Source organism: Papaver somniferum, chromosome 7 (assembly GCF_003573695.1).
Source record: "Papaver somniferum cultivar HN1 chromosome 7, ASM357369v1, whole genome shotgun sequence".
NCBI lineage: Eukaryota > Viridiplantae > Streptophyta > Magnoliopsida > Ranunculales > Papaveraceae > Papaver > Papaver somniferum.
In genome coordinates, this window is record NC_039364.1 from 45,210,401 (window position 1) to 45,354,579 (window position 144,179).

At 37.4% G+C, this 144,179-nt stretch overlaps 6 protein-coding genes and 1 pseudogene across 9 annotated transcripts; 5 read left to right on the top strand and 2 right to left on the bottom strand.

Moving 5' to 3' along the window:
- Positions 1-1,060: 1,060 nt before the first annotated feature.
- On the top strand, positions 1,061-4,253 carry LOC113297157 (pentatricopeptide repeat-containing protein At2g44880-like). 2 transcript variants are annotated; one of them, XM_026545573.1, is made up of 3 exons: positions 1,061-3,553; positions 4,003-4,108; positions 4,220-4,253. In XM_026545573.1, the coding sequence occupies exon 1, from the start codon at positions 1,067-1,069 to the stop codon at positions 2,849-2,851; it is 1,785 nt and encodes a 594-aa protein (XP_026401358.1). In that variant the 5' UTR covers positions 1,061-1,066; the 3' UTR covers positions 2,852-3,553; positions 4,003-4,108; positions 4,220-4,253. The 2 variants fall into 2 exon arrangements, with proteins under 2 accessions (XP_026401358.1, XP_026401359.1); XM_026545574.1 differs by lacking the exon at positions 4,220-4,253 and having other exon boundaries at positions 1,061-3,020; positions 3,128-3,553; positions 4,003-4,090.
- LOC113297158 lies at positions 3,566-4,929 on the top strand. The gene is made up of 4 exons (XM_026545575.1): positions 3,566-3,850; positions 4,003-4,108; positions 4,220-4,280; positions 4,393-4,929. Exons 1-4 carry the CDS (start codon positions 3,820-3,822, stop codon positions 4,702-4,704), a joined length of 510 nt encoding a protein of 169 aa, XP_026401360.1. The 5' UTR covers positions 3,566-3,819; the 3' UTR covers positions 4,705-4,929.
- A 36,753-nt stretch (positions 4,930-41,682) lies between these two features.
- Positions 41,683-43,963, top strand: LOC113297159 (annotated as a pseudogene).
- Positions 43,964-68,165: 24,202 nt separating this feature from the next.
- Positions 68,166-72,136, top strand: LOC113297160 (deSI-like protein At4g17486). 2 transcript variants are annotated; one of them, XM_026545577.1, is made up of 5 exons: positions 68,166-68,402; positions 68,526-68,720; positions 70,334-70,621; positions 71,138-71,215; positions 71,724-72,136. In XM_026545577.1, exons 2-5 carry the CDS (start codon positions 68,576-68,578, stop codon positions 71,867-71,869), a joined length of 657 nt encoding a protein of 218 aa, XP_026401362.1. In that variant the 5' UTR covers positions 68,166-68,402; positions 68,526-68,575; the 3' UTR covers positions 71,870-72,136. The 2 variants fall into 2 exon arrangements, with proteins under 2 accessions (XP_026401362.1, XP_026401361.1); XM_026545576.1 differs by having other exon boundaries at positions 68,167-68,402; positions 68,502-68,720.
- A 14,074-nt stretch (positions 72,137-86,210) lies between these two features.
- LOC113297163 (palmitoyl-protein thioesterase 1-like) lies at positions 86,211-89,776 on the top strand. Of its 2 annotated transcripts, none has more exons than XM_026545579.1 (12): positions 86,211-86,507; positions 86,591-86,675; positions 86,875-86,926; positions 87,016-87,036; positions 87,130-87,183; positions 87,319-87,369; positions 88,111-88,173; positions 88,368-88,436; positions 88,565-88,603; positions 88,801-88,923; positions 89,011-89,103; positions 89,209-89,776. In XM_026545579.1, the coding sequence occupies exons 1-12, from the start codon at positions 86,405-86,407 to the stop codon at positions 89,437-89,439; spliced, it is 984 nt and encodes a 327-aa protein (XP_026401364.1). In that variant the 5' UTR covers positions 86,211-86,404; the 3' UTR covers positions 89,440-89,776. The 2 variants fall into 2 exon arrangements, with proteins under 2 accessions (XP_026401364.1, XP_026401365.1); XM_026545580.1 differs by having other exon boundaries at positions 86,326-86,507; positions 88,371-88,436.
- Positions 89,777-90,334: 558 nt separating this feature from the next.
- LOC113297162 (putative lipase YOR059C) lies at positions 90,335-94,642 on the bottom strand. Its single transcript, XM_026545578.1, has 10 exons — positions 94,349-94,642; positions 94,103-94,170; positions 93,434-93,504; positions 93,053-93,295; positions 91,697-91,860; positions 91,521-91,576; positions 91,361-91,413; positions 91,161-91,275; positions 90,953-91,050; positions 90,335-90,832 (listed from the first exon to the last, which is right to left on the bottom strand). Exons 1-10 carry the CDS (start codon positions 94,492-94,494, stop codon positions 90,761-90,763), a joined length of 1,086 nt encoding a protein of 361 aa, XP_026401363.1. The 5' UTR covers positions 94,495-94,642; the 3' UTR covers positions 90,335-90,760.
- A 19,209-nt stretch (positions 94,643-113,851) lies between these two features.
- Positions 113,852-114,631, bottom strand: LOC113294595 (uncharacterized mitochondrial protein AtMg00810-like). The gene has a single exon (XM_026542981.1). It carries the CDS (start codon positions 114,629-114,631, stop codon positions 113,852-113,854), a length of 780 nt encoding a protein of 259 aa, XP_026398766.1.
- Positions 114,632-144,179: the final 29,548 nt, after the last annotated feature.

Genomic DNA, 144,179 nt, shown 5'->3' on the forward strand with positions numbered 1-144,179 from the left:
ATTATATTATTAGTGGTGAATTAGTAGATAAATCAAATTTATGTGAGAGAGTTGGGATTCTTGAGAGGAAGAAGAAGAAGTGAAGAAAAAACTTGGATTTTGAATTTTGAGATTTTAATGATTAGAAGTGACGAAAATGTGTGATTCAAATCATAGGTAGACTTATATACGAGGTTTAATTTCTTTTTATAAGTTGAATCTGTCAAAAAATATAATTTTTAAAACCCAAATCTACTGACCAGATGAACAGTTCGGTTGAAAAGTTATCAGCCGAACCTAGGTATATTTTCAAAAAACTGAGGTTCGGCTGAAAAGTTATCAGCCGAACCTAGGTATATTTTCAAAAAACTGAGATTCGGCTGGAAAGTTATCAGCCGAACCTAGGTATATTTTCAAAAAAACTGAGGTTCGGCTAAAAAGTTATCAGCCGAACTTCACTCTGTAACTGAAGAATTTTGGTTCGGCTGATTCGAACAAAATCTAGCAAAGTCGCATTAGCCGAACATAGTGTTTCTCTAAATCATACACTAGGTTCGGCTCAAAATTGATACTCCAAGATCAGCCGGACTGATCTTCTGAAAACCCTAATTTCATCTTTGAAATCATATTCTATCGATCAAACAAAATAAAATCAATCAAAAACAAGATGGGTTTGTTACACATACATTCTAAAATACATATAAGAGCAATTGAGATTTGGATTTCGCACTCCAACATCGCTCACTTCGATTCGTGTTTGCTTTACTTGATCAATTTCTTGATTGAATTTGAGTCCAAGATGTTTGAGTTTAAAGTTTATTTTGATTTTTTATTTTAGATTTTTGATGATAAGGGCGTTCTAATAATTTAAATTGTTTAAGAATATATAGGTAATTGCACTACCTTTAGACACCCCTTATAAATCCACCCTAGATAGTATAATGAATGAGCATGGCTCAAAAAAAAAAAAAATGAGTATGCCTCAAAACAGGTTTCTTATTTTTTGCCTTCGTGTTTTTCTATATAAAACTAAGCAAACCACCTTGATGCCGAAAAAATGAGGCGAACTTGTTATGTTTCACTTTCCATGAGAGTAGTAGAACAACAGTCACTCTGGAGTCCAACAGAGAGGAAATGTCTCTCTCTCTTACAAAGACCAAACACTAGAAGCTCTATCCTTCAAATCCATGGTTTCATGCTTATAAATTCCTTAGATTCTAATGTAAATCTCTTAACGAAATTCATCAATGCTTGTTGTTCAATCACCACTGCTGGCAAATCTTCCTACCGAAATGCCACAATTCTACATGCTCGCCGTGTTTTCGATCTCCGGATTCATAAACATGACACATTCTTATGTAATTCAATGATCAAAGGGTATAATGACAATGACCAATTTAAAGAGTCTATTACTCTCTATAAACATCTTAGAAATGAAACTCTCTTCGTTCCTGATAGTTATACTTTTCCATTTTTGTTCAAGTCTTGTGGATGTTATTTAGCCGTTAAAGAGGCTAATCAGCTCCATGATCAAGTTGTTAAAATGGGTTTGTGTTCTGATTTATTTGTATCAACCGCATTGGTTGATATGCATGTGAGGTTAGGAAATTTAGTGTTCGCTGAACAATTGTTTGATGAAATGCCTCAAAGAAATCAAGTTTGTTGGACAACTTTGTTTATTGGGTTTGCAAAATCAGGCGATACTAATAAATCAAAGGAATTGTTTGATTTAATGCCCGAAAAAGATTCAGCAGCTTATAATGCGATGATAGATGCGTATGTCAAATCGGGGGATCTGAGTGCGGCTAAGGATTTGTTTGGTAAAATGCCTGAAAGAAACGTTGTTTCATGGACTACTTTGATATCTGGGTGTTGTAGAAATGGTGATCTTGTTACAGCTAGATCACTATTCGATGAAATGCCTGAAAAGAATCTTGTTTCGTGGAATGCAATGATCAGTGGCTATTGCCAGAATAAGCAACCAAATAAAGCGTTAGATTTGTTTAGAGATATGCAATCAGATTCACCTCTTGAACCAGATGAAGTTACAATTGTGAGCATTCTACCAGCCATTGCTGATTTTGGTGCTATAGATTTTGGAAGTTGGGTTCATGAGTTTGTTCGAAGGAAAAAACTTGACCGGTCAAGCAATGTATGCACTGCATTAGTGGATATGTATTCGAAATGTGGTGAAATTCTGAAAGCAAAACAATTTTTCGATGGCATGTCAAATAAAGCAACTACCTCTTGGAATGCCATGATCAATGGGTTTGCTATTAATGGGTTTGCTAAGGAAGCATTGGAGGTGCTTAATGAGATGCAAAGTGAAGGCTTTAAACCGAATTCAGTCACATTTGTCGCAGTGTTATCTGCCTGTAATCATGGAGGTCTTGTTGATGAAGGCAGAAAATGGTTTGCGGCAATGGAACAGTTTGGGGTCACGCCAAGAATTGAGCATTATGGGTGTATGATAGATATATTAGGAAGATCTGGGTTTTTAGATGAAGCGGAAAAACTGATTGAAGGGATTGGTACAGAAGTTAATGGAATAATTTTGAGTTCATTTATGTTCGCGTGTAGTTGCCATGGTGATGTTTTTAAAGCCGAAAAGGTAATGAAGAAGGCATTTGAATTGGAACCTCTGAATGACGGGAATTATGTGATGATGAGAAACTTGTATGCTGGAGAGAGAAGATGGAGAGATGTGGAGGACATGAAGGTATTAATGAGGAAAAACAAAGCCAAGAAAGAGGCTGGTTGTAGTGTTGTTGAAATTAACAACAGGGTTTGGGAGTTTGCCTCAGGGGATAGAATGCATTCACAGTGGGAACTGGTACACAGGGTTCTAGGACAATTAGGAATGCACATGTAGGGGAAACAGCATATTTAGGTTAAATCCTAATCGAAGAAATATGAACTGTTACCACTTTTACCTCTTCTTTATATATCCGTTTTCTGACTTATGAGCTGCTTTTTCTTATGATTATCTCATCATAATTGCTAATGAGTATGAAGGGAGAAAGCACAACATTAAGCTAAAGGTAAACCAAATAAATTAGGTTTTACAGTGTTTTGTATCTCTTTACGTGCTCAGTTCTGAATCTACATGGAAATGCCTAATTAGCTTATATTGTGATCGTTTTAAAAGTGTACGGAAACAACCAAAACTCAGAGTTCGCTTTAGATAGTTCAAAGAGTCATGCGGTACGCTCATGGAATGCGTTCAGAAGAGATGAATGCGCTGTAATCGGAAGATCACATGAAGGGATTACACGAATTTTGAACTGCTATTGAAGCTTGGTCAAAAGTAAGAGGTATTGTCTTTATTGGTTCGATATTCAAGCCATTTAGAGCATATGGTTTAAAGTAGTCAATACATCAGATTTTGTCAAAGCCAGATTCAAGAATGTTAGCGATTTATACAACCAAATAAAGGGCAATATTGTGGGTGAGACAGAGTTCTCATAATTAGAAGTTAGAACTGTTTGAAAGGCTTAGATGTAAATCAAATTTACAGATGCAGAACGAGTTTACAGTAGCGCAGGGGTTCCTTAAGCTTTGATCAAAGGAAGAGGTAATGAATAAAGTCTTGAGTCAAGTTAGGAATCAAAGTATTCATAGAATAAGAAAAACCAAACTAGAGGAGGAGGTAAAGCATGTGAATAGATTCCATGCTTCCTCTTTTCCCAACAAAAACTTCACAAGCAATTCCCTTTCAATGGCTTCTCTCATTCTTCAAGTTCTTGATGAGGAGAATTTCCATCTTTCTCTCTCTGTATAAATAAGAGATTATCTTAGCCAACTTATTTGGGCAACTCTCTCTAACTTTTTCTAATAAAGATGGGAATGCTTATGAGTGTGATGGGGAAAGGTTAGTCGATATGTATTCTTCCGTATTTGAACTGATTTTTTTTTTTCTTTTATCGAAAATATTGGGTCTTCGCATTCGTTTGAAACTAAATGGTTCTGAATTGGCTTATTGTGTTCACTAAATTCTTTCACTTCTTTTTTTTTCAATTTCAGGGGTTCCTTCAGTGAGCACGTTAACAGATACGCTTTATGGGCAATTTGTTAAAAAAGATGTCAAAGAATTTGATGACTTCCATATTGCTGTCCTTGATATCTTCAGGTATTACACAAACCCTATTTTATTGTAATTACATAAGCATTTTGATCAGATCTCAAATTTGTATGAGCGGTGCTTGTATTATTTGCTTACTGATATCAAGTAAGCATGCAGCACGGTGAATGCCGCATTGCCTGGAAAGCATTACGATGTACCACCACTTGATGTCGTGGAGGTCAGTAAATATATAGCTATGCAGTTGCTTCTTTCTCCATTCTGACTTATATATTTACATATAATTTATAATGACACATGTTAATCGAAAAAGAAACACAATGAACATGCAGAGTTTTTACGATAGATGGAAAAGCCGCAAGGAAGAGGAGAAAAAGGATTTATTTGTGAAATTTATGACGTCTAATATAAGTCTTAGTACATTGGACGATGTCACAATAATGTTAGGAGTAGCAGCACCACCAGCAGCCATGGCAATGAAAAGAGCAGGAGAATCTATTCCACAGCTTAATATGATCAAAGTAATTCCTGACGTTATCTTTGTACCTACTGCAACTTTGATAACCTTAATTTCTTTGAAACTCTCAAGAAGGGCAGCTCAAAGGAAACAAATCAGTGATGCATATGAGGAAGGGAAAAAATGATGAGAATGAGTTTCTATCAACATGTATGCAAATTATATGTACAAAAACTTATGACTGATAACCGTTAATCTGGCATTTGTTTTTTGGGTTGTGAAGTGAAAAGCATATAGCATAACCCAACCAAATTAGGGATTCAAAGACTGATATCTGTTTAGAAATGGGAAGCCGAGTTTGATCAAATCACAGAGTGTTTCTTCGTGCAGATACTATAAGTCACTACGTAAATATGTTTAGCAAAAATCATTGGCTTTAAAATTTAGCATATTCAACAGTCTGGGGCCAGTTTTTTTAAATGGCTGAACATTCTCAGAAACTCAGAAAGAAAAGCATATCGCCCTGTTTGGATTCCAACTGGAAAATCAGCTGGTCACATGATCCTTATCGCCCTGTTTGGATTCCAAATGGAAAATCAGCTTGTCACATGATCCGAGTAGTTAATATCCTGTATCAGTATCATATAGGCCGGGTCGGATACACCTATACAAAAGATTATATTGGTTTTTATCGATGATACATCGTTAAGACGAGAATTTTAAATATTTACAAAATGTTTCAATTTGAAAATTTTGGGCCATATGTTGCATTAATTTTTAAGATCAAAAGCTTCACATTACAAATTCAATCTCATTCTATTATCTATTCCCAATAAGTCCCCCTTGTTTTCACCATGGTCTCAACTAATTTCAACCCACATTAGAATCAGCGTGCTGCACATTATTTCTTGCCCTCAAAATCTACCATATCCGTTGATATAAACCCACATGATTCACGGTTAGCAAGGTTCTCATGTATAGGCAGGACAACAACGCGAAGGATATTGAAGAGTACACGATACATAATCTACCCACAAGGATAAGAAACTCATTATGAAAAGTGAAATAGTTGGAAATATATTTACTAAATCAGATTAAGTTTTCAATGGTACACCGGAAGGAGATGATCAGGAGGAAGGATTCTGTTTACAAAGTTTCAGATACAAATAATTTATTCTACCAAATTACTCTTACTGATATGATCAGTGTATCGGTAAACATGATATGTCGATGTGTATCGGTCGATATGAGCGTTTTTACCGTGAAATCCTTGTACCGTCGATATTTTAGATATCATAAAGGTTTTTCCTGATACACGATAAAAACCAATAATATCGGCCGGTATTGACTGCTTTGCACATGATTTCTTTATTTAATCCATATTGATAGGGTGTATAAAATAATTAAACGGCTCTACGAATTTCTTCAACGGCAAATGTGGATATTTCATATGTGATATCATCCACGAGATATCCTCTTAACAAAAGATTCTAAATACTAAAAATAAAAAAAAAAACACTCACAAAATTGTACATATCATTTTTCTACTTGTTGATATCTTTGATTAAAGTTATTTTTAAATTGTTTTTAAGTGGTTTTTAGTAATGAAAATGTGACTAGGATTGGAAGGCATCTTATAAATGAAACTTTAAAACAAGATATTCACCGTTCACTTATAAGATGTCTTGAAAAAAAAACTAAAATCGTCATATCATCCTCACATGCATTAAATTGTTGGAGATGATATGGTTGTGCATCATGTGGCGCAACACTTTTACTCAACTAAGAGCAGTTATAATGCTAGAGTGATCTCTATATTGGGCGGTTCATTTTCCAAGGAAACTATTAATTTAGCAGTTTATTTTTCTGAATGAATATTTTTATATGACAAACTCATTTTGTAGGGATGAACTCTCTTTTGTGGTAGTTCATTTTCTCAGAGTGAATTCTCTTTTATGGTTGTTCATTTTCTAGAATTTTTTTTTTGGTTAAGAATGAACTCTCTTCTATTGTGGTTCATTTTCTCGAATGAGATCTCTTTCATAACAATTCATTTGCGGTTCATTTTCTTGCTCTTTCATGAAAATTCTTTTTCTAGAGTGAACTTTCTTTCATGGCAATTTGTTTTCTATAATGAAACTTTATTTTATGGCGGTTCATTTTATGTGATCATGTTTGTTTGAAAATTGGTTAGTGTGTTTTTCCTACTTCTTCAAGATTAGACAATTCACCATGAATTAATGTACGACAAGAAACTTACTACGTATTGGATTATTAATACGACGTTCGTCACCATTATTACCTTTCATTCTTGGAATGAAAAAATGAAAGAGATAAAAGAAAAATGAAATAGAAAATTAAATACAAAGAAAATAAAAAATAAATCAATAAAGAAAAACGATGAGAAAAGGAAAATAATATATTTAGAGAACCTAGTTACCAATTCGCGAAATTATTCACAATTTTTTTGTTTCCGAATAATACCACCACACGCTTGTGGCCCCATATCAGATTCGCTTATTTTCTAGTTTTCGTGAATTATTTTCTAATTTAGTTCGCCAGCTTAGTTGTTCCAACTCAATCGAGTTAACTCAGATTCTTCTCTGTTGACATGTAAACCTCAACTTGATCCTAAACCATTGAACCACTTGTTGGTTGGTGATCTATAAGATTACGTATATTAAACTTAGACTTCATTTAAACACAAATTATACGTATACCTTTTCCGAATTATAACGAATCACAAATGGTTGACCGATGAACGTTTTGCCGAAACGAATATACTCGAATTATACATGTCTGAACTGTTATCGTACGCATTGCTAATTAGGGTAGAGATGACGAAGAAAACATAGATCTAGTGAAGAAGAGAGATAATTCGTATAGAACAAAAAAACTAGATGTAGAGAAGATGAGAGATTTTGGTATTTTATATATACATATTAGAGGACCAAACTGATTTCCCTAAATTGTCATATGACTAAACTAGGCAATGACTAAATACAACCCATGTTAAAACTAAATACAACCCTCTCAATATATCGTAAACCTCCTTGACATGGGTAAATAATACTCTCCATCATCTTCCTCATTTGAACGCTACATGAAACATAGTTAATTTCAAGAAAAATCCTGTAACATTAAATTTGTTCATAGTGCATCAAAAATCAGAGATTACGATACTATTTTGACAAGTATTGCATGAACAATTACAGCAATCCCATCAAATTGTACTATTTCATAACTCGAGTATGATAACAACAGTTTAGAAAATTCCCTAAATCAAGCCAGAAATTTGAAGTTTTTCATCTGTATAAAATCTCGAGTGAGTATGAAATATAAAACTTGGTGATTTTAGATCTCAAATCAATTTATTGATAGATAAAATAATCGTTAATTTCCATTCAAGCTTAAAGAATAAACCCTAAGTTTTTGATAAAACAAAATCCAAAGCTCTAATTGAAAATAAAGTCTTGTTTTGTCGGTTTCCACCCTTTCTTGATTAAAAATAAAGTCTTGGTGATAAAAGCATTTGACTTTCTCTTCCATCAATGATCTTTACTTTTATTCCAAAAACATATTGTTTCACCTGTTTTCACCATTTACTCGAACAAAGATGATGACTGAGTTTTGTTTAATCACCTTAAGAAGGTTTACAACATTTTGGAAGGGTTGCATTTAATTATAATATGGGTTGTATTTGGTCATTGCCCTACACTAACATGTACCCATCTAAAAATGGACCAATTAGTTTTTTTTATTTTTTTATTTTACCCTTTTTTAATTTTAATTGATCAAACACATAATTAAATAATATATATGTCAAAATCTAAAAAATAATTATCGGGAAAAGGAATTGAGGAATTGTTAAAGAATCAGTCGGTCAAACTCGCAAGTTTTGGAATATCAAGCTTGTTGTCAATGTTAGTTGCATATATATAGTATACCAAAGCCTGTCTCGGACTAGGATCATAGAACGGTGGTTGAGTATTCGAATTCATCGAATAACCCTTGAAGACTGAATATTGAAGAACAACGAAGGCATTTTGGAGCACTTTCTCAACAAAAGATATGTGAAGACTGACTATCCTATTTACTCATCATTTTTAGTATTTTATCTATTGGGACAACGTTGTATGGATTTAGATTAATTGATGAATTGCAAAAGATAAATTTTGAGTTCAAGCTTATACTTGATTAATCTCGATATATAATTTCAAACAATGGATATTTGTAGGTTTATCGGTTTTGAGGTTGAGAACATATTATTGCTCCAAAAACTATGACTGTGAATATATATAAACCTAAAAACGTCAAGTTGTTGATGAACTGAGTTAATGATTCGTTAATCATGCAAAAAACTTAATGTTCTTGAACTCCAAATCGCAAAAGAGATCACAAACCAATTCGCGAAGTATGAAATTTCCGGTATGTTCCTGGAACTTTTTAAAAATTCTCTTGTACACGAACTGTATTACGAGTTCGCGAACTATGCACTTTCGAATATGTTCTTGGAAACTTTAAACATTTTATACACGGACTGATTTAAGGTTTCACGAACTAGCATGTTTTTGGGTGTTCCTGAACTCCAACGTTGTTTGATGCTTCACAAGCCTATTGGACCAAATGTCGTGGGCTTAATTTTTATACAGTTCTAGAACGACAACTTGTATGCACATTCGTCTTTGTAACCCAAAGCAAGCTTGTCACATGCTGACATGATTTCTATTCTTTGGAATTAATCTATATTGAGAATTTTTAGTTTGCTTGAGATCGAAGTAACTCGCAAACATGTAAACTAGTTCACGAACTTGCTTTGGTTTTAAGCAACCTAAGCTTGTTCATCATTATAAATAAAGAACTCTATGCAACCTAAATATCAATCCTGGAACGATGTGTCCTAATTGCAACTAAATTCAACCTCTAAAGACCTAGATTTCTTAAGGAAACTATATTAGGTTACGACTTGGTCTTCACTACGAGATTCGCAAATCCCGGTCAGATTATATTTTACTTGATATATGTTGATATCTGGAATCTTATCTTGATCATCGTAGTTATTATCTATTCTAAGGCCCGTCTTGTAGCGCCCCCTAAGCTAGCAGCTGACTAATCCAAGATATTAACTAAAATAAAGAGGCACTAAGAATCTAAATCATAATCTTAAGCATTCAATTAAGAAATCTGCTTCAAAACTTAACCCAAAAACTAGCTCCGCTATGAAACATATATATACAAGAACTCCTCTCAAATGATACACATACAATAGTCATTTGGTTTACAAATAAAATATATAAATCTATAAACACAACCGAAGTTAACCAAACTAACGAAATCTACCCTTGAAGCTTTCGCTGTGCAACTCTGATCTGTCTCTGAAACTGAAAATGGGAATGGGTGAGCACATGACTCTTAGCAAGAGGTAGCCCTTTTTGATGCACCCAGTTAAATTCGATGGTTGTTTTTATTAATGTAACCTTCACCTTCTATCCCAACCAACCAAAGAACAAGCTAGTCAAGTTTCGTTCAGTATTCTAAAGTGATTGGCAATCGTGACTTCCGATAAAACACCTCAAGGATGAGGCTATACATGTATTGGTAGATCGTGCGCGTGCAAGTTTCTTATCACTATGTGAATTGTGCTAGAATCAGGGTGCCTAAATATCTAGACTAAGAATCCTTATGTTTACATACATGCACAAGAGTCAACATTTCAAGGTAAATGAGCTCCATTTTTATGATTTTTTTCATTTTTTAAATTTTTTTTTTTTTTCAATTTTTCAATTTTTTCAAAAAGAAGGAGTTCTGTTTTGAATTATGGAATATTATCATGGTATCTACTCTATACCCCCAAACCTAAACTAAACATTGTCCTCAATGTTTCAAAATATGAAAAGAATTATAACATACGAAGAGGATTATGCTGAGTAGAGAAAAAGGAAAGAGAATACCCGATTTGACGGCGAAAGCAAAATTAGAATTCCGTTATTCAAGGCAAAAATCCAACATATTTCAGTTAAGAGTCACATTGGATTAGCAAAATATGTACAAAAGAAACAAAAGATTTAACTAAGAAACTATCTACTAGACTCTATACAAGAAAATTTGGTTTTTAATGGGATTGGACTTTTTGGGAAAAATTTGATTTTGTCGGGAGACATTTGGTTTTGATGGGAAAAAGAAAAATTTTGGTTTTTAGGGAAACATTTGGTTTTTATGGGAGAAAAACATTTGGTTTTTAATGGGTCTGAAAAGAAAAATTTGGTTTTAAAATCGGGAGCAAGCCCACATTGGTGGAAGAATGCACAGCCCACAACTTGTGTGAAGTGAAGCCCAACGAATTAGTTTGAATTGAGCCCAGCAAAAGGTTTTGAAAAAGAAGAGGTCCAACTGTTTGGGTTCAGGAGCCCAGAAGTTCAGTTTCAGTTTGGTTTTGGGCTAACAGAATAACCAAAATTCGAGCCCCAGTTGGGCTTAAAAATTGTTTTTCCAATTTTAATTTGGGTCAAGCCCAGAGTTCAGAAATTCAAATTTCAGGGTTGAAACCCACAGTTCAAAAACAAAATAAGCCCACAGTTCAGCTTAAATACAGGCCCACAGTTTAGTTAAACTACAAGCCCAGCATTCAGTCTTAAAATTACAAGCCCAAAAATTGGGTTTACTGATGGGTTTAGGATTACTAGTTAGCACATCCTAGCTTCTCAGTAATTGCAGTTGCACATCCCAGTTGGGCTTGGTTCACAGCAACAACAACTTCAGCAAGAGCACCAGAGGCTCATCAGCAACAGCAACAAGAAGAAGAAGCAGCAGCAGGAGGCAGCAAGACAGCAGCATCAGCAACACAGAAAACAGCAACAGCACCAGAGGTTGGCTGTAGCAAAAGCATGACAGCAGCAGCAGCATCAGTTCAGCCACAGCAGAGCATCAAGTAGCACCAGCAGCAAGTAGGAAGAAGAAGAAAGAGTAGCAGCACAGCTGCAGCAACAACAGCAAGAGCACCAGAGGCTCATCACCAGCAGCAGCAACTCCACATCAACAGAAGACAAACATCAGCAGCACCAACTACCTGACACTCATTGTGTGTGATCAGTACACAGAAAAGGCAGGGAAAAAAAAAAGGAAAACTGCATAAAGCAGTGCAGTTTGCAGCTGTAGTTGGCAAGGTTTATGAGGCTACAGGTGCAATGAGCAAAGCCACAGGGAAATGCTACAGATGCAGCAAGGCTGCAGAGCAAGGATGCAGGAATGCAAGTTATGATGGCAGACACAGATGTAAATGCAAGATGATTGCAGAACTAAGTTACAGCTAAAATGCAGATGATGCAGGTATGCAGATGCAGGAGAAGCAGAACTACAGTTACATGCTAAAGTTACATCTAAGTTACAGGTAAAGACAGTTACACTAATATAGCTAAGTTAAGTTACAGCTAAAACAGTTACACTAAGCTACAAACAGTTATACTAAACTAAACTAAATTACAGCTAAATTTGAAAACAGAAATGCAAGAGCACAATTTTTTTTTTCTTTTTTTTTTCTTTCAACTACACAGCACCAGTCCCCGGCAGCGGCGCCAAAAACTTGGTAGGCTTTTAAGGATGTAAGAAAATAAGAGCAAAGAGGAAGCCTACTTGTTAACCGCAAGTGCACGGTGTCGATTGTAGCTTGTGCAAATACGCGTCGAATCCACGGGGACTAGGGTGTGAGTTGAAGTTTCCTAAGCTAATTCTCTAAGCAGTGAACTAATGAAGCAAAGAGTGACAGTGGCAGTGAGCCAAAGGCAGTGAAGATGATTACAACTACAGATGGTAGACTAGGAGGATACTAAGGCATTTGATTCCACATCTTGATCCTAAAATAAGGAAGTTCTTATGCAAGCTATGTCTTGTTCTTTCAGGGAAGACTACAATGAGTGATTTACTAACTAACCTTGCTAACTTACCCCTAGCATCAGCTGTCTTCTTACAACACAGCTGATCACAGGTATTTTGGCTCAACTAGTTAACTATCATTCCTAAGGCAATTCAATACAGTCCTTCAAATGGACTGATTTCTTAACCACAGTCACAACTTCACCCCTAGCATCAGTTGTCTTCTTACAACACAGTTGATCACAGGTGAATTAGCTCAAATGGCTAATTATCAGTCCTACTTCAGTTTAAACATCACAAGAACAATAACATGTATACTAACTATCCTAGCATGCAATCAAGAGTTTCATCTAATCCCTAGCAAGTAAATTAGAACATACTAGACATGGTGAACAAATACAATTGAAATTTACAAAATAATTTAAATTAAGAACTAACCCTTGAGGCACTGGCTATTCCAGTCCTCTTGGGTGAAGCACTGGCTAGCCCAGGCATATCTTCAACACAACACCCACAACCCATATTTATACCCAAATTAATCAATTAGGGTTTACAGAGAAAATCCCCAAATCCCCAAATTACACAGTTAAAATTAGGGTTCGACTTTACCTAATTTGACGTGACAAATCACTCAAGAAGGTCGACCCATTTCTTCTCTGACTCTCCTGCTCCTCTCCATGCCTTCCAATTGCGTTTTTAACTCGACCTATCCTATTGATTTCTTACCTAGGGTTTCAGAGAGAAATCAGGGAAGAAATCGAGAGAATAGATGGCTAGAAGTTTAGGGGAATGATGGGTTTCGGTAAGGAATAACCATGATGGCTTTTGGTGGTTGATTGTGGTGGTTGAGGCAGTGGAGTTGGCGGAGTTGGTGGTGAAGGTGAGGCTGTTGCAGACGGAGTGGAGAAGATGGAGGTGGAGTCGATGGAATTAGGGATAGGGGTGTGTTTGGTTCTGCGGGTATAGGTGTTAGGTGTTTGGGTGTTGAGCGGTTTCATCAAGTCTCGATGATTCGCGAAGCTGAGCCGTGGGATGCGGAAATGATAGATTGATCTAACGGATACAAGTGAAGAGGCTGGTATCGACCGTCGGATGTCTGATACAACGAAACTGACGGCTCAAGATGGAGTTATGTATTGTAGTGTTAGACAGGAGCTTCGGACTTTGATGTACTGGCGATGCTGCGACCATTGGATTCAGATGTGATACAATCTGACGGCTGACGAAGGAGACGGGTATGGATATTGGAAATGGGTTTGGTTAAGGGTTTTGGGCCTTGGGTATGCCAAGACCATATCTTCTTTAAGAACAATTCTTCCTTGTTAAGCCCATTTCTAGCCTTTTGGTCTTGTGCACAACATTCTTCGCGGCTTCCTTGCGTGATTCCTATCGGCTTCCACCACTTTTCTGCTCTTTTCGCTCCGTAATTCCATCCAAACTTTATTTAGAACCTAAAAGTACAAAATTAATTAAGAAAAGTATTTATTCTTGAAAACAATGAAAATACAGAATATGGGATAAAATGGAGAATTAGAGCACAAAAGATGAGTTAAATGCCAAGAAAAATATATAGAAATATGCACTTTTTAGCACTCATCAAATACCCCCAAACCTGAATTTTACTTGTCCTCAAGTAAAACAAAACTAAGGAAATCCTACCTATACCATTGTCGCTGGTCTCTCGAATGCATTTAGCGTATGAACTAAGCCTTTTAAACCACTAAGTGTCCCTAGTGGACCAGTTGAAGTCTCGTGAAGGTTTGCTTAGAACGTACCTACAAAGTTCTAGGACAAAATATAAGCTCAGATTCCATGACATGTGCAAGACAGTAGAAGCTCACAGCAAAATGGAGATGTCAATCTAGCTATCAAAGGCACAATCCTAGCACTGATAACAAATAAATACATGTGATAAGAGTGTAAAGTGTATCTACACATGTGTAAAGAAAGATCGGATGTTATGACTACTAATCACCAAGAGATAGTTTCTCAGGCTAAGAACCGAGGTCGAAATCTAGCTAGATGTCCGGACTTTACGAGAATTGTGAATGAGTTGGAGGTATTTCAAAATTACTCGCGTTGTACATCAATGGCATACACCCTTCCTTGCTTATTACAATAAAACAATAAAAGATGACTCTTTACATGACTCTTATTTACATTGACTACTCTCTTTTATTTTTGGAACAAGAGAGGATGGAATTGATAAATACTTGATTTTTTTTTTTTTTAACAAGCAATACTTTTGATACATATACAAAAGGAAACAAAAAATTACATGACTCTTAGCAAGAGGTAGCCCTTTTTGATGCACCCAGTTAAATTCGATGGTTGTTTTTCTTAATGTAACCTCCACCTTCTATCCCAACCAACCAAAGAACAAGCTAGTCAAGTTTCGTTCAGTATTCTAAAGTGATTGGCAATCGTGACTTCCGATAGAACACCTCAAGGATGAGGCTATACATGTATTGGTAGATCGTGCGCGTGCAAGTTTCTTATCACTATGTGAATTGTGCTAGAATCAGGGTGCCTAAATATCTAGACAAAGAATCCTTATGTTTACATACATGCACAAGAGTCAACATTTCAAGGTAAATGAGCTCCATTTTTATGATTTTTTTCATTTTTTTCAATCTTTTTTTTTTCAATTTTTTCAAAAAGAAGGAGTTTTGTTTTTAATTATGGCATATTATCATGGTATCTACTCTATACCCCCAAACCTAAACTAAACACTGTCCTCAATGTTTCAAAATATGAAAAGAATTATAACATACGAAGAGGATTATGCTGAGTAGAGAAAAAGGAAAGAGAATACCCGATTTGACGGCGAAAGCAAAATTAGAACTCCGTTATTCAAGGCAAAAATCCAACATATTTCAGTTAAGAGTCACATTGGATTAGCAAAATATGTACAAAAGAAACAAAAGATTTAACTAAGAAACTATCTACTAGACTCTATACAAGAAAATTTGGTTTTTAATGGGATTGGACTTTTTGGGAAAAATTTGATTTTGTCGGGAGACATTTGGTTTTGATGGGAAAAAGAAAAATCTTGGTTTTTAGGGAAACATTTGGTTTTTATGGGAGAAAAACATTTGGTTTTTAATGGGTTCTGAAAAGAAAAATTTGGTTTTAAAATCGGGAGCAAGCCCACATTGGTGGAAGAATGCACAGCCCACAACTTGTGTGAAGTGAAGCCCAACGAATTAGTTTGAATTGAACCCAGCAAAAGGTTTTGAAAAAGAAGAGGTCCAACTGTTTGGGTCCAGGAACCCAGAAGTTCAGTTTCAGTTTGGTTTTGGGCTAACATAATAGCCAAAATTCGAGCCCCAGTTGGGCTTAAAAATTGTTTTTCCAATTTTAATTTGGGTCAATCCCAGAGTTCAGAAATTCAAATTTCAGGGTTGAAACCTACAGTTCAGAAACAAAATAAGCCCACAGTTCAGCTTAAATACAGGCCCACAGTTTAGTTAAACTACAAGCCCAGCATTCAGTCTTAAAATTACAAGCCCAAAAATTGGGTTTACTGATGGGTTTAGGCTTACTAGTTAGCACAGCCCAGCTTCTCAGTAATTGCAGTTGCACATCCCAGTTGGGCTTGGTTCACAGCAACAACAACTTCAGCAAGAGCACCAGAGGCTCATCATCAACAACAACAAGAAGAAGAAGCAGCAGCAGGAGGCAGCAAGACAGCAGCAGCAAAACAGAAAACAGCAGCAGCACCAGAGGCTGGCTGTAGCAAAAGCAGGAGTTGACAGCAGCAGCAGCATCAGTTCAGCCACAGCACAGCAGCAAGTAGGAAGAAGAAGAAAGAGTAGCAGCACAGCTGCAGCAACAACAACAAGAGCACCAGAGGCTCAGCACCAGCAGCAGCAACTCCACAGCAACAGAAGACAAACAACATCAGCACCAACTACCTGACACTCATTGTGTGTGATCAGTACACAGAAAAGGCAGGGAAAAAAAAAGGAAAACTGCATAAAGCAGTGCAGTTTGCAGCTGTAGTTGGCAAGGTTTATGAGGCTACAGGTGCTAAGCTACAGGTTCAATGAGCAAAGCCACAGGGAAATGCTACAGATGCAGCAAGGCTGCAGAGCAAGGATGCAGGAATGCAAGTTATGATGGCAGACACAGATGCAAATGCAAGATGAATGCAGAACTAAGTTACAGCTAAAATGCAGATGATGCAGGTATGCAGATGTAGGAGATGCAGAACTACAGTTACATGCTAAAGTTACAGCTAAGTTACAGGTAAAGACAGTTACACTAATATAGCTAAGTTAAGTTACAGCTAAAACAGTTGCACTAAGCTACAAACAGTTATACAAAACTAAACTAAATTACAGCTAAATTTGAAAACAGAAAAGCAAGAGCACAAAAAAAAAATTCTTTTTTTTTTCTTTCAACTACACAACACCAGTCCCCCGCAGCGGCGCCAAAAACTTGGTAGGCTTTTAAGGATGTAAGAAAATAAGAGCGAAGAGGAAGCCTACTTGTTAACCGCAAGTGCACGGTGTCGATTGTAGCTTGTGCAAATACGGGTCGAATCCACAGGGACTAGGGTGTGAGTTGAAGTTTCCTAAGCTAATTCTCTAAGCAGTGAACTAATGAAGCAAAGAGTGACAGTGGCAGTGAGCTAAAGGCAGTGAAGATGATTACAGCTACAGATGGTAGACTAGGAGGATACTAAGGCATTTGATTCCACATCTTGATCCTAAACTAAGGAAGTTCTTATGCAAGCTATGTCTTGTTCTTTCAGGGAAGACTACAATGAGTGATTTACTAACTAACCTTGCTAACTTACCCCTAGCATCATCTGTCTTCTTACAGCACAGCTGATCACAGGTATTTTGGCTCAACTAGTTAACTATCATTCCTAAGGCAATTCAATACAGTCCTTCAAATGGACTGATTTCTTAACCACAGTCACAACTTCACCCCTAGCATCAGTTGTCTTCTTACAGCACAACTGATCACAGGTGAATTAGCTCAAATGGCCAATTATCAGTCCTACTTCAGTTTAAACATCACAAGAACAATAACATGTATACTAACTATCCTAGCATGCAATCAAGAGTTTCATCTAATCCCTATCAAGTAAATTAGAACATACTAGACATGGTGAACAAATACAATTGAAATTTACAAAATAATTTAAATTAAGAACTAACCCTTGAGGCACTGGCTATTCCAGTCCTCTTGGGTGAAGCACTGGCTAGCCCAGGCATATCTTCAACACAACACCCACAACCCATATTTATACCCAAATTAATCAATTAGGGTTTACAGAGAAAATCCCCAAATCCCCAAATTACACAGTTGAAATTAGGGTTCGACTTTACCTAATTTGACGTGACAAATCACTCAAGAAGGTCGACCCATTTCTTCTCTGACTCTCCTGCTCCTCTCCATGCCTTCCAATTGCGTTTCTAACTCGACCTATTCTATTGATTTTTTACCTAGGGTTTCAGAGAGAAATCAGGGAAGAAATCGAGAGAATAGATGGATAGAAGTTTAGGGGAATGATGGGTTTCGGTGAGGGATAGCCATGATGGCTTTTGGTGGTTGATTGTGGTGGTTGAGGCAGTGGAGTTGGCGGAGTTGGTGGTGAAGGTGAGGCTGTTGCAGACGGAGTGGAGAAGATGGAGGTGGAGTCGATGGAATTAGGGATAGGGGTGTGTTTGGTTCTTCGGGTATAGGTGTTAGGTGTTTGGGTGTTGAGCGGTTTCATCAAGTCTCGATGATTCGCAAAGCTGAGCCGTGGGATGCGGAAATGATAGATTGATCTAACGGCTACAAGTGAAGAGGCTGGTATCGACCGTCGGATGCCTGATACAACGAAACTGACGGCTCAAGATGGAGTTAGGTGTTGTAGTGTTAGACAGGAGCTTCAGACTTTGATGTACTGGCGATGCTGCGACCATTGGATTCAGATGTGATACAATCTGACGGCTGACGAAGGAGACGGGTATGGATATTGGAAATGGGTTTGGGTAAGGGTTTTGGGCCTTGGGTATGCCAAGCCCATATCTTCTTTAAGAACAATTCTTCCTTGTTAAGCCCATTTCTAGCCTTTTGGTCTTGTGCACAACATTCTTCGCGGCTTCCTTGCGTGATTCATATCGGCTTCCACCACTTTTCTGCTCTTTTCGCTCCGTAATTCCATCCAAACTTTATTTAGAACCTAAAAATACAAAATTAATTAAGAAAAGTATTTATTCTTGAAAACAATGAAAATACAGAATATGGGATAAAATGGAGAATTAGAGCACAAAAGATGAGTTAAATGCCAAGAAAAATACATAGAAATATGCACTTTTTAGCACTCATCAGTCACCCGCTTTGACACGTGCAGCCACAAGGATAAAATCCAATATTACTATTTTACCCTCTAAGAAACAACTTGATAAATCTTCTTCACCCAGTGTCCGAATGACGTGTGCGAGCAGTCCATTTCATATATCTTTTCAAGATCTATTCAATGGCGCTACTTTCGTAACTATATCGTTGTTAGATTAACTCTTATTAATTAAAGTTCGTGTTAAACTAATCGAGTTATTAGCGGGTAAATCGTCTCTTGACTAGTCTAATAGCGTTGACGAGCTTGAGGGTCCTTACATTCTCCCCACCTTATACATTTTCGTCCTCGAAAATCAAACCATCCTTCTGGTCTTCAAAAACTCCCCACCTTATAGAATATAATTCTATCCCTTGTCTCAGCGCAAACAGATAAAACAAAGCACAAACCTAAATGGTCTTCTACAACTAAGATTAAAATTTGTAGCTCTAGGTTCAACTACGCTGATTTAACTTTTATCCAAGAATGAAGTCTATTTTTTTTTCTTAAACTAATTTCTATTTTATAAGATATTAGTCTCTAATTTCAATGAAGGATCATACGAATCTTTCTAAATGAACTTACATCTATTGGTTCTCTAAATTAATTTACAGTATTTCTATGAGCGGTCATCTCTGAATGCAGTTGTCCTGTCAAGGTTGGCCAGTCCCAACAATGCCTTCCTACGAACAGAGAAAACACAACCTTCACTATTCCCCAGTGCTGGATTTACTAAGTATTAATTTATTAAGATTAATTAGTCTCTAAACTTTTATCGTAATTGGTGTAAATCTTATAAATTTACTTCGTAAAATATATAAATAGTTCACATCATTTTAAGCAATCTATTATTTATTTATTTCATCATTATAAGTAATCCAAATTCGATTCACATCAATTTATAATATCCGATATTTTAATTTTAGTGTCATCCTATATATATAAAATTTTCAATTATTATATATTATAAATTTGCTACCATCTTAATTACTCAAATACTATCATCAATTGTGTTATTATTCTCATTATTCTTAAGTTGATAGTCAAGTTGGTACACTAAGCCTTAATCTTCTAAATATAATTTTAAATTCACGTAAGTATTGATATAACTGATTTTTATTTATTCATCTCGAATCCATATACCCTATCTTGTTAAAGATTGGCGTTGGTAATTTAATATGGTTTAGGTTCGAGTCTGCATAAAATTATATTATATCTTAATAGTCTTTAGATTTGTAAAGTATCCTATTAGTATACGAATTTATTTTCTTTTAATTCTACTATTACACTAAACATCCGAATACTATTATTATTACTTCATGTCTATTTGTTTCATTTTAAAGATTTACTGGATTATCTATTAGACTAAAAAATAATTTCGATATAAAATTACTAACAAGTTGAGTTTATTTTATGCATTATATCCTCACCTTCTTACGTCTAACGCCTAATAAGTATTATATTAACTATTTAGTTTAAACGCAAAGTACATATTTCTAATTTGTCATTAGTTTTAATTTTACAAAATTTAATCGTACATAAGCGTTAATAATTTTCCGTAGCTATCGCATCAGGAATTACTATTTTTATCGTCATATGTCTTAAATGAGATTTTATCTAACTTAAGTTCAATATGACACTAATTGATAAATGCTAACATTACTTTATTATAATTAAAATTGTTATCACCATCATTATCATCTACAATTACTATTCTAATATTTTTATTAGCTTTGATGGTCGAACTACTATCCTAACTACTCTTACAAATATTATTGAGTCTCAAAAATATTATTAACATTTATGTAATTATAAACTGTTGATCCTACATACAAATCAACGTACCCAATAAGTTACTATGTGACTTTCAAGATTTATTAATAATACTAATCTCACTATTTTTCTAATATCGAATTATGTTTGTATTCATACTTTTTAGATTAATTATTTTCAAATCCTTATTAGCTAGAGCTATAGGTGTACCCTAAAAATTTTACTTCATACATAAACAACAGCCAAACAAACAAACCAATCAATCAAATATTTCTTTTAATTATTGATAGATTTTAGTGATTAAGATTTATCTCACAACCCCAACCCAGTTCTAAACTAATCTAGTTCTCTAACGGGCACTGGCTATTTCTATCTTTTCCCATATAAGGTTTAATAGTGAGCTCTGATACCAACACTGTAGCGCCCCCTAAGCTAGCAGCTGAGTAATCCAAGATATTAACTAAAATAAAGAGGCACTAAGAATCTAAATCATAATCTTAAGCATTCAATTAAGAAATCTGCTTCAAAACTTAACCCAAAAACTAGCCCGCTCTGAAACATACATATACAAGAACTCCTCTCAAGTGATACACATACAATAGTCATTTGGCGTACAAATAAAATATATAAATTTATAAATACAACCGAAGTTAACCAAACTAACGAAATCTACCCTTGAAGCTTTCGCTCCGCAACTCTGATTTTTCTCTGAAACTGAAAGTGGGAATGGGTGAGCACATCATCCCTAAAAGGGGTGCCCAGTAGGAATAACATTTAACTTTCAAGTAATCATAAGCAAGAGTTGGAAAACAATATATTTTTCCCGAAACATTAAATAGTGACCAAGTCACTAAAATAAACAAACATGTATATGGAAAAATTCCTTCTTCTAACAATGTATAATATGGTTTTGCAATTCCGAACTCGCAAATCCACACCTAATCGTATATATGGATGTCGACAATTCCGAACTCGCAAACTGCCGACCAATATATCATAAAAGCTCTAGGTATAAATGTGAAGGAGCGTATCCTATATACCACAGGTGGAAATTCTCATTTCCCATAACAATTCATATTGACAACAAACCATTACAGGTCCTTTCCAAACCATGGAAAGATTATCAGAATCAACATAATTATTGTAACACAAGTTAAACAATGCATGGAATGCATAAACTGACAATGCATGAGTTTAATAAACAAAGACTTTTGTAAAAGAAACAACAATGGTTACAAAAGAGTCAAATGTATTCCCACCTCTTTTGATGACAAGCCACGCCTACCTCGAGATCCACAATCCACTGGTTCATCCTTTGAATCAATCGTTGTTAATATAGACTAACTGTTAATCACACAAAAACTCTAAGAATCTAGCCAAAGAGGCTCACACAAGAAACATACAAATCTATCTAACGGTTTAAGCCCATTAATGGTTCTACACATCTTCATTATCCATCTCTTGCATAGCTAAGAGTTTACTAATCCATTTAGATTGATTCTATAGTCCATAGCTAAGTCTTAAGAATATTTATAACCTTGCAGAAGAAACCAAAGACTAATTCAGACCATAAGTGGTCCAAACACTAATTAAGATTGCTGGCCCTAAGACCAAGCCCATGGGCCTGATTCGGCACGACCCACTACACAAGGCCTGACCCAACTGGGTCAATATAACGGTCACCAACGGTCAAATGGGTCAACTAACAGTCAACATCCAAACTCAAGTCAAAGTCCAGGTCAAAATGGTCAACTGGTTAACTCGGTCAACTAACTGAGTCAAAAAGGAATCAAAACCAAATACTGAGTTCGCCCAACTCAGTCAGCTAAGAACAAACCAAGCCAGACTGAGTAAGCTCAGTCAGACAGACCAAAACTCTACTACAGACTTCATTCCATCACTTTTCTAACAACACCAATATCTATCTCAAATCAGTTCTAACAATCAATCAATACAACAAAACATATCCTTAACTTAAACTTCATAATTCAATCACAAACAACAACTTTGATTACCTGCAACAACAATTCCTAGCTTTTACATCGAAACTCTTTCTACACACTACCAACTCTATATTCAACCATCTAACGTCTCTTCACTCTACGACATCATACAATTTCACAATTCTCATATCCCTCAGCTCAACCATAACTCTCACAGCATTACCAAATTGAGCTCTATCACCCAACAACACACATCTTCATTATCTGAGATATAAGCTCAGGAATCCACTACATAAAGAATACCACCATCCTTAGATACCACCTGTGACAACTCACCAAATACTTTAACCCCATACATTGCCTCTCCATTCCTAATTACCCTACCACCTTCATCATTTATCTAACCCAAACATCATCTCCAGTTCTTCACTGCTAACACCAACAGTTCTCTGTAATTCAATTCCTACACCAACTCCAGTTTCATTTCAAGAATACAAGCTCCAACAGTTCATCTATATTCTTTACCTACGACAGACCATACATCTCATTTACACAAACAACACACCATTCCAAACATCAACACACAGCCAGACTAACACTAATTCCATCAACACAAATCATCTCAAACAACAATATAACATTCATCTAGCTCTTCATTACATACCCACTCCACTCTCAACAACAACATCATTATCAACTTAGGCAGTTCTCATAACTCATCATACCAACCACCACCAGTAACAATTATAACAAACACAGACCCAAAGCCTTCTCAAAACACCTCAGTTGAATCTCATATCTACTATGTCCATCGTCAATTCTTATTCAATTATAACTTATAACTCAACAGTTCCATTCACAAACACAACAATTCAATAATCTAGGAAATTTAAACTAAAATTCCAATCTTAAATAAATTAGAATCTTACCCAAGAACCAGCATCCACATAATCGCTTTTGCCCCAATTCAATTCTATTGAAACCCTATTTCCACTTTGGGGAAGAACAAAAACCCTAACTCCCCAATTCTTCACCAGAACAACTCCAACATCAATTTAACTTCACCATGTTCTTCAAGCGACTGCACCACTCCTTAAATCTTCTTATTCATCACGAAATCAACCTTAAAACAATTCATCTGAGAAACCCTAATTCAAATTCCAAACTTCGATTCTCTGATTCACACTCCAGAAACTCAATTGAGCAACAACGTTTTTCGTTCTTCGTCATCAACCATTCAACTCCATCTTTAATTAATCAAATCTTCCCTATCTTGAACTCAGATCGAACCCTAACTTCTAATTACTTTCTCTTTCGAGTATGGATCAACAGCAGATAATAACACCATCACCATCAGTAATTCCGTGATCTTTTCCAACCTATTTCGATCTCATAACTCTAATTCATCTCTCGAGCACACGCAGAAAAGAAGAACAGGAGAGGAAGAGATTGAACAGAGAAAGGAACAAGAAAGAAAATGAAAGAAAAAGAAGAGAAGAACAAGAGAGTTATCTTCACGATGTGGAGATAAGGCCGACCCAATCTTATGAGTCACCCACTCGCTTCGACACGTTCAGCCACAAGGATAAAATCCAAAAATACTATTTTACTCTCTAAGAAACAACTTGTTAAATCTTCTTCACCCAGTATCCGAATGACGTACGCGAGCAGTCTATTTCGTATATTTTTTCGAGATCTATTCAACGGCGATACTTTCGTAACTATATCGTTGTTAGATTAACTCCTATTAATTAAAGTTCGTGTTAAACTAATCGAGTTATTAGCGGCTAAATCGTCTCTTGACTAGTCTAATAACGTTGACGAGCTTGAGGGTCCTTACACGTCTCTTCTACTATACGGCCATTCTAGAACTATTGATTGAGTAATAACATTGATATAAATTATAAAATTTTCATCGTGTCAGACGTTGTAACTCCACAAGATTTAAATCTGTTTTTAGATTGATCTTGTAAGCTAGAATCAATTAGGCATCTCTATAACCTTTTGAAGAGAGTAATCTATCCTAATTATTGAGGTTCTCTTGATATCTTATTTACCCTTGAAGATCCCTCATAAGCAAACAGATTTTCATTACCTTGATTAGGCTATCTATTAGAGGCAGATTAGTTAAAGTCTTCATTGTTGCTGAAGCAACTCCTAGGTATATATGTAAAGGATGCCAGTTAGGGGAATCAAGTGCGCAGAGTCTTCTGAGTTGACTGAGCTAAGTGGAGTCCAGTTAAGTAGGTGGAGTCGATTTGATTGATTCTCTAGTTGTTGTTACATTCGTGCTAACAAATATTTGTTTACTCAAGTGTTCATTCCAATCCAACATATCTTTCCTCACAATTCTGGAAACACCAGAAATCTGCACCTGCAAGTTATCAAATACCAATGAACATCTAGTTTTACAGATATTCCATAAGGTATACCCTGCAACAATTACCATTCATTCATGCACATTATTATTTGTGAACCAGCTTGCAATCCAGTTCTTAAGAGTCCATCTACCAATAATTCCTGCAAGGTTAGGATCAACAGTATTCCATATCTTCTTACTAATTTGATAATTCAGTAACAGATGTTCAACATATTAAGTACCATTATTACAAAGAGGACAACCATAGCTAATATTATTTACATGCCTAGCAAATCGTTGCCTTACTGCAAGAAGACAATCATAGACACATTGCCACATGAAATGTAAAAAATTTGGAGGGAGAGAGGCCTTTCAAAATATGATCCATGAGAACTGCATTTGTTAGCCACATAATTTGGATTATGGCCATCACTATTGATGACTCTATAAGCAGTCTTTACGGGGGGAAAGTCCTTTACGAGAGGAAGTTCATCCTAATATGTATTCTTCCTATATCGGTATCATGGTTGTGCAAATATCTCTAATAGTTTCATTGCCAAACAACGCACTCAACAGATCTACATTAATTTCGAGTACATGTTTCATGAATAATTAGTTGATCCACAGTTTGCAGATCCATAGACCTAAATCTAAACGAGACCAACTCATACCTACCTGGGATCCAGCTATTATCTTAGATGGAGATTCCCCTGCCATCTCCAACCTCCCAGCAATAATGCTCCTTAATAATCTCTAAACCTGCATATATCGTTTTCCAAACCCAGAGCTATTCTCATTAGCAGTATGAATAGGATTACCATATGGAAAATACTTATGCTTCAGAATCCTAGTACACAAAGAGTCGGGTTCACTTAACATTCTCCAAGCTAATTTAAAAATAAGAGCATTATTCAAATCTGCATTTTTTAGACCCCTTAGAGCAACCACAGTGGACGAACAAAACCAAATATTTGGTCCAGAAATCAATCACAATAGAACAGACTAAAGACTAAAAACTAGCGTAAAACTAAAAACTAGAGTATATTTGGTCTGGAAGCTGGACCAAAAACAAATTGGTCGAGCGGAATTTAAAAGTACGTTTGTTAATAGGCGAGCATCTAACTTACGTTCCAGTTGAAGCGGATGTATATTTCCCGTGCCGTTGGTGAGGCGTTTATATAAGTTACGCTTCAGCTAGGCGTTGATATAAAGTACGCGTGAAGAGGCGTAGGTAAAATGTCTGCGTCACTACAGGCGCACATTTAAAGCACACCCCACTCAGACGAAGTGTATACAAACGCCTCTTTCAGGCGAATGGTATAAGTTCGTCCCACATGAGCGTGCATAATTCTCACGCCTAAAAATGATAAGATTAAATAAGACATTGGAACTTACTCAAAAGGGAACGTGGTTTGCATATTTTGAAGATTTTTTCCAGTAATACTAATAATAGTGGTAAGATGTGCTTTGCTTAATTAATCAAACAGTAGCAGCTGTCATTATTCCATCTGATGAACCATGAGCTGATGATATAAATAGAGCACTAAGTTGTCTTTAAATTATCACATCAAAACCTCTTTGACATATTTTCTTTACAAGAATGGGAGAAAACAAGGTAGGAGAAGTGTTGTTTTCATGAGGCGGTAGAAACGAAGAAGTAGAAGATAGGAGAAGACCCGAGAAGGATAGGTTTTAACGCCACACGTGTGTTGTACTTGCGTACACTAGGCGATCCTATAATGATCGCCTAATTTCAGGCGTGGACATAACTTCCGCCCCATCAGGCGTAAGTAAAATTTTCTTTTGTTATTTGGGCGTCAATTATATGTATGCCCCACAACAGGCGTTCATTTTCTCAACGTCCCACGACATGCGTAATTTATATGTACGCCTCTTTCAGGCGAACTTTATATATCCGCTTCACAGAGAACGAACGTTATCTTCACGCTCGACCAAATATACTCCACTACTGTAGCGTAGCACCACGGACTAAACCCAATTTTTTTAGTTTTTTTTGGTTTTTGGTCTTTGGTTATGGTCGCACCATTGCAGTTGCTCTTAGGACTTTAGGCATAGCAACTGTATCCCATCCCTTAAGACTAAAACCTTTATCAGTTTGTTTTTTATTCCAAAAATATTTCTTTTGAATACTATCGAACCTATCCGTGAGTTTTCCCGGCATAGGTGTTAGAGCGTTGCTTGGTTGAACCCACTAGCGTTGGTATGCCAAGCCAGTTGTCAAATTTAGTTGCCAAAACGCATTCTTGATTTAGTATACTAAAGTTAGTTTCAGACTAGATTAGGTCTAAGAAGAGTTATCCTTGAAGGATGAAGATTGAAGACTACAAGAAGACATCAACGAGAAATTCATCAACAAAGGTATGTGGTAATTTAATTTAATTTGGATTCTTGTTCAATTCTACCTTTCTAATCTATCGAAACAAATGCTCACTCTATGGAACAATTCCTATGACGGTAAATGTACATTTATGTATATATACTTGATGTTATTTGAGACACAACTTTTGTGACAATAAACTTTATCCCTGGAAAGGTTCTCATATTATAGTGAACGAGCTTACAAATTCAACGAGCCAAGAATCACTCAATTCTGAGTTATAACGATGAAGTTATGAGTTATTTATTAAAGTAACAATTATAAGTGTTGTTGTAATTGCTGCAGTTCGTTAGTAGGAAACAATCCATGAACTATTTGCAATAATTCACGGACTTGAGCCCAATTACGTGACTACAAGCCTTTTTTAGTCAAGTTTTTGATGTTTCCTTATTTAGGAAAGATAGTTATTACTCCAAACATATTTTATTACCATATTAAAGTGTTTGTGATATATTTTATTTCCTTCCTAAGATAAATTGTGATTTATTTATATAAATACAAAATTTGCTAAATTAATTATTGATTTAATTATTTTGGCAGGAGTTATAACTTAGGAAAGACTCCTAAAATTAGGAGAGTCTTGAAAAAGGAAAATAACTTTGCTTAGCTTTCAAGCTACCTTGTTCACTATAAATAAAGGGTTCGTGAGTGCTACACGTTTTTCATCCCCTTTGGAAAATTTGGTGTAAGCTTCATAAGGTTGTTTTCCATGTCTTCTGTTCTTTGTGAACAAGAGTGAGATAAAAGTCCTTGTATTGGGGATCACAAAGCCGAGTTGATAATAATCATCATGATTGTTGTAAAACTTGTAATATAGGTTTTTTTACCTCTTGTCTATTCTAAGGTCTTCTCTTCTGATATAACACCATTCAAGAATTGTTGATCATAAACCCTAGGTTTTGATATATTTCAGTTCTCGATCGTATACCACAACTTGTTAGTCGAAATCGGAACTAGAAAGAAAACTTCGATTAAGGTATCTCGTAAAAATTCTTAAGAAGTTTTAAACAAGATATCTCTAGATTTATTCTAGTTGTTCTTGTTGTAGAATAATTAGGTTTCTCTTCCTTTTTTGAAGAGTGTAATAAACCCTAATCTACAAGCTTTTTTTGATATTACTTTTACTTAGTAATTGTTTTTCTCAAAACAAACACAAGATTTCCAAAACCTTGATTTACATCTAAAGGGAAATCAAATCGGTGTTTTGTGAAAACAAAAGATCGAAAAGCATCAACGTTGTTGTTACATCTTCTAAAGAGAACTAACATTATGCTAGAAGATTTTTGAGAGTGCTTCTGAAGAGAACCTTGTTTAGCCAGAAGATTTTCGAGAATAACTTCTAAAGAGAATTTGTGTTCTGCTAAAATTTTTACGAAAATAATTCCTAAAGAGAATCGGTGTTCTGCTAGGAGTTCTACAAGTGCTTGAATACAGCTGAAGCAGGTATTACATCTAGTCTGAATAGGTAGTAGGAAATTGGTGTAACAACTTATAATCAGTGTGTGTTTATTCTGGACTAGGTCCCGAGGTTTTTCTTCATTTGAGGTTTCCTCGTTAACAAAATTTCTGGTGTTTGTGTTATTTCTTTTACGCATTATATTGTTTATCTTCATAATTGAAATATCACAGGTTGTGTTTTAATCAATCATCATTGATAAATCCGACCTTGTTTGTTGGATATGATTTTGATTGATCTTGGATATTGGTCTTTGGTACCGTTCAAGTATTTCTCACATCAATCAGGCTCATAGATTTCTATCTGTTTAATTTGCTGATTTATTTGAGAAAAAGAGATAACTCTTTAGTATTATTCTTTGATTGAGTTTTTACTCTCGGAATATTATTAAGGTTTAGTCCATACAGATTGTCGAACGAAATATTGGGTGTGGTGTAGTACCCCCGGTTTTTCAATAGGAAAAATATCTAAGTGGTGACATGCTAAGGACCCAAGTGTTACTTGCGCCATAACAATTCTAGCAGGATGGTTAAGGTGTTTCCTCTTCCAAGCGGCTAACCTATTATGAAATTTCTCCCTAGATGCCCAAAAATCTCTATCTTGTTCTTTTGTATAAGAAGAGAAACCCCTAATTACTTGTCTTGAAGAGCACCTAATTCCTAGGGTATTAGCAATCTGCATTTTAATTTGAGCATTCATTTTGGGACTAAAGGCAATCACAGACTTGTCAAAATTAATTGACTGTCTCGAATACCTACTAAAAAGCTTAATGATATTGTCAAGATAATTGTCACATTTGTTATTAGCTCCCGTGAAAATGAGACAGTCGTCAGCAAAAAATAATTGGCTTATTGCTAGACTGTCTCTAGTTACTCTTATTCCTTCCATATCACCCCTTTCAGCAGCAAGGATGAGGCTTGAAAGGCCTCCATACAAATAATAAACAGATAGCGAGATAGGGGGTCTCCCTGTCTAAGACCCCTTGTGGGTTGAATAATATCACCCAAGCGATCCATTAACTAGCACATACATAGAAACAGTTGGCACACAAACATATATCATTTTACACCAATCATCACAAAATCCTAGATATCTAAGCACATCAATTAGAAAATCCCACTCTACCCTATCGAAGGCTTTATACATATCTATCTTGATGTCCATAAGCTTTATAAATTTTAGTTTTACATTTTCTCATACTACCAACAACTTCATGAGCAGTCACTATATTATCAGTTATTTGTCTACAAGAAAGAAATGCAGCTTGGTGGGGACTGATAAATTTATCCATGACTTGCTTAATCCTACTAGCTAACAAATTATTTATGATCTTATACAAAACATTACTTAGGCTTATTGGACTAAAGACAGAAGCACGCTTTGGATACTGAAATTTTGGAATAAGACAGATGAAACTATGATTCATCTGTTTTAAGAGAAATTTCGAGTGAAAAAACTTGCACTAGTTTAACAGTATCCTCGCCCACTACATCCCACATCTCATGGTAAAATCCAGGAAGATACCCACCAGGTCTCGGTGTTGTCCAAGGTTGCATCTAGAAAACAATATCCTTAACCTATTGGTGATAGGTGCACCAGAAAGGAAGGCCTTATCCTCAACAAAAATACAGGGAGTAATATCATTAAGCATACAGTCATAACTAGGAGGATTGGTTGTACAAAAAATATGAGAGAAATTTCTCTTGAGCTCATTAGCTATACTATTTTTATCAGTCAACCAGACACCAATATCAGATTGAATAGAGTCAATCTGAGCCTTTCGCTTCCTAAAATTGACGTTATCATGAAGGTACCTAGTATTCATATCACCATAAAAAAAATGATATTTTCCTTTGATCTTTGCGAATAGATATCTTGTTGCTTATCGCACCAATATCTAAGCTCGTATTCAATCTCCTTCACTCTAGACTAATTCTAATCATAGTTATTACCACTAATAACTGCTAACTAATACTGATTTAGCTTCAATTGATGTTGAATGTTACCAAAAGTATTAATATTCCACTCCCTAAGAACATGTTTCACATTACTAAGAGATCTAGTATGCCTAAAAGCATGAGAACTCCTAACATGCGATTTCCAATTATCACTTATGATCTCCTTACAAGAGTTGTTTAAAAATCAGAACTTGTTAAGCCTATATGGTTTTCTAGTGTTGTTGTCATCTTAATAGAGTCACTGATCATCTTGATTTTCTAGGATTGACTTTTTCCAATTGTTGAGACATATCAATAGCCTTCTTCAAATTGTTGAGACATATCGATAACCTTCTTCAAGGCCTTTTCTTAAAATAAATAAATAATAATAATGATATTGGCACCTGATTCCATGACCTCAAATTTATTGAACTTTCTCAAATTCTCATATAATTAACATAAAATTGGTTCAATGACCCTTGAAATCTTTTTCTTCGGTATAATAGATGTAAAAAAGATATTGTTCTAATATCTTGGAATCTAAAAGATACTGTTCAAATATAATATTTGGTTATTTTATCCAACTTTAATAAAAATACCCTTGTGTTTATCTCTCCATCTTCAGAAATATGTTATATAACGTACAAATATATGCTGAATTGCTGATATCCCTAGTATATTTGAGTATATTGAATGAGTTGCGATTTACCTTGGCACTATATGAACATTAAGAAAAGATACTAACACACGGAGAGAATAAATTCCCGTACTTCTAGCCAACAATTAAAAGGAGGATAATCATTGAATTTCTTTGTGTATATTTTAACACAGTTTCTGCATTAATATAACCTCTTGTACGATTGGAGTCGTATGACTATTTTCATTGTAAACATTTGTGATTCCATTTTCAATTGCTATTCTGATACCAAATGGTGTGGTCAACACGGAGAACGTACACATCCAAATAACATATTTGATACTGAATTTGGCTTGTGTTATGCATCCATCAAGTCTAACACATATTTGGTATTGAAGATGGGTCAAAAATATTTTATAAAGTTTAAAAATAAAAAATTTAAAATTGTGTTACCACTATCACAAAGGAGTTCAGTAAAACAATCACTAAAGGTACTACTGCTCTATTACAAGTGTATCAAATCCCATATCTTCGAGGATGGATTTTTAAGCCCACATCGCCCATAACTGACATCCCACTAGCACCAAGAAGAACAACAACATATGATTTGAGGTGAAGCTTTATACTTCCTTGCAATTTTTGACCCATAAAATGTGTTGCTAGTACGTCTACCTACGCCATATAACCAAGAGCCCTGTTGATGCAGCTTTTAAAAGTCCTTTAGTGATCAACGCATGAGGGCTACTTTTTCTGTAAAATCTCGATACCAAGAGCCCGGAAAGAATACATAATGGCGTTGTTGTCGCAAACAAAACTTCCATCAAATATTTTTCCAACAATGTGTATTCAGCTTGCACATCAGACTTCATAATCAGTTATATCGGGGGGATCAAACGAGTACATTAAGGGTTTATGCAACGTTACATGGAGAATGCAAACACCAATACCCATGCCTTCAAACATTTTTGGTGGAAACACAATGTAATAACATGAGGTTTTATGCTACATACATTTCTTAAAGCTCCCAAAGATGATAAGATGATACTGGATCCTGTATATTCTGAAAAATTCATCAGGATGTAACTGGTATTATCCTATATTCTAAAAAAAAATACTTTTGCATCATGATGTAACTGGTTTCATCCCACATATTCTGATACAAGATTATAAGAGATTATCAGCAAGATAATAATATGCTAATTTAAGTAAATTTACAGTACTTTTCATAAATGTAGTCAAAGTAGAGTTTTACAAATAAAAAGGTTAAACAAAATGCATCAATAACTTTAAAAAAGGTTAAACAAACTACATCAATAACTTTTTTTGTACTCTAATGCTATAGGTGTTTCGCTACATCCATCTTGCAACCACCTTCAAATCATTCACGTGCCTTGTTTTTAATTCACTAACGAACTTCACATGATGCCTACGTTTTGTATTTAATTCAGTACTCTTCCCACTTTTGCTTCTTACAACAATGTCAATCATAATTCAATTCATGTAAACTTGGATGAAACAATATATATCCCAAATTAAATATGGATGAAATCAGTTTCATCTTAGTTTAAACATGGATTGATAAATCCAACTCTATTTGAAACATGATGATATCGGTTTCATCCTAATTTAAACTTGGATGAAGACAAATCAGTTCAATACAAAACATGGTGAAACTGGTTTTATCCTAATTTAAATTAGGATGAAATACATCCAACTCAATCTAAAACAGGATGATACCAGCTTCATATGTTTAAATTGAACAAAAAAACTCTTATCAGATGAAAACCAGTTACGTTCTATCTTAAAGCTAGATGAAAACCAGTTTCTGCATGTACCAGATGAAAACCAGTTACTTCTTATCTTAAAGATAGATGAAAACAAGTTTTTGCATGTATCAGATGAACCAGTTACTTCATATCTTAAAGTTAGTTCCCTTTTCATCTTGATTTCTAAATCTAGTCTTAGCCTTTGCTAACCACACTCATTCACATCCATTGAACCTTGGCTAACACCAGCAACACAACCCCTATAATCCACATGTCAAAACCCATCTGAACTTGAAATTACAAAGCATTGTTCACTCGGGCATTCTTATAAACACCTGCCGAGCTTGACATCGATAATGAAGAATTAGATTTTGCTTGTGATTTCTTAGCCATACAATACAATATATATAACCAGTTGCAAACCAGTTTCATCCAATAACATAACCATTAAGTTTATTACAATAACCAGCTAAAATCAAGTTACACCCAGTTAAATGAAGATAAAATCAACCAATTGAACAAGTCAATCAAGCTATTATGAAAATAGATCAAAATATAATTAGGGTTTGAAAACTTACGAGTTCTAGCAGTCATTTTATGAAATTGATCGATTCAATCCCTAATTAGGTTAGAAATCTTTCATTCTTGAGTTAGTGCTGGTGTTTGCAGACGGTGGAGAGACCGATTTCAATTATGATATTACGAATTCAACAATGATGTTACTATTGATGGTGCAGACATTGGTCAAAGATGATAACACTGTTGATGTCGTTTATGGTGAGCAGACGGTGGAGAAACCAATTCCAACGATGGAGAAAGATGATTTTGGTGGAGAAAGACAGACGATGGAGAAAAAGAACGATGGTGACTACTGTTTTTTTTCATTTGAGATGATGGAGAGAAAGGGAAAAGCGAATATGTCTAGGTAGTGTATAGAGAGAAGATATGTAAAAGGGCATTTCTGTCAGCTAAATATTTAAATGGTCTCCGGCCATTTCACCCATCCGAAACTTTACTCGTCCATTTGAACCGGTAATTACACTTTTCTAGACAAATGGCCTATTTTTTCTAGAATTAATAAAGAACTTATGCTTAGAATTGGCAAATCCAATATTCTAATGAACGATAACCCCCTGGTTGATGCCAGTGATGATGTTTTCCGCTTTTGTTAGCTACGGGTACAACGTCATCTTTAAGAGTTGGAGCAAGATGGAGTATAATTTAGCAGGACTCATTCGATTTGGTTGTCCATTTAAACACCTCACTAGTATGACAATTACTTAGCAATACAATACAATACATATAACCAGATGCAAACCAGTTTCATCCAATAAAATGACCATTAAGTTTATTACAATAACCAGCTAAAATTAAGTTACACCCAGTTAAATAAAGATAAAATCAACCAATTCGACAAGTCAATCATGCCGTTCTGAAAATAGAATCAAATTAGAGTTGGGGTTTGGAAACTTACGAGTTCTAGCAGTCATTTTATGAAATTGATTGATTCAAACCTTAATTAGGTTTGGAATCTTTCATTCTGGAGTTGGTGTTGGTGTTTGCAGACGGTGGATAGACCGATTTCAATTATGATATTACCAATTTCAAAACAATGATGTTACTATTGATGGTGCAGACAGTGGTCAAAAATGATGACACTGTTGCTATCGTTGATGGTGAGCAGACGGTGGAGAAACCAATTCCAACGATGGTGACTGCTGTTGTTTTTAATTTGAGATGATGGAGAGAAAGGAAAATACAAATATATCTAGGTAATGTACAGAGAGAAGATTTATTAAAGAGTATTTCTGTCAGCTAAACATTTAAATGGTCCACGTCCATTTCACCCATGCCGAAACTTTACTCGTTCATTTGAACCGAGATTACCCTTTTCTGGGTAAATGACTCATTTTCTCTAGAATTAATAAAAAAAATTACGCTTATAATTGACAAATCCAATATTCTACCCCCTGATTGATGCCAGTGGCAGTGATGATGTTGTCTGCTTTTGTTAGCTCCATCCAATAGTAGGACCCATCCGATTTGGCTGTCCATTCAAACACCTCCCTGGTACGACAATTACTGTGTGTATTATGAGGTAGATTCAACCAAGTGAGACGAAAATGAATCATCACATTTACGACAAATTAGCAGACAAAACAAGTGGCACCTCACAAAAAAGATGAAACAGATATTTTAAGTGATATAATTCAGCACTTATCTAATCTCAACCAATCTCTTGAAATCCTTGTAGATTCATGCGTGGATATCACCATTGTTTATTGGCTCCTCTGTTGTTCTGTTACGTAATACCTAATATTTTGCATTAAAGTTAAACCCAAGAGTGTGGGTTCTGCTGACAAGGCTTCTCCACTTGAACCACAGACAAAAATCAGTGAACATTTCGTTTGTAATCCTCAATCACGTCCATTACCGCAACAACCAACACCATTATTTTACAACTGAATCATCAGCATTCCATTGTTTTAGTAGTAAATATATCAAATTACTCAGTTGCGAGTTATTTAAGTGGGGTGATGCTATCACGAATCTGGATGGACAACTAAAGTTTTTAGTTGGTGGATGATAAGTCGGATTGAATCATTCTTCAGTTTTCATAAGTATAATTAATCATTTTTAATTAAGTGTGGTAAACTACGACTCATTTTTAATTTGTGAAGGGCAGTCTATTTCTAAAAGGAAAAATTGGTGTGTTTGGAATTGGAACTTTGGAGAGGACCGGGAAAAGATTTAAAGCAACTATGGGTTTGGTGCTACCTTAGGAAAATGATCAGAATCGACCAAACTAACCACTTCTTACTTAACGTACTGATTAGCATCTCAATTAAGGTCCTTATCCATTTAAAATCCATTTCTAAAACCTCAACCACACACCTGCTAAAGTACACAGTTGAATTGATTCGGAAAAGTATCTTAGGATCTTATGCTTTCATTTTCAGAATAAGGTCCCCGTAGAATCATCTGATTTATTTAAACGTCTTCGCCTTTTCTTTGTTGATATATAAACAGCACTACTTGACTATTCACAGCGAATTAAGTGCACGTTAACTAGCTGTTTTGACTAACGAGAATTGGGTCACAAAGGTGAAGGTTCGGGTCATGGGGTTCAACACCGGTATCGAGGCAGATCGTGGACGACAAATTTTTTTTACTTTTTTTTTCACTATATATAAAATGAAAAAAAATAACATGGGACCAGATTTGTGGATATCTATCTAGATTTTCAATAGTAGAAAAAATATCTACAAGATTCTACCTATTTATATGGATTATCCTTGAAATGTGGGTTTATACATCCATACCATAGGAGTTACGCTTAATATTTGTTGTTTGCACTAGAAATTTCGAGTTATGGATAGATTTGAAGCCCTGTATCTGACTGTGGAGGCCTGAGTCATTTTAAAACAAGGGTGTGTTCTGTGATGTTGCACTCCCAAGGTAGTCAATATCGGTTGTATCGGTCGATATTATAGGTTTTTATCGTGTATCGAAAAAAATCTGTACGATATCTAAAATATCGGCGATACAAGGATCAAACGATAAAAACATTTATATCGGCCGGTACAAACCGATATATCGGGTACACCGATACACTGATAATATCGGCAAGGGTAATTTGGCTGAGTAAATTATTTAGATATGAAAATTTGTAAATAAAACTCCTCCTCCTAATCATATTCTTCCTTTATACCGTTGAAACTCAATCAGATTCACTAAAGAAATTTACAATCATTTCAAATTTTTTTCAATGATGGTGGAACGTAATTGATTTTGTATTGTGAAGCTTTTGATCTTGAGAATTAATGCATCATCTGGCATCAAAAATTTTAGATTGCAACATTTATAAATATTTAAAATTCTATGTCATAATGATGTATCACCGATAAAAAACCGATATAATCTTTTATATAGGTGTATCGGACTCGGCCGATACGATACCAGTACACGATATTAACTAATTTGTGCACACCCAACTGGCTCTCAAGCCTAGTGTTAAGATTTTAGCCTTGCAAGTCCATTTTTTGCTTTCTTACATATTACATAGTTAGGTTTTGCTTCCCCTTAGTTAAAATTCAGGCTCTGCTCCTACCTATGATGCTAAGTAGATATCGGATTACAAGATTAGTTTTAGATCCCCAAACAAATTTCAGATTACGAGATTAGATCGTGATTCATAATTGAGATTTCACAAAACGAGTAGATTTTAGGTCTCATCGCACATTTTGTATCACAAAGCCTATGGGTCATTGTGGTAGTATATTATGTATTGTGAAGCTGAATTATGGTCACGATAATGATTTTGAGCCATGTGGAATTTTAGGTCATGGGATAGATTTTGATTGCTATATACCAAATAAGGTTTGAAGTGAAGGGATATTTTTAGTGATATAAGGGTAGTGTTTTCGGAGAATTTTGGGGCCGCGTGTAGCATTAAGTCGACATCATGATATCTTTGAGTCTGAAGGGGAAATTTTGGGTGAAAACCTTGATTTTTTGACATGAGAAAATTTTTGGGAGTTGGGTTGAGTTTTTGTGATGTGGAAAATATTAGGTGAGGAGACAAATTTAGGGTTATATAGCGTGTTTTGGTTTACCAATAACATATGGATCAAAGTTGTGTATTTTAATACACTAGGAACCTTTTGAGTTACACGGTGATTTTGGATCATGACGATGTTTTTGATAATATATTATATATTGTCAAAAAAAAAATTCAATATATTATATGATAAGTTTTGATCCACAACATAAATTTTGGGCTGTTAGGTACATTTTAGTCACGAGACAAATTTTTTTGTTACATTGCACTTTTTGGACCACAAGGAGACTCCACACTACATGACACACTTTGGATATGAGACGCGTTTCGGTCTCCATGCAGATTTTATATTGCGATGGAGACTTCTAAATCTTGGTCCATAATATCGAAATTAGAACATAACACGTGGAAAATACTATGAGGCACTTTCTTTTGAGTACCTCTAGTTCCACGAAAAAGAAGTATGGGCGAGTTGGAATGAAGTTTGTTTCCCCAAGGAGAAAAGTAGAGTTAGTATTAGTTATAAATCTAATACTTTTGAACAAAGTTTGCATGCTAAAAGGATTTGGAGATATGGAAATGAAAAAAGTAAGCTCTTTAGAGAGTTGTCATTAACCAAACTTTGAAGGTAATTCTATGACTTTTCACACCAATAATTTCCATAAATATGTGATTGCAAAAGTCTGTGTGCTGGCATTCTTAAAAGCGAGTCTCAAGTACACGATATCTCTACTATGTAAGTAAGAGGTGATACTAGATACTTGTTTTGCAAGGATAAATCAGTTTTAGATGTTAACCTTAGCTATTTGTTCTCTTCTTTGTATAAGCTTAACAAAAATAAAGAGGCTTCCTATTAAAGTATGATAGTTATATTTTACAATATTCAAGCTTGGAGTTTCAGCTCTAATAGATAGTTACGATGTGATGAAATTGTGGAGGTAACTTTGTTATTTAATCTTCCGCAAAAAAACAAATATTTTTGTGGATGCATGTCATCATAAACTTTGGTTAAAGGATAATTCTTTTTGTGTGCCTAAATGTTACAATGTTATAGAAGATGATGGTCTTTTTCTTTTCTTTTTTTGCCTCACTAGGTTACTTGGACCATATGTTTTCTTGAAAAATTGTGTTTTTAGTCCGACTATTTGCTGCAATCGAGCTCCTACTACGGATTATTTAAAGAATGCGATTGTGGTTTATGGTTGTTTGATGTGCAACCAAGTAAAAATAGTCCAATTCCGTTTTTTTTTAATTATCCTGTAAAGACCAAGATGATTTAGAGTTACTTTTAAATAGTTTTAAGGTCTTATGAGAGAATGTTAGGAGTAACTTGTGGGAATGAAGACTTAAAGAGGATAATTCAATGGGGAAAAATCTTTAAAATCTTTTTCCTTTTGTTGTTGGGTAGATAGTTTTGTTGGAAAGAAATAGAAGAACTTTTTGTAGGAATTACTGGTATTTTACTCTTCTTATTTTATTAATGATATGAAATGTATCTTGTTCTATTGATCTGCGAGTTCATAGTTTTTAGATGGCATCTCTTTATATATAGTTTTAAGTAATTTGAAGATAGTCATGGAAATGTAACTTTTTTGCTTGTGATTGTAGAGAGCTATATTTTTGTTTTTATTTCATTTTTTTTTTCTTCTTTTGATGATCTGGGAACCTTTTATTAATGAAAATTCAAGGTTACAACGAGTTTAAGATCGAAAATAAGAGAATACAAAGTAACAAGAACATACCGTAAAAGTACAATACCGAGAAATCCGACAAGAGAAAGAGAACGATTACCGGAGTAAGACAAATACAAGTATGAATAAGATCCGATTAAATCCGAGAAAAAAATGGTTTTTCTCAGAATTAAATTCTAACCATTTAGTTTGTTTTACTTCTTTAGAAAGATATGCTCCCAAAATAGGAGTAATCCACTCAAATCTTTTGTAACTAGTGATGCAGCTTCTATCATCAAAGAAATCACCGATAAAGATTTCGCCGTCGGATAAGTTGATAATGATGATTCCGATAAAGATTTCGTCACCAGCGACAACAAAGATGAAGATTTCGTTATTGGAGAGCATCACTATTAATCTTAAAACCCAACCCAATAACCAAGAATCTCCATTGAAACGGAGATAAACCTCAAAAGAGTAGATAAAACCACCATAATGATGTAAATAAGTAGAAAACATAATAACAATTAAGCTAAAACTACTAACTAGCCTACAAAACAAGAAATAATGAAGAAATCTGCTCAGAGCAGAAAAGGATTGTTGGTGATAGTTTTGTTGAAGAAGAAGAAGGAATGAGGGAGAGGGTAAAAAGAGTTCTCACTGTAAAGAGAATCACTATTCTTTCCTTCATCGTGTTCTCTCAGGACGAATCACTATTTTCATAGCTAACTTATTTTTAACTGAATATTTTTTGTTTTTTTGTTTTTGTTTTTGTAGAGCATGTATTTATTTATTTATTTAATCACAAGACAGGATTCGATCATAAACTTATCTCAGTTTACCAACACCTTGTTTGTTTATTCCTGACTCATCTGAGTTGTCTGAATCTGACTCGCCTAGATCTGAGTGAAATCACCTGACTTAACTGGATCTGACTCGTTCAGATCCGAGTAAAATCACTTGACTCATCTGAATCTGACTCAATATGTTTGTTTTTTGAGTCGAATCTGACTCAACCGACTCAAAAATATGTGAGTCAGTGACTTGACCCCATGAATCAAGGGTATTTTGTTACCTGACTCAAACGGATCCCAGTCAAAAGTTAGGTATGAGTCAGATCTGATTCAACTTGGAAAACAAACGGTATGAGATCTGACTCACTTCAGTAAACAAACGGTCTAACATCTGACTCAGTGCAAGTCGCGAATTAATTCAGAACCAGATCGCCAGTTAGATGCAAACAAACATGATGCATGCGAATTTCGTGTCATGATTGGCCATACTGGTCACGAGAGAGAACTGGGGGCTTGGAGTCTAAGAATGTTGACTGACGGTTATGACTTTATATATTGAATTTAATCAAGGGTGTCTTATGAATAACTCTTTAAACGGGTAAATTTGAAATTTCCGACCAAGAAACAACCACCTGCTTCTTTTGGCAAGCATCACGTGCTTTTTATGGCGTCCGCGCACTTCGCACTCGTATGATATTCTTGTGAACAAGGAGGTTTCCCTCGTTTTCTACATTTTTCAGTACTTCCAACTATTTCTTTATAATTATCCTGATTTTGATTCCATGTACAAAATCCATAACAGATTCCATTCATAAGATATCCATTTCATTTCTCTCGTTCAGTTCTTCATCTTATAAAACCAGTCTTAATCTTCAGTTTCTCATCAATGTTTGTAGAAACTTTGCTGTCTTACATAAAAAAAGTAGTGATATCTTGTTAGATTATAGTTTGCAAGTGCAATATCCCTGTAAAAATAATTTATGTAAGTATATCCATAGCATACTCCGTACGACGGTGAATCCAAATTAATTTTTCTTGTTTTAAGCGATACGTGTTATCAAATATCAAGATTTTTCTGTTTGTTTCTAAGGGTTTGGACTTTTATAGTTTTCAAGATTTCTACCAGATTTTTATTTTTCTCTATTGGACAGTTTATAAACACGCTTGTAGTTTTGGATATTTTTACAATTTTGCATTAGTAATGGAGCTGAAATTGCTTAATTCGAAGTCTCTTTCTGTATCTGAGATAACACCAAATCTCAGAAGGGTTTCCTTAAACTCACTTGTTAACAGCAGAGGTGGTGGTGGCTGTGTTAATATCTCAAAGGAGCCCTGTTCTTGTAGAGGTAGGTTCTCAAAATACATTTTAAGATTTGTTCAACAATTAATTCATTCTGTTTATGGATCTATAATTTATGATTGTAGCTGTTTTCTTGTGGAGATACTTGTATCTGTGTGCTTCTGCTGTGTCCTAAGATCATACATTCTTTTCCCATATCATTGGGATGCTTTTTGAGTTTCAACTTTTCCAGATTTTCCATTGTTGTATTAATACTCCTCAAGGATTTGTATGGTTAATTTCCTCACGAATTCCACCTTTTCAAGGTCTTTTTTTTTTTTTGGCTAATCTTAATTTCTTCTAATTTGGGTTTTCTGTTCAGGAAATTATGTTAAAGCATCTTACTCGTCTGTCAAAAGATCTAGACAATCCGTTGATTGGATTGGGCAAGACAATAAGTTTGGAATTGGAAGTGATTCATCTTGGATTACTGGATTCCTATGACGATGAATATCATTGTTAATCCTGAAAGCTTACCATCTAACACTAATACTTTTGCTTCTCTCCTTCAGAGTTCACTTTCACATTGGAAGCTAAAGGTAATTGTAACGTTTCATAAATTGGAAAGGAGTTTACCCTGAAGATGTACCTACTATGAAATTGTTTGAGTTGGAAGATGCATACGCCTTTTGTGGATTCTTACTAACTAACTTACTTGATTCTATTTTATTTTTCAGGGGAAGAAAGGGGTTTGGCTTAAGTTACGGCTGGATCGGTCAGAACTCGTTCCGGTAGCAGTAAAGGTGAGAATTCAACGTAAATATGCTATTTTTGAGATAAAGCTTGTACATTGTACTTTCTTCATTTGTGGAAGACTTTTTCTAAGGACATACTTTATTTACTTGCAGGGAGGTTTCAAATACCACCACGCCGAAGAAGGATACTTGATGTTAACATACTGGATTCCTGAAGGACCTTGTATGCTTTCCTTCTAATGCTTCACATCAAGTTGGAGTGGGGGGTTTCGTACTTAACGACAACAATGAGTTATGTACCCTTATGATTTCTGGATTCCTACACTTGATATATCAGTTTGTATTCTTGTCCGACTTTTTTTTGGTTTAACAAATTTGACAATCTTGATAGTGTTTACAACATTGACACTGTGTAAACGCTTAGTCTTACTTCCTTTTCATTACATGTGTTGATTTAACCTTTCCATTTTACAAAAAATTGACCTTTCTGGCTCATGTTTTGCCACTTCACCACCACAGGTTCTAGTAGTACAAGAGAAGCATTGTTCTCCAGCGTTTGTTGGCGGTTGGAAATTACCCACTGGATTTATTCTTGAGGTACATATTACTCACATTTAGTATCATACTTTCTTGACTTCAGAGTTGGATCCTAAGAATCTTAATTATGTAACTCACCTCTCTTTGTTGTTCTATTCGCGTAATATTATCCAGTCGGAAGAGATATACACTGGAGTTGTTAGAGAAATTAAGGAGGAAACTGGTGTAAGTTGCCAAACATTATACCCAAGCTTTTAACCCTTTTAATCTCAGTGCACAACAACATATTGGATCTGCTCATCAAATTATAACACCACTTTTCCCTGTATTGCAGATTGATACGGAGTTTGTTGAAGTGATAGCTTTTAGGTAGGAATGACTATGCTTTCATACATATATCACTACAGCAGTTTCTTTCATACATATATAATGGAGTAATCAAAGACTTCTTTAGCTAACATCTATGTTATAGGGTACCAATTACTAAGAACGTATGTTTGTCATATTTCAGGCACGCGCACAATGTTGCATTTGAAAAGTCGGATTTGTTTTTCATTTGTATGCTAAGATCTCTTTCTTCTCAGATCAAAGTGGATGACATAGAAATTCAAGATGCTAAGGTAAATACTTCCAACCCAATTCGACAAGCATACGCTAATTCTTCAATTTCATCTCTAATGTTGTATGCATCTCCATAAGTGCGGAAAGAAACAAAAACTTACACAATAGGAAAGAGTATGTCTTGATCTGGTATATTTCCGGGGAGATTTTAACTAGATCAAGCAATGAAGATGACAAGATACCTGACCAAAACGAATAGACAATCTAACCAAATAACTCAAAAGCTAGTTCTGTTTTGTTCTTTATGTATCCTAGAGTTGCATTCAAATTTCTGATAAAAATACTTATGCCATCTCTGTCTCTCCACAGTGGATGCCTCTAAAAGAATTTATTGAACAACCCTTAATCCAAGAAGATGGCATGTTCAAGAAAATCTTAGATATCTGCATCGCACGGCTTGGAAAGCGTTACTGCGGATTATTACCTCATCAAGTCATCTCAAAGTTTGATGGAGGATCATCTTCCTTGTACTATAATGTTGTTGAGGATCAAACCTCCAACTGCCTAGGCATCTAAAGCACACACGAACTGTAACATATGTATTATGTAATTTTTCTGTATTCATGAGCTCAGAATTGGATCCTTCTTGTTAGAAGTAACACTCTTAGTCTCGAGTACAAAAAAACCATTTGGGAGACATAGTCTAGATGGTATCTGTAACTTGTACTTAGGAAAAAAATCTGTGTAAATATATTTTTCTCTAGTACACACATTTAGGACGCGTTATAAACACACTTTTTTTTCCTGTCGAACATCTCTGGTATTTTTAATCAGATTGTCCTTCAGGTTGACTCCGTGAAAGGTTTTTCACAACCACTTAATTCCAGTTTTAATCAGGTTCCCTTTAAAATTAAAATCGAAGCTGCTAGGCAGAAGGGCAATTCTTATGGCAATTTGCAAATAGGAAGGCGGCGAACATGGTTTGCCACTACGGACAAATGAATTTGGCGGCTGAAAAAGAAGCGAGCGGCCAAAATTACGCCAAGTAAGTGAGTATAAGACATTAGGAAGTCAAGTTCCGCCGGCGTCTTAAGTTCAGCTGCTGGCGGATTATCTTGCCACTAACTGGAAGTTTTGAACCGGTCTCTGCAACGGCTATTTTTTCCCCTCAATATATATTACTCAATTTTATCCTCGAAAATTAGAACACTCTCTTATCCTATCAATTTTGTCTCAATTTCAATCACTTAAAATCTTCAACCATGAATCTTGATTTTGGTTATTCGGAGAAAGATATGGAAATGGATGAAACCTTGTACGAAGAAGAGCAAGAAACGTTTATAGAGATTTTGTGTCAATTGGATGAAGATGCAAATGAGGCTACAAAGCGGCGAAATTTTATGTTGCAATAACATTCAGGGATGATACTAAACCCTTTATACCCAACAAAAAAATTTCAATAGAAGATGGACGTGGTGAAATTGGCATTTTTACCATGACAAGATGATGCATGATTATTTTAATCATGGATGTGTGAATTCTGATGCAGATTTTCCGCGTCGATTTTTCATGGACCTCAGCGTGACTTAAAGGTTTTTCTTGAGATTTGTCAGGTACAACCTTTATCTAATTATCAGTATGATGCATGACATATACGAGGCTTTAGTCTCGAACAAAAGATCATTGCATCTATCTGAATATTGTGTTATGGGGTACCGGCGGATTCCACAGATAAGTACATCCGTATAGGAAAAACAACTGCATTTAGGTATCTCAAAATGTTTTGTCATACAGTAGTCGACCATTTTGGTCCAATTATCCGACGAAAACCTACTCATATAGATGTTGAAAGAATCACTGCTCAAAATACAACCAAGGGTTTCCAAAGAATGTTTGGACGTCTTGATTGCATGCATTGGGAGTGGCATGCATGTCCAGTTGAATGAGCAGGTGAGTCACTATCCAAAACCATCTGTAATGTTGTAAGCATCGTCTAGTTATGATTGTTGGATTTGACTTTTTTTGGGACTTCCGGGTTCACAAAATGACATCAATGTTGTGTATAGATTACCATTGTTTAAAGATCTTAAGCATGGGCTTGCACCACACTGTAATTTCACCATTGTAGATGGTGAAATTTGGGTAAGGGGCAAAAGTGTCATTTCAACCCTATAGACAGAATTCAACTCTCACAGGAGAGATTAAGCCCTTGACACTCAAGGCATCCTTAGCCACGATTTCTATTATACGTCCCGGCGAGGGCGAGACACTGCTGGTCGTGATGCCGTGATTCCTAACGCACATCCTCGACGAGATACTGCTGGTCACGTAGGTTCTGTAGAGCGTAAATCGTCCCCGACATATTTATGAACCAGAACAGCCATAACTCCAACATGTCTTCGCGAGACGCAACTAATTGTGATGCCATGATTCCTAGTATACATCCTCAACGAGATGCTGCTGGTCATGTAGGCTCTGTAGATACGTAAATACGTCCCCGATGGACTTATGACCCAGAGCGGATATTTGCATATCTCCTGTAAGCACGACTCACCCTATTTGAGATCAAGGACTGATTCCTAATACATCATCGCGAGATACATTGGTCATGTCTGCTCTAGGCTCTGATTTGACTTACTGAGGTTTCTGAATAACTCCTAGGATATCCCCGCGAGATACACTGGTTATTCTTTCTCCGGGCCCTTTCGACAGACTCCTAGAACATCCTTTCAGGATACACTGGTCTTGTTGGACCATCACATGGACATACAGTTGATTCCTAGCACATATCTGCAAGATACGCTGGTCAAAGACAAGTGAGACAAAGTCTCACAGAGGCATTAATTGGGCGTACAAAGCCTTTTTCTCTCTCAGAACGAGTCTCAGCTGACCATAGAGAGATTCGAATCCGTTAAGAAAATCTTTGGAGAGATTTTAATCCGTCTGCAAAATCTCAGGGAGATTCAAATCTCTCTGCAAAATTATGGAGAGATTTTGATCCGTCTGCAAAATCTCGGAGAGATTCAAATCTCTCTGCAAAATGATTTTAATCCGTCTGCAAAATCTCGGAGAGATTCAAATATCTCTGCAAAATCACGGAGGGGTTTTGTTCCGTTCGCAAAATCTCGGAGAGATTCACATGATAGGAACACGCCTTACCTAGTGCTCAAGCCTATTTCTCAGCCTCTCAAACACACTCACAGCTAGTAAATTGAGCCTGAACTATACATGTCTATCCAAAAACAAGGATAAGCTCTCTTGAGATCCGCATGCTCAACTAAGGACCCACAAACAATGACATATGTGTCCGGTCACGGAGAGAGGGAGATCAGCCTCAGCTCCTCTCACACTCTGGACATGATTCCTGAGGAGTTCCATGCCTTTTCACGTGACTCATCCTAGTCATTCTCACAAATAAGAGAATATCTCTTTATCTTGGCCAACTCGGCTAAAGAGAATATTTTTCTCTCAACACATCATCACAAAGGCTGACTCAGCTTCACATAAATGGGGGGGGGGGGGGGGGTACCAATTAGGGTTTTGATCTGGCGGTCTACGGCACGTGTAAGGAATACCCGGCTTATTCCTCACCGCAGAAGAGAGTAAATCGGTAGAATAATGAGATAAACTCAACCTAGTTTATCCCTATTCCCGAAGAGACGGGGGAATTGCTCCGCACGACACGGAAAGCAATCCTTATCTTCACCGACCTGAGATTAGAGAATTCTGCTATAAATAGGTCCTCTATTTTTCCAAGATACGAGCATCTTTATCATAACCTCTCAGAGAAATAACTTGTTCTGTGATATCTCTCTTCATCTGCTTCCCCCTCTAATACCATCCCTAAACCTCCTTCCCTGTGACTGAAGCAGCCTTTGAACGTCCATTGTGCGTGGTTTAGGCGAAGACTGTTCGTGCTCAACCTCCCGCAACTCACTTTCAAAACACTAGAATCCCATTTTAGCCTCTCATCCATATTAGGTAACTACAACCATTAACATCCTTGATTACACGCAATGGTATTATCCGGTAAACGAGATTTATCCACAATGGTCAACTTTAGTTCAAGGATATAGTCTGACTGAATTGGGACTAACAACTTCAAAGGATAAGAAGTATTTTAGCACACAACAAATGACTCTAATAAAGGATGTTAAACGCATATTTGGAGTATTGAAAAAGGAAGTTCACTATCGTTTGTGGGAAGTTAGTTAACTTGCATAATTCTTCGTAAAATAGTCATTAAAGGAAACCTGACATGATCCTATGTGGATTAGTTATGAGGATGTAGATTCAAGGCATAATCAATCAACATATGTGATACACCGGCCATGGTGGCAAAAAAGGGACCGACCAGGACTGGCCATCGTGGTACATGGGCCACCATGTCTAAGGCTGACCATTCCTGAGAATTTTGATATTTTTTGTTGGTCATTCAATCACTATTTTGTATTTTTAGAAGAGTTTGATCTTGACTGAAACAATCAATTTTGCTTGGAAGAGCAAGTAGGATTTTGCTCTAAAGACCAATATTTGAAAATATTAAAATATTAGTATTAAAATATATATTATATTATATAGTGTAAAGACCTAATGGTTGCGGGACCACTTGCTTTGTAAACGATATAGTGTGTGAAGCAATATCTAATAAGATATGGAAAATCAAGGAAGTTGATCAAGTGAGGAAGTCCTTGATTAAGGAAACAAGATTTTTTTTATTTTTTTTTTTAAAAGGATTACCTAAATAATCAAATTCTAGATTCCAATCAATCAGTATAGATCTCAAAGAGAAACTATAAAGCGATGCCGATCTCACGCAACTAATCAATGTCTATCAAAGATAAACACGATTCTAGTTGGATCACATCCAATCAAGGTTAGTGAACTAAATCCACAAGATACGAAAACTAATAAGAATTCTTCTTCGTCTTCAAATCTTCTATTGCCTTCAATAACCTTCACAACACAACTTGAATCCTCTTATGATCAATCACACACAGAACGGAGTATGTTAACAATGGATTATCACAAGATGTCTTTAGATCCGAAGATGGTTCTAAAGATACCGTCAATACTTTGATCTAGTTTGAGTGAGCCTTATATCAAAAGAGAAGGTTCTCAAGAATAAACAAACTAGGTGCAATCAAAGTTTCAACAACCGTCGGTCAATCAAATCAATTACTGAAAACTAATAACACTGCAATTATCTAGTTTCCCACCAGCGGTACTCGTAGAGCTTTTTGATCCCACATAAGTCTTTAAACGAGCGGTCGTAAGAGATTTCGCCTAATTAGGGTACTTTCCTCTTCGGATAGACGGCTCCACCAGAAACAACAAGAAATAAGTTTGATTGACTCTTAGGATAGTTTGCAAGAAATGCAAACTCAAGCATTTATAGACCAAGGTTGTTTGGACAACAAGGAAATTCCAAAACCAAAAATATTCTCAAGATATGCATTAAAGTACCTAATTTAAGGTTTTCCTATTTCCAATTAATATTAACCAATATTTCCGAAAACTATCATAAAAAACTTTTATTATTAGTCTAGCACATTAACCAATAATGTTTTCCATAGGATACGCTTTAATTGCTGGTAATTAAAATATATATGATGAAAATCATAATTAAATTTTTTTCAATATCGGACCAAGATCACCTTGAGCATCAAGGAATATCTTTGAACAATTAATTATATGAGTTATGTACATGTTCAAATAATGTCGACATCTAGAAGCTTCTCATCTTGACAAACCCAAAACCCTAATTCACACATACTGTTAGAGCATAGATCGGTCGACCTCGCATGCGTTACTATATCAAGCATATTTGTCAATGTTAGTGATCAAAACTATGAGTCTTGATTTCTATTCTATTATATCTAAGTCTCGGACTAGGATAGAAAAGTGTAGTTGAGCTCAAGGACTTCATGGCGATTCATCATACAATGACGAAGATCTATATAAGGAACCGTGGAACTTCATCAACAAAAAGGTATGTGGAGACTTGAACTTATCTATCACTCAAAAGTCTATCTCTTCTATCTCCTACTTCTTATGAGACAAAAGTCGTATGCTATATAGACTAGATCATACACATTTGACATTTCGAGCTGAGCATTCATTGTTTATCTTTTATCTCGAAATCAACAAGTTTATCTTCACCTAGTGACGAAAGTCATGAAAAGTTTCAATCACTTTGAGAATTGCTCTGACGTGAATCGATCTGTGAATAACGGCTACATAGCGTCCTCTGAGAATGTCTCAATGATTGAAATGAGAGTTTAGATCACATAACCATGTATTCCTTGAACCGAAGTTTTTGAACTTTGTTGATCAAGAGAAATCGGGAGGATTGTGGAATTGGCTTGCCAAGTCCGCGAACTTTCGGATGTTCTCGACCGAGAATTTCTGCTGGGATTTTCCAAAACTCGTTTGTGTGCTAAGTCCACGAACTCAGTACGCGAACTGGCGGAAGTTCTCATCCCGAGAATTTCTGCTGAGTTTGGAAAACTCAACCGATTAACTTAAGTCCGCGAACTTGTTTGTGAACTTAAGAGGTTATGATCTAAAAATGTGCTCTGAACATGAAATATTAAATTACTAAGAAATTCTCTATGCAAACCGTGGCTATAATGTTCATGAGCCGATTCAGTCGAATCGAATCATCTTTGTTTCAATTGTGTCTTGTGTAGTTACATAAGATCTCATAGCAATTGAACAACTCTGTAACTAGTTCATTTGAGTCAATTGAACGAGTTATGGTGAAGAAGAACAAGGTTAATATGAAATGCTCATATGGTTAACCTTTTGGGTTACTATGTTGAACCAACATACACGTAGACGTTTGGGCATGGTTTTCACGAACCCAGTAAATGTCTACCCAAGTGTGTGTGACAAGCTAAGTTTTCGATCTAACGGTTGAGAAATATTAGCTTGAATCTAAATCAGGTTTTCATCTAACGGTGAATATGAATTTCTTTGTGACTAAGGCAAAACCCTGATTTGAAGGCTATATAAAGGAGACATCTAGCATTGTGCAAAACTAATACCCACACGTCTGTGTGCTACTAGTGCGCCCGCTAGAGTCGATCTCCATTAACCTTTGATTTTCTTCTCTAAAATCAGGTTAACGACTTAAAGACTTCATTGGGATTGTGAAGCCATACCGATAATACTTTATCGTAGTTGTGTGATCTGATCTTGCATCTTCTATCGTACGAGTACAACCGATTGATTGGCTTGAGATCGTGAGAGTTCTCCGATAGGCAAGATAAAGAAGTCACAAACATCTTCGTCTCACTGTTTGTGATTCCTCGACAATCCGCTTGTGTAGTCAGAAAGGATTGTAGAGAGGTGATTGATTAATCTAGGTTAGTCTTCGGGAATATAAGATCAGATTATCAATTGGTTCATGTTACCTTGATTTTATATCTAAAGACGGAACAAAACCTAGGGTTTATCTGTGGGAGACAGATTTATCCTCTTATAGACTTTTCTGTGTGAGACAGATCTGTTTATTATCAAGTATGTGATTTTGGGTTACAGCAACTCTTGGTTGTGGGTGAGATCAGCTAAGAGAATCAAGTGCGCAGTATCCTGCTGGGATCAGAGGTGTAGGAGTACAACTGTACCTTGGATCGGTGGGAGACTGATTGGGGTTCAACTATAGTCCAGTCCGAAGTTAGTTTGCAGTAGGCTAGTGTCTGTAGCGGATTAATACAGTGTGTATTCAATCTGGACTAGGTCCCGGGGTTTTTCTTCATTTGCGGTCCTCGTTAACAAAATTTCTGGTGTCTGTGTTATTTCTTTTCCGCATTATATTTTATATAATTAAAATAATACTGGTTGTGCGTTCGTGATCATCAATTGGAAATCCAACCTTTGGTTGTTGATTGATATTGATTGATCCTTGGACATTTGTCTTTGGTACCGTCCAAGTATTCCTTGTATTTGATAAAGACTCGCTATTATTTTTAGCTTGAGTAAAAATCAAATCAAGAGAGAGATATTAACTCCTTGAGATACTTTTATCTAGATTGAGTCTGACTGTCTAGTTGATTCTCTAGCAAAGTATTTCGGAGTTAGTCCATACAGATTGCTAATCGAAATATTGAGTGGTGTTGTTAGACCCCCCGTTTTTTCACATACCATGAAGAAATATGTGAACCATGGATATTTGTTTTTGCTCATGGAACCGATTAAACAATTACTCCAAAATATGTTGTGACCGGTTATAACATGATTCCCAAGATAGGTTGTAATCAGTTACACCTTGCTCCATAAAGTAGCTTGTGAGCGGTCACACCTTGCTTCCCGAAGTAGCTTGTGACCGGTTACACCTTGCTTCCCAAAGGTAGCTTGTGATCGATTACAACTAAATTCCCAATTCATCTCGTGACCGGTTATACCTTTAATTCCAAAGTAACTTGTGACCGCTTACAACTTGCATTCCAATATAGCTTGTGATTGGTTACACCTTGAATTCCAAAGTAACTTGTGACCGATTACAACTAGCTATATGTTATAGGCTATGACAGCTTATACCTCAAGTCTCAACATAAGTTAAGATAGTATCTACCTTTGTCATCTTCCATTGGTCATCCAAGATATATTCAATAAAGAACAAGACCAATCATGATTTCCCGTTCGATTATGAAAACGAGTTCATACATCCGTTTTTTTAAACTAATGTAATAATACATAGTTTTCTAGGATGAAATCACACCTATATAATGCACACATAATCAAGTAACTAAATACAATAGATTATGTCGATGTCGTATTTACGAAGTTCCAAAAGATAAGCGTTTATACTTCGTAATATGTTTCCTTGATACTTTGATCATACTGTTATGACCAAGTCTCATCACTAGAGTATTATATACAAATATATACAGCTTCGCATGTTATATTTTCAATATAACACGACTTGAAAGATATGTTAGGAATGGAAACAAGATCAAGCCAATATTACTAAGCTCAAGTAGAAGGATGATGTCTTTGTTGTAGTCATTACTTCTTCTCATTCTTCAGGTCTTCAGAGTAATACTTGTATGTTTCAACATTCCTAGACTTTCTAGTCTAACCTAAATGAAGTTGACTCTAGTATTTTATCAAGCGACTCTAGACGAGTTTTGATACTAAAATATGACAACCAAACTTGATATACTAACACTTGGAGGGTTCAACCTAACTATGCTCTAACAGTGTTACTGAACATTATTATTGCTTGTAAGTTCTAAGGCTTACTTAACCACTATGGACTATCGTTGTGCAAGACTCCAGAACTATCCGGATCATAGTGCATATTCTTATGTGTAATTTCAAGGTGGACTATTCACATCCTTGTATGAATTCTTAACTTATAATTTCATCTAAACTGGTAGACTGTTTACTTGAGTCTCAAGCAAAGTTAACTTGACTTCAAATCTATTTGTAACCTTGAAAATCTATAAATAAAGATACTCTTGCGGCTGGATTTCTTAATCCGTGCCACCCTTGCGTCCTAGTTATAAAGCTAGAGTCATCCTCTATAACCCAGGGTTCTTCATGGAACTGAATTAGGTTACGACTTTCAAGGTCTTCACTTAGTGATTCTTGAAGCCTGGTTAGACTATCTCTTTACCTGATAGTTCTTGTGTCCGGATCTTGTTCCACTGGTTATTGAAGTTCACAAAATTTATATCAAGAGCAAGATGAATATAAATCAGAAAGTTCTTTTCATCTCAAACCTTGTAGTCATCAAAATATATACTTATATTTTTTTGATTTATTTGGAATGTTCTTGAGAGGTGGTTAGGGATATATGCTTCTCTTTGGTAAGAGTGTAAGTGTTCTGGATCCGTGAGGTATCTGGACTTTGTCTACTACAAAACAGATTTCCAAACCCATATTGAAACATATCAAAAGGGAAATAAAATAGGCTTGTCTGTTAGAGGAAGATATATGTCAAAAGTTTTCACTGAGGTTAAACAAAATTTTAGGCTATGAAGGACGTCGTCTAAGGGAATCTAGTGCGTAGGATCTTCCGAGATCCAAGAGACGTAAGAAGCACGTCTACAGCTGAATTGACCGGAGTGTTAATTCGATCTCAACTACATTCTAGCACGAAGTATGATATATAGTAGGCTAGTATCTATAGCGGTTTAATACGGCATCGCGTTCAAACTGAACTAGGTCCCGTGTTTTTTTGCATATTGAAGTTTTCCTCGTTAGCAGAACTCTCTGTGCCTTACTTTAATTTTTACTTCCGTATTGTAATCGTGATTGTTATAATTTAATTAAAAGCAAGTGATTCAATAATCAACCTACATAGTTTCGAGCTCGGATTGGTTAAGATCATACAAGTCTTTTTCTTGTTGAATTCGTATCTTGAACTATAGATTTCAAGACTTGTTCTTGTTGGAATTTTGATCTTATGCAGTTCAGGTTCTGCTGATGGTGGATTTTTGACAAGGGACAAAATTGTAAAATAATAGTTTTGTATATCTCTGTCTCAGCTTCAGACGAACATACAAAATTCATATTTAATAATATAGATATAAAATCTCTTGTTACGGTGATCTTTGATGGATCATGTAACCTATTCAGAGCATAAATATGTAATGGATTTATTAGAGTCTATTTGATGAGCTTTTAATATTCTGTGTATTTCATTATTTAGTTGTGCAATTCAGTATCCACTTTTTTATAGAATCAAGAATGATTGGACAACTCCTAGATGGATTGACCACTAGTATAGAGCAATAATGTTTTAAGGATGTCATTGGCTTTGGTCTTATTGTTCCTTTCCATGTGTTCCCTACGGTACTACTGCCACCATGTACCATGTTCTCGAATAATGATGCTTCTATATAGGTTGCCTGCTAGTATAAAGTGGCTTATAAAAAAATTATAGCGCTACATTCATCTACTGAATTCCTAGAAAATATTTTCCCCCCAAAATATATATCTCATTACTTCAATTCATAGCTTTTCTCAGCTGAATTCTATGAATTGATGATGAAGATTCACTTTTCGAGCATACAGGCCACCACCGAGTAAGCTCCGACAAAATGGCGCGGGCATATTTAACCATAATGCTCTAAAGAGCACCAAAAAGTATGGACGAATGAGAATACAGTATACTCATCAAAGGAGGAAAGGAGGAGAGAAAAAATAAAAAAAATAATAAAAAAACAACATACGCATGACCGACCTTACCTGCCGTTCGACCATGCCGCCGGTGTCGTGGGCGGTCCCCCCCACTCACACCCCCCAGAAGTTTAGATTTATCTAACCAGACAAAGGAGTTTATTAGTTTAAACGGAAGAGACTTTGTCAATAACTCACATATCTTCTAGCAAGATTGATTAAAGTGGTTACCAAACATATTTTTCCTTTGCTATTTGAAATACGATCCAAAGTACTTGCTATTCACGTGCATGACTCTAGAAGTCGAAGGCACATAGATACTGAGGAAACTAAGCAGCTAGGGGTAGTCTAGTTGGTCTCAACTATATATGAAGCTGGTATTGAATTTTTTATAGCGGTTAATTCTGAGAGTATTCAAAACTGGACTAGGTCCAGGGGTTTTTCTACATTTGCGGTTTCCTCGTTAACAAAATATTGCTGTATCAGTTACTTTGTTTTTTTCATTATAATTGTTATTATAATTAAAGAAATTACACACGTACATTAACTCTGTAACACTTGATATTGATCATATAGAATTTCGGTTTAATACCATACCTATTATCAAGTGCACACTTTGTTGTCGTATCATCTCGATCTTGTATCCATAGTGAATCACACAAGTGATCTTGTTTTTATATTGTCTCGATCTCGTATCCATAGACAATCACACGAAGTGTGAATCGAATTTGTTGTATTGTCTCGACTTTGTCCATAGACGATCACATTCAGTTAAAAGATTGTGGTATATTTGAGTACCCTCGTCTTTTCAAACACTCAAGACTAAGCAATAATCCACTAACCCAAAGTGATTTTGTGAATAAAGTTGTTTTATAATTGTCTATGATAGTTGTAGCAAAAGTAAACTTAATCAAACAAGACAGTTCGTGAGCTTCTGCTGTCTAGAATTGTGTAAGTATGAAACCGGGTTTGCAAACCTTTCGACGGTTTACGAAGTTGGGATAAATGGGTATGCAAACCTCTGGAAGTACGCAAAGTCGGATCAAAGGAGTATGCAAACTGGTTTTGCAAACCTTCCCAACTTTCAAGGCTACTGAGATAGAAAAAAATTTATATTCTCGAACTCAGATGTAAACGGTATGCAAACCGGGTTTGCAAACCTCTACATTTCACGAAATTCAGATCGACTAGGTGTGCATACTAGGTATGCGTACCTTGTATCAATTCTGAAATTCTCCCAGTCTTAAATTTGAAACATTCCCGATAGCCATATGCCACATGCACTGTTTTCTTGGGAAACTTTCAAACGATCAACTTGAACAAAAACAGTATGTAAACAATAAATTATTCTAACTAAGATTGCTAAGGATCTTTGAACATCCATTGCTCGAATCATATTTTTGAGAGATTAACCAAGACAAGCTTGAACTCGAAATTTTTTATTTTCAATACTAAATCTACTAAAATCATACGACAATGTCTCATAAGAAATAATGGTAGATAGGATTAACAAATATGATGGGTACATTATTTATATGTCCCTACTTTTGACACCCAATAAATATCAAGAGTATAAAGCACCGTTTGGCTAAGTTAGCCTATGTAAGTGGTGGTTGAGATTTACTCTCCCAATACATAAATCTACGGCTGTAATTTCTCCTCTTAAACTATCATTTAATGATCCATTAAGGAAAATATAATATAATAAATAATTAATATAATAAATAATTAATATAATAAATGCCTAACTAATTAGTGTTTCATACTAATTACTGATAATAAATAATTTATTAATTCCGCATAATAATGTTTTTCACTAATTGCTCATAATAAATGATTTACTAATTATTTTTATTATAAATTTTCCCTTAATTAAATTAATAAATTTGTATCTCCACTAATAAATAATTTTAGATTTAAGGATCTACGATATAAGATTGAAGATTTTGAGTAAGAAAATGTTAAGTATTTGTGGTTCAGAATGGCGTAAGTAGTGTTTTGAACTTTCGTGCATGGTTTTAATCATTGTATCTGTTGTATTTGTTTGTTTTTTGATACACTCTATTATTTTCGGAAACTTCCTACTGGGATGTTGTTGATCACCCCTTTTCCTCCCTTTCTACAAAGAACGAAGAAAGACTACATGACAAAAAATTATTATATATCACGGAGATTTGGATATCGCGTTTTAAATTTAATCGAAGCGTTATTTTGTTTTAATTTGATACTTTTGATTTTGTAATTATTATTTGAAAATTTTGTAATTTTAAAAGTATGATTACATTTCATTTAATAAATTTATTTGAGCTTGAATTATTGATTTTAATTATTGAAATCTTTTAAAACGAAAAATCTGGTCCTATACTAGTGGTGGTCCGGAATTTTGGACTTGCTAACTGGATCGGACCCGACCCACAAGGTTGAATCTGTGTCCGCTAGAAGTTCGGAAATCTAGGTTGTCACCTGATACCAATGTTGTCACCCCCCGCAGCTGGGCGTGCTTTTAATTTTTAATCACAAACGTCATGTATAAAGCTTAGAGTGAACAAACTTAAGTCTTCAATCAATTTTTTCTATTTTTTTTGTTGTTATATTCTATTTTATATTGAAATCTAATATATTTTATTTTAATAAAAAAATATAATTGGGCTAATTTTGCCTGTGTTGGTAGTGGTCCAGATTTATCCTGGGGAAAGATAAATCAATAGCCATGGTTATCCAGACCACACCCATTTTCTGCACATGTGTGTTAGGTTTTAGGGAGATGGATGAGTCACCGTGGGTGATCAATCGTTTTGTACAGGTACCCAAAATCCTCTATCGTAAAAATCTTGATACCCCAAGCTTCATTGTATCAAAGCTTCCTTCGCTCCTGTAGCACCAACTCCAACCATATCTGCCCAGAAAACCGGAATCATCCGCGCTGAAGATGAGAATGTGGCCGATAATGATCCACCTCATAAGAAACCCTGCCTTCAGAAGATGCCCGAAGGTTTCTCGGCATCTACCATTGCCGAAGATTAAACATTACGAAGTCTTTCACCAAATAATACAATACCTGGGAATAGTATATCATGTTTCTTTGTATGTTTGCATTTTTTTTTGATGTGTTTCTCTTTCTGCATTTTATTCTGTTGTGTTTCCCATACTGCATTTTGTTGACGTGTAAATTCCTTTTTTTTTTTTTTTTGCATTTCAGTATTAGTCCCTTTGGTCATGATCTACAGTGACATTGGTGAATCTGATTTATCCCCTGTGTAACCGTGTTGATATGATAGTCTAATTTATGTTCCCAATCTTGATCTGAATCCATAGTGGTTTTGAAGGAATTTTTCTGACACTGACATCACCAAGCTAACGTATTTCAACTTCCTAAGCAGATAATTTCACTTTTGGCAAAAATTAAATCAATAAGATTGCACTTTAATATAAAAAATATATAATCAAAGACGCAACAAATGTTAAGGTTTCAGATAATGCACCCTGACTTATGTGTTTTACTCTACAATTGTTCGATTTTCTTAAATAGGTTATAACTTCTCCGTGTTCTACTCTTCTTATTGATAGCAATTCTCCGGATTGATATGCGATAAAAAATGAAAAATCAAACACTGTCATTGCGATAACCATCACGAATGCTGGCAGATTAGAGTATTTATAATTTGTTTTTTCTGAGTGTACAAAAATACTAGAGGTAGTATAAATTAAAAGAAGCGAGATTGCACCAATTGGTCACCAGATTGCTCCACATTGAAAGACAGAAGATTGTTATGCCATACGCCTACCAAAGAGGTTGACGATTCTAGAGGTGACAATGGGCACCTATTGGCAGGTGTAAGAGATGACCGGATTGTACGAGCGACTTTGCAAGGTAAGTATATGGTCATACAAATCATCTCAGGAACAAAAAAGATGTAATCGATCATTGAAAGATGCATGACAATAAGGGAACTTCGATCTTTCCTCCCCAATTACATATTAGTTGGTTTTGAAATTTCTTTCTCTCCAAAAAAAGACATATTGCGATTAAGCCGCATACTCCTCGACCACAAAAAGCCATGCAATGGTTACAGCAAACGGCTGCCAAGGAGGCTGACGATTCTGGAGGTGACCAAATCCACTTATCTGCCAAAGAGACTTCGCAACATAGGAGTATATATATGATATTACAAATCAAGAGATATATTTCCAGAAATAAAATTTCCATATCATATATTCCAATAAGTAATTAAAAGGTCCGAAAAAAAGTACAGATTATGTACAGATTTTTAAAATCAGAAATGGAGGAAGGAAATAAAAAAAATCACGGAGGTTAACTCATTTTCTTAATTTAAGATAGTAAACGCGTACAAACTCCCTTTAAAATTATTTATAGTATATATTTTTTCTGAATTTTATATGTCGACAACGTGTATAATTTTAGAAAGCATTTCTGATTTAATGAAATTTGTTAATAGCATTAGTTGTTTACCCGATAGAACAGAGAAAACAAAACAGGGGATATCCCTACGATATCTATGACCTAGCCAAATTTAACATACATCGGACCAGAAGGAGTTGATAAGTACTCGGGACACATTTTATACGATATTAAAAGTGAACCAACATCAAGGCCCGTGCCGTTACGGCACGGGTTAAGGGCTAGTATCCTTATACAACAATAAATATGTCCTTACTTTTTAATAACCTTATCCATTTAAAATTAGATTACCTTAATACCCTCACCCATATAATATTTTTCTTTATTTCAAAATGGAACAAATTTCTTCCTCTACCACTTCACCACCACCACCACCACCAATATTCAACTACCATTCCACCACCATCGTTCAACAAATTCCACCACCACCGTTCAACAACTACAATCTACCAACCGCCACCACCACTAATATTCCACCACCACCATTACACCACCACCAGTCCTCCACCACCACTTGTCTGTCGCCGCCTCCACCACTAGTCCACCGTCGCCGCCGCCACCATTGATTCAGATATTTTTATATCAACAACAGTAGTTGATCCAAATAAAAATAGAACCAACAGTAGAAGTTGATCCAATTTAGGGGATCAACAACGATAGTTGATCACAAAAAAAAAGGATCAACAGTAGAAGTTGATCCAATTTAGAGGATCAACAATGGTAGTTGATCCCCTAAATTGGATCAACAATGAAAGTTGGTCCATGTAAATGGAGTGAACTTGGCGTGAGTCGAACACACATCATCTGACATGGAGTCAGTCATGCTACCATTGCACCACAAGTTCAACATTGGAAGAAATTTACATGATTCAAACTAAAAGCATGATTATACTTATCCAAGAAAATATTGTTGAAAGGATCAACAACAGTAGTGGATCCATTAAACAATTGGATCAACAAGAGGAGTTGATCCCATAAACATATCAACAACAGTTGTTGATCCCATAAAAAATTGGGTCAACAACAGGAGTTGATCCATTAAATGGGATCAACAACAACAATTGATCTCGTAAAAACATATAAACAACAACAATTTATCATCACCAGTAGCTTATAAACAGCAACAACTTCAAGACCAAGCTCTCCATCTGAAGCTAAACACAAACAACACCAACAATCGCACAGAATATCCATCACCACCATCACAAAAACCAATACCACCACTATCTTCATCAACAATTTCAATACTCTAACCTCACCATAACCATCATTCCAACCAGAACCATCACAATCTCCATCATCAATTACATCGTTTTAACCTTCTTCCATCTACATCATCAAATACAACCAGAACCACCACAAAATCTTCATCATCAATTCCACCGATATCTCCATCATCATAAACTAAACTGAAAAATCAAGTAACAAACTTAAAATCTCTATCATCAATTTCATCATTTTTACCTGAATCTGTTATCGATCTAAAGAAGAATGAAATAAAAAGCTAGGGTTCGAGAAGGAAATGCGAATCAATTACATACCATCATTGTTTCTCGTTGAACAATCACCAGATTTGAGATTTGTAGCTGAATAAAGAGGAAATATATCTAAGTCGATTCTTTAGAATGAGGCGGTGATACTGATGATGATAAGAGGTGATGGCGGAAGTGGAGGTGGTGCTGGAATGACGGTGGTGCGACGAAGAAGGTGGTCGCTGTTTGTGGAAGAGGAAGAGAATAGATAGTTTAGATCTGAATCTGGTAAAATGAAAGAAACGATTGGTGAGATCGGCAGTATATGGGGGTAAAGTTGGTATTGATAATTAAATTGATTTCTTTTAAAGAAAGTAAGGATATATTTATTGTGTGATAAGGATATTTGTGAAGTCCATCAAAAGGAGGGACAATAATTCAATTCCCACAAATATGATAGGTCAGTCTTCACATACCTCTTTGTTGATGAAGTTCTCGAAAATGTCTTCCTTTGTTCTCCAGTCTCCAATCTTCGAGGGTTATTCACCGATATCTAATGCTAAACTACTATGTTCTAATCCTAGTATGAGACTTGACTTTAATAGACTATAAATCAAGATATAGTTTTGTGCATCTAACATTGACAACAAGCTTGAGATAGAAAAACTTGCGAGTTGATCGAGTGGTGCTCTAAAAGTATCCCCTTTGTCAATTTTAGTGAAAAAAATATCAATACATATGAATTCAATAAAATGAACCTTTCAGCTCAATTTTCACAATGCTTAGTTCCTTGAATCTTTACATCTGCTTGAATTCTTCGTACCTGAATTTCTTCCATGGTTTTACATATGAACGTTTCAGCACCTTTGTATTTGAAGATCCGTAGCGAATGACAAGTTATGAAAATACTCAATTAGAGCTTTACTAGAATGACAAGCCAATCTACTCAATGGTTGTTACGTCGAGGCGTAGTATTTTTACCTACTTCAAAGTATGTCATTCTATAGAGAACAACATGAACGACCTTTCTCTAACAACAAGAGAAGATTTCTTGGACATTAACAAATTTACAAGTTCATATTTTTCTCTCATCTCGCCAGTTATGAACAAAGAAGTTATAAATAATGGTTTTAATGTTAGAGGCATAAAGACGAACGTGCCAGTTATGAGAAAAATAACATCGACAAGAACTATTCTCGAGGCCAGTTACGAACAAAGAGCATAATTTGAGCGATATGACTCACATATGAATTACATCTTCCCCAGCCATGTACGGACGTAGACATTAAAGTCTCAATTATATTCACTGCCAGTTACTGATGAGAGAGATAAAACTTTGATTATGACCATCTTATGAAATCCCTGCAATATATTCAGAAAGTGTAATTGTAGGAAGATCGGTATTGGAATTCTCCAAAAATAAAAGTCATCGACTTTGTTTGTTTCTTCTAACCTGTATATTTAAGAACTTAAACATAAACTAAGTTAGGTAAATAGGAATGATGCACGAGGTACATGGATCATCAGTCGCGTTGGCTCGTCTATGGAATACCCAGAATTGTATTCCTTATTCATGTTCAAATAATTTGAGAATATTGATACATATGAATCAAAATTTACTATTATAAGCACATCGCCTTAATATATTATTACTTCAATCACATGGAAGAATTTGAAAATGAATAGAGAAGTGAAAGTGTGCATGCTAAGGTGAACGATGTTCCCCAAACTACCTGTATGATTATCATGTTTTGAGAATTCTACCCAGAAATTGTAACCCAAGTTTAAATCTCACCAAATTGATTAGATAGATTTATCTAAGTGTATATCCTACTTATCTTGTATGTACACATTCCCATGGATCTTGTTCTTTTATCTTTCTTAGGAGTCAGATAGGCAGGAGAACTCTACAAAGAAGATAAGTTGTTGATACCCATATATAGTCATTACATTCTGAACTCACTAGTAACGATGTGGTAGCACCAAATTCAATAAGAAACTTACTTTTTATGAATTAAAGGTACATAAAAGACAATGATGACAACTGCACTGGAATTTTATCATAAAACCATTCAACCAAAAGGTCATGTAACCTCTTCATCACAATTAATCTCTTTGGGGCATTGGCTCAACAGAATTGAGATAAAAAATATTTTCCTCCCAAAATAAATGGGTATCTAAGCTCAAGTACATGCTCAAACAATTAATCATGATGATACCGAGAATCCCGACCAAAACTAGCGAAACATTAAAGTGCAGAAACAAAAAGAATATAGTATTGGTATTAATAGATCACAATATCGGAGGTATAATAATAGAAGCATAAAACTTGATTAAGTTTATTAACATAACTTTTAGAAGAATCCAATCATGAATCCTACGGCTTCACCAAACATTCAATATTTTACCCGTATGTTCACCCTAGTTCTTGTGCTTCACCATGTTCCCCACTAGATAATTTCTTGAGTGAAGGTACACTTTCAACACAATCAAGATGAGTTGGGATGAAAATTTCTTTGTTCACCACAGGCGATTGAAACAAATTTTTTCCTATTTATGGATTTTTCACCATCTGTAGTTCTTAGCTTAGTTTGTTTCTTCTTCCACATATTCTTGTTTTTCACCTTTGGATTATCATAAAAAGGATTACTTTTAGAACCCTTGAGATATATATCCATTTCCCAGGAGATTTTTGGCATCTAAAATCATGGAATCCAACTTTTCTTTTGTCATGGAATTTTCTGGGAGATCATTCTTTTTGACACTCGATGCTTCGTCGATGTTTATCGCTATCCACATCTAAGTGCGTCTAGGAACTATATGAACCTTACTCACACTATTCTCTTCAATATTTCTCAGAAGAGAATTGTATTGACTATTCTTTTGCAAGTTAGTCTTCCGCCAATTGGGAGCATCAAATCTTGTTTCTCCTTTACAAAGTTTTTCGCCTTCACAAAGTTTTTCTTTTTATGATATTGACGATTATGAATGGGCTTCGTATGATGTTTATATGCAAAGCTATATTTAACAAAACACTGTTTCTTTTGCTTAAAGATTGGACTTTCACAACTTAAAATATCAAAGGGATTAACCTTAATATATAATTTAGGTTTGACCACTTCTTGTGATGCCAAACAACAACATCATGAAGTTTCTCATTCCTTATGAGAAAAAGACATTCCCTTTGCAGGTGACCTTTATTTATACAATAACAGCAAACGTAAGGAATATTTTTACCTGGATGCGTGTGTGTTGGATTTGGAGTTTGATAGGCTTTGTTCTTTTGATCATTGAGTATTTCACTTTTGTTATCAGTGGAATCCTTTGGTTGAGAAGAATTTTTAGCCTTGAAATTTTTTTACCTCTTTGCTAGTACTTTGAGCATTTATTCCCTTATATACCAAACCTCGTGTATCATAATGATTTTTACTTTCCCCTAACGTTGAGGTTAATTTTTTCGAGCTATTGTTGAACTTTTTCAAGTCCTCTTCCAACATCTTGATTTTATCAAGAGCAGCGGCTAAATCAGCTTCAAGACATTTTTCTTGACAAAGATATGTACTTTTTTTTATGTCTTCAAACCTCATTCGTTGGGAGTTATTCCTTGCTTTAGATTCAACAAGTTTTTCTTCCAACAAATAGAAATATTGATAAAGATTATCACATTCAAGCGACTTTGTACTTAGGTCTTCCTCACGATTTCTGATGATCGAATTATTAATGTGATAACACAATCAAGCCCTCATAAATCCTTTTTAATTTTTTGTTTTCCCGACAGAGAGGAATGAGAAGATTAATGAGATACGAAGTCGTCATTTTTTTCTTTCAAGGGATCCAACAAATTAACGTACTCTGAGAGATCCTTATCTACATCTTTATCAATATCTGAGTCACCTTTATCGGAAAATTCATCCAACTATTTTTCTAGGCGTACTTCTCAGTTATCAACAGTTTCTAGTTTCTACATCATTAACAACATTAGTAGGTTCAAGCGAGGTGATCTCATGAGGATAATTAATTCGATAAAATAGTTTTGTCAGCTGTTAAATCCAAACTTTCATCAAAACCATATCTTGTGTGTTCCATTTTTAATTTTATGTCCATAGGTCAGATTGCTACAAACACATATTTATTAGGTCTTTATAGTGTTTTCCTTCTCTGACACCAATTGAAAAGGAGAGGGTAATAAGTACACCACCAAATTTTTCGTTTGAACATATAAAACAAGACCTAATACTATCAACAAGTAGATCTTCAGAAAAGATCCTTGTATATGATGGTAAATGCAACTTATTTTCTTGCACAATCAGTAGTATAGATCAAAGATTCATATACTTGATTATGTACAAGAACTCTTGGACGATCTCAAAAGTCAATTTCCAAGATCAACCTCGTATAGACCCGAACTGTAGAAGATCAGAATTCCAACAAAAACAAGTCTTGTAATCTATTTTTCAAGATACGAATTCAACAAGAACAAGACTTGTATGATCTTAACCAATCCAAGATCGAAAACTATCTAGGTTGATTGTTGAATCACTTGCTTTTACTTTAATTATAAAAATCACGATCATAATGGGGAAGTTAAAAGTAAAGCAAGACACGAAGAGTTTTGTTAACGAGGAAACTGCAATGTGAAGAAAAATACCGAGACCTAGTCCAGTTTGAACACCACTATATTAAACTGCTACATACACTAGCCTACTATCAGACTTCGGATTTAGTTGAAACCGAATTAATCCTCCAAGCAATTCAACTGTACTTGTGTTCCTTATGTCTCTTAGATATCTCAATATCTACATACTTGATTCCCTTAGCTGACATCCTTTACAACATAAGAGTTTCTTCAACCTCGGTGAAGACTTTTGACACCTATCTGCCTCTAACAGACAAGCTTATTTGATTTTCCTTTTGATATGTTTCAGTCTAGATTTGGAAATCTGTTTGCAGTAGATAAAGTCCAGCAAACTTTACGTATATGGTACACTTACAATCTTATCAAAGAGAAGCATACATAACTAACCACCTCTCAAGAGCAATCCGACCAAATCAAATAAGAGATTAAATATCTATCTTACGGAATCATAAAGTCTGATATCAATAAAACATTGTGATTGTATATCTATCTTGTTCCTGATCTAAAGTTTGTGAACTTCAATACCCAGTAGAATAAGACCCAGATACAATAACTATCAGGTTAAAAGATATTACGGCCGGGATTCACGAATCCCCAAGTGAAGTTTTTAAATTCGTAACCTAATTCAGTTCCGTTAGGAACCCTAGGTTATAGAATACGACTCTAGCTTTGCAACTATGACACAAGAGTTCCAGGGATTAAGAAATCCAGTTGCAAGAGTCTCTCTATTTATAGATTTTGAAGGCTACAAATAGTTTTGAATTCAAGGTAAGGTTGCTTGAGATTTAAGCAAACACTTTCCTGATTTATATAAAACTCTAAGTTAAGAATTCATGTAAGCATGTGAAAGGTCCTCCTTAAAATTACACAGAAAAATATACACAAGGTCTGGATAGTTCTGGAACCGTGCACAATGATAGTCCATAGAGGCTAAATAAGCCTTTGAACTTACAACTAATAATCGTGTTCAATAAAAATCAATACTAAACAATGATCCACAATCCCAAAGTGAATCTATGAATAAAGTTATATTCAAAGTGTCTATGAGAGTTGTGGCGAAAGTGAACTTAGCTAGTCAAACAAGACAGGTTATGAGATCCTGCTATATGGAACCAGGTAGGTATACAGATAGGGCTTGCAAACCTCTCGGCAATCCGCGAAGTCAGGCTCAAGGGGTATGCAAACCAGGTTTGCAAACCCCTGGAAGTTGTAAAGTCAGATCAAAAGGGTATGTAAACCGGGTTTCCAAACCTCCCCCCATTCCCGAACTCAGAAGTAAATGGTATGCCATCCGAGTTTCCAAACCTATACATTTAACGAATTTCAGATTGACTAGGTATGCATATGGGGTTGCATACATTGCACCAAACAGTTATGAAATTCTCTCGTTCTTAAATTTGAAACATTCCCAATAGCCATAGACAATATGCACTGTTTGCTTGGTCAATTTCCAAATGATCAACTTATAACAAAAATAGTTTGTGAACAATAAATTGTTCTAACTAAGACTTTTAAGGATCTATGAACATCCATTGCTCAAATCATATTTCAAGAGATTAACCAAGACAACTTGAATTGAAAATTTCTTTTTTGCAATATTAAATCTACTAAAATCATAGGACAGTGTGTCATAAGATAGAATGGTAGATGTGGTTAGCAAATAGAATAAGTCAGTCTTCACATACCTCTTTGTTGATGAAATTCTCGTAAATGTCTTCGTTTGTTCTCCAGTCTTCAATATTTGAGGGTTATTCACCGATATCCGATATCAACTACCATGTTTTAATCCTAATCTGAGGCTTGAGTTTAATAGACTAGAAATCAAGATATAATTTTGTGCATCTAACATTAGCAACAATCTTCAGATAGCAAAATTTGCAAGTTCGACCAGGTGATGCTCTAACACACATGTACTCTCTATCATCCTGTTAGCAATTGTTCATACATCAACTCAATTTTCTTCCCTACCTTACTTACCCTCAATAAAATCCAGTAAAATTTGTATTCATTAGAAATGTTGAAGAAATTCCTACTTAAACTTACATATCGAAGAAGTAACCATGAGTCTGTCTCATAAGAACTTAAACTTAGGACCATGAAGATCCTTTGAAAAGATATCAACCACTTGATAAAGAGTTGCAACATAAACACACAATTGAACTGATTCTCTCATAACATGGTAATCAATCTGCACATACTACTTCGTCTTATTATGTTAAATTGGATTGGAAATAAGAAAATTGAGCTTAAATTGTCACATCCTAGTTTGGGGACAAATGATAGAAGAAATGAAGACCTTTGAGTAGAAGACATACTGAAACAACCTTAGCTGCACTATGTGCTAAGGTCATATACTCTGCTTTAGTGGTAGATTTGATAACTGTATTTTGCTTCTTGGACCATGAGTTATTTACACAAGACCGTACATCATTGTTGAAAAATTTCCCAACAAGCTGACATCCACATTATGATTTCCCAGTCCGTCTGCCACTTGGTTCTCTTTCCTGTAGCTGTGCTGGATAGTGAACTGTGGATTTTGGACCAATCTCAACATGATTTTAGAAATTATACGTGTTATTTACCACATTGGTTTATAATTAGAAATTAAGAATCGGATTAGATTTTCCATCTCCGTTTCGAATGGTACCTTTGAACATTTATTGTCATTTTCTAGGATACCGGTATGACCCATGTTTTAGCTATGAAAAGTGTTTTACAAGTATGCACTTGGTTTTTTTTCTTTTTTTTTTCTTTTCTCTTTTTTCTTTTTCTTTGTTTGCAAACTTGCTGTCTATATCTGGTTGGGCTGACTCATGTGAGTCGTTAAAAAGGTTAAGAGATTACCCTTAGTTTTGCTCCAACTATGTAAAAAGGTGCAGCACTTCCTTGAAAATATTGTTACACCTAATCCGGATAGTTAATAATAAAGCTCCTTTACATGCTTAGATTCGCTGTCTGATAAAGAAAGGAACTACCCACGTTCCAAAATTCCTTGAATGTCAGTCAATTTGTATGTCAGCGGTAGATCAATTTTATTTTTTCCCGAATGTAATAACAACAAGTGGAACATACTATATTACCCCTAACTATTCACCTCACAAATTTTCGTTTTCTAAGAGTGGCATGGTATTTCTCAATGACTTCCGATGAATTACTTCATGCTCACCGGAGCCGAAGTCTTGCTCTCACAGGGAACTAGGAACAACTCTCTATGAGCAGTTTCATCGGCAAGAAAACTAGAAAAGCCTCCGTCTATCTTAAATAGAGTTTCACAATCGGAGAGAAGTAAATTACAGGGGTATTCTAGTCATTTCAGTATGTTCTTTTGTAACTTAATCTTTAATTAATCATTTGATTCGCGAATCTCTCTCTTCATCTCTTTGTTCTCTCCTGATCAGAATGATTTCGCCACCATTTCTCTGTTAATTAAAGAAAGAAAGAATACAAAACCCTAAAAAAGTTGCAGAATTTCTACTTCATTAAAGTTTCATCATCAATTACACTTCAACTACATAATCTGTTAAGATCCCATTTCCTCTCAACATCCTATGATCTTGGTTTGAGATAGGTCAAACCCCATGTCTGTTATAAGGTACAAATTCTTTCGATTTTAGATTTTTTTTTTAATTTTTAATTTCTTAGAATTTTGTGTGTTTTAATTTTGATTGTGAATTCTTTTACAATTTCTTAGGAGATGTTGAAGTTGTGATTGTAGAACTACTGTTGTGGGTTGAGTGAGGGAAGGAGGGGGTAAAGTTCATTACCATGCGCTCGTTGCTTCCGGGTTCGAAGTCTCAGAATAATGATAGAAGTAATCGGACTCAGTTGTATCTCAATGTTTATGATCTTACTCCTATGAACAATTACCTCTATTGGTTTGGACTTGGAATTTTTCACTCTGGTATTGAAGGTACAATTTTATTTTATTTTTTACTTTCCTGAATTAGTTATTATAAGTCTTTTGATTGTTGTGATTATTAAGGCTGGTGCCTGATGGTATGTGAAATAATGAAATTCGGATACGTCGCAGTGGTAGATTGTCAAGATGTGTGAAACGAAAGGTGAATTTATCGGGTATTGTCTTGTATCCTAGTTGTTGCAGTGTCCAGAATCTGAAGGGGGTGGTGTATTATATATATTATCTACTTTGAAACTCACGGTTCTTATTTTCCCTAGTAAGTAAAGAAAAGAATAGTGTATAGTAAACTTAGAAACATACAACTAAGACTATCAGTACCCACTTTTGTGATTTGCATCTGTTATCCTCAATATATTTTTGACAGTAATTTGCTAGGGACTCTTCTTTATGCTTATAGTATCTCATATTTGACACGTTTGGATCACTGTAAGTTAGTTTGTGCTGCTTTTTATGCTTCCTTTCTCATAATGTCTTTGGTAGGGTGATGGTTCCGGGTATCTTATGGGGAATAGAGTTAACTGCAGTGTATATGCTTTACACGAAGTTAGCTAGATTAGAAGAGAGGTTTTCTATCATATGTCGTCATTGTTGTGGTCAACTATTTCAGAAGTTGTCTGAGGATTAAATTTTGAGTTGCCTCAAAGCGAGGCTTTTGTAATGCAGATAAGGATTTGTGCGCTACAGCCCAAAAATGCCTACGCACAAGAGACCTACGGCCCATCATGATTTCTGAGGATAGCACGTCTTCTTTCTTGATTTCTTTTGTTATAGTGTTTTCTTCTTGCCATTGTGTTACTTTCTTAGATGTTATTTCATCCAATATTCTCAATCAGTAAATTAGATGGTTTTGAAAGATTAACAGAGATTCCTTTTGCATAGTTACATTGATCTCTTCTGCTGGTTGAAACCACGCCACTTTGCCAAAATGGTCGATACATCATAATGAGGTTTAAATGTACAGTGACATACTAGTTATAAAAAGAAAATGATCTCCTCTGAGGTTGTACCTATCTCTTAATGCTAACACTTGATGCATTAGCCATTTCGCATAGCTCGCTCACACTTGGGATCATTTTAAAAATGCTTTTCAATTCTTCCTCCCCCTGTATAGTACCCGTCGCATCAACTCTTGATGCAGGTTAGGAAGTTTTGGACCATACCTGTCGAGAGAACCTCAGAACTAGAATTGATGGTTAGTAAAATCTGTTGTATATATACTCTGATAGATATGTAGTTAACTATAATGTAGCAACAAAATACCTTTTTGTCATAGTATCTGCATACCTGATAACGTAGTTCTTTGACTCATGTTAAAGTAACGCAAAGGATAGAATTCACTGAGACAACAGGTTAGCTTTATGTTGGGGCATAATAAATATTCCTCAAACGTAATGGAATTGTTTTTTAGATGGATTCGGGGAGCTGGCTATTGTGGTAGGAATACCTGTTGCCTCAGTCTAAGTTTTATTGTAGGTCAAGATCACTTTGAACCTGCTAAAACATGAATGTATCAGATTTCCACTTAACCCCAACCAAACCCCACCCCACCACCATCTACCATTCTGAAAATTTGCTTACAAGATTGTACGTCATTTTCAAAGCAGTTCATGGCATGGAGTATGGATTTGGAGCCCACGAGTACCCCAGCAGCGGAGTGTTTGAGGTAGAACCAAAGAGCTGCCCTGGTTTTGTCTTTAGACGGTCAGTGCTACTTGGCAGCACTGACATGTCACGATCTGATTTCCAGTCATTCATCGAGCACCTCTCTAGCAAATATCATGGGGACACATATCATCTGATTGCCAAAAATTGCAACCACTTTACTGATGATCTCTGCCAGCGGCTCACTGGAAAGCCTATTCCTGGATGGGTCAATCGCCTTGCAAGATTAGGTAAGGATCATATTGGTCTTTGTGCCTTATTCATTGTTGAGTTGGTGTTGTATGTCGAAAGTGCTCAACTTTGTTGCTTTCCTTTTTCTTATTTTGAGATATCGTTGGACCACTTGCTTTTTTGCCTATAATATGATTTTAACACCCATGAAACTGAATTGGTGAATAAATATATAGGCTCTTGCATCATAGGAAATTGGACCCGACCACTTGCTCTTGCCTGAAATATGATTTTAACACCCACGAAAACGGATTGGTGAATAAATATATAGGCACTGGCAACATAGTACTAAGAAATTGGACCCATCTCGTTGTGTTCCATGGGTTAAGACCCACCAGGCTAAGTGCCAAAGTCTTGAATTGAAGACCTCCGTAAATGGGGAAGGGTAGCCCCTGCCATCTGATCATGTGATGTGCGGTTCTCATGTTTCTGATTAAACTTGGATTAGATTTTGAGGTAGACCTATTATCTCTGTTTTCTTTTTTGTTTCTTTATGAGAATTATGTGAATTTCAGGTTCATTCTGCAACTGCCTTCTGCCAGAAAATATTCAGGTCACAACTGTTAGGATTCCTGATCATCCAATATATTCTGGTGAGTCAATCTTGCTTAAGAATGTTAATCCTTAAGTTAAGTTTGTTAGTAAGATGATCTTCCTTACTAAGGACGTAACATGATAGGGAAGAATAATACGAAAGTGTAGCCCTTAATGATGTGGCAGCTGAAGGAACAAAGTCTCCATTTCAGTTGCACATCATTTGGGAATGCATTTTGAGGCAATATACCCGAGCACTACTCATCTGTTAATTTATTATATGTGCAATTTGGTTGAGTGGAACATGTCATTGTGATCATATGTCAAGCATGGGAATTTACTGTACTGTGCAGCTATACAAATATTTAGAGGAAGTGAATGTTGAGGGGACTAGTTGAAACATTAGTATGGAGTGAATTTAATGCTATTGTAACTTGTAGTGTTCTGTCTGTCTGCACCTTTTTCTTGATTTTTTAGAAAAAGACCAAGGTAATGATAGTAGCACTGTATGAAGAATACTAGCATCGAATCTTTCTTTACTTATCGTTTATTTGATTAATTAAACAGATGATGATGGCTCAGAATCCCTTGCATCATCGGTATCGGCCGAGAGTGAAGGTGAAGATTCAGATCATCATTTAATAACATCGCCAAATGGCGGTATGGCATATCTGAAGGACAAACCAGTAAAGCTTGCAAGGGAGCTTCTGTGAGCAGGGACAGACCTATGTGAGGGCAATCACAGGGGTAGTCTGGATTGTTAAAGTGTCTAAATGTATGATGTTGTATCTTGTTTTTAGCAAGGCCTTTTTTGTTTTTTTGACGAAAAAGGTTTATGGTGTATTGAAAAGAAAATAGCAAAAAGCTAGTACAAGTGGATCACTGTTGCAGAACTTGGCCAACATGTGTCTAAATTTGTCTTTATTCGAACACCACAAAATTAACAAGGCTTTTTACAGATATGATAAGTTCGTTTAACAGTTCTACCTCTCCTCACAAATACTCCGTCACTGCGCTCCTTAGTCCTTCCAGATTGACCATGTGATTGCGCAAGGGAGGAGCATCCAAATAGTATTGTTTGGTAATATCAAGACCAATCTCAAGGAAAGCCTATAACACTTGGATTGGATCACCAAGAATCAATTCAATAACAATATAGCATAGGAAATCAGAGAGGCTAAGAAGATGGTTGAACATTGGCAGAATGTTCAAAAAAGTTTTTGAAAGACTAAAAGTAGAGACCAGCTCATTAAGCTTGGGGACAAAAATACCAGTTTTTTCCACATCTCTGCCAAGAAAAGACACAGAAGAAATAAGATTGTCTCAATTCAACAAGATGATGGTACCTGGCTCCACAACATTAATGAGATTGCACTTTGCTTCACCAATCACTTTGCTAACACGGCCACTGTTGAAGCAATAACCATTAATCAATCCCTCATAAACCTCATTCCCACCACTATCACCAACACTGAAAACATTAACCTTCTAAGAACTCCTGATGCTGTGGTAATCAAAGTTATACTCTTTAGCATGGCAGGGGAAAAAGCTTCAGGTCCTAATGGTTTCCCACCAAATTTTTTCCAAGCAAACTGGGAAATTGTGGGAGAGGACATCATCAACATGGTCCAAAACTTCTTCAACTCTGGATACCTCCTTAAAGAGATGAACTCTACTTTCATTTCCCCCATCCTCAAAACTGATAACCCCACTACCCCCTCTCAAATCAGACATATATCTTTACGCAATACCACCTACAAAATCATATCCAAACTTCTTGCACAAAGACTCAAACCCCTTCTCCCCAAACTTATTTCTCCCTTTCAATCTGCCTCTATTCATGGCAGACAAATTTTTGATAACATTGTCATAGCTCATGAACCTATACACCATATGAATACCAGAAAAGGGAAAAAAAAAGTTAATGGTATTATGGGCATCAAGATTGATATGGTCAAAGCTTTTGATAGGGTCAACTGGGAATTTCTCATCAAGATTATGACCCAAATGGGATTCAGCACTCAGTGGTGCAACTTAATTCACCAATGCATCTCCACCACCAATCTTGTTGTTCTGGTAAATGGTTCTCCTGGAACTTTATCCCCTTACTTATTCTTATTCTGCATGGAGGCTCTTTCTAGATACCTTTTCTTTGCAGAATCACAAAATCTCATACATGGAAAAAAATCTGCAATGAAGCTCCTGCCATTAGTCACCTTTCTGTGCTGATGACTGTATGATTTTCTACAAAGCCAACAAGGAACAATGCAACAACCTAATCAAGATTTTCCAAGATTTTTGTCAATCTTCTGGGCAGTTGATAAACTTTGCCAAGTCATGTATATTCTTCAGTAAAAACACTGCTCCTGATATTGCTGACAACATAAGTAACTCTCTGCAAGTCCAAAGAATCAACATTAAAGATAAATACTTGGGTTCTCCTCTCTTCACCAACATAAGTAAAGTGCAAGTTTTCAAGCCTTGTGTGGACAAATTAAAAGACATACTTGCTGGATGGAAACCACTCTATCTACAGCTGGAAAAGATACTATGATCCAAACTGTCACCTCTACCTCCAACATTTATCAAATGAATTGCTTTAAGATTCCAAAGGGCACTTGTAAAGAGATAAATGCTATACAAAGGGACTTCTTCTGGAACAAAGAACAAGATAAACCTAAAAGTCTATTTTACATATCATGGGATGTTGTCAACAAACCAAAGGATCTTGGGGGTCTGGGCTTCAAGAATATGGAATATTTCAATATAGCTATGATCACAAAAATTGCTTGGAGATTAATTGAAGAAACAAACTCTCTCTGGAGCAGCACCATGAAGGCAACTCACTTCCCAAACCAAGAAGTCATTAGGATGGATACCAGTCCAAAGACCACTGATTCTTGGATATGGAAAGGAATTCTGGAAGGAATAACCTGCATTCAAAAATATTACATCTGGAGGATAGGGAATGACACCAATATACTTATTTGGGAAGATAGATGGATTGACAACTATCCTGAAATAATTCAAAAACCCCATCACTACCCTTCAAGCTTTATAACTGTCAATCAACTTTTCAATACCTATGGAGAGTGGGACTTAAATCTCCTAGCTCTCTGGTTTACTCAGGATGTTCAAAACCTCATTATTATCCAGACTCACCATAATCCTAACACTGGAGACACTATAAGGTGGAGCTTAACTCATACAAGAAAATTCACTGTCAAATCCCTATATGACAAGCAAATCACCAACAAATATACTAGCGATACTCTCATAGCTCCTTGGAAGGAAATCTGGAAGCTTGACACTACCCCAGCCATTCAACTCTTCATATGGAAGTGTGCTCATGGCATTCTCCCAACCAATGCCAAGTCTGCCAGCATTTTGAATTACATTGATCCCATATGCACTCTCTGCAAGAATGCTCATGAAGATATTACCCATGTCCTCTTGGCTTTCCCAGCTGCTTCTAATGTTTGGGAAAAACTCTTTGGGGAAACTCATCAACTCTTCACTGCATATGGATCCTTCCATGATTGGTTCAACATCTGGTTCCACACTAACGATCCTATTGCTAGCTCGAATGCTACATTTTCTACCATATGTTGGTTCATCTGGAAAGCTAGATGTGATGTGGTTTTCAGAAAACTTAGCCCTTCTACTGAACATACTGCTCTGAAAATCACTCAACACCTATGCTCTTTTAATAGAGTGAATCATAACCCAGGGCATATTCTGAACAATCTCTACTACCAGGATACTGATAATGATCAGAACTTAAGACTTAATAGTCTGGTCAGAAAACATAAAGAGAAATTTGGAATCACTATTAGCATGCATATCCTGGAAGTGAATAATAACATGTCCAATAGTGATTTACCATCCTTTACTAACTTTGCTTTTTATGCCCTATCATTCTAAGGTCAGTGTATGGGAGCAAGGAACTTCAAAGACTCTACAATTGGACTCAGCAGAGCAGACAGAGCAATCATAGGATCTCATCTAGCTCTAGAATGAGGCAAGGAAATGTAGAAATCCAACATTGATTTTGCAGCAGAAGATGAAGAAATACTACAAGCCATTCAGAAAGGATATCAATTAGAAGTGCAGGAAATATTTCAAGGAAATTCTACTCTCAGCTATGGGGGGAATTTTGAAGCCATTGATTTTTCTTTAGAAAATCTTATCAAGCTATCTCCACAACAAAATACTAATGCTGTTAGATTATCCCAACTATCTAGTCATTCTACTTCACTGCAAAACTTAAATTGGAAAGGTCCCAATCTACATTTTCTTTTGACATCCTTACAGTTTATTCAAATCCCTTGTGTTAAGAATAACTGTAATATCTCTCATCATATTTTGGGGGTTGATCATGGTGCTAGACATAGCCCAGATGGCCACCTTGCTGTACCAGTGAGTTTGTAGCTCTGTTGAGCACTTACTCTTTTTCTATAAAAAAAATAGTTTTGTTTGTTTCTAATTTATTGAATCTTTAAGCTTCAAAGTTGCATACAATGAGTAATTCATCACCCAAGAAATTTCTATTTGGGATAAGTATACACTGCAATGTATGAAGTGGAGGGACCTAACACTTTTATCTCAGAGATTGAGGTGTAAAAATGATGGTTTTAATGACGCCTTACAAATATATATCCACCTTGTAAGTACAGTCCTAGAATTAAATTTCTAGGAATAACCATATAAATAATAAATTTGAAGCATATTGGCATATTCACCATCCTTTATGCCTAATTTGAAAATGTGGGTACTCAATGGTCTTTAGTCTGCATCTATCATTGTTTATGGGTGAAAACTATTTCTGCCGGTTTTGGTAATTTGGGGTGTGTGGATGAGAAATGAATCTAAACCCTAAACAAATGCACTGCACGGGAGTGCTTGTGATTCGAGAAGTCAATCTTTACAACTCTGGCCTAAACCAAGAAATGGTCGTTCCAGACTTGCTTCGGTCACAAAGTGAAGGAGATGGGGTTGATCTTAGGGAGGGAAGCGAAGAAGGTGTTGAGATTCTGAAGGTGTTGGATGTGTATGACTTGTATCAGAAAGCTGATCTGGCTTGCAGAATGAAAGCTATCAGTTCTGGTGTTGGAATACGATTGTATCAACACTTAGTTTCTGTCTCGTTTCTTGTTTTGGAAATAGGGAGGAGAACCTATTTATACAAGTCATTGAGCCTTACCCACGTCTCTCATGGGAAGTGGAGGAAGTGGAGTGATGGAGTAGTGGAGTTGTGTGTGTTAGTGTCACACGACTAGTCTTGCCCACTTCTCCATCATCACTAACCCTCCATGTCTTCCTGACACGTTCTTGTGATGGCGCGTTGTACGCTGCACGCTGTAAACCGCCAGACCAATACCCCCAGTAAGTATCCCTCAGTTTGTGACATGATCAATGTCTCGAGTGTGTGGATCGTGGGACCCACAGAAAGTAGCATGTGATGCTAGATTAAATAACTAAGTTATTCAGGGAGTCGATATTATGAAATATCGTGTGTATTCTATGCATGTAATGCATCGAATATATTCAGCATGTATGAAGCATCGCTGTTTTAAGGTTAACGGAGTAAGTCGCGGATTAAACATCTTAAAATAGCATCATGTCCATCCATCTTCGAGTGATCGCTTGGAGGCTGTACAGGTAAGCCATGACTTGGCTGATCACTCCGTGTGGAAGAGTGGTGGAAGATGATCGTGGTGATGCCTCACTGGTCGCCTAAATCCTGCCTTAGGCTGTCCTTCCAAGCTGGCGAAGTTGGACGGACGAGATGACTTGCGACCCACATCTGCGACCGTCGGATTAGGGTTTAGGAGGTGCTCAAACACTAACCTCTAGCTTGGTAGAATCCAAGCATGAGACACGTTTTTGGAAAGACCGATCGGTCATGCGTGTAGACGGCATGCCGGTCTACACGTCCGTACCTCACTGTCCCATGAAGATGCGATCTAAGCCACTCAATTTGTCCGGCAAAGTTGAGTGGTCAAGATCAGTTTGCAATTGGAACCGCACGACCATGCCTAGTTTGGGCGCACGAATCGAGGCGCCTAGCCATGGTCGGTCTTGGCCGATTGGTCACACATGTAGACGGGCCCACGGTGATTATATTGACATGCTTGGGACCCTTTGAATCCACATCTACACCCTCCATCTATGCCTGCGAAAATAAATGGTTGTGACTGATTTGCGACACATGTGATGTGTCGTAAACCCTAATTAGGGTTTCATGTCCACGCTACTTTAGCTGGACGATTTGGAAAGCCACACTTCTCTTTGGGGAGGCCGACCATGTGGGGCCCACATTAGGCCGGTGGTGAACATGCCAATACCTGCCTGAGGGTTATGGGTCCCATCTAAGCCATCCAATCATGCCGGTGAAGTTGGATGGTCGTGATCAATTTGAGACCTTTAGTGGAATTTTCTACGACCCTTTAAACCTCACGCCGGCCGAACTTCGGGCAACCTACATGATTATGTGGCTAGGTCAGGGGAGGATCGATTATGCAGGCGTGAAGGGGGTCCGCCGGTGTGCAGGAAAATGCTTGTTCAACCGGCCATAGGACGATCCACGCCGTCCAACCATGCCGGTGAAGTTGGACGGACGTGATGAATTTGAGACTGCCGTAGGCGGCCTTTATTCGTACATCTCCTCCAAGCCGCTCCATACCATCCTGGACATCCAACTTCAGGCTAGTGTTCGGTGGTAGCTTGGGAGGCATGGTAGGTATTAGACCAACCAGGGCATAAGCGGGCCTGCTGGTGGTCATTCCGGTGGTAGCCTGCTCCTGCTGAGGATCGTCTAGTATGGTTAAATTATGCGGCCAACTTGCGTGGTCGTCATTGTTTCTGAGACTGATATGGACAGTCCATATCCAAATATGCTCAATCGGGCTAGTATAACACACCGAGAGATGTATGCTCAATCGGGATAGTATAACACACCGAGAGATGTAGGCTCAATCGGGCTAGTATAACACACCAAGAGATGTAGGCTCAATCGGGCTAGTATAACACACCGAGAGTTGTGGCCTATACGGGTATTTCGTGCATGCCTCATTATTGACACTTGGAGATTCGTGTTACTCTGCTGAGAGCAACACTCAGTCGTCATGCCGCACCAATAATGAGAGTTCTGCGGAAACATCACAGGAAATACAAGGCTAATCGCGCATTAATTAATAATACTATAAATTCACAGGGTATATGGGATTGTTGCTACATGTTCCAACCTGGATGAATTTTGTGTATTTAATTCACAGAATGGTGGGATTGTTGCCACATGCTCCATTCTAGGTGAATTAATAAAGTGAAGAAGTTTTCATCACTTATCAGTGGCTTTATCCTTTGCAGGATGTCAGCGCATAAATTTAGTTTTACAATTTTAGCCCTGAACTAAAGTCCACCATCAACATTAAGTCCCCTGCCTAGCGCATAATGGTTGCATTATTGTGGGGTAGGCATGAGATGGTGACAGTTAAAAATAAAACTTATGAGAAAAAGTTATATGTTACCAGGAGAGACGGGTCGTCCTGTCCTTGGAGCGTGTCACGTTTAAGAAGCGTCTAAGCGAGCGTTCCCCTAGCATGATGTCGGTCTTGCTTGCTTAGATCGACCTTGCTATGCCTGCTTCGGTTGAGGGGCTAGTGCGCCTGCTTCGCTCGATCGTGGGGTTGTGCCTAATCGAAGGATTGTTGCGCCTGCTTCGTTCGTGGGGATACTGCGCCTGCTTGATCGAACGTGAGCTTGATGTGCCTGATCAAGTGGGACCCGCCGCGTGCCTGCTTTGCTTGGGGCCGGCTGTGCCTGCTTTGACCAATATGGGGATGGATGCGCCTGATCAAGTGGGACCCGTCGCGTGCCTGCTTTGCTTGGGGCCGGCTGTGCCTGCTTCGACCAATATGGGGATGGTTGCGCCTGATCAAGTGGGACCTGCCGCGTGCCTGCTTTGCTTAGGGTCGGTTGTGCCTGCTTCGACCAATATAGGGCTGGTTGCACCTGATCAAGTGGGACCCGCCACGTACCTGCTTTGCTTGGGGTCGGCTGTGCCTGCTTCAACCAGACACCTGTTTCCTTACCCAACACCAGACTTGCCCCTTGACCAACACCGACCTTGCCCTGACGAACGCCGGCCTTGCTGATTTGACGAACCCCGACCTTGCTGACGGACATCCCTGCCTTGACCGACACCGGCCTTGCTGTATTGTTTCGTTCGAACACCGGCCTTGTCCCGTACACCAGCTTTGTTACTTCTAGCAACACCGACCTTGCTGCTGTGACCAACACCGGTCTTGCTGACGAACACCGATCTTGCTAACCAACATCGGTCTTCCCTTTGCTCGAACGTGGGGCACAAGCGTGCTTGCTTTTCCAACCTTGTATGTTCGAACATGGTGTGGGTCCCGCTGTGTTCATGTCCTCCTACGGCCAAGGGAGCATGCTTCACTGAGAATAATGTCGATGCCAAGTCAGGAGGTGTTGACAGCTTTTCCTATTTACTTCAAGGTTTGTCATGCTCCGCTAGGCCCTTATGAAGGATGGATGATACGTATGTTGAGCAATGAGTACATCAAAGATAACTTGACTAAAGTGCAGATTATTGATGTAGCTTACGTGTTGAAACGACTCGAGAGGATGTTAAAGTGGCTTCCGGTGCGAACGTTGAGGTGGATCCTGGAGAGAGTGTTGAGAGCGCTGAAGCGGATTCTTCTGGAGCGAACATCGAACCGGTCCTGGAGAGAGTGTTGAAGAGGCTTCTCCTGGGAAGGCGTTGGAGTGTCTTCCTCTGAAGAGAGCATTGAAGAGGCTTCTTCCTTAGTTTGATTCTCCCTCGCGAATTGCATGCTTCTTGATTGACCATCTCTCCTGTGTTGAAGAAGTACCTTACTCTGTTCGTAGTGGTTGTTGCTATGGTGAATCTCGGGCACTAGTATCAACAAACGAACAACGGTTCTTAGCAGCAGTTGTGATCAGAGGAGACTGGCAGGAAGAGGCGTGATAGCTTCCTTGATGTTGCCTCACGAAATGAAAAATAGGGAGACATTCCCCTTCCCACGAGTATCCACTGATCCTTCGACTTGATAGACGTTGTCACGCTGGGTTCATGAGGCCATCTTTTCGTCTGTGTTGCGTTTCATAGATATCCAGGAATATCGCTGGTTTTTGAAAATACGTTTGCTCTCTTGATTATATCCTCGTCTTTGGACATCTTGGAACATAGCGTGCTTGCGTATCTCAGCATCTTTGAGATGGGTAGTGCTAAGCAGTCCCCAGTCACACTCCTTGGGAGACGAAATTCTGAACGCTCTCTCATCGATGTGGTTGCTGTCGAGCCGGATATGGAATATCTTGGACGTTGTTTCATCATTGTGGTAGTCGTGCATGTGGTATTAGAGTTGAAGTTGGCAAATTTGAACGCGCAGAATGTTGTATCTCGGTGGTTTTCCTCTTACTGCTTCAGCGAAACTGGTAGCAGGGCATATGCTGTTGCAGATGAGTGTTCAACAACTCCAGAGGATGACCAAAAGCGCAGATTCTCCAACATAGCACGATATACATGCACCATCGTCTGATAGAGTGACTCACCCGGATCTTGCTCGACATGACGCGTGGGCATCGTTATCTTCTTGAGGCTGCTCCTTTGAGGTATCCACTCCAGTGGAAGATTACCATCATAGAGCGTTGATACGTTGCACCGGCATTCTTTAAACCAAATGGCAGTACAGTATAATAAAATTTCCGAGAGGAGTTCGAAAAGCTATCTTACTTGCGTCATGCTCGTACATCCTTATCTGGTTGTAGCCGCTACATCCATCCACGGAGGAGAACATGCCGTGTCCGCTGGTTGCATCTACTAACATGTCGATGTTAGGTAGAGGAGAATCGTTTTTGGGGCAGCATCTGTTCAAGTCCATGCAGCACCTTATCTGTCCATTTTCCCCGTGTCTGAAATGCGACTCCAAGAGAATATGTCCCGGTACTCTTTGAGAAGTTCCACGAGCTTCGTGCGTTCATCCGTACACAAGGTTGAGTTGATGGAGATAGGACTAGGAGATTCCTCAACGATTTCAATCTCATCAGTTGTGGAGTTAGTGCCATCTTGCAGCTGTTGTGGAGCATCTAGCACTTCTTCTTGTGGTTGTTGTAGCATTCCATTGGGTGGAGAGACTGGGTAACAGTTTCCCCTGCTAATTGATAATAACAGCGTCGGTATACCGTTTTCATTTTCTGGTCACGACTCGCCACAAAAGTTCGTTCCCTCTTGGTGTGAACATGGGTTTCGGCTTCACTTGATGAAGAAGAATGTTTCGTCATCAAAGATGCGTCGTGGGGCTTAGCCCTCAATGATGTGAGTCGGTCCTCCTCCTGTATTGACGCCCATGTGGGGAGTGGGATGCAATGGACTTTTTCTGATTCTTCCTGCGGAGCTTCCCTCGGTTCGAACAGTTCCACTCCGCATATTGGTGCGTATGGAGACAATGATGCAGGAATACAAACGACTTCTTCATTCAGCATAGTCTTCAGGCATTGGTGATATGTTGAAGGGACGATCCTATTTTCATGAAGCCATGGTATCCCTAGTATCATATGGTAGTCCGTCTCCTTCTCTATGACTTCGAATTTCACTTTTGACTGAATGGGTCCTACTAATAAATTCGGATTGACATACCCGTATGTGCTAGTCTGGTTTCCTTCAAAGTCTGTCATTGTGGTAGGCTGCCGTACGATCTTGCATGGGCGGATCTTGGCTGTCCTGAGAGTCTTGAGGGTAATCACATTCGAAGACGCTCCTGTGTCGATGAGGGATCTCTTGAACTCTGAATCTTTGATGCGTGCAGTAACATGTAGGGCCCGGTTGTGACCTTCTTCTGCCATCATGTCGTCATCTGTAAATGTAACATTATTCACAGATGTTTCTGGTACGTTTGAGACTTCTTGACGTGGAGGATTTAGGTGCACGTTCAGGGCTATCTGGTTGATTGCAACAAACGTCTTCGCCCGCTGATTCTTCGAGAGGTGTAAAAGTTCACACAAACTTTCTACTATAGAAGCCGTTTCCTAATCCACTGGCCTCCGGTTCGTTGTGAAACTATTGACTTGAGGAGGATCATTGTGAGGATCAGTCCCCAGTGTAGGAGTCTCCATGACATGACCGCTCATATCTGATGTCATCTTGATGAGGAGATGTCGTTTATCGCTTCTTTGATCAGGTCCATGTAGGCCCGCGCCGCTGAAGTACCTGCTCCGGGTGCGTTGAATGCGTTCCTTGTTGGCTCTAGGGGCTGTCTTGGCTCTTGTGGAAACCGATCAGTTAATATCTTGAGAAAAGTGAGTACCTCTTTCTAAGTTGCAGCCATGTCCGCCTGTGCCTTAGCAAGGACTTCTTGTCTCTCCATCAAATCCACCATAGTGATAGGGGGTTGTCCTCCTATGGCTCCTCCGGCCCCTCGTCCTGAGGCAGGAGTGGTAGTTTCCCTGGTGAAGGACGGAGGCGTTATACTCGATGAGACGCCGGGATTTGCAGCTGCTCTGGCTCTGGTGATAAGAGGCGTCAAACCCAATGGAATATCTCCTCCTACTCCGCTGGTGCTGGTGGTAGAGGACGTAATTCCACGAGATACATTGATTGCATTGACAGGTAACACCACCAATCAGGATATCAACGATGAGTGTTGTCGGTGCTGGCTCCGTCGGGATTGGTTGCTGATTCATACCTAAGATCCACCATTTTGCAATATGAACAAATTAAAATGAAATTGAAAATTGATTTTGCAACCGAGAGACTAATCTCCCACTGTGGTCGCCAATTGTTTATGGGTGAAAACTATTTCTGTCGGTTTTGGTAATTTGGGGTGTGTGGATGAGAAATGAATCTAAACCCTAAACAAATGCACTGCACGGGAGTGCTTGTGATTCGAGAAATCAATCTCTACAACTATGGCCTAAACCAAGAAATGGTCGTTCCAGACTTGCTTCGGTCACAAAGTGAAGGAGATGGGGTTGATCTTAGGAAGGGAAGCGAAGAAGGTGTTGAGATTGTGAAGGTGTTGGTTGTGTATGACTTGTATCAGACAGTTGAACTGGCTTGCAGAATGAAAGCAATTATTTCTGGTGTTGGAATACGATTGTATCAACACTTGGCTTCTGTCTCGTTTCTTGTTTTGGAAATAAGGAGGAGAACCTATTTACCAAGTCATTGAGCCTTTCCCACGTCTCTCATGGGAAGTGGAGTGATGGAGTAGTGGAGTTGTGTGTGTTACTGTCACACGACTAGTCTTGCCCACTTCTCCCATCATCACTAACCGTCCATGTCTTCCTGACACGTTCTTGTGATGGTGCGTTGTGCGCTGCACGCTGTAAACCGCCAGACCAATACCCCAGTAAGTATCCCCCAGTTTGTGACATGATTAATGTCTCGAGTGTGTGGATCGTGGGACCCACAGAAAGCAGCATATGATGCTAGATTAAAAAACTAAGTTATTTAAGGAGTCGATATTTATGAAATATCGTGTGTATTCTATGCATGTAATGCATCGAATATATTCAGCATGTATGAAGCATCGCTGTTTTAAGGCTTAACGGAGTAAGTCTCGGATTAAACATCTTCAAATAGCATCACGTCCAGCCATCTTCGAGTGATCGTTTGGAGGCTGTACAGGTAATCCATGACTTGGCCGATCACTTCGTGTGGAAGAGTGATGGAAGATAATCGTGGTGATGCCTCATTGGTCGCCTAACTCCTGTCTTAGGCTGTCCTTCCAAGCTGGCAAAGTTGGACGGACGAGATGACTTGCGACCCACATCAGCGACCGTCGGATTAGGGTTTAGGAGGTGCTCAAACACCAACCTTTAGCTTGGTCGAATCCAAGCATGTGACACGATTTTGGCAAGACCGATCGGTCATGCGTGTAGACGGCATGCCGACGTACACGTTCGTACCTCACTGTCCCATGGAGATGCGATCTAAGCCACTCAATTTGTCCGGCAAAGTTGAGTGGTCGAGATCAGTTTGCAATTGGAATCGCACGACCATGCCTAGTTTGGGCGCACGAATCGAGGCGCCTAGCCATGGTCGGTCTTGGCCGATTGGTCACACATGTAGACGGGCCCACGGTGATTATATTGACATGCTTGGGACCCTTTGAATCTACATCTACACCCTCCATCTATGCCTGCGAAGATGGATGGTTGTGGCTGATTTGCGACACAAGTGATGTGTCGTAAACCCTAATTAGGGTTTCATGTCCACGCTACTTTAGCTGGACGAATTGGAAAGCCACGCTTCTCTTTGGGGAGGCCGACCATGTGGGGCCCACATTGCACCGGTGGTGAACATGCCAATACCTGCCTGAGGGTTATGGGTCCGATCTAAGCCATCCAATCATGCCGGTGAAGTTGGATGGTCGTGATCAATTTGAGACCTTTAGTGGAATTTCCTACGACCCTTTAAACCTCACGCCGGCCGAACTTCGGGCAACCGTACGTGATTATGTGGCTAGGTCAGGGGAGGATCGATTATGCAGGCGTGAAGGGGGTCCGCCGGTGTGCAGGACAACGCTTGTCCAACCATCCATGGGACGATCCACGCCGTCCAACCATGCCGGTGAAGTTGGACGGACGTGATGAATTTGAGACTGCCGTAGGCGGCCTTTATTCGTACAGCTCCTCCAAGCTGCTCCATACCAGTCTGGACATCCCACTTCAGGCTGGTGTTCGGTGGTAATTTGGGAGGCATGGTAGGTATTCGACCGACCAGGGCATAAGCGGGTCCGCTGGTGGTCATTCCGGTGGTAGCCTGCTCCTGATGAGGATCGTCTAGGCTGGTTAAATTATGCGGCCAACTTGCGTGGTCGTGATTGTTTCTGAGACTGATATTGACAGTCCAGATCCAAATATGCTCAATCGGGCTAGTATAACACACCGAGAGATGTATGCTCAATCGGGCTAGTATAACACACCGAGAGATGTAGGCTCAATCGGGCAAGTATAACACACCGAGAGTTGTGGCCTATTCGGGTATTTCGTGCATGCCTCCTTATTGACACTTGGAGATTCGTGTTACTCTGCTGAGAGCAATACTCAGTCGTCATGCCGCACCAATAATGAGAGTTCTGGGAAACAACACAGGAAATACAAGGCTAATCGCGCATTAATTAATATTGCTATAAATTCATAGGGTATATGGGATTGTTGCTACATGCTCCAACCTGGATGAATTTTGTGTATTTAATTCACCGAATGGTGGAATTGTTGCCACATGCTCCATTCTAGGTGAATTAGTAAAGTGAAGAAGTTTTCATCACTTATCAGTGGCTTTACCCTTTGTAGGATGTCAGCGCATAAATTTGGTTTTACAATTTTAGCCCTGAACTAAAATCCACCATCAACAATCATGTCAAAGAAGTTACCAAGCCTCAAATTCTTTTTTGAGAAGATGGAGTAGAGACATATATATGGTAAACCAACATAAAAGAAGATGCAACTGAATGTCAAATTTGATCAAGGGAGCATGTTAGAAGACAATGGGCCTCTACCTCCGGATTTTTTTAATGTTAGGGACCAGTGCAAAATGCAACTTAAAAACATTAGGCATTAGCATTGAATACCTAAGTACTTGTCAAGATTAGCCGCAACTTGAACCTTGAGAGCATTAGCCATCCCTTTGGTAATACTCCTTCCCAGTTAACTTAAGTAAGGAGAGTGGATTTGTTGACATTATTTCTTTGGCCTGTCAAGGAAGAGAACTTGTCCAACAAAGATCTAAGATTGAGTGCATTTTCATAGTTTGTCTTCAAAAAAATGATACCGTCATCAGCAAACTGCTTCAATTGATGCTGACCATGATTTTTAAAATCGTGCGATTTGCTATTCGACTGACTATATTTGAAAAATAAGCAAGTAGGTGCCTTGTGGAAATCGTGAGCCGGTGGACAACAGGGAAACAAATGTGGTAAATATTGATGCTTCAAAAGATGAAAGAAAAAAATGTGGTAAATAGGGAAAACCTAGATAATTCGTGGCGTAACTCCCAGTCATCTGTCAAAAGATGTGGGGTACATCTTGAAAAACAATCCTATCTAATTTGGTAACAAGACTTGCAAGTTCCCCCCAATCTCGTGTTTGTGATCCTCAACACCAAAAGTTGTTGGAGAAATTTAAATTCCTAAATTTGTTTGAAACCCTCGATTCCTGCAAAGATCAGGAATCTAGTTAGTATTTTCTCTGTAGCTACAATGGCTGCTTCTCTGCAACTACCAATCATTTCTATTATCATTACTTTGACCTTAATTTCACTAATACCCTTCTCATCTTCTCTTCCTTTCATCGTTTTACATGGTATACATACTTCAAGATCCAATATATATTTTAAGTTTAGGATTATGAAATTCAGAGGGATTTATTATATATTGTTATTGCAGGAATTGGAGATAAATGTTCGAATGGAGGAATTTCGCAATTCACTGAGCTTCTTGGTACCTGGTCTGGTTCTAAAGGCCATTGCCTGTAAGTATGCTCTTGCAACCATTTTTCTCATTTAGTTTAAAGATTCATAGTTAAGGCATGTTGAGAGCTAGAGACAAGGTCTATGAGTTTGTTTGAAGCCCGTGTTTTGATGTTTAAGGATCTATTAACTGTCGCATGGCGGTAGTTGGGAAGTAACCCATTCAACTATTCTCTCTAATTTTCATTCCCATTCATGTAGAGAAATTGGAGATGGATCATGGGATTCTTGGTTTATGCCTCTTATGGATCAGGTAAGTGCAGCACTACAAATACCGTGATTGCTTGTCTGATGTTATTCATTGTCTTATAATCCTAATTTATATTTTCTTTGTGTTTGCAGACCCAAATTGTTTGTGATAAGGTGACACAGTTGTTTTGCTAATATGCTGGATGTGCATTTGAAGTCTTAAGAAGTGTTCATTTTAAGTTCGTTGTTGTACATTTGGATTTACAGGTGAAGAAAATGAAAGAGCTTAGTGACGGTTACAACATAGTTGGACTCTCACAGGTGATTATATTGCTATTGCATGCTCTTCGGAGTTGTACACCTATAGATTGTATTAAGAAATGCTAATTAATGCTTCTATTCGCTAAGGTGTAATATATGGATAGAGATCTTAAAACCTTTTTGTTGTTTTGACAGGGTAACATAATAGGTCGTGCAGTTATTGAATTGTGTGACGGAGGGCCACCTGTAAGAGTTTCTTTGCATATATTATCCATTGTCCACTTACATTTTTCTAAATTAAGGACGTCCTTATTCTTTTGTTAAGTAGTCACTTGTAGTTGACATAAAAATTGCTCTTGGAGAATAATATCTGTGGTAAGCTATAGGGCGCAGGATAATATCTGTGGTAAACGTTAGCTACTGCATTTAATATGCATGTATTGCATTGGTCCGCAATTGGGGTTTGATTCAACTATTCAAAATTTTACAGTGAAAGGTCCATTCAATGCTCCTATGCTGCATATTGGCATAACTATCTGACATTTTTCAAACCACTAGGTTTTGCACTGTAACAAGAGTACTATACACTGACTCTTGATTTTCCATGCCAGAAGTGGACAACATGTTTGACATTATGGACACTTCCTTGGGTTTCTTTCACATGATAAGTAGATGCTTGTGTACGTGTAGTTGCAGTTAACTGTTTTTTAAGATTATATTTATTTTCTAAATTAATTCCTTCTATGTAAATGCAACAAGTATAGCTTTAACGGATCAAATAACTTAAAGGAAAGCACATATACATTGGATCTGCCGCGTCCAATGTATCTCTCCATGTCTGACACCTGTTAGCAGTGTCCAATGTTACATTGGATTTTATAATCGTCGTAGCAATACACAACTCGATCTTTTTTTTGTGAACAACTTGAATCACTTGGTTCACTGTTTAGATGAATGATATTTGGCACATTTTCCATAATTCTGTAGGTTAAGAATTTCGTTTCAATTGGTGGTCCTCATGCTGGTACTGCTTCTATACCATTTTGTGGAGTAAGTTCTCTTGTGCTTTTTGTTAACATTTCAAGATATAAGAAGTATATATATATACGGGGGTTTGAACACATTCAGTGGGATATTTATTATAGTATTGTTAGAGATCGATAGTGGAAATCACTCTATCCAACAATGTCCATCAAAGACTAATAGTGGTTATTGGTTAAGCTTACTAACACTGCTTTTTTTAGCAGTCTAGCTTCATGTGTATTCTTGCAGACAACTTAATGAAGTTAGAGATTTACACACCCTATGTCCAGGTTTTCTTGATTCTCTTTTCTATGTAGTTGTTTTATTATTTTCTTTAAAGAAAGCTATTTTTTTTTATTTCTAATAATCAAATTAATTTGATTGACCCTGTTATGTATCTCTGATGCTGTTATTGCAGGATCATTTGGCACCCAGTGGTTATCTAAAAATTCCAACTGTGAGTAAAGTTCTTTATCATGCAGTATTATAATTGTTGGTCCATATTGGACTAGGTTTTTGTGTATCTCTTTATTAAGCTGCTCTATGAACAAACAAGTTTGATTTTTAGAGCATCAGTACAGAACAATTTCTGTAACCCAAGGAGAAGACTCTTTATTAATATACTGTGCTAATGAGAATATTATTTCTTTCTAGGATATTCCTGACTACTTAAAAGGATGTAGATTTCTTCCCAAGATTGACAACGAACTTCCTACAGCCAGGAACTCAACATACAAGAGTCGGTTCACTAGCCTAGAAAATCTGGTTCTTATCATGGTAAGTCTAAAAATATTCTTGCTATGTTTGTTTCTTTTTCCCCCTTGATATAGCTAATGGATGTCCCATTTTTGTGTATGTGATCAGTTTGAGCATGATACAATTTTGATACCAAAAGAAACCGCCTGGTTTGGATATTATCCAGATGGTGCCTTTGAGCCAGTTTTGCCTCCTCAACAGGTAAGGATTCTGCTAGTGAACTTATGAAAAAACTAAACTCTACTTATTCATCAAATCGGCCGCTTCATTCCATGCAACTATCATTCGAGTTCATTCTTCCTGCAGACTCCACTTTACACTGAGGACTGGATAGGCTTGAAAACCTTGGACGATGCTGGAAAAGTTAAATATGTTAGTGTTCCTGGTAACCATCTCCAGATATCTCGTAGTGGCATGAAGGAATATGTTGTGCCTTACTTGAAGACACATTCCCAAATTAAAACAATTCTGGGAAAATCATCAGTCCAACTTCTTCAGTCGGTCCAAAATACCATGGCGAAACTAATTGGACTGTAGAAAGGTCTATCGTTGCTTTGCAAGTAATCCCTTATACAGCATGTGAATAACGTCAGCACCTAAATGGTAAAGCGTTCAAACTTAGTGAAGAATGATATGTTTTTATAATCAAATTCAACTTTGCATATCAGGATTGTAAATAAAATGCTTTTGGAAAATTTGATCCACGAAATTCAACTGGCAACAGAATTACTGATCCACGAATTCAGAAAATTTGCTGAGATGTATATCAGGATTGTAAATAAAATGCTTTTGGATTAAGAAAGTTGGTTGTGTAAATACTTGCTTTTGCCAAGGAACATATTGATATTAATGCGTGTTTGTCGGTTTTATCAAATCTCGTCCAGTTTTATGGTCTTCAGGGACTCGGGGTTTATGTCATGGAAAACCTGACTAGGGATTTTAGCCTCAATGGTTGTAACTTGAAAATATATTGGCATGCATCAACTTCCCATGGAAGCAGCTGGAAAACTTGGGCTACATTTCACAACATCAATAGCTTTGGGACTGCTAACTTCGAACAAAGATTATTTGGGAGGTGGCTCCTATCAGAAACTTACACATTCTTACTGTCTACCGTTTCTTAAAAATAGGCCAAAGTGAAAGTATCTCTTTTTAAGAAAGGGAGGTAGTATAATTTAGCAAAGTCATTAGAAGTTAGAACCTATACACTTGTTTGGACCGAAAAAAGTGAACCATGAAATACTTGGCCTTACTGCCTGACCTACCTAACGTCGGACACTTTGTGTTAGGATAGATGTCTCTTCATCTGTAACAGGCCCGCCTCTGTCTAAGATAGATCATAGAGTAATGCAGTGCGGAAATGAAACAACACAGAGTTCAGCTAGATGACAGGTCCCTAACTGAACCTATTCTTTTTTTGAGAACTTTGAAGTTGGCTACTATAACACTTGGAACATCAGGTCTATTAGCAGGTCTCTAACTTGGGAGCTGCATGAACAACTATTCTATATGACTTGCATCCTCTCAGAAAATGCGTAGTTTATCGCATTTTCTCACCGACTATAAAATACACAAATTTTCTTATGTACATTTGACAATTAATGAATCAAATAGAAGAATCGCCAAGGAATAACCAGCTGAAAGTACAAACACCTTAAGTTTGTGGGGCCTCAATTTACAGAAGAGAGTTCCAATTCTTAGCAGCAATAACCTCTTTTATAACACCTCCAATCATGGCCGTGGTGATTATATCATCTTAAACACCATTGTGCTTTTATCAACGTGAATAATTGGACTTGTGCTTTTATGATCATGAATGATGGGGCCGCTGCATCAACAGTTAAGAGAATGCTGCTTTTTAGGTAAGGAAATGATCAATCATGTGTTGTATGACATCTGCCCCTTCTGAGTGCATGTAGTTATCTTTGACCTGTACCAATATTCAGAACTAGTCCGTAATCTGGTTCTACAGAATAAGACTAATGATACATGTAATTTCATGACAGAAACTACGGCTTAACACAAACGAGAGAGAGAGAGAGAGAGAGACCTGAATGACATTATGTGCTGCAAACCTCTGCCTGCTGGTGTGAAAGCTAACATCGACCTTTTCCCATGACACACGAGAGAGACCCGTCACCATAGCCTCTGTTTTATAAAGATCATGCACGGAGAGATTATAACCAACGACAAATTCCCCGTTCGGGTAAAACATTACTGAGAAGGTGAATACAGCAACTAATCATAAGTTCCCAAACCTTCTAACACATCTGAGTCTTTATCTTCTATTGTCACACACTTTCCACTATCACTACCTTTGCATCTCTCTTCGTATACAATATGTGGATACTTCTCACTAACAGCATCCTCCCACTAGAAAAATAAGATGACGTGTTAAAGTGTACTGTCTTTGGAAAAGCACAACCAGTGAATGCAAAACGAAAACATAGAAGATCACCTTTGGAAGTTCACTAGTTCGTCTAATAGATGACGTCCTCCAACCCACAATATCTAAACAAAATTTAGTATGGAAAATAGAACACCATAAAAAAGTAAGTTAGAAGATAAACGAGAAGAAGTGAACATAGAATTTGAAACTTTTTCCTTGAAAAGGATACGGTCATAGCCGACATTCGAATATGCAACTCGGCGCTTGAATGCCCGCAAGGCAGATCTGTAACAGATGCAGTGCGTACTATTAGATCATGTTTTGTAAATATCCAAAAGAACTGAGTGTATTGCTGATTCACTATTTTTTTTTTAAAAGAAACACCAAGGATGGGAGCTAAAGTACATGAAATAAAGGTCCCCATTATCCTCCACCATGCATCGAAGTAATGGAGGTTTCCCTTCCTCGGCATCTGTAAGAAAAAGATGGCGGCCTGATTTCCTAAAGATCCAATGAGCAACACAAGATGCAGCTTTCTCCAATGCAGTTAGACCAAAAAGAAACGGAACCTGCAAATGAAAAGAATTATCATGGAAGAATAACCAAGTAATCACATCTAAGAAAAAATCATCAAATAAAATGATGCATATTGGATTTATCTATTTCCATTTCCGATATTAGTAGCTTTTTCCAATAAAACAGATACCCATAAACAATCAGTGACCTTGGATACCTATATGGTTAAGTGGTCGTTAATTATGGTAATAGTAGTGTTGCAATCTTTTAAAACATTACCCTGTCCCATAGTAGCAAACTGTAAAAGAGAGAATTTAACCAACAAGCTAGTGTTTCCACTTCCATGGTGGCTCAATCTTATCCGATAGATCAGACAATGTTTTCATACTATAATCTATTTATTTGTGAAAATGGAATTAACCAGAGACAGCACACCTTGCTCACTTTAGTATTTCGACAACGTAGACACAAGAAGTGATACCAATCTAAGATCATACTAAGAAATCATGACGGAATCACGTAAAGTTGATCAAAAAAATAGTTAGATTTTGAACACATAATCCAAGATTTGATCCAAAAAACCTACAAATAAATCTTACGGCCATCAATTCTCCTTAACACCAGTCACTAAACAGACTGTGAGAGCCATTCAAACATCTTTTCAGTTTCATAAGGTTGAGGATGTGAGTCATGACCCTCAGGTTTTCATAGAGAACCTTCTGGCATTATTCTCTATCTGAAATAAGGGGAACATGATTTAGGCTTCAGCCTTGTTCACCAAGGGAGAGTATTTCCCAATTCTAAATCTAAAATCATTCTTCTTGATCCAGTGTTAGCACTTATATCTCGCTACCGACAACACCTGCACTCTTGGACTACCTATCGAAGTCAACTCCAGGTTCTTGGCTTTCTGCATCTTCCTAAATATGGTTCACCAAGGTGCATAAAAAACCTAGTTCCCCCTTTCGGAGTGAAGCTACAAGACTATCACCAATTATGTTTTCTGTACATAGTCACAGGCTATAACCATATTGGAAGAAGCCAATAAGAGGAAATACATCAAAGGAAAGAGAAAGAAAATGTCTTTTGAAGGTCGATGGAGAACCTATCTAACTATGACACCCTACTTCGGATTAATTTGAGAAAAAGCATAATATCCACCTTTCAATCCTTACAACATATGAATCATTCAACTAAGCAAAACCAAATTAAGAATTCACTAATAGAAAGCAAAGACGAGCATACATGATAGTTACCCCTTGAACCAAGATGAGGAGATGCCACAGTTACAAAATTCATCGCCTCTAAGCCGCATATTGTACCTCCTGAATACCCATCACATAATTTGTTAGACCCGTCTTCTGTATTTTCCCTACTAGGAGGTCTATAAAGTCTTCCAATGGCATATCTTGCTACTAATCCACCCAAAGAGTGTGCCACAAAAGAAATCCTTTGTATTTCTGGTTTACGTTGAATCACTTCCAACACCTAGAAATTGCATTTTTTTTAACCAAGTGTACAAATAGTCAAGGTTTACGCGGATTATTTTTTCCGGAAATAACCACTTTGTCATATCAAAGAAATTCAGTAGTGATAAGAAATATAAAATCAAAAGGCGAAACCTACCTCCTCAGCCAAGCGTTCCCCCATAACATCTATACCATCTAACGTCAACCGTGATGCATTGCGTTCGCTACCTGCATTACATGTTAGCAAATGAGGAAAAAAATAATCAACCTAAGCTCAACTGAAATAATCTGTCGATCAAGACATCCTACAACAAGATAAAGATGGATAAAGATACCCTCAATGTCAAGTTTTAAGACATCACTGAAAAGTGAACTTTGTACTTCAATTTTCTATAACAGCTACAAACCTTCCATGCAATTACATGGTAATTCACAGAAAAAGTACACTATTTTAAACCATTGACACAGTCCTTTATCGAGCTAAAGGTTAAGGTTCGTGTTTGTAGATGCACAAGCCCAATTACATTTTGTATATTGATTGGTAAATAGGAATTAGGATACAGTGACGAGGTCTAAACTCAGGCCGTGTCCCTCGTGGGTATCAACACACAACGGAAGAGGCATCTACTGGTGCACAACCCAAATTGATAAGTCAATAACCAACTGCCCAAATCATGATTTAGCCCCAACAGATAAACTTAAAAGGGGCAGCTGCATTATATATAAACCGAGCCTTAACCAACACAATGAGAAATCCCAAAACAATTTCTACCTAGATAATGATCTTTTTTACTTGTACCGGAAGGAAAATGAAAACCTTACTTACAATGAACAGTCACTGAATCATGGAGACTTTTTGCAAATTGCTCAGCCCCAAATTTCCAATCCTTAGAACTGTCAAAAAAAAAAAAAGAAAAATCAAAATTACAAAGCTTTAACAATATGAATTTCAACACCCATTATCAACTTCAAAAATCAACAAAAATAAAGTTAGATTTTAAAAAAAAAAAAAAAAAAAAACAAAACACAATTTAAAAAACCTGATACATGAATCAAAACAAAATTAACAAACCTTCCCATAATTCCATTAACCATAACAACAAGATGATTAGGTGGTGAAGAAGGAGAAGAAGAAGAATTCTTGTTTGAACTCCAAATATCTAAACCACCATTAACTTCTTCTACACAAACACCATTTTCTTTACTTTCACAATCCATTTTATTTTTCTCTCGATTATTTTATTTCTGTGTATTCAATTCAACTCTGCATTTCCAGTAACCCCTAAAATAATTTACAGAACAGATTTTTTTAAAAAGAAATCGCAGTTTATTTCAGTTTCAGAAGAATTTTAAGAGAAGAATAGAATGATATTTGAAGTATTAAAATTGTCGCAGAATCTTATCTGGACACGTAGTAAACTAATGCGGTTTATTAGTGGGTCCAACATGTTAAAAGGGTTGTTAAATGTCTTCGACATCATAAAAAGATGTCGTAATGAATTGACGGTTGAATCAGGTGGGGCTGATAATCATTTATTTCTTGTTGAGGTCGGTAGCTTTTAGACTTCAACTAAAACACTTCAATTTTTAGCTACACTCGGTTAAACCACCAAGAATTATCACCTTTGAAGGTAAGTTATCAAATAAGTGTTTGACATTGACGGAAATAATTAGAGTTGGGAATCATTGAGGAATGATCAAAGTTGAATAGATTTTTGTATAGATAAGAATCAATATTCATCTATTTATGTCGACCCAATAATGTGCTTGAGTACAAAAATATAAAGCTGCTACAAATTGTCTACCCAATTTAATGCAACTCCGGCTTTCAACTACCAAAAATAGATGTGTTGCTGAGATACTAATCAGACAGATATTGGTTGGCTGTCCAGAACTAACCTACGCGCATAAGCTCTCTGTACAGGCAGTGGGTATATTGGTTGATAAAGTAGATGCATCAACTAGCAGGAATTTTATTAGTTCAATAGCCATGGAAGAGATGCACAAGGTCCTTGTGACAAGGATCACCGCTGCCATATTTAAAATCTACTCAACTGTAAACATAGTTTGAGTGCCAAGACATGTTTTCTTGAGGTTTCAGCAGTTCCTGAATCAAAGGGAAGATTAGTCAAAGATTTATTACCAAGGTAGATTGGTATTTAGGAACTCTTTCCGACTTTGTAAGCATACCTGAAACGAGAACCGGTAATTTTGTTCGGTTCCGGATTCTTACAATTTCGAATTTGGTTCTTAAATTAATGAGCGCGCAATCTAACTCGAGAGAAACATTCCTAAATTAATAGATTTGAAACTGGATGCGCTAAAAACATTAAACACCCGTCGGGTCCGGATATTTGTGGGGTCTTGTAGAATTAACTATATTTTTTTGCTGATTTTTTTTTATATTCATTATATTGGCATGAAATAAATATTTTTTTTAATATAAAGTTAATATTAAGTCTGTGTAATTAAATTTAAGAAAAAGAATGAAAAAAAATCTAACCAAAACTAAACGAAATCCTTGCTTTTAGGTAAAGACAAATATTCGTGTATCCGATATCGGCGGTAATATCTATTAGGACACGAAATCTTATCGATTCCTTACGGTTCTACCCTTCGAGTTGCGATATTACTAATGAGTCCAATTTTAGGACCCGGAATCAGAACTAATTCATCCGGGTCCGGCTCAGTTCGAGATAATCAGGTACCCATTGGCAAACCTACCTCGTATTGAAAGGAAAACGATATAAAAACTAGTATATATATAACCACAAAACCAAAGTGCGAGAATAAAATATGTCGCCCCACGTGGAATGATCTTAGATGATGGAGTTGCGAAGAGGAAACAACAGGAAGTATGGAACAATAATAAGGACAGATACTACCACAGATCGAGATATCTTCCACTTTCATCGGATGAAGACACGCGGAAATTCTTTCGACTACAACATGAGATGAGTTTGAACGAGGGGACAACACATTTAATGCATGTAGCAGACACGCAGGGACAGGTCTGTCAGACACAAGTGGAAAAAGAAGACGAATACTTGAGGGAGCTACAGATCATATGCGAGTGATATATACCCAAGTTAAAGAACATACACGAGCAACACTCCGAGCGAGGAAGAAATCTGCACGAGGGCAGATACGAGATAGCACACATCAACTATGTTATACCATAGGGTAGCGAAATATGGTGTATGAATGCAGAAGTGTGCTGAATTGAAAAGTAAGGTGATTTTGGAGAGAGAAATTAAGCTAGGGTTTTGATCTATGTGTGAGTTTAACTTGTAGTTTATCGCCATCACTGATAAAGATATCATTGTTCTCCTGTGGACTAGGTGGTAATCTCGAACCACGTTGACTCCTTGTTTTGCTTATGTCATGACTATGTGGTCTAAATTTTATTATAGTACATAGCTAAAAAAGTGGTTGTCACAATTTGGCACTATAAACATAGATATTTACTTAGCTGTTGCAAGCTTGTGGAAAATAATTTCTTGCTCACGTTCTTCTTCATTTACTTTTAAGATTTTTTCAGTCAAAAGTTTTTTCCTAAAAAAGATAAATTGTTATGTTCGTTCTCATCTTATGATTGTGTATTTCTTACTTTGCCCTAGAAATTTGCATCAAGTTTGTTAAGCTTTTATGATATATCTTGAGAACAACTATACATTGTTAGAGCACTACTCGGTCGAACTCGCAAGCGTTGCTATCTCACGCTTGTTTGTCAAGTTTAGTTGATCAAAACTATATACTTGATTTCTAGTCTACTTATAGATATGTCTCGGACTAAGATAAAAGTGTGTAGTTGAGCTTTAGACTTCACGGCGTTCACCAATTCAAGAAGAAGATCTACTGAAGAGCTTGGAGGAACTTCATCAACAAAAGGTATGTGGAGACTTGATGGACACATTTTTGTGTCTAATTTGTCCTCAATGTCCGTATTGTTGGAACTCTATTTTTGTACTAATATTGTGTTTTTATGTATTTTTAGGAAATAAACATTTTTGGAAAATTCGGCTCGAAAAGTTGATTTTGGCACCCGGAGGACAAGTGTTATTCGGACTCTCGCTTTTGGATAAGGGGTAACCTAATTACTAAGGGGCACCCCCAGGTCACCCCCAAGGCAGATGCTATTCGCACCCATACTCTGGATAGGGGGCTACTAGTTTCTTCCCCATTTGAACCGAGTTTTGGCGGGAAAAATAGTTCTTCACCTGCGTAATTGTTGAAGCAAATTTTGGACGTGATATAAGGAGATTCAAGGGCTAGTTTTCATTGGGTTGGACCTGTTATAGCCTAACAGGGATGGTATGGGTGTTCGAATCGAGTTATTTGGGCTGGATAATCGTGGGATGCAAAACAGGGAAGATATTCTCAAAACAGGGAAGATATTCTATTCTCGGAATTTTTGGATGGAAGATACGTGCATGGGTCGACTGTATTGGTTGGAAACAAATTCTACAGCTCAGAGAAGACGCGTGAAAGAGATAAACCAGGAAACAAATCCCGTAACAAGTCAGAAGAATAAAAAAAATATATCGGAAATATTCTCTTCACTGCCGGATTATATTGAAGTTATTACAAAGATTTGGTCGACCTGTTGAGTATAAATAGGTTGCTGGGGTTGAGGAGAAGGGTGTCGAGAGTTTGGGGTCGAGAGAAGGTCCAGAGAAGCAGAAATCAAGAGTTGATGAAACTCTGTTTCTGCTGCTGCTGCTGATGAAGAACACCAAGAACAGACTCGCAAGGACAGTGGTTTATCAACAGTGTCTAAGACGCACAGCCGTGGGTCGCAGTGCAGTCTAAACATCAGTAGCACTTGTGTTTTATCGTTCATTCTGTGACGCTTTTTGTGCGTCGCAGATTACAGTTTTACACCATTTTCTCATTTTCTCTCCATTGTAAACACCATTTGAGCTATAAAAATATATTTTGAGCGTGTTTTCATCATGAGGAGCTAAAATCCAACACTGGGACGACGGAGGAGGCTGAATTTCATCCTTGGGGTAATTTATTTTATTCTTTTTTATGACTTTTGGATTAATCTAAAATTGAAATATGATTTGAATTAATTGGTTGTTATTTAATTTGATGATGTATGCTTAGCTTAGTTGTTTTGATACATCATGCTTAGGACTTACAATCAATGTTTTAAGAATCTATCTTGGCAAAATCAGAGTCTATGTTAATTTTATTGAGTTTTATTTGTCAAAGAATATATGAATCAACCTTGTGTAGTGAATTCAGCCAAATCCTTAGTCCCAGTACCTCTCACCCATTGTTAATATTTTTGTATATATATTTTTTTTAAATCTAAAAATTCCATTTCCTTCACAAGTCTGAAACGAATCCTATTTACTACAACCCCATCAAAAATCTTAAACAATTTTGGCGCCGCCGACGTGGATTTGTGCTTAGGTAGAATTTTTAGGTTTTTATTATTTTTTATTATTCCATTTGTTCTTTTTACGTCTCTTTGGTTGTGTCTTTGTATTACAGGTTTGAAGTTGGATACTAAAGACCTTGGAATCAAAGCTTAAAGCTAAAAGAGAAGGAAAAAAGACAAAGCAAAAAAATAAAGAAAAAAGAGAGAGAAAAAAAAGAGAGAGAGAATTATTTTTTTATTATTATTTTTTTAAGAGACTTTCCATTTTTTTTTGTAATAATTATTATTATTTTTTGTATTTATTTTCATTGGACAGGACTTTGGACAATTTATTTTAATTTTAAACCCTACGGAAGGGTTATATATACATAAAAAAATTATATATAAACTGTGTGCAGGGAAGGACGACGATTACTATATCGTCTCGGCCCCTCGGGTTCGTACATGACATAGGAATCGTGGCCCGAGTCGACTTCAACGGTTCATCCCCCGTCTGGTACGGGAGGTAAGTCCATCGAAACACTCGCGAATCTCCTGTAAGCGAGTTACTGTATTCCTTAAGATGATTCATTGATTGAGGACGAATTTGGACTGTTTTTAAATTCCTAGTAAAGGGCAAGGCCTGGCCAATACAAGATAAGGGTTCGTATTTCATCACCGCTCCCTTCTTTCCCGCCTTAGGTAAACGAAACCTAACGCGAACCCAAGCTTAAAATTTGATTAGAACGAGACCGATAGGGTAACGAGCTTGGTAGGAAAATCTTTCGAAAAATATTGGTTACTCTTTTAAGCATACTTCAACGTTCTTGATGGTTTCTGTGAGTTGAATGCCTGACTGCGCCGCCTTGTGATAGCGGTGAGGCCTTGGGTATCAAAGCTCCACTGAGCTTCCCTCGCCTCAATTCAACTTACTTTGACTCGGATTGATTCCAGAGGGGTTTGCTTAAATTGTAACGAATTCCCTTTCGAAGGATTAGAAGCTGGTCTAGAAACAATCTAAGTGGAGCCATCATGCTTGTTGTTTGCTAGATTGTATAGGTTTGATTTGGTCGAGTCAGCCTTGTTTGTGATTGTGTAGAATTCCCTTGCAATTAAGAATGTCGAACTGGTATGATAGAAGCCAATACAATGATTATCGACCTGAATTTGAATATGGACATCATCATTTTTATGACCATGTTGGGAATAGTGGTTGGGAACGCCATCCTTTGGAAGGATATGAGTCATACCCTGGTGAGCCCAATTACTATCCACACATGCATCAGTCTTACGAGCAAGAAGATTATAGTACTAGTTCTTCGTCTCTAGAGTATACAATCAAACTATTGAAAAGTAGTCCTTTTTATGATCCCTATATTCCTATTCCTCCTTTAGAAGAGTCCCTCAGGAAGTTAGCTGAGTCGACGCGTAAGTTAGCTGAGATGAATAGTATAATTATAGACGAAAGAACTACAATAATGAGTGAACCTTCTTTAGAAGACCACCTCAAGCGGATAGCTGAGACGAACGAAAGAATTGCTCGAAATTACTTGAATTGCCAATATAGTGTATCCAATAATACCCTTGAGAATGAAGATAGTTATTTACATAATCAAGATAACAAGGTTAGAATTGGTAGCACTACTTGTTTTGATGAGGTTCGATCTTTTTCATGTTATTATGATGTGGATAGTGTTGATGAAGAATTTGAAATTTGTAGGCATAGTGATCAGGAATTTGTTACTCTAAATGAACTTTATGATGATAGTGTTATTTCTGGTTCAAATCCCGATAATTTTAATGATTATTCACCTATTCAAAAGGACGAGGATTTGATTAGAGATACCACCTCTTTAGATGATGTAGTATTTCCTTTTGATTACGAAGTCGATAATGGTTTAGAGGAACGAGTTTATTTTGAGAATACTGTTTTAGAGTCTAGCGATTTAGAAACAATGGTCTTAGACGAAGAAAATGAACTCGTAGAGCTATTAAATATGAGTGAGGATGCGTCACTTGAGTATAACCTAGAAGAAGCAATTGACTATTTTCAAGATTCCAACGATCTATAAATTAATGAAATTGTAGCTAGTCTATCTAGAGATACCAAAAAATCTAAGTTTGGGGGTGATTATCATTCCCCTTGTGCCATACCTTTAGCTCTTACAAAGATCCCTCAGTTGGGACTTGAAATTTGTGCCTCAGCCATCTTACAAGATTATCTTCATACATTTTTTCCTGAACCTAGTTGTGTCCATAGGAGAGCTCAGTTGTTAGAAACCCATCCTCTGGTTGATGTGGTTAACCTAGGCTATGATACCAAGATTGACTTTGTTTTCCCACCAAAAACTTTTCTTCCAATTGTGGGAACATATGATTTTCAGATGTGTCGGATATTAAGTTTTGAGACTAAACCTAATTACTTTAGGATATTAGGGTCGACACATTTTCTTAAGGATGACCATTATTATGGTCAACTTTGTGAGTCAAATCTAATTGACTTAGAGGATCCCCAATTATTCAGGTTGTTGTTATGTGCTTCTAAGTTCTTAGTTGAGTTTTTCCAGACTCTAATACGTGAACCGGATCTTAGCTTTGAGGAAATCCAACCGATGAAAACCTTTTATTTAGACCCTTTTATAGAGCCTGAACCTGAACCACAACTAGATGTAGTTGTCTTAAGCAAGGGTATGTTCGGTATCTTCTTGTTCTGTCGTAGTTTCCTCTTCTTGTGGGTAACACTTTTTGATCCAGATGACCCACAGTTATTCCGGCTACTAATGTATGATTCTACGTGGTGACTAATCCTTGCTTAGTCTGGCTGAAGACTTTAAACTTAGCACTTCTTGGGAGGTAACCCAATATTCATGCGACACGGTAATATCTTTCCTTATCTCTTTTGATTCATTGGTAACAGTTTCTCCTTGTTCATGCTTTTAATTTCATCTTTAGAACATTGAGGACAATGTTAGATTTAAGTTTGGGGGTATGGGAGAAAGTTCTTAGTTGCAATAAATAAGCTCCAGAGACTAGAAATTTATGCTTATTAAGGATTGCACTAACTAATCTAAGTGGATGGAAGCATTTTGATTGTAGGAGTTGAGGAACCAATCTGATTAGATGGCAACATCTAAAGAGTCTATTCATAAAAGCACAGAGATCAGTTTTTAGGAGTAACATGATAGTTTCACCATATCTCGTTGAGTCCTTTTCACTTCTTTTTTTTGATGTTGTTTTCTTTTTAAATATGTTTCTAAGTGATTTGGTGGGGCTCACGATTCAAGTTTTTACCAATGCTAGGGTGAATTAGAGTGATTGAGATACCATGAAAAAAAAAAGTTGAAAAAAAAGAGAAATTGAGACCAGACCATTTGACCAAAAGGAATAAATTCAATAAAGTCGACCACTGGTACCCTTGTATATGCCAGTTGTGTTGACTAGAGTTAGGTTATCGACCACTGGTACCCTTGTATATGCCAGTGTGTTGATATTAGTTAGACTAGTATCTCAATCCATTAGGATAGGTTCATTTTGGCGGAGGCCTTCAGACAGATATGGGAAACGCCATTCACTTAGTAAACATCAAAATCATCTATGTTTTTCTATATCCATCTTCTTGATCTATCCATGTGATTAGTTTTGACTCCGGATATTGATGTCCATAGTGCGACTATCTGAGTAGAGCTTTGTCACTTATATATGAATTTTAGTATGCTTGAGTGCAAACTCGTGTACAACAATTGGAATTTCGCATCAGAGTACTTCCTCTTATAGTCAATAAGTATGCCAACCAAGGAGATTCTTTAGTGCCTTCCAAGGTTTTGCATAGATAAGCTAGGGTCTGGAGTAATGGTTTTGTGGGCACACCTCTGGTAAACCCTCCCGAGATTAACTCGGTTTTATTTATTTTTTATTAGTTTTGCTCGAGGACTAGCAAATAATAAGTTTGGGGGTATTTGATAGACACATTTTTGTGTCTAATTTGTCCTCAATGTCCGTATTGTTGGAATTCTATTTTTGTACTAATATTGTGTTTTTATGTATTTTTAGGAAATAAACATTTTTGGAAAAATCGGCTCGAAAAGTTGATTTTGGAACCCGGAGGACAAGTGTTATTCGGACTCTCGCTTTTGGATAAGGGGTAACCTAATTACTAAGGGGAACCCCCAGGTCACCCCCAAGGCAGATGCTATTCGCACCCCTACTCTGGATAGGGGGCTACCAGTTTCTTCCCCATTTGAACCGAGTTTTGGTGGGAAAAATAGTTCTTCACCTGCGTAATTGTTGAAGCAAATTTTGGACGTGATATAAGGAGATTCAAGGGCTAGTTTTCATTGGGTTGGACCTGTTATAGCCTAACAGGGATGGTATGGGTGTTCGAATCGAGTTATTTGGGCTGGATAATCGTGGGATGAAAAACAGGGAAGATATTCTCAAAACAGGGAAGATATTCTATTCTCGGAATTTTTGGATGGAAGATACGTGCATGGGTCGACTGTATTGGTTGGAAACAAATTTTACAGCTCAGAGAAGACGCGTGAAAGAGATAAACCAGGAAACAAATCCTGTAACAAGTCAGAAGAATAAAAAAATATATCGGAAATATTCTCTTCAATGCCGGATTATATTGAAGTTATTACAAAGATTTGGTCGGCCTGTTGAGTATAAATAGGTTGCTGGGGTTGAGGAGAAGGGTGTCGAGAGTTTGGGGTCGAGAGAAGGTCCAGAGAAGCAGAAATCAAGAGTTGATGAAACTCTGTTTCTGCTGCTGCTGCTGATGAAGAACACCAAGAACACGAAGAACAGACTCGCAAGGACAGTGGTTTATCAACAGTGTCTAAGACGCACAGCCGTGGGTCGCAGTGCAGTCTAAACATCAGCAACACTTGTGTTTTATCGTTCATTCTGTGACGCTTTTTGTGCGTCGCAGATTACAGTTTTACACCATTTTCTCCTTTTCTCTCCATTGTAAACACCATTTGAGCTATAAAAATATATTTTGAGCGTGTTTTCATCATGAGGAGCTAAAACCTAACACTGGGACGACGGAGGAGGCTGAATTTCATCCTTGGGGTAATTTATTTTATTCTTTTTTATTACTTTTGGATTAATCTAAAATTGAAATATGATTTGAATTAATTGGTTGTTATTTAATTTGATGATGTATGCTTAGCTTAGTTGTTTTGATACATCATGCTTAGGACTTACAGTCAATGTTTTAAGAATCTATCTTGGCAATATCAGAGTCTATGTTAATTTTATTGAGTTTTATTTGTCAAAGAATATATGAATGAACCTTGTGTAGTGAATTCATCCAAATCCTTAGTCCCAGTACCTCTCACCCATTGTTAATATTTTTGTATATATATTTTTTTTAAATCTAAAAATTACATTTCCTTCACAAGTCTGAAATGAATCCTATTTACTACAACCCCATCAAAAATCTTAATCAAGACTAAAACTTATCTATCACTTAGAAGTCTATTCTATTCTATCTTCTAATGAGAATAAGTCGTATAGCTATATAGACTTTTACATTATACACATTTAATGTCTCAAGCAGAGTTTATCTCGCTTATCTATTTCTCGAAATATGTGTTGCAAGCTTTTAGCTTTAGCTAAGTTCATCGTATTCTTGACGAGTTTAGTTGGAGACAATTTATTTGTTTGAAACTAAATATTAAGTCAAAAGATGATCATGTGAAAATTACCTTGAAACATCGTATATGATTTGAGTGAGACAGTCATTTGATGTCAACTTGGGAAGTTTCGTATTGATCGATTAATCACTTGAAAATTACTTGAAGCTAGTGGTATGTGTGAGATTACCATTGTTGTCTTCCAAGGATGTTCCAATGATTAAATGAGAGTTTTAGAACTACCATGTCTGCATATAATACAGGTTGTATACTTTGTATACTAACTGTGCAATTCTATTTCAGGTCCGGAACTATTGTTCGCGAACTCTGTTTGCGAACTGGTTTACCTGTGAAAAGGTCTGGAGCTTGTGTTCGCGTACCCTATTTGCGAACTGGCTAGACAAGGCCAAATCCGAAACTCCTGTTTGCGTACACTGTTTGCGAACGGCTGGACAAAGCCAAAGTCCGGAACTCTTGTTCGCGTACTCAGTTTGCGAACAAAGCGGTTATGTTCTAAAATCGGTAAAGTGTGATTTTCAAACTCATGAACTAAGGATTCGTTTGCGAACTAAATTCCCTGGAACTTTAATGTATTAAGGTATGTGAACTAGTTTTACAAACCGTGGCATTATGTTCGTGAATTAGTTCTTGTATAAGTACTTTGTACAATGACAAACCAAACCGATTTTACTTCAAATGGTTCATATACATATTCCTATAAGATGATGAACATTTGAAAAACTCTCTTGAAACACATTTAGATTCATTTGATTATCTATCATGATTGATTGATCTTCATATTTTATCTAGAAGTGCTAGATGAATATGGCTAAGTTATAATTGTTAATATGGCTAACTTTGGTTGACTATTATTCAGCCAACAAGGTATACACGATTGGATATGGTTCATCCATATCTAAATATAGGTATATTTGATTTGTGTGTATCAAGTTAATACCATATAACGGTGGAGATTGATAGCTTAATTTCTAAGCATACTTAGCTTGAATCTTAAATCAGGAGTTCACCTAACGGTGAATATCAATTGCTTGGTTACTAAGCTATCTTAGCTTTGATTGTAAGCAACCTTGATTTGAAATACTATATAAGGAAGAACTCTAACATCTGGGAAACCTAATCCCGACACTTCCGTGTGTCCTAGTTGCAAACTAGAATCGACTCTCTTTTAACCTAGGTTTTCCAAAACCATTATTAGGTTAACGACTTAAAGACTTCATTTGGGATTCGTGAAACCAGATCCAACTATTTTCTCTGTAATTGTGTATTATGATCTTACTTGTTCTGTCGTATTGAGTTTTATCTACTCTAAGATTTACTCGAGATTCGTCTCCGATAGGTAAGATATAAAAAGTAATCACAACAGTTATTCGTCTCAGACTCTTGTGATTCCGTAATAACTTCTTCTGTTAATCAGTTAGGTTATTGCGAGGTGACTACTATTTCTAGGCTGCTCTTCGGGAGTATAAGACCGGATTATTAGTTGATTCATGTTCACCTTGATCTTTGTATCAAAAGACGGAATAAACAGAGTAAAGGATAGACATATCTGGGGAGACATATTTGTTTATAAGTCTTCGACTTTGGGTCGTAGCAACTCTTAGTTGTGGGTGAGATCATCTAAGGGAATCAAGTGCGTAGAATCCGGCATGGTTCTAGAGGCGTAAGAAACGCGATTGTACCTTAGTCAGTGTGAGACTTGGTTAGGGCTCAACTACATTCCAGTATGAAGTTAACTTGTAGTAGGATAGAGTCTGTAATGGCTTAATACAGTGCGGTGTTCAAATATGGACTAGGTCCCGGGGGTTTTCTGCATTTGCGGTTTCCTCGTTAACAAAATTTCTGGTGTCTGTATTATTTCTTTTCCGCATTATATTTGTTTATATAATTGAAATATCACAGGTTGTGCATAGTTCAATCACAATTGATAAATCTGACCTTGTTTGTTGGATATAACTTGATTGACACTTGGGCATTGGTCTTTGGTACCGTCCAAGTTATTTCTCATATCAATCACGCTCACGGATTTCTATCTGTTCGATTTAATGATTGTATTGAGAATGAGATAAAGCTCTTTGATATATTTCTTGATTGAGTCTCACTTTTAAGTTGGTGCTCTCGGAATTGTATTGGAGTTAAGTCCATACAGATTGACGAACGAATTATTGGGTGTGGTTGTTATACCCCCGCTTTTTCATACATCTATGATAAATAACCTCTAAGTTTGAAAAGAACCTCAAAAGGGGAACGTAAAGAGCTTGTTTACGCTAAGATTTTACTAAATATTTTGATTTTTTCAAAGATCAGTGAGTTTTTTTACTCTTCAAAAGAAGTTCAGATATGGATTATAGGTTTAATATCTTGTAATAAATCCCGATTTGTTAGCAAGCAAAACAATTCAAAAAAAAAAATTCCGAGAAAAGAGGCGTTAAATGACAAGGGTACCCAAGTACACCACAATCGTTTCAATATCAACCTATAAGTCTGATACCTTGTGTGATCGTCTATGGATAAAGTCGAGACAATACAACAACAAGGAAATCACTTGATAATAGTCGCGGTACAAGACCGGTACTGTAGCATCATTATCAAGTGCCTTGGATTAACGTATAAGTTTATTTACTTTTAATTATAACAAAATAATTATAATTGCGAAAATTAAAAGTAAATCACACAACAAAATTTTGTTAACGAGTAAACTGCAAATGCAGGAAAATCCCAGGACCTAGTCCAGTTTTGAATACTCTGAGAATTAAGCCGCTATACAAAGAACAAATCCAACTTCGTATAGTTGAGACCAAGTAATCTACCCCTAGTTACTTAGTTCTCTCGGTATTAATGTGCCTACAACCGTCTAGCCAACGCACGTGAATCCTAAGACAAAAATCACTATCTTGAGTTGTGTTACTGTTAAGTGCATATTTTACATATATTTAGTGTTGAATCCATGCTAGTAATTGCTTAGTTTCTTGCAAATTATTGTATATTATGTTTGTTTTGTTTTATTTATGTTTTGTTAGGTGAATCATCCAAAAGAAGTGAATTGGCACTTAATTGTGCAATAAAAGAAGTTAGCTACAAGTGGAGAATGGCCAAAGACCAAGGAGAGATCGTTCATATCTAGGAGTGCTTGCTATCACCTTGAAGAGGACGAAAAGACGAAGCCAATGGCGAAAGAATGGAGTCATTCCGACATCGTATGAGAAAGTTATCGGAGTTTGAAGCGAGACAAAGTTGCGAGATTTTTGGACGCACAGAATTGTTAAAGCCACCTGAGTTTCTACTCGGGGTAGCCACAGAACACTAATGAACTTTCAGGCTCTCAAGACTGACAGTTGAATTAAAACTGACTAAGAACACCCCCTAAGCTGATATGGGCACCCTGTCTTCTGCACAAATTCACAGCAGGGATGATGGCTCTTCCGGTGACCGACTGATGGTATTGTTATTGTTATCGAGATGACGCGATGAGGGAACTGAAAGAATAGTTTCCGGTTAAACAGAGACCTGGGAACAGAGTTAGCTGCGGATGGATTGATCGGAGATGCAAAGCTTGAGTTTAAGTTGTTGCTGCCACTGACGAACAGAGTTTGCTGGTGAATGGTGAGGAGTTGACGCTGTTGGAGAATGAAGCTGTGGTGTCGATGGGGTTTGCTGTGACAATGTTTTTGTCAGGGAAGTGGAGAAACTCAGATGACAATGGATCTGTGAATTTTTGATGGAGCTTGGCAGTGGCAATGAGAAACAGAGAATGGAGGTGGAGATCAACAGCATTGACATCTGTGGAGGTACTGAAAATGATCGAGACTCGAGCTGTGTTCTGCATGAGAGGTTGAATAAGGAAGATAACTCAAGAGGGAGAAGTCAGTTGAAACTCGAAGTGGGAAATAATACCATTGGCACCGAAGAATGTTTCATAGAGCTTGCGTTTGATAGAGAAGAGTTTTCATGCTGACATGCTGTTGATCTTATCGGCAGTTGATGGAGTTGGCAATTATTATGAAGTTTTACGTGGATGAGTTGGTTGCTGCTGTTGGTGAGAGTTTGAAGAGATCGGGGAAGTGGTGATAATGGCTGCCATTCAGTGATGATCGAGGAAAATATGGAGCTGATGGGTTACTGCTGTTGAGAACCATGTAATGGCAGTGAGGAATTGTTGGCCGAGAAGTACAAAACTCAGAAGAAATATTATTTCACGGCGGCATGAGTATCAGCGGAAGTTCTGGGAAGGAATTGAAAATCCGGTAACTTTTAAAACTCACGGAGTAGTTAGTAGGGCTGCACATCCTCCGGTACGGCCGGGTTCTTTTATGGGACCGATCCCTGATCCCTGTACCTGGTGTTGGCCGGTATCTCATTTGGAAGACCGGTACCTGTACCTGGAGTTGAACCTGTACCTCCGGTACTGGTGCGGTACAACAATGGTACCGGATTTTTACCTATTCCAGTTACAATTACGTAATTAAACTTGCAAATAACCAAAAAAAAAAGAAGGTAATTTCATAGTTCTGTATCAGTTAACAAGCATTCGTTCAATTATACAAATCAATGGAAGAAAGATCAATCTTTTCCATGATTTTTCTCGCTAAAACTAAGTCAAAATCAATTCAACTTGCAATAACCATTCACTGCTTCATGGTCTTTCCATGTAACAACTAACAACATTCTTCTTGTTCACAATAACAACATTCTTCTTGTTTATCTCAAACCCAACTCTCTATTTCTGTAATTCTAGCAGCATACTACCACCAGTCACCTGTATCAACAACTAACAGTATAAACAGCCCCAAAAAAGTTAGATAGACACAAAACAAAGATCAAACAAATCCGACCGATTTCACAATTACCTGTAATTGTTTAATTTCAACAAAATCAATCGATTCAATCCATGATATTCCAAATTGATCCCAAACAAAACCCTAAATCAAACATGCAATTAAGAATCCTATGTTCAGTCAGATAGATCAATCAGATAAAATCAATTACCACTGTTAATTCAAAATCTAACTGAAACCCAAAGTTTTCATTTCAAACCCTAACTTCAATTCCTTCTTCTCAATCATCCATCAAAACTCAAAACCACCCATATTTATGTTCTTCTCAACCTAATTCAACACCACCAACAGAAACCCAGGATAGATTTCCTTCTCAATTTATCAAATCTCATCGATCGAGAACAACAGATCCAATCTATTTCTCGTTTTTACTTTTCTTCTCCACTGAAATCTCAATCAATTCCTTCTTCGATTCAAAATAGAGGGTATCTGGTGATGGTGGCAGAGAAGAAGGTGGTGGTGATGGTGAATCTGATAGAGATTCACTGTCTGGGACTCAGGGATGGTGAAGAAGAAGTGAATTGGTTTTCAGTTCTGAGAAAATAAGAAGAAGACTAGTGTTTACTCGATAGATAAGATGAGTATATACCTAGGATCTATGTCCACGATTACTTATAAATAAAATATCTAACGTCTATTATTCACCAGGGCTTTCAAGTCGGTGCATACCGGTACTTCCTCCAGAACCGGTCCCAGTACCTGGTGTTGGCCGGGACTGAAAGTTGAGAACCGATCCCTGTACCGGTTACACCGGTGCCGGCGCGGTTCCAGGCCGGTACAGGGACTCTAGACCGGTTCTTGTGCAGCCCTAGTAGTTAGTATCCGATGAAGTTTTGGTCGAGAAGTAGAAATCTCGGGACTTTGAAATTTCACGGTGACATGTGTGTCCGTGAACCTGACGGGAGTAAACTAAAAATCCAGGGAAAAATATTTCCCACGGTCATCAGAGCATACGAGGGAAACGAGTAGGTTGTCAGTTCTAGCAAACTGACAGTGGAACACGATAAGTGAGCTGGGGTTATAATTCTAGTCACGGCCAGGCTTTGGACGTGATGTATTTTGGGAGTCTTGGCTAGTATTTGACAACCCTTTCTTGAACGGGATTGGAGCACGGCCACGACTACAGCTGGGGAAACCTATAAAAAGAGAGTTTCTAATCGGATCTTATAATCTGATGATATTTTATCAAGCCATTGGAGAGAAGAACTCAAGAGAAGAAAAGCTAGGGTTTTGGAGCGATTCATCACCGTAACTATTTCTTTTTCATTTTATCATATGTATCTCATGGGTTTTGCTAATCCCATGAGTAGCTAAACTTTTTAGTGATTGAGGATGAATTCTAAGTTCTAGACATGATTTGAGTTATCTATTTTGAAGTTCTTCACATGATTATTGATTGTTTATACTACTTAGAATATTTATGATTGATTGATAGATTGTTTAGGTGGCCAACTGAATTAATTTGTTGATTGAATCAAATGCTAGTATTGAGTTAGGAGATAAGTAATAGTCAAATAATTCATACAAAAGTAGAGAACAGAAGACCTTGCAGAGGGATTCTGTGTAGCGATTGTGTGTATAAACAATACTATAAAGTGGACCTTGAGCTAAGAGTCTAACTACTAGGTGGTTTAGACGAATAGAATCTGGTATTGGAGAGCTTCCGTACTCAGTGATATAAGGAATTTAGGGGATAACACTGAGCTAGCTGTTATTCCACGGTTGGTAATAATATGTGATTAATTGTATTAATGGATGAATATAATAACTTGATGACGGTTTATTAAAGAAGAAGGATTCCCTAATCATATTTCTCCCCATTGCTTGCAATCTTAATTACTCTTAATTGCTTTGTTATTTACTTTGTTCCAAAATCTAAATCAAACCCCCCATTATGACACTTTTTGACAACTAAATCTCCCTGCTCTTCGTGGGAACGAACCTTATTTACTGCTATATTATTCATTAGTAAAGTATAATATAAGTGAATTAATTTGAGAACCTACGACACGCATCAGTTACCTATGTAAAGTATTTAGCACTCAACTCATTTTGATCGTCTTCCAAATAGTAAAGGAACAAAACTTTTTGGTAACCACTCCATCAATATTTGAATAAAAATATGTTGAGTTTTAACAAAGGATCTTCCGTTTAACAAGTAAACTACTTTGTCGGGTTTAGATCAATCAAGATCTGAAATTATCAGATCTAGATTCACTAGCTATCAGATTTGGACACTGACGAATACCACCAAATGATAGTTTCCTATCTATACGACTAGTTGATCAAATCTACCAAAGATAAATAAGATCTTAGTCGGATACCAACCGATCAAGGTGTGTGCACAAATATCACAAGATGCGAGACCAAACAGAAAAATATTCTTGTCTTCAAATCTTCAATTGTATTCAATTGTACATGCACACAAAAATTGATTCCACTAATGATCGAACACGCACAGAACGGAGTCTTTTAATAATGGATGATCATAAGTTTTCTTCAGATCTAAAAACAATTCTGAAGATCTTGCCAATCCTTTGATCTAGTTTGAGTGACCTTATGTCAGAAGAGAAGGTTCTCAAGAATAATCAAACTAGGTGCAATCAAAAGTTCAACAACCGTTAATCAATCAAATCAAAATCGAAAACTAAAATAACAATGCAATTATCCAGTTCCCACCAACGGTACTTTCTATAGCTTCTTAATCCCACAGAAGACTTTAAACGAGCGAACGTAAGAGATTTCGCCTAATTAGGGTACTTTTCTTTCCGGAATAGTGTTACAAGTAATATTATTAGTGGTCTCCCTTAGAAACAACAAAAAGATGAAGTTTTCCTGCTAAAGATAGTTTTTAAAAAGAACAAACTTCACTATTTATAGATCAAGGATATTTGGACAACAAGGAAATTCCAAAACCGAAAAGATTCCCAAGATATGCAATGAAGTACCTAATTTTGGTTTTCATATTTCTAAAATATGACAACCAAACTTGACATACCAACGCTTGGTGGGTTCTACCGAGCAATGCTCTAACATCCGTACTTCATGTTCTTCCATGATTCTGCATATGATTTTCAACACCTTTGTTGTTGAAGATCTGTAGCGAATAACAACTTATAAGAATACTCATTTAGAGATTTTCTATAATAACGAGTCAATCCACTAAATGGTTTCTGTATCGCTGCGTAGTATTTTTACTTACCTCAAAGTCCAATTGTACGAGAACTTTGAAGTAATACGACGGTGATATATTCTCCCCTTTAGTCCTTAGTTGTCTGTTTTGCATAATAGGTAGAAACCTACATCTTGCAATTCACTCACCCTTACATAATGCTCCGAGAATCCATATGTTATAGTAAAATACTTACTACTAAACAATTTTCCCTCTTTTTGTCGACAAAATTGGCAAAGGCGAAAGAAAATGGATCTTAATGAGCTACATAAAAGAGTTATTGAGACTAAAGATAACATAACAACTGTTTAAGATGATTCCACTAAGTTTCGCAACTTAGCATCTTCGTCAAGGAAAGATAAAGGTACAATCATCTTTTATAATTCCACAGATGCACTCCCAGTAAAGATATAACAATTAAGCACAAGTTCAAAATTGAACTCTCCCCCATTTGATGTCATTCTCAAGAGAACAACATAACGACCTTTTTTACAGAAAGAGATTTTTAAAAGATCTTAACACCACACACTATCATTTTTGAGAAAGAACACTAGATGGAAGATCAACAGGGTACTTGTTATTCTAGCAGAAGTAGCGCATACACAATCACAGAATAACCAATACCGGAACAGGAATTGTAGTAATTATCAAATTAACCAATGCCGAATAAAAATTGTAGTAATTCTCAGTTTTCCTTTAAAGAAAACGATTCTTAAGAAGAAAGGTTCACATGTTAGACTAAAGTGAAGGAAGTTCCTTATAATATTTATGATAGATCGTGTTGGTAACTTAGCCCATATATTATTTTAAGTTTAAATACCAATATTATGATAAGATAAGTTAATCTTAGCGCATATTATTCTTAGCTTATTATGTAAAAATTCCCATAGATCATGTTCTCGTCTCTTGCTTAGAAGTAAGATAGGCAGGGAGAATTGTTATAAAGAACATAAGAGTTGTTGATACCCATATCGAGTCATTACATTTTGAACTCACTTTTAGCGATGTGGTAGCACCAAGCCAATTAAGACTTATCTATGTGGTGCAAAAAGGACAAATATGATAAGATCATACTTACAGGTTTACAGGTCATGTAACCTGTTGAGCGTAAGACATATCTTTTTGGAGCAAGGCTCAACAATTAAAGATGATAATTATAGTCCTCGGGAATTAATGAGGGTAAGAGTTTGAAACAGGAGATCACACAAATAATTAAGGAACTACCACACAATACTGAACATAATAGGGAAGGAACATAAGAACGACAATAATACCTTTATTGGAACCCAAGCTTTATTGCCCAAAATATATGAATGAAACCAGGGGAAGTTGATCCAGCTTGTGTTAATAAACTAGAACAACACCAATATCTTGCCGCAGGTTCTGAAATTTTCGGTTATCTAGAGGCTTAGTGATAATATCAGTCAATTGGCGCTCATAAGGCACATGTTCAATTTTGAAAATACCATTCTCAAAGAGATCTCTAATAAAGTGATATCTTATGTCCATGTGCTTTATTTTTGAGTACTCTACAAGATTCTCAGTAATTCGAATCACAAATGATTTTCACAGTTTCAACATCTGTTCCATGGTCAGTAAGCATCTGTTTCATCCATAAGAGTTGAGTATAACAGGAACCTGATGCAATGTATTGTGCTTCACATGTTGATAAGGATAGTGAGTTTTGTTTCTTGCTATGCCAAGCGACAAGATTTAGTCCCACGTGAAAAAATCCTTTCGTTGTACTCTTCTTCTCTTCCATGCATCCTGCCCGGTCTGCATCAGAATAAGTAGTAAGTTCAGTGTTAGTATCAAAGATGTAATAAAGACTAAACCCAGTAGTATGTTTAATACATCGGAGAATCCTTTTTACAGTTGTGAGATGAGACTCTTTGGGATCAACTTGAAATCTTTCACAACAACTTCCACTAAAGGCAATGTCAGGTCTCGTGGCTATTAAATACAAGAAGCTACCAATAATGAACCTGTAGAGTTTCAGATCCACTTTATCACCTTTCTCACCTCTTTGTGGTTTCCCAGTTATGGACATGAGACTGAGCTTTGGAGTGGGTTTTTCAAGAAAAAATATTTTGACAAGATTGGCATATTGCTCTTGATAGATATAAATTTCATTCTTATGTTGTTGAATTCGTAGACCTAGAAAGAACCTTAATTTACCAACACTGCTCATTTTGAACTCTTCACACGAAGAGTTTTGAAATCCATCATCAAGTTTCTTGGATGTTGATCCATAGATGATATCATCAACATAGATCTGAGCAATGAAGAAATCCTTGCCACTCCATTTGGTAATCATCATTTTATGAGCTCCACCTCTTGAGAAACCTTATCTAATAATACATGTTGTTAGCTTTTGATGCCAATCTCGAGCTGCTTGTTTTAATATCTATAATGCCTTATTGAGCTTAAAGACATAATTAGGATTTTCTGGATTTTCAAATCCTTTAGGTTGAGCAACATAAACCTATTCCTTCATGCACCCATTTAAGAAAGTGAATATCACGCCCATTTGATATAGCTTAATCTTAAGAGAAAAAGGTATGAGCTTTAGCAAATGCGTGGAATCAAGGCATGCAACAAGGGAGAAAATCTCATCAAAGTCAATTTCTTCGATTTGAGAATATCCTTGAGAGACAAGTCTTGCTTTATTCTGAAACATCGTTCTGAATTCGCATGACTTGTTATTAAATATCCACTTGGTGCCTGTAATATTACATTGGTAGGGCATGGACAAAATTCTGAACATCTTGTCTCTTGAATTTATTTAACTCATCATGCATTAACCCAAGCAGGGTCATTCATAACTTCATCAATGTATTTGGGATCAACTTGCGATAGGTAGCATGCAAAGTCGCATATATTTTAAAGCTAACCTCCCTTTTTAGCAGTAGAATCCGTTCAACAAATGATATTGTTAGTATCACGATCCTTTTGAACCCACCTTGGATGAACAGTAGTCCGTTCATTAGGAACACCCTTGTCAGGGATTTTCTCCTCATCACTAGTTACATCAAGATCAGCAACAGTTGGAATAACTTCTACTGACGTTGGTGCTTCATTGACTTTCTTAATTGCCTCCATATAAGGCAATTCAACAAGAATTTTATCATGATGAAAATTGCTCAAGTCATCACTAATAACGTTAGATGATTCCATCATAACATTTGTCCGGGGATTGTATACTCTAAACCTAAGACTATGTGAGGCATGGCCTATGAATATTCCTTCGTCACTTTTAGAATCAAGTTTCCCTTTTTATTCTCGATCTTTGAGGATGTAACACTTGCTTCCGAGCACACGGAAATATCCCAAATTTAATTTTTTACCATACCATAACTCGTAGGGAGTATTTAAGGTCCATGACATTAAGTATATTCTGTTGATCAGGTAAAGTGTTGTGAAGACAGCTTCTCCCAAAAACTTTAGAGGTAAGTTTTTATTATGGAGATTACATGGCCATTTCCTGGATATTCTTGTTTTTGCATTCTGCAACTCCATTAGCTTGTGGATTTATAGGTGGGGAGTGTTGTGGAACTATACCCAGTGTGTCGCAGAACATGAATACCCTAGTATCTTTGAATTTCGTTCCACCATCGCTCCTGATTTTCTTTAGTTTACGACTTTGTTCATTCTACATTCTATTCACAATAATCTTGAATTCACTTAGGGTATCATTCTTATGAGCTAAGAATGCCTCCCAAGTGAATCTGGTGTAACCATCAACCATTACCAAAGCATATTTATCCCAAGCAAAGTTGTTGCACCTTATCCTCGCTCGTGTTTACGAGAATACCCTCCAACTCGTATGCAGCCATTAGTGATTGCATGAAGTTCCAATTGTGGCATGACTGGAGGCGAGGAAACAATTGAAAGACACAAATCAAGGAAATATAAGGAAAAAATGAAGTACTAAGATTACCATGCGCTGCAGGTTTTCAAAAACAACATCATCTTCAGGATGCAAAATATTCACTACGTTCATATCGGCCAAAATAGAAAAGTCTGACAAAGCAACGCGCACAAAGCAGCACTCGGACCATCAGCATTTAGGGTACAACCAAGGAAACAACCTAACGTGCAAAAGCACTAATCAAGTTTAATTCCCGAGGAGCAATAAAATTGGTGAAATAAGGCTAATCAATGCAATTGAACTTGGAAAGCGCACTAATTCAATTTAACAAGGGTTATGATTCACTTGTGACTATTAGGATGTATCACTACAAGTAAAAATTCACAATTACGCTACTTGTAATCATGAATTTATCACCTTTGCGTATAATGAACCCTAATCTAGCAATAAAGATGAAAACAAACTCAATCGATCCTAGACTCGACCAAACAAGCATTCAAATCGTATAACAATATCAACAATGAATTATAAACGATAAAGTATGGAGACAAAACTAATTTATTGAACAAAACTCATATTTAAAAATCCAACTTATTCTTTAACCAATAATAGAAAAAACTAGTTATTCATAATTATGGAGTTCCCAAAAATAGTTGTAGAAAAAAACATTGCAAACCCTAAAATAAAAGTATGCAAAAAGAGTCTAGAATGGAAATCCGGGTGTTTCTTTTTATATATTTCTCTGCCTGTAACCCTTTCCAAATCCAAGCCATTTAACACCTTTCAATCTATTTGCTCGGCTGAATCCTGGCCCAATAATTAGAACAAGCCCATCAATCAAGAGCTCATCAATTTGCTAAGCTTGTCAGTTTTATGAAACTGACAAGAAACACTAGGCCATTCTTCCTTGCATGCACACAGTTCACTCATTCAATTTTAGCATATATCTAAGCTTCAACTGCTTCACTTCACTGCAACCACCACTGTACAACATTTCTTTTCCTACAAAACTATTCCCAGCTCAATAACACAACCACCTCTTCTTTGTAATGCCAACTGCAAACACCACTAGAACCCATCTTTATCCCAGCAACCCGCTACTGCAACCAACACATCCCTGACATTTAGTGCACCCACAAACCCATCTCAGAACCATGGTTTCCTATTAGCATACTTGTACCATTTCCAGCATCATGAGCATGAGCATCAAGACCAACAACACCATCTCCATTTCAATTTCATTCCTGCACACAATATCTTAACCTGCAGAACTAGCTCAACCCGTCACTTCTGGAACAACACTTGCACTTCACACACAACTGCATTCCGCACACCCATTTCTTGTAGCCGTCTTCTCGATACCAAAAATCAATTAAACCCTTCTGAGAATAACCCACCATGCCAGCAAAGTCAATCTCAACCATCTTCAGTTCTCGTTCATCACTGCAATTGCCTTCTTATCATAACCCCCATCTGAAATCAACATCATCTTATCTGAATTCCATCAGTTCATCTTCTATATCTTCTCAAATTTCTTGTAATCTCAGCAACTTGAAACCACCAGAGCCTCCATCATAACAGCACCACTGACTTCATCTTCGGATCATGCCCTAACAAAAACCCTTCTCTTCCATCAATTTCTCCATCATTCACTGACAACATCAGCTATTATATTTTCTCGATTGAACGACAACAACACCTCAATTATATCTTCTCCGCATCGAGACCTGTCTTAACCTCCATCTTGACCAGCCATGGGAACCCAAGCTCTTCCAGTGTTAACTTGCCCTAACCATCGACACAATCAATCTAACCTTAGTCTAGCCGGCGGCAACATTCAGAACCCACTCAACCAAAGAAGAGAAATATACACAGCGATAATGATTTGGTTGAACTCCACCTAGGTTTTGTGGTACAAAAACAAGTGATTTAGGCACCCTATTCAGTATATGGGATACCCTGAGCAATCTTTTGTTGGTTCCATTTAACTGTCAGTTCTAGAAGACTGACAGTATAATTCCTGCATAACTCTTCTTGTACTGTCAGTTCTAGGGAACTGACAAGCTTCATCGTTGCTTTCGCTCATAAATTTCTCATATGACGTCGTAGTGACCTCATTCTTTTTCTAGTGGCTTCGTCTTTTCGTTCCCTTTAACATGATGAGAAGAAATCCAAGATTTAAGCGAGTTCCACTTCTTTTTTCTCCCAAGGACTCTAAAGTACCTATAAGCTCAAAAACAAATATAAGATACATAATTTACAAGAAAAATAGCAAAGAAAGCATAAACATTAGATAAATATCAAGGTGTTTATGACACCTATCAAATTCCCCCACACTTAGACTTTGCTAGTCTCTGAGCAAATCAAACTAAACTTATTCTAAAACATACAACTCCCTTTCGTTGAGGATACAGTTGCAATTAGCATGTATAACAAGCCTTTGAACCCCTAGGTGTCCATAGTGGACGAGTTATAGTCTCGTCTGGGTTTACAAGAGGTATACCCACAAAACCTATACTTCCAAACTCCAGCCACCTGCGAAAAATCTAGAAACGACAATAAACAATCTCCTTAATTGGCATACTCTCTATGACTATGGGAGGAAGTACCCTGATGCGAATCCAGTTCATATATAAGTGATAGAGCTCTACTTAGAAAGTCGAACAAAACCAGAATACTCGGAATCTAACTAACCACAATCACATGAATAGATTAAGAAGATGGATTTGAAGATAGATGTTTTGCGAATGTTGACTAAGGTGAACGGTGTTTCCCATATCTGTCTGAAGGTCGCTGCCAAGATAAAACCTATGAATCCTAATGGATGAGATACTGGTCTGAATTCTTATACCAACAAAGTTGGCATATACAGAGGAACCAGCGGTCGATATTCCTAATTCTAGATCAACTCAGCTGGCATATATAAAGGATCTAGCGGTCGATTTATTAATAAAACAATAATAGTAATAAACTTTTTTTTTCTTTTCGATTTGACAACATGATTAGATATTTCGGATCCAAGCGCATGCTTTTTTTTTTTTGCTTTTTTTTTTACCACGTCGGTTATTGATATAACCATAACGCTTCTCTGTAGTATATGATGGGGACTCCTGGTGATGTTTATTCTTCTAATTCTCCAGAGAAGAGTTTCGAAGTTGACAAACCCAGGGTTACCGCATTCGAGGAAGTATTAGCTAAAATAGATCCTCTGTTTCGTGAAGCTGGTCGGGCCATACAAGGTATGCCTCTCGCACATTTACGCGTCGTTCGTGTTCAAGCTTTCCTGGGTTATTCATAACGGCGTCGTAATTCTCGATTCTGCTGTGGACGAACCGGAACATCCTCAAAAGGCTGTTGGAGAAGTTTCTGGAAAGGATGTCGGGGCAGCTTCCGGAGAGTACATAGGAGCGACATCTGGAGAAGATATTGAAGCGGCTTCCGAAGTGGATGTTGGTGCAGCTTCTATGGGAGATGTTGAAGCGACTCTTGGAGAGAATGTTGAAGCGGCTCCTGAAGAGGATGTTGAAGTGGCTTTTGAAGCAGCTTCCAAAGAGGACTCCGGTGAAGGCGCCGTTGATCCCTGTGTTATTGCTGATAACTAGTTTTCCCACTTTGTTATTTCCTTTCATAGATGAGCATCTTTTCGTAGCTTGCAGATGCTTTTTGATATTTAGTGATTTTTTGTTTATGTGATTGTAGCCTGGTCTTTATCAAATAATAGTTCATTATCCATGATGTCTTCATGATTTTTTGCTTCCAGTTGGATAAGTGAATGAAACCTCCCGATAAGAAATCCAGATTCTTAGAAAGATTGCGGTATCTTGAAACTTTAGATGTAGCACTCTTCGGTAGGGTTACTGTAGAATCTCCGCACATGATATTCATTCCTCGAATGTCATAATTAGTATCCTAATTTTGCAATCTGAGCTCTCCCCATTCTATTGAGGCGATGTGACAGATGGGAAGATGGCACATAAGTGGTGATGTGTTTTCCTTTCATGTGAACGGACACCGCTTCCACAATGATATTTATCATATGTAACCCTAATAACAACAACTCGAAGTAGGGGAAGCAACAATGACGATTGAGGACTCGGCCACGAACCTGTAACTTCCCATTCGATATTTCCCATGTCCATCACGTGTGTTGTCTGGTGGGATCCATACATCAGTTAAGTATGTAGAATTGTATTCCCAAACACGTAGAAGAAGCATGCATGCACTCCCATAAACAAGAAATCCAAGAGACGTATTTGTTAGGTGGGGAAACTTTATCTCTAATTGATGTCTCCTGCAATGTAGTTGGACACGTCGTTTCTGAAGAAGTAGTCGCTATCTGGGAGTATCACGTGTGCTAATTTCGGATTCACCGGTTCCGTGAAGGGATTTCCAAAATACGAAAAATTGCAGACGACGAAACTTCTTCCAGGGATCTCGTCAGGCAAAGAGAGTTGGTGATTGAGAGACTATCTCATCGTTGAAGCAGGCTTCTCTTCGGGATACAAAAGATGCTTGATCTAGGAAGAATGTGTTGCTTCTTGATGATTTCCTTTTGCTTTGAACATCTTGTTCTTTCTTTTCCTTTACATATTCCCCTCTTCGGTAATGAAAGATATGAGATGTCTCTTTCATGGTTTGATTTTTGGTTTGAATTAACGGGTAATGATTTTGTGAGGGTTTGGGTTTACTCGAGACTTTGCCTTGATATGATTCAGGAGTAATTTTTTTTAAAGGAAATGATGCTTCGATTAACTGATGAATTGAAACATTAATTATAAATGCAAGCAGCGCAATCATTTTGGAGGAATTACAAATATTGCATGGAAAAGGGAAATTGCTAAAGGAAATACTAAAGGGAACGTTGGAGGGAAAAGGCAGCACGACATTTTTAGGTATTGAAGGGTTTGAGCCACCGGGAGTACATTACCACGCCTTCTAACTTTTCAGCATTTATGAGCTTGCAGTAACCTCCCAAGATAACGTTTGCCACTAGGTACGGCTCGTCTTGCCCTTCTGCGGAATTGGACGGAGCAGGTTGAGCATCAACCCTCACTACCATATCTCTAACTTGAAATGGGTTTGGGTGTTGCACAACTACTTGATTTTTAGGTTCGTTATCTTTGACTGAGACAACTTCTAAACATTTGATAAAACATTTGAAAGGCCCAGCGTCCCATTCGCATCTCCTAGTGACAGCAGGGTTAACAATCGGATCGAGTCCCCATGCTTTGGCGGAATGAGAAGTGACTGGTCGCAAAAAGGGTTGTTCAGTAAGACTTACTTGTGTATGGAATTTGCGAACAAATGTTGTTGCACTCTCTCCAGGTAGTTGCGTCACATTTGCGAGTTGTTGATACAACAAAAAGTAGTATTCAGGGTTGGACGGCCTGTTCGAGATCCTTTCAGGTACATTCACTGGGAAAGGACATACTCCCAGCTTTGCTTTGTTGCTATGTATCCATGAGCGCCCCAGAACCATATTATAATTCGGGTATTCTTTGACAATATGTAACTTGGCGTGTGTCAAAGCATCTCCTATCTTGATCTCAATATTAACATACCCGTAAGTATCTTTGGACTCCCCTTCTGAGTTTTTGATTACAGTTGGGCAGTGGATATCTTCTTGTTTCGAAATTCCCGCAGCCTTCAGAATCTTGATAGTGACGATGTTAAAGTCAGAGGCTGCATCGATCAGTGCGCTATCGAACTCGACGCCTTTGAGGTGAGCGGCAATTAAGAGTCCCCAGTTGCATTTATCAGTTGTACTTTCCGAGAGAGGTCGGAGTTTGGGAGTATCTTCTTTGGATGGAAACAGCCGCTTGCCTGATACAACACGGTTAAGGGATGCAAATATGTCTTGACGCTGCACCTTGGAGAAATATAGAATCTCGCATAAATGCGCCATCATAGACTGTATGGTTTTGTGGACGGAGTCCCCAGAAATCATGCAGTTCCTGGCGGGAAGAGGATATCTGTGAACTCCTTCAGTGCCTAATTGAAGTTCTCCTGCATCCACCTTTTCCTTGAAGATGCGCTTCAATTTGTTGCAGTCGCTAGTTGGATGATTGACGAACCTGTGGTAACGACATTATTTGGGATTTTCCATTTCCTCTTCAGTTGGCGGACGTCTAAGAGGAGGTAGCTTGATGGCGTCATCCTGAATCCATACTTTTAGGAGTTCGATTACCTCTTCAATCTGAAACGGGAAGGTCAGAACAGCATCTCCAGTTTCTTGCTGCTGAGCAAGTGTCTTAGCCACAACTTTCTAAGTTTGAGATGTTGCGCTGGTGCAGCACGTTTGGGTTGTTGTTCTGCAGATGGAGTTTTCCTATTTCCTGCTTCACCCACTACGCTTACAGAGGTCCCGATATTATATTTTTTTGTTGATGAGATGCATGTTCCCTCGAGTCTCACGTGCATCTTCATTCCTGGCGGGTCTGGTTCTTTCCAGCAATGCTGGTGGTGTTGTAGCCGACCGTGTAGGATCCAAATATCGCACAATAGTAAAATCTCGCGAGAATGTAGCAAGATCCTGAGAGAACGTAGCGAGAGCCTGAGATAATATGAGCTGTAATCCACTACATATGAGCTGTCATCCATTATGTAAATACCTATATAAAGAGAAAGGGAAGAGAGAGAAAGGAGGATAATCAAAAAAGAAAAAGGAGAGAGACACTTTAGGGAGGACACATTTGTAGAGAGAGAGAGCAGAATTTGTATTATTATCTTCTTCTTCCTTCTTCAACCAAGAGCTCCAAATACTCATTAATGGAGTCTCAATTGTAATCCATATGTAACTACAAACAAATTATAGTGAAGATCCCTAACCCCGTGGATGTAGATCACATTGATCGAACCACGTAAATCTTGTGTCTTATTTTCTATTTTCATTATCTTTATCTTTATTTTCATATCAAATAAGTTTAGATCTAGAAATCATATTCATGATAGTACAAGGGGTGTGTTGTAGGATTTCCTGCAACTACATTTTTGGCGCTAGAAACAAGGATGAGTAAAGGATTTATCCCTCCTGTAGCTTGTTGGTTCAAAAAATTTCCATGAAGATTAGCTATTGTTCATATTTTTCTACATCTACAAAGTTTAGGTTCAAAAATGGAAATTTTATGGAAGAAATCACACTTTTAGGGAGTAAACATCATCAACAATTCAAAGACATGAAAAGAGTGAGAGAAAAAATTAGTTGTTGTGGTGAAATTTAAGGAAAAAATGGAAGTTTTAGTGGAAGATTTTCATGTTCAGGAGAAGAAACAAGGGAAAGACGAAGAAAAGATAAGAGGCAGATGCTGCAATTTCAATCACAAACAGAAATTCGTACAGATGGTTCAAGGCTGAGACAACAACAAATAGGTCATGGGTTCGAATTCGCAGAGACACATATTTTTCATTTTCTTCTCATTTGCATGGGAATAAAAGAATAAGGAAAAACGTTATGCGTTAATTTCGCAGAGAGGTTCTTGCAAAATTGGTCCAGAGAGCAGTATGTGCGTTCGTGGTCGCAAGTTCGAATTCGCCTACAAACATAGTTTTCTTCTTTTTTACATAGAGCGAAGAAATGAATAATTTCGCAATATTGTTTCATTATTTCGCAAACAAGAGGCAACACAATTGGTCATCTGCGAAGTTAATGAGTTCATGGTCGTGTGATCAAGTCCCAACACATGCGTATTTTTTCGCACAGATATTTCTTTGATTATTTCGCACAGAAGAGAGTTGATGATAATTCCGCAGAGATATTTCGCAAAGAAGAAGCTTGCACAGTTGGTCAGGAGGCATGAATGCAAGCAGCAGGTCACGGGATCAATTCTTGCTTCTCGCATGTTTATTTTTGTTACGCGAAATTTATACAGAATTGCCTCTCACACAGTTGGAATTTAATTACTTCACAAGAACTTTGATTATTTCGCAATAGAGGGTTAGCATAGTTGGTATGGTGCGAGAATAGGCAAGTAGCAGGTCGCGGGTTCAATTCTTGCCTTTCACATCTGTTTTTGCTAAGCGACACTTATACTTCATGCAACGTATTTTTCGCGCGAGATTGACAACAATAACGAATCACATAAAAGCTAAGTACCACTTTACTTGAACATTTTACTTTTACAGAAAATAAAAGATTTTTGATTTGATTTACAAAAGGCGATATAATCGCAGAATTACAAAGATTCCACAATTACAAAAGAAACCGAGAAAAATCTCGCACATATCAATTTATATATTTCTCTTGAAAATTTGCTTTGTTTCAAATGAGAATGATATCTAACATGGAGAGTAGTAGGAGGAAAAATAAGACCTTCCATCAACAGGCTAGTAAGACCTTCCATCAACAGGCTGCATAAGACCTCATTAGGATCATTTCCATGAAAGATGTTTATCGGATGAGACGAAACAAGTTATACAAAGGAAATCAAAACAAAGAAAAACGATTTGAACTTGCAATTAAATGAAAATTTTTGTAAAAGAAATGTTGAATACTAATCTAAATTCTTATTTGCATTACAGCATTGCATGAGGCAGAGAACGTGGAGTATAATTTCGCAATACTTCTTATTCGCAATCAAGGACGGATACTTCTTATACTTCTCAAAGGATACTTCATACTTCTTATATATTTCGAGGATTAAGTATTTCTTATATTTCTCAAGGGATACTTCATACTTCATACTTCTTATATATTTCGAGGATTGAATACTTCTTATACTTTTTCAAGGATACTTCATACTTCGCATACTTCAAGAGATGATACTTCTTATTTACTTCGCAACGCTTCGGAACTTCACAAAAGAATAGAGGCAAGTACATACTTTTCAAGTCCAATATTCTTTCGCTCGTTCCTCCAACAACTACTACTACAAAGTGGATTTTTCCTTAAAGATCGCTCTTCAAGCAATATTCAAGGAAAAAAGAGGAAAGATGTAGGATCCAAATATCGCACAATAGTAAGATCTCGCGAGAATGTAGCAAGAGCCTGAGAGAACGTAGCGAGAGCCTGAGATAATATGAGCTGTAATCCACTACATATGAGATGTCATCCATTATGTAAATACCTATATAAAGAGAAAGGAAAGAGAGAGAAAGGAGGATAATCAAAAAAGAAAAAGGAGAGAGACACTTTAGGGAGGACACATTTGTAGAGAGAGAGAGAGAGAGATAGAGCAGAATTTGTATTATTATCTTCTTCTTCCTTCTTCAACCAAGAGCTCCAAATACTCATTAATGGAGTCTCAATTGTAATCCATATGTAATTACAAACAAATTATAGTGAATATCCCTAACCCCGTGGATGTAGATCACATTGATCGAACCACGTAAATCTTGTGTCTTATTTTCTATTTTCATTATCTTTATCTTTATTTTCATATCAAATAAGTTTAGATCTAGAAATCATATTCATGATAGTACAAGGGGTGTGTTGTAGGATTTCCTGCAACTACAGACCGCTTAGCAGCCTCATGGAGTTCAGAGAATGTCTGGAAGCGCAGGTTCTCCAGTAAAGCACGATAGATGGGAACCATACCGTTAATACATGATTCCACAAACTGTTGTCAGTCACATTTGGATCATGACAATCCAGTGCCTGAATCCTGAATCTCTTGACATAATCATTTGGATGCTCATTGTTTTGTTGAAACATTCTTCCCAAGTATGAAAAGGTGATTTTCTTAGACACAAAAAAATATTTCTTGTAGAAAGCGGTAACCATCTCACACCAGTTGGATATGCTGTTTGGTGCAATGTTGTTGTACCAGGTATATGCTCTCCCGGTAAGCGACTTTGAAAATTCTTTTAGGCGGAGGACATGGTTGTATTCATGATCTCCTAAGGATTCCAAAAAACGAGAGATGTGTTCACGAGCGTTACGGTACCGTCATAAAGGGAAAATTAAGGAGAAGAGTATCCCCTCGGGAGAGATATTCTTTGCACATCAGGAGGATAAGGAGGTTGATGCTGGTGCATGTCCGTCGGGTTTTCTTTTCCTCGATTTTGTAGAAGTAGTTCCAGATCCTCACGTGTGATGAAATTGGATTGCTAATTCCTTTCCAATGGGCGTTCAGGAGCAACGCGAGCCTCTTCATGTATAAAGGTGTGTCCCGCTGAAGTGCTTGCGCCGGGGGTGTGAAAAGTATTCCTTGTCAGATCCATCTGGGGTTGACGTGACTCTTGTGGTAGCCGCTCCATTAGTGTTTTGAGGAAATTAAGTACCTCTTTATGAGTTGTAGCCATGTCTTTCTGAGCTTTAGCGAGAACTTCTTGTATTTTCATCAAATCAACAATGGTAATAGGGGGTTGGCTTCCTATGGCTCCTCCAGCCTCTCGTCCTGATGAAGGAGTGGCAGTATCTCTGGTAATAATTGGAGACCTTACACTCGAAGAAACATCGGGAAGGGTGGCAGCGGCTCGGGCTCTGGTGATAGGAGGTGTCACCCTGGAGGGAATGTTTCTTGCGCCGCTGGTGTTGGTGTTAGAGGATGTAACACCACGAGATGCATTGATTGTGCTGGCGGGCGGTACATTGGTGTCACCGGCAGGAACGTTGACGCTAGGGGTGTTGTCAGCGCCGGTAACATCGGGATTAGTTGCTGATCCAGACCTAAGATCCACCATCTTGAAATTGGGAGGACTGAAATGAAAATTGACAAATTAACTTCGCAACCGAGAGATTAATCTCCCACTGTGGTCGCCAGTTGTTTTGGGGTAAAAAATGATCTGCTGGAAATGGTAAATTTGGGTATGCCGCCGAGAAACGAATCTAAACCCTAAACAAATGCACTGCACTGGAGTACTTTAGACGAGAGATCAATCTGTACAATTCCGGCCTAAACTAAGAAATGGTCGTTCCATTCTTGCTTCGATCACAAAACGAAGGAGAAGGGTTGATCTTAGGGAGGGAAGCAAAGAAGGTGTTGAGATCATAATGGTTAACTCTGAAGGTGTGGTTGTTTTATGACTTGTATCAGAATGTGGAACTTGCTTGCAGAATGTAAGTTATAAGTTCTTTTTATGTTTTCAGGATACTTGTGTTGATAACACTTATTTTTTGTCAAAATAGGTTGAAATCCTATTTATGCAAGTCGTGATTGAGCGCACCCTGATCTCACAGGAAGTGAAGGCAGTTAAGTAGTGGAGAAGTGGGGATCGTGTAAAAATGGTGACAATCACGTCTCTATCATGAGGGAAGACCGGTTAGCCTTACACCCACTACTCCTTTACTGTTGTAGGATCAGAATCTCGCAGCAATAATGCTTCAGCGAAATTATTAACAACACAACACGACAGTGTCGCAGAACAACTTCAGAAACGACATAATAAACGACATTAGCCAAATCATGAGAAAAGTGTGACGGTCCTGCGAAAATAAGGAAGTTTTGAGAGATTGATATTTATAAGGTTGCGATAATGTCGCAAGTCATATCCGAAAATAAAGGACATATTAGCTGTCATCCACTATGTAATTCCCTATAAATAGCCGTTCAGTTGTAAAGGAAGGGGAGGGGATCTTTTTTGAGTGAGAAGCAAGTAAATAGGAGAGAGAAAATCTAGAGCAGTGGTTATTCTTGATTCCTTTATCTTTTCTTGTAAGATTGTTCAAAGATTCATCAATAAAATTAAGATTGTTAATCCAAAAATGAGTTGAATGTTAATGAAATCTTGTGAGGGGTGTAGTGTAGGATTTCCTGCAACTACATAATGGTGCTAGAAACAGGGAGGGGGTTGAAGATTGAAGATTGTTCTAGAAAAAGTTGAAGATTAATATTGTGATTTATTAGAATTGAAAGTAATTGGTGAAAAACTTAAATAATCTCTTACAATTTGTTAGTATTGAAAGAATGGCTAGAAGGAGAAATGTATCGGAACAACCGACAACTTCTAGAAGAAGAAGTAAAAGACTTGCTGGAAGGGAGAGAAGTGAAATGGGAGAATCTACTAGAAGGAGAAATAATGGAGAAAATCAAGTTCAACCGACAGTTCAGCAAACACCAGTACAAAATGGAACAACAGATTATGATAGAGTGAGTGTACACACTTGGCGATCAAATTCAGCAGAGGAAGTAGAAGAAGAGCAACAAACCAGGAACCATAGACAGGTAGAGAGAAATCAAGAAGCAGATGAAGGAATAATTTATGGAGATGAGGAAATTGGAGCGTTAGAAACGTTGAGACGAAGAATACATGAAGAAAGAAGAGCTGAGACAGAAGAACGTGCAAATCTAACAAGGCAAAATCACGAATTGAGGATGGAAAATATGAGACTACAGAGTAGAAAATCGAGAAGTACTACAAGATCATATTCAAGATCGACTAGAAGAGAGATGAGGCGAAACTCACACACAGTTAATGCTGGAAATAATATTCGAGAAGAAATACCAAATCCTAATGAAGAACATCGCGAAGATAGAGAAAGGACTGATGATCGTTACATTCCACAAAATGAAACTTCTGATGATAGGCAAAATGATAGAAATCAAGAGAATGGACAACATCAGGGACGAAATAATCAAGATGGCGAAAGGAATCGAGAGGAAGGAAGGAGAATTTTACATGAGAGAGAAGCTTAAAGAAATCAACAAACGATTGAATAAGAAATTGAAAGACACTATGTTGAACAAGCACGTTTAACTCGCGAACGTGAAAGATTGAGAGCGAAAATGGAAGAACAAGAGCTGCAGGAGGCGATTTGCCAGAATAATCAAGACAATCGAGAAAGAAGGCGTACACAAAACCGGAATAATGGTTATCTCAATGAAGAGTATGATAGAGTACAAAGGATGGCTAAAAGACAACGAATGGAATTGATAAGAAATGAACAAAATCATGGAGGGGAAAATGAGAGACATCATTGTATGCGAATTCAAGATAGAGATGAGGAAGAGAATCGCAGGAGAAGACGAGATGAGAATGATGAAGAAGAAATGCAAAATTTCGCGAGAGAAGAAATACATGAACGCAGAAGAAGGGAGGCGAAATTAAAAAGACCAATGGATCAAAATTTAGGCATAAATGAACAAATCTTAAAAGAATTGGAAGAAATGAGAGGAATGCTAAATAATAGAGGGGAAGTAGGAAGAAGACAATTAGACGAAGCTATAGAAGAAGCTGCGAAAACTCCATTTACAAGAGAAGTACAACTAGGAGGAATACCCCCGAAATGCAATTTGCCTGCGTTAACCAACATCTTTGATGGAACAACTTGTGCAATTCAACACATCAAAGCCTATGTGAGATGCATGTTACAGTGGGAAAATCATGATGCCGTATTGTGCAAGTATTTTGCATCCAGTCTAACAGAGAGGCGTTAAAATGGTTCGAAGGTCTACCAAAAAATACAATAACATCTTTCAATCATTTGCAGACCACATTCTTGGGGGCATATATAAGTAACAATTCTTCGCGACCTGGTATTGAAGATGTGTTTGGATTAAAACAAAGGATTGGCGAAAGTTTGAAGCATCTAACCAAAAGGTGGAGGACTATGTGTAGTGAGATGGCTGGCCGTGTGGATGAGAGATATCTTATCTTATCATTTATCAATGCTATGTTCGCAACCAATCTATTGTATATCCAAATTTTCAGAGTCAAGAACACAATCACAATGACCGAACTGCGAGAACTTCAGGAAGAGTATATTGCTCTAGAGGAAAGGAAAAAGAGATGGAATCATACCCAGTTGCGAATACCAGTTCACAAGCAGCGAATGCAAGCTTATTACCCAAACTAATAAACACAGTGGCGAGCACTTCAAGGAACAAGAAAAGGTGACGGGCAACAATCAACAGAAACTGGTGGCTATGGGAAGCCGAGATCAAAGGAGTATGAAAGAGAAAGAAATTTCTACAATCGTGGTGGAAATAACAAGATTCAAACTTGATCAGCCGCAAGAAACTTATGGAGGTCAGAGGCAAAACTATCATAGAGGACAGGGAAGCCACAAGATAGTGTGGGAGGAGATCAAGATGCCACCTCTAAATGCAAGCGTAGAAAATATGGGAAGCTATAATTTTGATGGAGAATATACCACACCATGGAACATGGGAACTGAACCACCTCCAAGCAACAGAAGTCATGAGTTCTGTTCTTATCATCATTTCCATGGACATACTACAAATGATTGCAGAAATATAAGAGAATTATTCTGAGAATGATAGATCAAGGAAAGCTAAACCACTTTCTGGTAGGGCATCCACAATCTCAACCATTGCCGCCACCACCACTAGAGCATCACAGAGTAAACACGGTAAAAAAAGGAAACATTTTCGTAGAAGTTGGTGCAAAAGCAAAGAATCTATTCTCACTCTATCGTACATTCATACAAGACAATTGAAGATTTTCATGACAATGTTTTGAGTAGAGTGTTCGCAAGAGACAATGATGGAAGAGAAATTATGAATATTGCGAAAATCGCCGCTAGAGGAATGGCAGAAACAGACTATTTCTTTTACCGCAGAAGAAGTCCCTGAAGGTGGAGAAGTACATGACAATCCATTAGTGGTAAAATTAGAAATTAATCCAAAACCTAAAGAAGATGAAGATGATGAAGCTGAAGATTGGGCAATTAATAGAATTCTGATCGATACTGGAAGCTCTGTGAATATCTTATTTATCATACTTATAAAACCATGGGAGGGAGAGATGATGATCTTATACCATCAACATATAAGATATATGGTTTTAATGGTACTGCCAACAAGCCTAAAGGGAAGTTACTATGCAATCCCATTGAAGGGGATATCTTCTGAAATCCTGTTCGTGTCGTTGACATAGAATCACCCTACAATGCATTGATTGGACGGCCTTGGCTACATGGGATTCTAGGTGTAGCTTCAACTTTCCACCAGTGCATCAAGACCCCAGCGGTATAGGAATCATAAAGGGAGATTTGGTTGAAGGAAAGAAATGTTACGAAACTGAGGTAGAATCCTGCGAAGGAAGAGCAACCAAGAAGGAAAGTTGGCGACACAAAATCAGAGAGACACAAAGAAGTGAGAGGTTGATGGTGGATTCCATCGAACAAAAAGAAGAAGAAATGTTGTGAGGCTGATGCTAATTCATAGTAAGAAATTGTGAACAGTTTACTATCAATGAAGCAATAGCAGAGAATAACAAAGAGGCAAAGAATGGCGAAAGTAATAAAAATAAGAAATGTATGAATGATTAATTTTTTGCGACACTCTCGCAACAAATAAAATTCTCAAAAATACATTTTTTTGAATGACAAAATTGAGATTGCGAAATGCAAATACAATATGATGATATACGAGAACTTCGCAGAGATAATAAATTCTACAAAAGACAATCAGAGAACAATGACAAAAGAGAAAGGGGCAAACCTTTATGGCGTACACCCTAGTTCGTGAATAAAATTTCGCAAGAGACAAATGTAAGACCTAAAGTACGTCATATAAGGGGGTACCTGTTGCATGGCTCAGGGAAAGGCTACACCGCCACCGGAACCCGAGTCATGGAGATTTGGGGTCAATAAAGCCCATCCGGGAGAGGCACCTTGGATTCTAAGCTTAAGCATATGACTTAGGTTGGGCGACTAACGTAATAAGGACTCTCCTAAGGAGTGCAGAATCTGACCAAGGCGCCGAGGTACACGGTTGAGTCAAGAGTGCCAGGGGCGTCTGGAGCGTACCTTTCCATTCTTGACAAGTCTTGGCTTATACTGCACTCGGCCCGAAGAAAACCCCACTTAGGGTGCAGTCTCGTAACCATAAACCCTATAGGTAAAAGGGATAAGAGGTTGCGAAAACAACTAGTTGTTGTTAAGACCAGATGGGAGGAGCCAACCTTGTATGGTATAGGTATGCCTCCTTGAAGGGGCAATCAGGGGGAGATAAGGGTGGCACCCTCCATTAGGGAACTGATAAGTGTCTTAAGACGCAAATGTCATGAGGCTTTTTATTCGCAAGGGTATTAAGGCTTGTCATATTTGTGCGACAATCCTGAAGAGTAAATAATACTAAAGAGAAAGATAAGACGAGATCAATGGGTTTTCGCATGAAAGTGCGAAGACGTCCTACGATTTCGTCGCAAGACGACAATGTCATGGGGCTTTATTTTCGCAAGAATATTTAGGCCTGTCATATTGTCGCAACAATCCTGAAGAGGCAATAATACAAAAGAAAAATTTAAGACAAGATCAATGGGTTTTTGCATGAAAATGCAAGGACGTCTTGCGATTTTGTCGCAATGACAAGAGGTGGCATAATAAGACCTTTAACTAGGAAGGAAAAATAAGACCACACAGGAATGAGATTTTGAAAAGAATCAAAATTCACTTCGCATATGATTACGAAATTATACATAAACAACTGCGAAGTTGAGGCACAAAATGGGAATGAATGAAATTAGAAAATGTTATTTGTCTCCACATGATAGATTTACGCAAAAATTCAAAAATTAATGATTATGTTGATTAACCGTATTGCAAGGAAGAATTGTTTTAATGAATGCAGGTCGAAATGAAAGAAACTCATATATTAAGGAATATGGGGAACCAAAAGAATTCGTAAATATACAAAAAGAAGGAATAAATGTACAAGTATTACAGAAGATCAAAGAAATAAACAAATACTACTTCTTAGTCGATCCTTCATCATCTTCATCAGACTTGTTCTCTTCTTCGTCTGCATCAGAACCTTTATCTCCATCAGACCTTCATCACTATCAGATTCTTGATCATCAGCTTCGCTATCAGAGATGGTCAGACTAGGAATGTTCTTTGGGATCTCCTCCAAGAGACAAGGATAATCAGAGTGAGGAATATTATGGTCATCAAAAACCATTTGAATAGTTTGATTGCGAAAATGCAAAGCGTCGTTCTTAAAGTTCGCAACAGTGATCTAGATTTGATTCTTTAATCTAGAATATTTTTCATTGCGAGAAGAAAGATTCTTTGCGAGTTCCTATTTTTCAGCTTCAAGTTCCTCAACTCTTTGGCGATATCTACTTTCAGATCCTGCGAAGCATATAGCAATTAATCAGTAAATTGATAAAAACTCGTGAAAAACCAAAGATTAATAAAGGAAAACAGTTAATGACCTTCTCTCTCAGAAATCATATCTCCAATCAAGGTTGTATGGTCAACTTGGAGACTAACATTTACACCTAAATCTTTTCTGGCGTTATCCAAGATTGTCGCGGCCCAAGCGAACTCATCATCACTATTTATGAGAAGACGAGAACGAACTTGGTTTTTCTGTCGCTAAGCACAACATTTTGACGATTGGCTTCATCTCGTTCAAGTTGAACCTCAAGAAGAGTGTCATTATCATTAGAGAAACTATTCAAAGATTTATTAAGATGTTCAAGAAGAGTGTCATTATCTAGGGCATCGGGAAATGAACGAAGAAGAATGACTTCATCAGAAAGACCATAAATGTCTGCAAAAAGGATTAATCAAATAAGATAAGACAATAGGATGAATGAATGAAAGTAAAGGAGAAAAATTGCATACCATAGAGCTGATCATTAGCTTTTTGAAGAGTAGAAATTTTTTTCCTTTGCGAAGAAGTGTCGGTTTCCAGTTGTTTGTTCTTCTCGCGAAGACCTTTAACTTCATCTTCTAATTGTTCGTTCTTCTCACGAAGACCCTTAGCTTCAGTTTCCAGTTCTTCATTCTTCGTATGAAATTGAAGATTCTTCTTTTCAAGAATTTCGCGTCTCCTCTCCAAATCTGAGGCAACAGCGAAAGAAGCTTTTCTATCCTGTGAAGAAAATACAAAAAATAATTAAAATAAAAAGAAATTTTGAGTCACAATAATGAAGAAGTAAAAAGACGAAGGCATACCAAACTATTGAGGGAATTTAGGAAGCTAGGAGTCACTGATCTGGAGACTCCACGAAGAGAACTATCACCATCCAACAAAGGAGTATCGCAAATAGTTGCGAGAGATTTGCATATACTGGCGAGTCAATTATCTCCCATCCCTTGCCAAGAATCAGAGAAGATACCAGATAACTGTTCCATAGAGGATTCAGGTGGAGAATCTTTATTCGCATCAGAGTCGTCATCATCATCTTTGTTGTCTTCATCATCTTCGGAACCATCAGGGAAATGAACATCTGAAGGAGGAGGAGAATTCCCTCTCTTTATTTTCTTTGAAGAGGATGCAAATGATTTTCCTTTGCGAAGAATATCTTTACCCTTATCACCAGCCGTCGCAGCCTTGGTGGATTCTTCTACTTCAGCAATAACCTTCAAACACAAATGAAGATAAGAAACATAGGAAACAATATATTGTTTAAAATCATAAAAGAATATTTCTTACCTCATATGTGTATGAGCGAAGAGCTAGCAAGGTATTGGCTTTCCCAGTCCTGCGGTAGCTATCTTTCAGTTTCTGGATCTGTAGAATGTCGCAAGAATCAGCGAACAAAAGAGTAAAGATAAATAAAGAAACATAAAGTGGGCGAAATTTGAAGAAATATACCTCTTTTACTTTATCAGGCCAAGAGAATACCCATGGTCGATAAGCGGTGAGATTCGCAGGAATGACATTAGAACCAGCAATATAGGGTCCTTTCAGCATCAAGGGGAAGACGCACCATTTATCATCTTTGGATTAGCGAGGGGTTTTATTTATTCCAGAATGCCAATCAATTTCATGCATGAGCATTTTTTCTTCAGCAATAACATCCTTCCTTTTGAAGCGAATACCCCAACGAGTATTCTCTTTCTTCATGGATATTAATTCATAATTTTTGAAGAAATTCTCTACCGTATACTTCTCAGCGACTATCTCTAGATCTACGAATTTAGGATCCCTAAGTTCTTTGGAGTAAAGAGATCCTTTACCAGCACCACGGTTAGCGAACTCCGGCATCAGACGGATGCAATCCCCACTCAATTGGAAGATAGCTCGCGAAAATCCCGAGTGAGAGAGAATCTCATAGAACAGAGGAATATCTGGGTCATAAAGAGGAATGGGGAGACCTGCGAGAATTTGACCCAGCGAAACTATGATTGATTGATCATCACAATGTTGATCAGAGAAAAGTTTGATAGAAAGAATTGATTTGGCACTTTCACCAGGAATGGTAGAAAGTGTGAAACCTTTCTCGGCAAGATCTTTTTGAACTTCCTTTAAGGTTTTCTCATATGTTTGACCACTTGGAGGCATATCTGAATATAGAGTATGGGAATGGACGAATAATTAAGAAGATTGAAGAAGGAAGATAGAAGAAAAATTACGGCAGAGGAATTTACGGAGAAAATGATGAAGTTGCAGAGAAGATGAAAAAGAGAGTAAAAAAGAAGAAAAGGGAGAGTAAGAAGAGTATATATAGAGGAGATTTTCGAGAAGATAAACACAATTAATGCGAAAAGACGTGAGCGGTTGAAAAGCACCAGTTACAGAAGACGTGTCAATAAACAGATGGGAGAAAGGATACGTGTGATAAATGCATAATATGAAGTGATGGATAGCTGCGACATTTCTCACATCGTTCTCTACTTCGCAGAGAAGATATGAGAAGAGGAAAGATGTAGGATCAGAATCTCGCAACAATAATGCTTCAGCGAAATTATTAACAACACAACACGACAGTGTCGCAGAACAACTTCATAAACGACATAATAAATGACATTAGCCAAATCATGAGAAAAAGGTGACGGTCCTGCGAAAATAAGGAAGTTTTGCGAGATTGATATTTATAAGGTTGTGATAATGTCGCAAGTCATATCCGAAAATAAAGGAAAGATTAGCTGTCATCCACTATGTAATTCCCTATAAATAGCCGTTCAGTTGCAAAGGAAGGGGAGGGGATCTTTTTTGAGTGAGAAGCAAGTAAATAGGAGAGAGAAAATCTAGAGCAGTGGTTATTCTTGATTCTTTTATCTTTTCTTGTAAGATTGTTCAAGGATTCATCAATAAAATTAAGATTGTTAATCCAAAAATGAGTTGAATGTTAATGAAATCTTGTGAGGGGTGTGCTGTAGGATTTCCTGCAACTACAACTGCTGTTGATGGGAGAAAACGATTTGCTGTTTTTTTAGGAAAGTAGAGAGACGACCGTGCGAAGGAGACTCTCGATCGAGCAAATTGCTTTAATCTTTTGCAAATAGATGCACTGCAAAGGGAGTGCTTTAAATTCGAGAGATCAATCTGTAATACTCCGGCCTAAACCAAGAAAATGGTCGTTCCAGAGTCAATTCGGTCACAAGAGATGATGGGTCGATCTGTAGGAGGGAAGCTGAGAGATGTGTGAGATCAATGATGATCAAGTATTGTGGATGTATTGTGTATTCTGCGTGAATAAGTTCTGATTGATTGAATTTTGAGAGTGATTGCTCTCTCAATCATGGATTTAAAGACTTATTTATATTGCAAAAATAGTAGACACATTGATCCTAGTAAGTGTGACGGTTCCTGGAGTGAAAGAGTGGGAAAGTGGGAAATCGTGTTAAAACCAGTTACTCATCGTGCAGAGACTTGGTTGATTGTACACCCACTACTTTGTTAACTCCTCGAACCGCTTGCACGACTTAGTCACATTCTCGTCGTGGGTGAACAAACGTGTCGTAGGCCGCCAGACCAAAACCCTAGTTAATATCCCCCATGTGACACGATTGATGTCTTGTGATTGTGGAGACTGCAAGGCAGACGTGTATTTAATTAGTAAATTGTTGACTTGATGAGACGATGAGTCTTTGTGTTGCTGAGTCGAGCATGATTTACGAATGCTTCTGGGATTCATGAATTGATCATGTCTATTGAGACAAATGTATAATTTTTGAATGAATGTTAATGGTTAAAGTGAGCAAATATTGCTCATTTGATGAATTGTTGAATATTGATAGTTGAACCAATATTCCTAGTTTGAGCAAATATTACTCGTTTGATGAATTATTGTTAATGTGACCAATAAAATATTAATTCAAGATACTGGTAACTGGACCGAATATAATTGATTAAAATGTTGATTGCGGGATCAACATAAAATTATTAGTGTTTACGCTTTGAGGAACATTGGATTTGAAACCCTAATTTTGATCAATTACCGATCAATTGATGATTTATTAAAAATCAACTATCGAGTGAGAGAGGGACCGACTACATGGGATGAATGGACGACCATGTAGTGCCCAAATGCTCGAATGAGCAAATACCAAAGTCCTTTAAAGACCAATTGGTGAAAGGATGATTAAACGCTGGTTTAATCATTTATTGAAAATAGTGCTCGTATGAGCATTAGGTAATAAAACCTAATTATGGAGAAGTGAGTGAGTGACCGACCAAGGGGTCATGGAACCGGCCCTCCTAGTCATGGGACGTATTGACGATCGTTTGATGAAAGTCCAAGTTGTTTGGAAGAGTTTGAACCTAATATGAACAAATTAGGTCAAATTATGAAAATATGTGGGACCGGCTTCCTGCAAGCCAAAGGGACGACCCTGGTTGGTCAAGGTAGCATGCCCATGTCACCATAGTGTCTGTGTCTCAGTCCTGAGAATTTTAATATTTTCTGATACACGCTTGAGCAACATTCGAGAAAAGATGAAGAAATCAGGATTTTGCTCAAACTGAGGAACTTCATAATATGAAGGAAACAATAATAAAATAAGGGATTACAAGGTGTGGGACTGGCAACGGCTAGGGCATGGCCGGTCGGCTAGTAAGCCCGGTCCCGTGACATTTTCTTAATTTTATATTATTTCCATGATGTGAAGGAAATATTATGAAACTGAGGAGTTTGTTGAAACAAAGGAGTTTTCATGAGATGAAGGAAATAATAATAATAAATTAAGAAATCACAAGGTGTGGGACTGGCCACGTCTAGGGCATGGCCGGCCGGCTAGTAGGCCCGGTCCCGCGACAACTTTGCTAATTTTATATTATTTCCATGATGTGAAGGAAATATCATGAAACTGAGGAGTTTGTTGAAACGAAGGAGTTTTCATGAGATGAAGGAAATAATAATAATAATAAAATGAGAAATCACAAGATGTGGGACCGGCCACGGCTAGGGCATGGCCGACCGGCTAGTAGGCCCGGTCCCAGGACACCTTTCCTAATTTTATATTATTTCCATGATATGAAGGAAATATCATGAAACTAAGGAGTTTGTTGAAACGAAGGAGTTTTCATGAGATGAAGGAAATAATAATAATAAAATAAGAAATCATAAGGTGTGGGACCGTCCACGACTAGGGCATGGCCGACCGGCTGGTAGGCCCGGTCCCGCGACACCTTTCCTAATTTTATATTATTTCCATGATATCAAGGAAATATCATGAAACTGAGGAGTTTTGCTCAAATGAAAGAGTTTTCATGAGATCAAGGAAAATAATATTATAAGATAAAATAAAGGAAGAGGCGTGGGACCGGCCACGGTGGCATGTCCGGCCTCCCGGTGGTCTCGGTCCACTAGGCGCCTCAATTAATATTTTATTATTATTATTTTTCTTCCCTATTTTGTAGGTTTCCTCATTCCTTCGTATTTTTGAATGCTCGTTCATGCATTCAGGTGCTCGTTAGTGCATTAATGGCGAGTACACTTGCACCATTTTCTAGGGGCTTACTCGATGGTGGCTCAGAGGCCCGTACGTTGAATATTTTTTACTAACCCATGGAATTCTGTCGAGAAAAGCCATGGATTGAAGTAATCGAAATATTATAAAGAATGTTGAATGTTTTCAAGGAATTCAATTGATGAATCTAGTGACTAGAAATAATTAATTGATGGCTCTATATTAGCACGTTGTCTAGAAGCATTACAATTATTCGAGAATTGAGCGATATGAGCTAATTGAAGCGTCATATTTATTTTATATAGTCAGGGAAAACATTGTTACATCCTGAAGACGTTATCGCTCTATACTAGCAGGCAAGCTGTCTAGGAGCCGTCCAATCGTTAAGATTATATACATATGTCTTTTATATAGTCAGGGAGAACATTTTTACATCCTGAAGACGTTATCGCTCTATACTAGCAGGCACGCTGTCTAGGAGTCGTCCAATCGTTCGATTCTATATAAAAGTGATTACTAAAATTGTTCTGTATTGATGAAATATGTCGTGGTCTCAATTGAGAGATTGCATATTCATCTATGCTCTGAGAGGAAATACACTCAGTCAGAGGTTCCAATGGATGATCTGAGAGGAAATACACTCAGTCAGAGATCATCGTGGCATGAGTTTTCATGCTTAAACGAGAGACATGAGTCTATATACTTGTCTGATTACTGGATCAGGAATATGAAAGGTTATTACTTTACGACTTTAACCTTTGTCAAAAATCCACCATCAACAACTGTTATCAACCGTCTGCCTTTCCTGTCACTTTCTCGTAATAGGCGTGTTGCACGCCGCACGCTGTAAACCGCCAGAACAATACCCCAATAAGCATCCCCCAATTTGTGACATGTTTGACGTCTCGAGTATTTTGTAGATAAATATACACATCAAGCTGCTGAGTGGGTCAAGTTGTGAGACTTGCCGCTAAAACATTACATAATGCTTTTAGGTCAAATAATAAAATTATTTTTGGAATCGATATTTATAAAACATCATTTGTAATCGATGCGTATAAAGCATCGATTTTAAGCAAGCAGCTCAAAATAATCGATGTCCATGAAGCATCGTTGTGTAAAGCTCATTTAAGTTAGTCGCGGAGCTTAGTGTCTTAAAAAGAGCATGACCAGACATTTTCAGGGAGCTGCTAGGAGTTATGCACGCACGCCAAAATTAGGCTGGTTGGTCCCTATAGGAGGGTGGGGGATGGTAGCCATTCTAACATCCTATCGGTCGGCCCAAGTTAGATCTAGGCCGGTCAAATTTGCTAGCCAAGTTGAGTGGTTGAGATGATTTGAGGCAGTTAATGGCTGTCGTTGAATCTATTAAAATTCACGTAAGCAGCGTGACTAGCCAAGTTTGGGGCTACCGTTTGGGAGTCGTTTAGGAAAGCCGCGGCTTGGCCGATCATTCCTCATGGAAGGGGTATGGCCGGTGGTCACCGCGACATCTTATTGGTCGCCTAAAATAAGATCTAGGCCGGTCGATTCGGCTAGCGAAGTTGGACGACCGAGATGATTTTCGGAAGTTGCGTAATGTCGTTGATTTAATTTAGTGTTTTAAAAGCCATGTGGCCAACCTACTTTGGGCTAATCGATTTGAGGCGCTAGTTGCTAGATTGAGCAAGTCGATTGGTCAGGGCTGCAGGCAGGCCGCTGGCGAGCATGCTGGCACTTCATTGGCCGGCTAAAATTGGATCTGGGCCAGTCGACTTGGATAGACAAGTTGGACGGCCAAGATCGTTTTGCGACAATAATATGCAGTCACTAACATCAATTAGGGTTTTGAACGTTGCGCGGCCGACCTTCTTTGGGCTATTCGATTTGATGTGCTGCCTGCAGGTCGGGAGAGATCGATCGGCCAGGGCTGAAGGCGGGTCGTCGGTGAGCATACCGGCACCTCATTGGTCGCTCGAAACAAGATCTAAGGAATCCAACTAGGCTGGTTAAGTTGGACGGTCGTGATGAATTTGAGACTATCATGGCCGGTCTTAGTTCGTTAAACCCTTTTTCAATGGCGTAATTAACCTACTTATGGATAGCGATCGGGAATTTTGATGGCGGGCTAAGAGCATTCCGATTGGTTAGAATAGTAGTGAGCCCGTCGGTGAACACCATGGAGCTCGCTTGGTTACGCTGGGAGGAGGCCAAGCTCGTTAAATTGGACGGCCAAATCGTATGGTCGTGATTGTTTTAAGACTGTCATGGACAGTCTAGATTAAGTTTATTAAAGGATTTAAGCATGTCGATAGGGAAGAGGGGGCAGCAAGCAATAATATGGGGCATGGCCGGTCGGCTACCGGTAGCGTCTGCTAAGGCAAACCGGTCGGCCAAGTGGCGTGGCCGCGCCTCCTTTTGCTGTTGCTTTTATCTGTCACAGTCACTCTTTATTTCTTATATTTTCCGACTTTTGTAGAGTTTGCTCCTACTAGTTCCATAGTGGGTCAATTTCCTAGTCTGCCTAGGTTTAGTCTCGACCGATAGGGTTCGAGATATTGCGCAGGCCGCAAAAAGCCTAATTTTTGTGTAAATTAATAAAATTAGGTTGAAAGATTGAACTTTGTGAGCTGACATAAAATCAAGCAACTTCTAGTAAATTTTTTGCGTTCACACAAAATCATTAATTATGTTTCAGAGGGCAGCGTATTTTGCGTGCCTCTAATTGAGTGCTTCTATGCACATCTTAATCCTGACACTTCGGGAAATTCATGCTACTCAACTGCAAGCGAACATTAATTGTCATGTCATGTAAACATTAAGAGTTCAGCTGGGGAACATAACATAGAATAAATACTCAAACAAGCCATGCATTAGTGAGTAATGCAGGTGGAAGATAAAATTTATAAAATATTTGGGATTGTTGCTACATGCGCCATTCTGGATAAATTTTATATACAAGTATACTGAATTGCTCAATACGTGTAAGTAAAGAGGCTTAAGCTCTCATCACTTTTAAATGGCTCGGTTTCTTTGCAGAATGATGGCACATTAAACACATGGTTTCACAATTTTAACCCTGAACTAAAACCTACCATCAACAATAAGTCCCCTGCTTAGCACGTAACAATGACATTTTTGCGGGGTAAGCACTAGATGGTGACAGTCAAGAAAATTCACAAGAAAAGTTTGACAAAGTTACCAGGATAGAGGTCGGCTCGGTCTTTTAGCAAGACACGTTTAATGAAGTATAAAAGCACCCATTGATCGTCCTCCTAGCATACGTCAATTGTCTCCAGGTAGATAAGCATTAATCGGTTGATATCCAGCATCTGAAACCTTTATACACGGCAGGTAGAGAGTAATTTTATTCTTCGTATCTTGCCGATTTGCGGAATATAAAAGGGAGCACTTGAGCCTTTCTTTTCATACCAATCATCATAGAGTTGCACTCTTCTTCTTTCCAGGTATTGCTTCGTGTTCTCTTGTAGTTTTTTTTTTACCACGTCGGTTATTGATATAACTATAACTCTTCTTTGCAGTATATGATGGGAACTCTTAGTGATGTTTATTCTTCTAATTCTTCAGAGAAGAGTTTCTAAGTTGACAAACCCAGGGTTACCGCATTCGAGGAAGTATTAGCTAAAATAGATCCTCCGTTTCGTGAAGATGGTCGGGCCATACAAGATATGCCTCTCACACATTTACGCATCGTTCGAGAGCGTGTTCAAGATTTCCTGGCTTATTCATAACGGCGTCATAATTCTCGATTCTGATGTGGACGAACCAGAACATCCTCAAAAGGCTATTGGAGCAGTTTCTGAAAAGGATGTCGGGGCAGCTTCCGGAGAGTACATAGGAGCGGCCTCTGGAGAAGATGTTGAAGCGGCTTCCGAAGTGGATGTTGGTGCAGCTTCTATGGGAGATGTTGAAGCGACTCTTGGAGAGAATGTTGAAGCGGCTCCTGAAGAGGATGTTGAAGTGGCTTTTGAAGCAGCTTCTAAAGAGGACACCGGTGAAGGCACCGTTGATCCCTGTGTTAATGCTGATAACTAGATTTGCCACTTTGTTATTTCCTTTCATAGATGAGCATCTTTTTGTAGACTGCAGATGTTTTTTGATATTCAGTGATTTTTTGTTTATGTGATTGTAGCCTGGTTTTTATCAAATAATAGTTCTTTATCCATGTTGTCTTCATGATTTTATGCTTCCAGTTGGATAAGTGAATGAAACCTCCTGATAAGAAATCCAGACTCTTAGAAAGATTGTGGTATCTTGAAAATTTGGATGTAGCACTCTTCGGTAGGGTTACTGTAGAATCTCTGCACATGATATTCATTCCTCAAATGTCATAATTAGTATCCTAATTTTGCAATCTGATCTCTCCCCATTCTATTGAGGATATGTAACAGATGGGAAGACGGCACATAAGTGGTGATGTACTTTCCTTTCATGTGAACGGACACCGCTTCCATAATGATATTTATTATATGTAACCCTAATAAAAACAACTCGAAGTAGGGGAAGCAACAATGACGATTGAGGAACGGCCAAGAACCTGTAACTTTCCATTTGATATTTCCCTTGTACATCACGTGTGTTGTATGGTGGGATCCATACATCAGCTAAGTATGTAGAATTGTATTCCCAAACACGTAGAATAATCATGCATGCACTTCCATAAACAAGAGCCGTATTTGTTAGGTGAGGAAGCTTTATCTCTAATTGATGGTGCCTGCAATGTAGTTGGACACGTCGTTTCTGAAGAAGTAGTCGTTATCTGGGAGTATCACGTGTGCTAATTTCGGATTCACCGGTTCCGTGAAGGGATTTCCAAAATCCGAAAAATTACAGATGGAGAAACTTCTTCCAGGGATCTCGTCAGGCAAAGAGAGGTGGTGATTGAGAGACCGTATCATTGTTGAAGCAAGCTTCTCTTCGGGATACAAAAGATGCTTGCTCTAGGAAAAATGTACTGCTGCTTGATGATTTCCTTTTGCTTTGAACATATTTTTCTTTCTTTTCCTTTGCATATTCCCCTCTTCGGTAATGAAAGATATGAGATGTCTTTTTCATGGTTTGATTTTTGGTTTCGAATTAATGGGTAATGATTTTGTGAGGGTTTGGGTATACTCGAGACTTTGTGTTGAGATGATTCAGGAGTAAAAAAAAAGTAAGGAAATGATGCTACGATTAACTGATGAATTGAAACCCTAATTATGAATGCAAGCAGTGCAATCATTTTGGAGGAATTACAAATATTGCATGAAAAGGGAAATTGCTAAAGGAAATACTAAAGGGAACGTTAGAGGGAAAAGACAGCACGACATCTTAGGTATTGAAGGGTTTGAGTCATCGGGCGTGCATTACCACGCCTTCTAACTTGTCAGCATTGATGAGCTTGCAGTAACCTCCCAAGATAACTTCTGCCACTAGGTACGGCTCGTCTTCCCTTTCTGCGGAATTAGACGGAGCAGGTTGAGCATCAACCCTCACTACCATATCTCCAACTTGAAATGGGTTTGGTTG

What these genes read in the sequence shown, in the direction of transcription:
- LOC113297157 (XM_026545573.1), top strand. Translation starts at nt 1,067, where the DNA reads ATGAGAGTAGTAGAACAACAGTCACTCTGGAGTCCAACAGAGAGGAAA.
- LOC113297158 (XM_026545575.1), top strand. Translation starts at nt 3,820, where the DNA reads ATGGGAATGCTTATGAGTGTGATGGGGAAAG. An exon ending in TATGAGTGTGATGGGGAAAG is followed by an intron (nt 3,851 to 4,002) that starts GTTAGTCGATAT and finishes TTTCAATTTCAG; the next exon opens with GGGTTCCTTCAGTGAGCACG. An exon ending in GCTGTCCTTGATATCTTCAG is followed by an intron (nt 4,109 to 4,219) that starts GTATTACACAAA and finishes GTAAGCATGCAG; the next exon opens with CACGGTGAATGCCGCATTGC.
- LOC113297160 (XM_026545577.1), top strand. Translation starts at nt 68,576, where the DNA reads ATGCGCTCGTTGCTTCCGGGTTCGAAGTCTCAGAATAATGATAGAAGT. An exon ending in TTTTCACTCTGGTATTGAAG is followed by an intron (nt 68,721 to 70,333) that starts GTACAATTTTAT and finishes TTTTCAAAGCAG; the next exon opens with TTCATGGCATGGAGTATGGA. An exon ending in CAATCGCCTTGCAAGATTAG is followed by an intron (nt 70,622 to 71,137) that starts GTAAGGATCATA and finishes TGTGAATTTCAG; the next exon opens with GTTCATTCTGCAACTGCCTT.
- LOC113297163 (XM_026545579.1), top strand. Translation starts at nt 86,405, where the DNA reads ATGGCTGCTTCTCTGCAACTACCAATCATTTCTATTATCATTACTTTG. An exon ending in CTTCTATACCATTTTGTGGA is followed by an intron (nt 88,174 to 88,367) that starts GTAAGTTCTCTT and finishes TGCTTTTTTTAG; the next exon opens with CAGTCTAGCTTCATGTGTAT. An exon ending in CAGTTTTGCCTCCTCAACAG is followed by an intron (nt 89,104 to 89,208) that starts GTAAGGATTCTG and finishes TTCTTCCTGCAG; the next exon opens with ACTCCACTTTACACTGAGGA.
- LOC113297162 (XM_026545578.1), bottom strand. Translation starts at nt 94,494, where the DNA reads ATGGATTGTGAAAGTAAAGAAAATGGTGTTTGTGTAGAAGAAGTTAAT. An exon ending in AATGGGGACCTTTATTTCAT is followed by an intron (nt 91,577 to 91,696) that starts GTACTTTAGCTC and finishes CATCTGTTACAG; the next exon opens with ATCTGCCTTGCGGGCATTCA. An exon ending in GAACTAGTGAACTTCCAAAG is followed by an intron (nt 91,276 to 91,360) that starts GTGATCTTCTAT and finishes TTATTTTTCTAG; the next exon opens with TGGGAGGATGCTGTTAGTGA.
- LOC113294595 (XM_026542981.1), bottom strand. Translation starts at nt 114,631, where the DNA reads ATGATGATTACCAAATGGAGTGGCAAGGATTTCTTCATTGCTCAGATC.